The sequence below is a fragment of the Myodes glareolus genome, chromosome X (genome assembly GCF_982192425.1).
Source record: "Myodes glareolus chromosome X, mMyoGla1.1, whole genome shotgun sequence".
In the NCBI taxonomy this organism is placed as follows: domain Eukaryota; kingdom Metazoa; phylum Chordata; class Mammalia; order Rodentia; family Cricetidae; genus Myodes; species Myodes glareolus.
This window is the reverse complement of record NC_142053.1, coordinates 27,792,982-27,937,160: the sequence shown is the minus strand read 5'-3', so window position 1 is coordinate 27,937,160 and position 144,179 is coordinate 27,792,982. Positions and strand designations below refer to the sequence as shown.

At 43.1% G+C, this 144,179-nt stretch overlaps 3 protein-coding genes across 5 annotated transcripts; 1 reads left to right on the top strand and 2 right to left on the bottom strand.

Annotated features, from left to right (window-relative positions):
- Nucleotides 1-49,569: 49,569 nt before the first annotated feature.
- Nucleotides 49,570-52,758, bottom strand: Zcchc12 (zinc finger CCHC-type containing 12). Of its 3 annotated transcripts, none has more exons than XM_087902736.1 (5): nt 52,686-52,753; nt 52,531-52,602; nt 52,132-52,189; nt 51,806-51,941; nt 49,570-51,398 (listed from the first exon to the last, which is right to left on the bottom strand). In XM_087902736.1, the coding sequence occupies exon 5, from the start codon at nt 51,294-51,296 to the stop codon at nt 50,094-50,096; it is 1,203 nt and encodes a 400-aa protein (XP_087758862.1). In that variant the 5' UTR covers nt 51,297-51,398; nt 51,806-51,941; nt 52,132-52,189; nt 52,531-52,602; nt 52,686-52,753; the 3' UTR covers nt 49,570-50,093. The 3 variants fall into 3 exon arrangements, with proteins under 3 accessions (XP_087758862.1, XP_087758863.1, XP_087758861.1); XM_087902737.1 differs by having other exon boundaries at nt 52,132-52,192; nt 52,686-52,738; XM_087902735.1 differs by having other exon boundaries at nt 52,531-52,758.
- Nucleotides 52,759-78,551: 25,793 nt separating this feature from the next.
- Il13ra1 (interleukin 13 receptor subunit alpha 1) lies at nt 78,552-140,746 on the bottom strand. Its single transcript, XM_048450382.3, has 11 exons — nt 140,589-140,746; nt 126,913-127,052; nt 122,778-122,916; nt 120,059-120,179; nt 111,849-112,033; nt 108,726-108,877; nt 103,232-103,279; nt 102,824-102,956; nt 98,514-98,610; nt 94,862-94,946; nt 78,552-81,126 (listed from the first exon to the last, which is right to left on the bottom strand). The coding sequence occupies exons 1-11, from the start codon at nt 140,665-140,667 to the stop codon at nt 81,034-81,036; spliced, it is 1,272 nt and encodes a 423-aa protein (XP_048306339.3). The 5' UTR covers nt 140,668-140,746; the 3' UTR covers nt 78,552-81,033.
- LOC148117236 (short transmembrane mitochondrial protein 1) lies at nt 84,023-84,632 on the top strand. Its single transcript, XM_087902891.1, has one exon. The coding sequence runs from the start codon at nt 84,085-84,087 to the stop codon at nt 84,226-84,228; it is 144 nt and encodes a 47-aa protein (XP_087759017.1). The 5' UTR covers nt 84,023-84,084; the 3' UTR covers nt 84,229-84,632.
- Nucleotides 140,747-144,179: the final 3,433 nt, after the last annotated feature.

Below are 144,179 nucleotides of genomic sequence, written 5' to 3'. Positions count from 1 at the left end.
CTTCACAGCAATAGAACAGTGACTAAGACACAGGTACTAGGAGAGGGCGAGTCAGTGCTCTTAAAGGTTTGGAGCCAGCAGGTTGTCCATGCTCCAGTGGAAGATCATACACCCAAGAGAACATAGGCAGTGAAAACTACTTAATAGATTTTTTTATTTAAATAAAGAGGACACAAAGTTGATTGGGTAGAGAAGGGGAGGATCCAAGAGGAGTTGGTAGAGGGTGAATAGGATCAAAACACACTGTGCAAAATTCCGAATGAACCAACTAAAAACTGAGGGGGGAAAGCAACAGGTGCTGGCGGTTACCGCACTACTACACTGGGGTGCAGAGAGAAAGTCTTTACATCTTCAGCAGATGGCTTATAGGGCAATATGACACTAGGGTGCACACACTATGACGTGGTAGAACGCTAGCTCCCTCAAGGTGCTAAAGCCTCCTTTCCGCCCTGCTAGTCTGCCGCTTCTCAGTTTGGAGTATCAGGAACATTTTGAGGTAGTCATAAACATAAGGAATTTAACCTCTGTTCCTTCTCAATCCCTCGACGGTAGCACCCTGCTCCCTCACTTCTGCTACAGTTGCAATGCATCTGCCATGCCCTCTCCCCAGTTCTATGAATTCAGAAGGGGGGGTACCACTCATTTGCATGTTTCCGCCAACCCAGAGAACACTTTATAGCCTCAAGTACAAAAGGTCTCCTAGAATTAGAGATCCCTGCTGCCACACCCTGCTTTGCCACCTGGTACTTGTTTGGCTCTCCAGAGGGCAATCCGCTCTTACCCTGACTCACCTGGCTGAAAACAAACAGTTTTGATGGGGCACAGCGGCTTGTAAAAACTCCGTCATCAACGGGAAGTTGGAGCTAGGAAGACAATGGCATGGAAGGTTTTCTGCATCCCATAGTAGCATCCCCAATGGTGATGAAATTGCATAGGACTCTAGAAGGTGACACATAATTTTCTCAACACACAGGGACAAGCAGGACACAGGCACCCCAAGACAGGAGATATACACATTTATTCCTGGTCATGAAGAGATGTAGTAGATTATTAAGCCACCAGATCATCCAAAAGGCTCCCCAGAACATTAGACCCTTCCACATCTGACTTCTGAATCCTGGCAGAGTTCTTTCTCTAATGATATTTTTAAGACTAATATTAAATGGACATATATTTTCCAAGCTGATTCCAGATCTATCAAAAGGAAACTGGCAAGAGTGTGCAGACCGGGAAGGGTAATGACAAGCTAAAATGATTACTAGCCCACTGAGCCTCTCAAGCCCAGGCATCTGAGAGTTGTCTGTGCAGGCTCTCCAAAGAATTCTGCCTGTTAGGGGCACCTACGAGTTGACCTGCCTAAAACTCTTCTTGGAGAAGCACATCAGAGAAGTAGATGATGTCAGCTCAAGAGTTTCAAGCTGGCTGCCTCTTAGTCCCTAATGCTGTCAGCCCCATCGTATCATGTGGCCCAGATCAGAAACACTGTCTTGATTCCCAAACAGGCTCCTTCAGTAGCAAGTTCAGCACAGTGTAGCACTTTGCCTTGAGATATAGCGAGCAAGGGAAAGCTGGAAAGGACTCCGTCATATCTTTGTGATGTAGGAGCCATGTTAGCTCCCCAGACACAGTGTTGTGATGGAGCAGGAAAAAGCAGCATTCTGGCTTGGTCACGCTGGAAGGGGTTCAGAGCACTGTGGTAACAGAGTAATGCAGAGCTTAAGGACCAGAAGATGGGAGTCAATGCTTCTGAAATGAACAGTACTTGGGAGCTGGGAAAATAGATCTGTGGGTGGACAAGCTTACTGTGAACGCAATCAAACCTGCATTTAAATTCCCAGCACCCACATAAAATATGAGCATGGCCACTGATGTTTGTAACCATAACACCGGACAGGAACAGAGAGAGGCAAACCTCAGACGTTTGCTGGTCGGCCAGTTATCCAAACTCAAATGCCAGACACATTCAGTGGAAGATCCTGTCCAAGAACTAATATGGAGGCTGGTAGGTTAAGACTTCTGGCATTCTCTTCTGGCCTATACATGCACATTCGCCTGCATATACACCACACCACACATACACACCTACATATACACTATATACCTACACACACACCCCACACACACATACCTACACATATACCTACACACACACCTACATATACACCTACACCTACACACCTACACACACATACCTACACACAACTACACACACATACCTACACACACCTACATATACACCTACACATGCCTACACAGACATACACCCTACACAGACACCTATACACACACCTATTCACACACCTACACACATACCTACACACACACCTACATATACACCTACACACACACCTACACACATATCTACACATGCCTACACATACACCTACACACACACCTACACGCATACCTATACCTACACACACGCCTACATATACACCTACACATACACACAGCTACACACACATACCTACACACACCTACATATACACCGACACACACACCTACACACATATCTACACATGCCTACATATACACCTACACATACATACACACACACCTACATACACATACCTACACACACACCTACATATACACCTACACACATACCTACACACACATACATATACACCCCCCACACACACACTTACACATACACCTATACACACACACACACATTATTGTACTTGCTGAAAATGTTATTGGTTTCTGCTTTTTCTCTAAAGTGAGAGAAGTAGGTCAACTTGCTCAAAGAACTGTGACCAGGAATTTGAGTCGGAGAGAGAGTCATTCACTGAACCCTGCCAAGGTGGAGTGAGAAGAATTATGCCTCTCATTTCTGGGCCCTTGACTTGAGGTCATGAAGTCTTGGGAAAATGTAGGCTGCTGATCCCCAGTGTACATCTTCTGCAGGTCCTAGGAAGTGGGTACAAGGGGAGGTTCAACGTTTCAAATTCAGTATCTGAATGGTTAGCTGGTATGAGCCAGCAAGAACAGAACTTTCTCTGTGCAAACTGCCTTTGCAATTTGGCTCTCAGATGAAGTGGACTGGGCTTGGGGCAGCATGAATAAATATAGACAGCGCAGAAGGGACAGAAAATGGGACTGCTAGGTTGCTTTCCTGAGCTCTTTTCTGAGTCTCTGAGTTTCCTTCTAGAAAACTTCCTGGGTGTCTTTACTCCATATACTAATTTACTTTTAGAAAGGCAAGAAGAATATTGAGGCCATTTCTCCAAGTCTGTTGATGGTTGGCATAGACTCTGATCCATTTTCTTGTCTCATCTTTCTTCAAAAAAGTCCATGTTTGACCAGTAACACAGACATTGAGAGCAACAATAAATAAATGGGACCTCCTGAAACTGAGAAGCTTCTATAAAGCAAAGGACACGGTCAACAAGACAAAATGACAGCCTACAGAATGGGGAATGATCTTCACTGACCTCACACCAGACAGGACTGATCACCAAAATATATAAAAACTCAAGAAACTAGACATCAAAATATCAAATTATTCAATTTAAAAATTAGGTACAGATCTAAAAAGAGAATTCTCAACAGAAGAATCTCGAATGGTTGAAAGACATTTTAAGGAAATGTTCAACATCCTTAGTCATCAGAGAAGTGCAAATCAAAACAACTCTGAGATACCATCTTAGAAAATGGCTAAGATCAAAAACACTGATGACAACTTATGCTGGAGAGGTGTGGGGTAAAGTGAACACTCATCCATTGTTAGTAGGAGTGCAAACTTGTACAGCCACTTTGGAAATTCATATGGTAGTTTCTCAGAAAACTGGGAATCAATCTACCTCAGTATCCAGCAATGCCAATCTTGGGCATATACCCAAAAGGATGCTCAGTCGCACTACAAGGACATGTACTCAAATATGTTCATAGCAGCATTATTTGTAATAACCAAAACCTGGAAATAACCTAGATACTCCTTAACCAAAGAATTGATAAAGAAATTGTGATACACTTACAAAATGGAGTAGTATTCAGTGGTTAAAAAAAACGACATCTTGAAATGTGCAGGCAAATGGATGGAACTAGAAAAAACCACCCTGAGCAAGGTAACCCAGACCCAGAAAGACAAACATGGTATGTTCTCACTCATACCAGACATAAAGCAAAGAATAACCATCCTACAGTCCATGACCCCAGAGAAGCTAGGTAACGATGAGAACCCTAAGAGAGACATGCATGGATCTCCCTGGAGAGTGGAAACAGACAAGATCTCCTAAGAAAATTGGGAGTGTGTGGGTGGGACAGAAGGGAGGGCAGAAGGAAAGGGGGAGAGAAGAAGAAGAGGGGGAGGACACATGAGGGAATGGGATGGCCGGGATGGGGGAAAGACAGAGAGGGAGAGCAAGGAAAGAGATGTCTTGATTGAGGGAGCCATTATGGGGCTAGCAAGAAACCTGGCACTAGGGAAATTCCCAGAAATTCAAAAGGATGACCCCAGCTAAGACCATAAACAGTAGTAGATAGAGGGCTTGAACTGGCCTTGCCCTGTAATCAGATTGATGATACCTTAACCTTCATCCAGTAACTGATGGAAGCAGATGCAGAGATCCACAGCTAATCATTGGGCCGAGCTCCCAGAGTCCAGGTGAAGAGAGAGAGGAGTGATAATATGAGCAAAAGGCTCAAGACCACGATGGGGACTCACAGAAACACCTGACCTAAGCTAGTGGGAGCTCACTGACTGACAGCAGGGGAACCTGATTAGAGCCAAACTAGGCCTTCTGAATGTGGGTGACAGTTGTGTGGCTTGGGCAGTCTGTGGGGCCACTAGCAGTGGGACTAGGGCTTATCTCTAATGCTTGAACTGACTTTTTGAAGCCCATTCTTTTTGGAAGAATACCTTGCTCAGCCTATATACGGGGACTGGGGTGCTTAGTCCTGCCTCAAAGTGATGTGACAGACTTTGTTGACTCCCCACGGGAAACCTTACCCTTTCTGAAGGGTGGATGGGGGGTTGGGTGGGGGAAGGTCGGGGGAGTGGGGAGAACTGGGATTGGTATGCAAAATAAGAAAAGATTGTTTTAAAATAAAAAATTAAAAAATAAAACAACAAATACGTTTATTTTAAAAAAAAAAGTTCAAGTGTGGGAAAAGCCTGACTGTAATCTGGTAGAGGTTGGAGTAGCTAACTCCTCCAGATCAGGACGAAACTGTGAAATCCACTGGGAGCCCGGAACCCTCTTGGATTAGTCAGGGCAGCTGCCCAGACAAAGCAAAGAGGAAGCTACCTGACCCCTAGTGTCCAGACAGAGGTGGCAGAGAGGTCAGGGACAGGTCATAAACCAGAGCTCATAACCATAGACATGGTTATGTGGCAGGCAGTGTGGGTATAGAAATGGAAGCAGGTAATTTTAGTAGGGAATTCTTGCCTCTAGTTCACATACCATTCCCCACCTCTGCGGGCCTTTATTTTCTGAGAAGTGAACATCAAAAGAAGGCAGTCACTTTCAGTAGGAGCCCGTACTCTTAGGACAAAACAGAACTGCTCTCTGTGTAGGGAAGGCCAAACCCTAGGAAACTATTTCACTTTTCTTGTTTCAAGATCTTTGATCCTGTTCTCATCCCTGAACCTTTCCCCACAAGTCAGCATATCTTGCTATGGGCAGCTCTCAGGTATCAGGAAAGGAAGAATCAGTTTTCTCTAATTAATAGGCCCTGATAAATCAACCATGTTCTGGTAGAAGGCAACATATCAAAGAATATTTGCTCAGCACACATTTTCCTTGATGGAGAAAACAGGATGCAAAGTTGGGTGGGAAGGGAAAGGGTAGATTTGGAGGAACTGCAGGAGGGAAAGGGAATAATGACCAAATCACATTATACAAAACTCAAAGAACAACATATATTTTAAAAACTAAGGCAATTTTAAAAAAAAAAAAACATAGTATTTGCCTTAAGGTACTATTCAACACTGATGGCCGGTGTGATGTCTCAGTAGGTAGGAGCACTTGCTCCTCTAGCAACAGGACTTGAGTTCAAATCCTAAACACTCACCTAAAAGGCCAGTGATTGCTGCCTACACACCTATAACCCCAATGCTGGGGAAGAGGCGGAAGACAGGAGAACCACTGGGGCTTTCTGACTGCCAATGCAGCGCCAGGTTTAGTGCCTCAAAGGGATAAGGTGGGTAGTGATAGAACAGAACACCGGGCACCCTTTTTTGGGCTCTACATTTTGCACAGGTACCTGCACATACATGTGTGCATACACCATATATATATACACGTGTGTGCGTGCGCGCGCACACACACACACACACACACAAGAATAAGAATTTGTGGAAAGACTTTGAGTCACCAGGAGATAGTAATGAAAACATTGAGCCTTTAACACAATGTCATTACTATGTGCATATTCTCAAAATATCCACATGGATGGCTGCATAACATGCTATTTTCTACTATTTTCCTGGTGTTAAATATATATGCTGTTTCCAAGATTTCACTGTTATAAAACTCCTGCTTAGAACAGTCTTATACATAGATGTTTTTATATACCACTAATTATTTCCTTAACATAAATGTCCTACAGCTGAGTTTGCTGGGTAAAATAATCTGAACGTGTTAGTTAAACTTTCTGTATAACAAAATGGCTTTCCAGGGGCTAAGGAGGTAACTCAATGGTAGAGTATTTGTTCAACATACAGAAGACCCAGGGTTCAAACTTCAGCATTGTTAAAAAATATATAAATAAAATCAAAAGCTTGTATTTAGGGCTATAGAAACATCTCAGTAGAGTGCAAACATAGGGACTTACGTTCAATCTCCAAAATATTCTCTCTCTCTCTCTCTCTCTCTCTCTCTCTGTCTCTCTCTCTCTCACACACACACACACACACACACACACACACACACTAGATAACTCCTGAGAAATGACATCTAATACTGATCTTGGGCCTCCATATGCATGTGCATACATGTGAACCCTTACACATATGACCACCCATGCAAAAGGAGACTGTACTTATGTTTCCAGGTGCCCAGACCCAAATAATCACACAGAAACTATATTAATTGCAACACTGTCTGGCCAAAAGCTTAGGCATATTCTTAGCTAGCTCTTACATCTTAAATTAGCTCATTTCTATTAATCTATTTATCACTACAAGGCTGTGGTCTACTGGTAAGATTCCGGCATCTTTCTCCGTTGGCAGCTACATGGCGTCTGCCTGACTCTGTCTTCTTTCTCCATGCATTCAGTTTAGTTTTCCCACCTAGATCTGTTTTTCCCTGCCATAGGTGAAAGTAGCTTTTTTATTAACCAATGGTAATAAAACATATTAAAGAAAGCATACAGAGGGGAATCCCACATCACATCCACAAATATACAAACACACACACACACACACACACACACACACATACAAAAAGCTTGCACTACCTTAAGTTTCTGCTTATAGGGTATTAAATATCAGTTCCTCCAGATTTTCACAGAAAGTGAATAATAGTACTTTTTAAAATGTGTCAGCAAGGGTCTGGTGACATGGCTCGAATGGTAAAGGCAACTGCTGCAAGCATGATGACCCGAGTTCAATCCCCAGGACCCACATGGTGGAGAGAAAACTGACCTCTAGAAGTTTTCCTCAGACCCCCACGAGCCTACTGTGGCATGAGGACAAGCCCACGCCCACACCCCTCACACACGAATAAAATTGTACTAAAGTTATAGTGAAATAAAGAATACCTGTCGAGGTGAAAGACAAAAATGGTGTCTGGCTCTCCTTTGAATCCTTTCTGCAGAAGATGCTGCCCATCTCCAGGCAGCTGTCTGCTGAACTTCTCAGGATGTCCATGCTCACACAAGTCCGTAAGGAAGCCTTCAAGAATTCCAAGTTAGCCACATAGGACACATTTCCATAACGCAAATTCCTATCTGAGTAGCTAATATAGCTATTTTTGCCATTTTTGACTATAGAACATAGTCTATAAAATGTATGTAACTTAGATAAGAATTATAAATGCCTTTCTAGTTATCATCTCAGCCAAGAAATAATGTGTGAAGAGATACAATCTTGAGAGAGGAAGAACTGTTGTTCGTGTTTTGGCTTTGAGTTTTGTGGGGAGACAAGATTGGTTTTTGGTTTTTGTTTGTTTCTTTGTTTACCTGTTTTTATTTTCAATTTTTAGACAGGATCTCACTCACTGCGTAGTCCTGGCTGGCCTCAAACTCACTAGGTCATCCTGGCTGGCCTTGAACTCACAGATACCTAGTTGCCTTTGCCTCCCAGGTGTTGGAATTAAAGGTGCACATCACCATACTCAGCAGAAGAGGGGACATTAAGGTAGGGACGGGGAGAGGAGTAGAGAGAGTAACAACACATATGTGACATGGAATGAGAAGAGGGGCTACTCGGGGAGAAGGGGCAAACACAGGGAAGGGCGGAGGAACAGGGAGGGTTGAAGGGAAAAAAGCATCAGGAAGAATGTGTGAAAACAGTACGGTGAGGCTCCTTGCTTTGCAGCTTGACTCATAAAACTAAGAAAAAGAACGATAACCTGGTTAATTAGTCCATAAGCTGTCTATCCAGCCCAGCCCAACCCTAAAGTCACCCACTGTGCTAACTTTTGTGATGTCTGCCACCACCTTTTCTCTATGATCTGATCACTTCTTATAACCTGAATCACTGTAATTTTGACTTTTCAAAATAGTTGGTCTCTTTCACTTAACAACTAATATGTGTGTGTGTTATTAAGTGAAAATATATATATATATATATTCACACACTGCACTAACACAAAATCAAATAAGGAAGCCTTTGAATGCTCATTTTTCAATATGAAACTTTATAGATTCCCAGAACCACATATTCACACAATGTTTCCCACACATGTGAGGATATTACTATACCTAAAACTTGTCAAGTTGCTTTGGCTTGTTAGATGTGTTAGCTCCATGTTTTAAGCATGTTTCCCACCAGGCATGTTGGCACCTGCCTGGAGTTCCAGCACTTGGGAGGCTGAAGTAAGAGCACTGCAAGTTCAAGGCCCGCTGAGGGACATCGCAAGCTTCTGGTGTAAGAAAATACAACAAAATAATTCACCAAAAATAATGGGGAACAAAGCCTCCCAGTTCAGGATAATAATACTTGTCATTCAAGCTTCAATGTCACGTCCAGAGCCAAACGAACGGGCACCTCTGAATTACGGATTTCAACCTTCTTCTTTTCTGCCTATTGAATAGGTCAAAGTTTTTGGTTGCAAACCACAGAATCAACTCTGACTTTTTTTTCGGGGTTTTTTTTTTTGAGAAAAATACTCAAGGGACAGTATTAGACACCTCAAGATCTACAGATCTCTGTCATAGTTTGCTTTCCATTGCTGAGGAAAACACCGTGACATAAACAACCTGGGGGGGGGGGGCGGGAGAGGAAAGGATTTCTTTCAGCTGATTGCGTGTAGTCCAGCATCTATGAAGCCAGGGCATGAATGCAAGGCAGGAACCTGGAGCAGAGACCATGAAGGAACGCTGCTTGCTTGCTTAGTTTGGTATCTTATCTACAAGGCCAATTTCCCAGGGGTGGCGCCATCTAGAGTAGACTGGTCCCTCCCATTTCAATCATTAATTAGAAAAATGCTCCCACAGACCTGCCCATAGGTAAATCTAATGGAGACAGTTCCTCAGCTGAGGCTCCCTCTTCTCAGACGAGGGAGTCAGCTTGACATGAAGAGAACAAAAGAAAGAAAAAAAAACAGCAAAACCCCCTTAAACCTGCAGGTTCCAGAGAGGCCAGAAAAGGCCCAAAATTCTGCACGTAATACCTGGGGTCTGTCAGTCCTCTGGAGAAGGCAGCAGCTCTCCTTAATTCTTGCCTTCCAATTGGAATTTCCAAATTGCTAGGATGTCCCTTCTAACAGTCCCCCTCATATCAACCCTGGCAACCACTGCCACAGTGAAAGTTGGCTGTCTAAATTCTTCCTGCTCTAGGTGGCCCTTCTGTTTCCTGGTGCTTGCTCTTGTCTAGCGTGTTGACATGCCCTGTGTTGGAGTCTGGGAGAAAAAAGATTTTTTTTCTCGTCATTTATTTGTTTGTTTATTATTTATTTATTTTGGTCTTCAGCAACTTCTTCAGGAAAGAGTTTAAATAAACCTTTAGGGACAGAGAGCAGCCGGCTATTTTTAAGTAATTAAAAGAATTATTAATTATCTGCTGGAGGAAAGAAAACTTAAGAGCAGGGAAAGAATCTAAGCACTTTAGGAGTTCCCAAAAGAACACCTCTGGAAGAAGAAATACCACACAAGGAGAAGAGGAGCGGATTTGCTAGGTCTGGAGGTACAAAGTAAACAGGAGAGTGAAATGTTTCCATTTTATTCCAAGCGTGCTCAGAAGCCATAAAAGGTGAGGAACACCTAGAGACGACACACTCTCACACGCATTGTGAAGGGTCCTTCCAGATGACGAGTGGGGAAGACAAACAGGACACTCAGGAGGCAAGGAGGGCAGAGGAAGGATGGCGGCAGAGGTGGGAGAGTGTGGGAGGATCGCATTTGATACAGGCCTCTGGGTCAGAATCCACAGGCATGCCTGTTGAGTGCGTGAGGTAAGGAAAAGAGAAATATGAATAGCGCCTGGCAGATCTCAGCCTGAGCAACAGACTAAATGCTGCTGGCCGTGACTGAGGCAGAGGAGAGCAAGGTAAACATGGAGAAGGACAATACACACTTAGACTAGAACATGCCAAGGGGTCAATATGTTTATGAAGACCGGACATGGGAAGCAAATTAAGGTAATTGGGTCTTGAGTTGGTGCACAGGCCAAGGTCATGCATGATCCCATGCTAAGGACTCTGGGAAGCAGGAAGCATTTTCAGAGTTTTGTTGAAAGGGTCAATCCATGAAGCCTGGTTGACCAGTCCTTCATGAACTAGAGTTACAGATTTATGAGTGCTCCAAGTTAATCCTTGGGAATCCACCCCACTGCACAATCTCCATGCCGTTAACTGTTGCCATCCTGATGTTTGATATACTGCAAGGAAGCATGCTCGATTAGCTTATCAGGACTTCCTGGGGCTGTTTAGCAAGATTCAGAAGTACCCACCCGGCTTTCATGTTGGGGTCCTGAGGTTTATTCTGGAAAAGGTTCCGAAACTGGCCTATGACCAGACTTTCCTGAGAATGTGTCCTAGTAACTTAGTTGTTCTTGCGTGGCCCCAGATAAGACTTGGAGTCTTGTCCCTATCCAGCACGAACATTTTCCTGCTGCCTTTGTTCTGAAACCTGTGCTGTTCTAAACCTTACTGACTGGGAGCAGAGCCTGTTCTTGAGTATCATGAGTCTCAGTGAATCACTCGACTGGCGGTGATTGGAGGGTCCAGAAAACTGTCGCTCACTCCTCAGAGCTTCACTTGTAGCTGAGGCAAAGAAAGGATCAAGAAGGAGTCGCAGAGCCAATACAGTACGGCCAGCCAGGGGCAGGCACTGAACATGCAGTATTTTTTGCATACCTTAAAAGGAGCTGAATAACTGAGTGGTTCTCCAAAACTAAAAGAAGAGGAACAGGAGGAAGAGGAGAAGGAAGAGAAGATGGTGCTGCTTTGCTTAGCAGAAGAGGCAGAGCCAATCAGAGTGGGAGGATTCTGAATCCGAGGAGAAAGAAGGCTTGCCAGCTAGAGCAAACAAGTCCGTATAGGCTGGAATGCAGGACTAGACAGGGTTTCTTTGGAGAACACTGTCCTCCGAGTCTCTCTGCTCCACAACGGCTGACTCCTTTTGCCACACAGTGGACATTTACTGATCTGCCACTACCCAGGAGCTTTGTTCAAGTTCACTGGCACGTTCTTTTCTATCTGTCCCCTGCTTTTCCTGGACAGGGCTAAGGGAGGAAGAGCACATTCCCTGCCCCCAGCCAGGACACTTGCTGGAGAGCGAATGGAAAGGTCTTCTCGCCAATCTCTCTGCACTAGTGACGGTAAACTTGGATGTTCTCCCTGTGACGTGGTGTTTAAAATTCCAGATGGGACTGCAGTAACTTTATTATTCCATATGCCAACTCCAAAATAAAACCCTGCAGATTCCAAATTCCAAAATATTTTATATTATACCAGAAGTAAGAAAACTCTTGGGATTCCAAATCTTACCATATTCCCAGAGTAGCTCCCAAACAAATAAGTAACTATTTCTGGAACAGAGAGGTTCAATTGAAAAGAGGCATAGACAGAGAGAAAAAAGTACATTCTAGAAAGCAGATGATCAGAAATGGAAGCCTTAATGCTTAGACCTCAGAGTACACTCATCTCTGCCCATCCCACAGGCAGATGAATAAGAGATTTGTCCAGGATCACACAGCACTGCTCAGCTGATGCAGGGGCAGAGCCCAGATTTCTTGATTGCCAGCTAGCTCTCTACACTACCTTAGTCCTGCACATAGTAGCTCCTCTCTTTAAGACGCCTCCTCAGAGAATGTTGGATATAGAGAATTTTCTAATCAGAAACCGTCTCTCAGTGGCGAGCAGTCAGGACTAGACAAGGCAAGTGTAGCAGAAGGCTGAGCAAAGGAATTATAATGGCACAGGCTGAGGGAGACATGTTTCTGGCTGCCTTAGGGGCTCTGCAGCCTCAATGTTTCTTTGCCTTGAGCCAAGTCAGTCATACTCTTTGTCACGAGGTAGAGGTAGGAGGCCAGTGAGCACAGTGAAGAAAGCGAACCTTGCTGGCAGTGGTAACGTGGCCAGACTGTTAATCGGCCAGCAAGTGAAGTAAGGTAATTGCGAATGCATGTGACAGAGGCCGAAAGTGCTGGAAGAAGCAGCATTTGTCTCGCACCCAGGGCCAGCCAGCTCACAGAAGCTGGCAACAGCGCTCACGGCCGTGTGAATAGGGGAGGATACAAGAGTCAACTCTGAGTAGCAGTGTGTGTACCTTGCTTAGGCTTCTGGCTCAGAGGCACTGGCAAATGGGGTAGATCAGGCCATCAGTACAGTAAACACCACGACAACCTGGCAGGGACACATGTGAGGACTGGTCATGTCCTGTTAGGGGCCTCCGGCTTCACAGCTCCAGCTTCCACAGAGGTAACTCCTGGGGCCAAAGCTGGAGATGAGGAAAAGCCTAGGAGTGATTGTTGGGATTCACGACAAAATCCAAAATATAGCCCCTCTGTGGGTGACCGATCCGAGAGTGGATGACTCTTGTATGCAGATCCCATCTGATGCAATATCTGAATCACTCTCACCAATCCCAGGCTTCATGGTCTTCCAATGAAAAGCATCATATTCCCATTACAGTAAACTCTGGAACTGAAGCCCAGATGAGCTAGAGCAACTTTAGAAATGCTTGGGTTTAGGCTAAGTGAAAACATTTTGAGCACTATTTTGTGGGACACATTGGTAGTCAAACCCATGTCTTCACGCATGCTGGGGGGGGGTATGCTACCACTGAGCCACAAATCCCAGCCAAACACTAAAAGTATGAAAATGTCAGCGATATTTTAATAGTATACAAAATGTGCGTGTTTATATTGCCTGTCTTTCATGTTTCTTTTCTCTCTAATTTTTTGGTCCGTTTGTTTGAGTTTTTTGAGTCAGGGTCTTGCGATGTATCAAGGCTGTCCTCAAACTCAGAATTCCCCTGCCTCTACCTCTCAAGTACTAAGGTCACAAAGCAGGGACTTCCATTTTTGTTGGATCCCACATTTCTTTCCTCTTTTGAACTCCTACCCAGAGTGCTCTGAGGAACCACAGCCATACCCTCTTTTATGTTTTATAATGCTGTTTTCCTAGCCCCCCACGTTATCAGGCTTTCAATGGAAACAAGCCCCATTAGTTGCTCTGAGTCCCATCTCTCCTTCCCCTGCCTGCAGTATCTCTTCCTGTTGCATCTAATCTGCACTGCTAGGAAACTAGATTACAGACTTCTGTGAAGCTGTTATAAATAAGTCATTAAGAAAAGGTCTGGAAAAGAAAGTTTGCAGCTTCGTGTGTGTGTGTGTGTGTGTGTGTGTGTGTGTGTGTGTGTGTGTGTGTCTGTGTGCGTGCGCACGCGCTGCGGGGGGGTGCAAGTCTTTTTTCTTTCCAAGTTGGGATCAAATTTTTAGAGCAAGAGTATGCCAGAAGCCTGGCCTACGGCTAAGTGCTTTCTTTGCTACTGAATGTCTGTCTGACATCAGGCTGTGCCTTCGGCCCTTTTCCACCCAGCTGCCTGGCTCAGATCTCTGAGTGACAGAAAGCTGGAAGGAACAATTAAGAATAAACCTGAGGCCAGGCCAGATTCTTCTTTGAGAAAATGCTTAAGAGCTGACACAGCCAGGCCAATCGACCACGGAGGAACTTTTAGGTTGCTCCCAGGGGAACTACACTTACTGAAGGGACTAGGAAGGCCGTTTCAGTTTAGGCAGACCCTGAGGGAAACCCAATGACATAAAAAAAAACACTAATCAGAAGTAAGCTAAATGAGGTAAATTTTCAACAACTATATTTCAGCTGTTAAAAGGTCATCTTTATAATCCCTGGGGGTGGAGGAGGGAGGAATCCTCGAGGGGGAAGGCAACACATGCAATTTGCTATGTCCATGCAGCACCCATGACATGTTCCATTGTTCCATGCTTTTCCAAGTTAGAAGTACTTTCGTAACTACTTGACTCACCTGGGAATCTCTTCAGAGAGCCCCTCTTCCTCTTATCCCTACATAGGGAGAAACACTTGGAAACTTCTGTATTTCTATTGTTTGTAACATTTTGTTGGCTAAATGGCCACCAGGTCCACATCCTCTGCAGGATTCTGCTGGGAGAGCTGAGTCAGACCTCAAACCTAGCTGCCATGGGATATAAAAGGAAGTTGCCTAGATACTAGAAATCCTCGCCCTTGGGAGACCTCTAACGGGGTCCTGCCTCTGTGAGGTCATTTGCCTATACACAATGCATAGCAAGCTGCCATCAGCCTGGCTCCCGTCATTCCTTAGCCAGGAAGTCACAGGTCATCAAAGGCTGCGGATGGAAAAGTGATTCATCACTGCTGCACCTTGATTTGTCCCATGGTTTGAAATCTTTTTCTTTTAAAAGAAGATTTATTTTGTTTCCATGGATGCATACGTCCGTGCATGTGTGTGTGCCCACAAATACAATGTCTGCAGAGCCTAGAAGAGAACATCGAGTCCCCAGGCTGTAGTTAGAGGATGCTGGGAGTGGATTACTTGGGGTGCTGGGACCTGAACTTGGGCCCAAATTTTATTTTGTTGGACAGAAAAAAAATGTATGTACAAATGATGCCTAACTTGCTGCTTTAAAGTATTGGACACATCGTGTCTCTTAAATTAGGAAGAACTAACTAGGGGCAGTGCCACACACTAGAAGCCGTGGCGTTGGAGAGCCTGAAGCAGGCATTCTCAAATTTGAGATGAGGCTGGATTGCATAAGGATTCCTTGGCATTCATAAATGACCACATCTCAATGGGCAAAACTGCCCTCTGCTTTGTTCTTCTTTTCAGGTATTTGGAGAGAAGGAGTGAAGTACAGTAGAGTATTCTCATGGTCAAGGTGAATTCTACTTTTAATTCCTTGGAAATATCACATAAGTCTGAGCCATTCCAAATGAATGTGAAAGTATCTTCAGAGATTTAAAAGTTTACTAAAAATCAAAGATACAAAAAAGATGGAAAAACTTAAGCTTTGGTGATAAGGAAAGTGAGGACATTTAGCCAAGGGAGTGACAGTCTCTAGCGGGCTGTGAAGGAGTAGAGGACAGACACGAAGGTGGAAAAATGGGGGAACTGAAATGTGACTACTGGCGAAAAAGAAAAAAAAAACATATAAATGGCAATAGTCAAGTGGTGTTTTCCCAACTTGATAAAGAAATCTTAAAATGATTCAATATGGGAAAACTGAGAAACAATTAGAAGGGCATTACTTATGACATGACATATATATATATATATATATATATATATATATATATATATGAAAGAAATTATAATTGTAAACTACAACCAACGTGAATAATGCATCTGATCCTAAAAATTCTTTTAGCCAAGGGCTGGGTATCAGTCAGTGAAGAGTTTGCACACAAATATGAGGACCCAAGTTCGAATCCCAGAGCCCACAGTACAAGTCGGGCGTTGGGTGCATTTATAAACCCAGCACTAGGGAGACAGAGACAGGTGGATCCCTGGGGATCAATGACCACCCAGCTCACCTAATAAGGAGCCAGTGAAAATCAAGGCGAATGGATCCTGAAGAATCACATCCAAGGTTAACTTCTAGCCTCTCATGCATGCACACACAAAACACACACACACATGTGTATGTATGTATATATATATGTGTGTGTGTGTGTGTGCGTGCGCGTGCACACACACATGGAAGTACATGCATGAGAGGCTAGAGGTCAATACGTGTGTGTATGTGTGTACACTAATAAGATTGGCATTGATTCTCTAAGAGGATATGATTTATATTCAGGAACTGACTAATTGAATTTGTCTCATATAAACATGAATATCAAGCACCACGCAGAACATAGTATGGAGACTCAAAGAAGGGAAATGCAAGTTTATCAATGGGGCCCTATTTTAGACACAGCAGTTACTTCCACCACCTTACAATTCTGTCCCTCTGTACCTGCTCCAAACTACCCAGCAAATCAGCCAACCTATTATCCACACAACAAGCAACTTATGTGCACTTGGTTTAAGAGACTGCCCTTGAGAAAATTATATGCCAGGAGCTTAAGAAGCCGAGCTGCAATTCTGGCAGATCAATTCTTTGGGGTTTGATCTATGCTGGCACCAGCCATCCTATTTTTATGAAAGGCACTAAAGGCATCATGAAAAAAACTTTATTTAACTCATCTCTGGCAGTGAAAGCAAAAAGAAAAAAGAACTGTTGCAACCAAAGTCAACAAGTACCCCAGGAGATGGTCTGCATGTTTGCATGTGTGTGTGTGTGTGTGTATACTAGTGTGTGTGCATATATACATACTAATGTGTTCATATATACATACTAGTGTGTGTGCATATATACATACTGTTTGTTCATACATACTAGTATGTGTACATATATACATACTAGTGTGCATATACATACTATACATATACATATCGATGTGCATTTGTATATACATGTGCTCATACTTATATGTTAATGTGTGTACATATATACACATACATACTGGTGTGTACATTTATACACATACTAGTGTATATGTAGTACATATATACATACTAATGTGTGTAGATATATCCGTGCATACTGGTATGTGTACATATATACATACTAGTATGTGCATATATACATACTAATGTGTGTTCGTATAGACATACTAGCGTGTATACATATACACATACTAGTATATACATACATATACACCGACTAATGTGCGTATATATACATACTAATGTGTGCATGTATGTACATACTAGCATGTGTGTGTTTGCACATATGCACATACTACCATTTTTCAATCTCCTGCATTCCTTTTTAGGATGTGATCTTTATGTCTAGTGAAAACTTTGAGAAGCTGTCCACTGGGTGATCTTCTCCTGGGAGAACTAATTAACTTTCCCTCTCTCTGTGTACTTAAGGCCAAGGAGGAACCCCGCTCACCTAACTTTGTCAGAAAGACAAACTAATTGTTGGTGATACAAGCCTGTGTGCTGGGGCCTCTAGAGAGATGGGGCATGGCTTGTGCTAAGCTTGTGACAGTGACCTCAGAAAGAATCACCGTCTCATCCAAGGCTCCTCTGCTGTAGTCAGGCCTGGGCCTTCGCACTAGTTGAGTGAAAGTGTCTGACCTGGGGCGATTCTCACATTGCTCGTGTGCTGAGTGCCAGAGAAGCAGCCAGGAAGCGTATGTGTGATGGTGAGCCCCGAAGCGGGAAGGGCAGTGGACAGCGACAAATAGCTGGGGGAGGCCTCTTCTGTCCCCTCTCCTTAAGGGAAGCAAGCACTGTCTGTGGGACTGAAGAGGTGGTTTGGTGTGAACAGTCCAGACTACTTCTGGACGAGAAAGTCGGCCTCCCTCGCTCACTCCCCCAAAGCGGGGTGACACATCAATGATGAGTCAGTCCCCAGGGAGTACAGCAAACTGCTAAGAGCAAGCAAATCTAACAGCTATACCTCGTTGGAGCTCACAGCCCTTGCAGTTAGTTAGACTGGCGGGAAGGAACTAGTTCCTGTCAATGAAGAAGTCGCAAGTGTCACCTGTCAGCAATTAAAGCATGCACACTTTCAGCTGTCTTTTCCTTTCCAGGGGTGTTCTCGGCGGTCCCCGTGTAATAGAAAGAGGACAATTGGCTTGCATCCAAATTTATGCACAGAGCACACAAACCTGTGCTGCTCGTGGCTGCATCCGAGTCTAACATCTCTAGGCTAATGTAGGAGTCAAAATCATCATCAATCCAGCATGTGAGACACTTCGGTCTAAAATTTAAGCGAGTCACATGCTCAAGACACAGTTTCTTTTGGAGAAGTAAACTCTACCTGGATGACTGCCTCTGACATCTCCAGGACCCTCTTCAATAAGACGCTGTCTCTGAGCAGGGAGGGAAGGTTCTACCCGAAATGGAAATGACTGAATTTGGAGTTACTGCTCCAAGGGGAAGGCCCCCTCTCTCTCAAAGATACACACCTGCCTATTGCCAGATAGCATCTAAAATTCATTTGACTAGCTCACAGAGTCTCCTTCTAGGCTTGTCACCTCCTACGGCTCCTTCCCATGTCACAGATAGCCCTGAGAGTAATAATGATTTTTCAGTCTCTACATACAGGACTACCTCCAAAATTTAGGTTCATGGAAAAAAAAATCACAGACAAAAGAAAAAGAAAAGAGAGAGGAGGGGAGAGAGAGAGAGAACTAACTTTCCCACTATTGAAATCATTTCAATTGCTTGCGGGTGGAGGCTCAACCCATTTTTAAAGTTTAGCATGGTGGTGGGGACTTCCTTCCACTGAAATGTCTAATGTTGGCTCTGGCTCTCTCGCAAAGCTTCGGAGTCAAGCCTTAGAAAGGAGGCACAATGCTTTACAGCGCCAAACAAAAAGGCCAGTGACAGCTTTGGCTTTGTACCCTCCACGGACAGAAGACTCCTTGCCTATTTTTCACCCTACCCAGTTTGAAAGCTCCTGCTCACTAAGATGCAGAGGCCCCATAATGGCTGCTTATTGCAAATGACCAAACTCTGTATTTAAAAAAAGCCTCTTTCCAAAGCAGAGACATGCTACCAGTTACCAGTGAAGGTCTGCGAACTCATATACACGGAGAAATGTTTTTCTTGGAATAGGAACTAGAGGCAAGTGTTGATGTTTTCGACATCTAAGGAAACCAGTGAGAAACTGTCTGCTGGACAGAGGCTAGCTGAGAGACCCGGCCTGGTTCCCTTACTCTGTGGCTGCATGCCAGTTCTGCTGGGAGGAGACAGGAGTCGGAGCCCTTACATTGCTGACCCAGAAGGCCTCTTCTGAGCGTTGCCCAATGCTCCTGTTATACAACATGAAAAATAAATAATCAACCTTAAAAGTCAGGCAGCCAGAGCTCTCCTCAAATAATAAGCCCTTTTACAAGCTGCTTATCAACTGCCAAAATCAGCTCCAAAGAACACCAGGAACTCTTGATTCTATTGTTCTTTTTAACTAGTTGGGGGAAGCAGACAAGCTTCAATGGCTTCATTGGTTTTCTGAGAGACAGAGGCATAAAGGGTTCTCCTTTACCCACACCCTGTCCTTGATCTCAATAATTTAAATACACACTGAGCCTTCCCATCTCTGGGAAACCCCAACTTAAAGTGTGAGCTAGGAAAAAGGCCCAGCCTTGGTTGTTGGTTTTGTTGTTGTTGTTGTGTATGTGTGTTGTAGTAATAGTAGTAGACTTTGAATCCAAGATCTTGAGCCTGCTAGGCAATCTTGAACCTGCTAGGCAAGCATCCTATTACTGCACTAAGTCCCCAGCCCTGGACGTTTTTGGAAAAAAAAATGTCACTCTCTACTTCCCGTCTGATGAACAGGAAGGATGGAAACACTAGGCTTCTCTGAAAATGTGTATTTGGAGGGAGGAAGAGGACACGGCAGAGATGTGTAACACCGTGGTCCCCTGCCTTTGGGAGTCTTATGGCTTAACCACAAAAGGAAGGTGGGATTTCCTAAGAAAAAATATTCAAAATCATGTTTACTGGCTTGTGGCGGCCCGAGTGTGAAATGTTAGTCAGGCACTACCCTGGCTTTCAAAATGTAGAATGGGGGAGGCTCTGTAGTTATCTGGTCTTGTTAAAGAAATCTGACGGGAGAAATTTGGTCTAAAGCCCATTTCTGATGAACCTAAGGGGGCTTTGGATATTTGCTTCTCGTCAATATCCTAGAACTGTCAAGTGCACAAATGCCCCGCTCAAGTTCCCCAGTTCCTGGAAACCCTTACTTCCCTGCCTCTTCTCTCTGTTCCCGCCCACAGCTGAGTCCTTTGCTCTGCCAGGCTCTGTCTATAAATACTCACGGTTGTCTGCATGACCAGTTTATGGGGTTTCTTAGAGCAGAGAGCCGGCTTCACTCTTCCTCACATGTCCACAGTCTAGAGTAGTCTCTGGAATACCAGAGATGTGCACTAAACCATTTAACTAATGACAAGTACGCAGTAATTCAGCGCTTAACTTTCTGTATCTCTTCACATTTCCCAAGTGACGGAATTGAGGCTCTGAGAGGTTAGATACCATGCCCAGTCGCATATTAGTAAGAGGAATGACTGTTACATCAATTAGGCTATCGGGGTCTAGAATCCTCATCCCTCTGTGTGTGTGGTGGGACAACACGTACATAGAAGGTGGGTAGTGCACATGCCTGTGACTGTGCAAGCAGGAGCTAGAGAAGGGTGTCGGAGAGTCTTCCACTCTGGATTCCCACCTTGTTTTAGGAGACATGGTCTCTCACTGCCCCAGAAGCTTGCCATTTCAGCTTGGCTGACTGGCCCACAAGCTCCTAGGGTCTGCCTGTCTCTACCATCCAATGGTTGGGATACAGTTCTGGGTAACTAGATACAACTTTCCCACGGGCACTGGGAATTGGAACACAGGTCTCCACGCTTACACACCCAGGGTTCTTACCCACTGAGGCATTTGCCACTCTAGACCTTGATTCTTAGCCACCACGCCAAGTGGGAGGAATGAATAAATGTCCTCAGTTAAAAACCATGCAATATATATATATATATATATATATATATATATATATATGTGTGTGTGTGTGTGTGTGTGTGTGTGTGTGTGTGTGTGTGTATATATATATATGTACACACACACACATACACACACACATATCACAAATGTAAACTTAAACTGGTTTGGTTGGGAAACCTGGTTTCTTTTCCTAGGTGACTGATTAAGCACCTAGTAAGTATTCATCTAGTAAGCCTTTAAGTGGTAGTGATGAAAAGATAAAAATATTGTTTCCTTCCAGAAAGAGAAGAGAGACACACAGCAGAAGTTTATTTACTGTGTGCTAGGCATGATTTTCAGTGTTTCACGTGTATTACTTATCACCACACAGTTTCATTACAGCCCCCCAGCGAGGGCTGCTATTACTAACTTGAGACGGGTGGAGAATGAAGACGTGGGGAGGTTGAGACTCTTGCCCTCAACATCACTGAGATGCAGCACGTGTGTTAATCCATTTTCACCCTGACAATACTGGAGACAATCTATTTCAAGGAAGAAAAGACTCGGGGCTCCTGAGGACCCAGCTTCCATTCGTAGTACTTATGTGGCGGCTCACAAAGGTTTTTAAAACCCATTGTGAGAATCTGACACCCTCTTCTGGCCGCCACCAGCACTGCATGCATTTGATGCACAGATGTACATGCAAGCAAAACAGCCATACACAAACAAATAATAAACAGACAGATGAATAAAAGTGTTCAGGAAACAAAAAAGAAGAAAATATCTAGTAACTGGTTTCAGGGGATTCAGTTCATGACCACGTGAACCTTTTGACCTCGCCCTATGCTGGGATGACAGAGAGAGCTGCCAGCTTATAGTCAAAAAACAGAAAGAAAAAAAAGGCTGAGATAGCAATGTGCCCTTCAGGGAACGTCTCACCCTGCATAAAAGTCCAGGTTGTTACAACGACCCACAAGCTCGCACGTAGCGTTTTCTTTGTCCTGTTTATCTTTGTCTAGTAGAGTAAGTGCTTTGTTTGTTTACCTTACTTGTTAACTTGCTCCACGAGAACAAAGACTTGACCTGGTGAAGCCTCAGCTTCTACTATAACACGAGACATTACGTACACACTAAAATATATTTGCAGATGAAATGAAGGCGATTTGGAAAAGAGCAATTTGACACAGAGCCAGAATCACACCAAAACACGGTTTAACAGCTCGGTAGCTGTCTAGTGCTGGACCGAATCTAGTCCTACAGTGCTCTCTGGTGGAAGCAACTCAAAAGTTTTCACAGAAGCAACTACAACATTTCACAGAAAAAGTACTCATAGGAACAAGGGAAAGTTAAGAGCGACACAACACCCACTGAGAGATCTATCAATTTATATTACGGTTAAATTTCGTTGGCAAGGTATGAAAATGGGAAATAGAACTCGTTTAGGGTTAGTAACTTATAGTCAAAGAAATTAAAATCTAGCCTATTTTACTAGCAAGTACAGTTCAATGAGCATGACTGGACGTGTGAACCTGAGACGGATAAGAGGAACAAAGAACTCTAACTTGCCCGGGAAAGGAAAGAATTACCTTAGGCTGAGTCAATTTGACGCAGAATGATTCTCCAGCTGAGCCTTGAAACCAGGAAAATTTGAACGGAAGAGTATTCTATGGAAAGACTTAAATGTGGAAAAGGGCATGTCGTGTGGAGTCCTACCAGACCAGCAGGCCTTTATAAAGGTCACAGTTTGAGTGGCTACACAATGTGGGTGAAAAAGCCACAGCGGGATTATCTAGAGAAAGGTCCTTGGCAGAGGCAAACACAGGGGAAATGAAAGAAAGATTCTTACCTTGTTTCCTCTTATATCAGAGGAATATGTGCAAAAACTATGGGGAGAAGATGAAATGAAGAATACCCAAATAAGCAGCCCAAGTTACATTAATATACAGAGGATTATGAACCCACAATGAAGACACTGGTCAGACATATATAGCATATGGGATCTACTCTGTCCTACATTTTATCAAAGTTGAATATCCAGAAAGCAATCTTTTGGGGGGGGGGTTTCTTGGGGGGAGGACTTTTTGAGACGGGGTTTCTCTGTAGCTTTGGAGCCTGTCCTGGAACTAACTCTTGTAGACCAGGCTATCCTCAAACTCACAAAGATCCGCCTGCCCCAGAAAGCAAACTTTTCAAATAAGACTTTGTAAGAGGAGGCTGCTTGTTGGTTCCCAGCCACTTAACCGGGATATAATCACACAGAAACTGTATTAATTAAATCATTGCTTGGCCCATGAGCTCTAGCTTCTTATTGACTAACTCTTACACCTTAATTTAACCCATTTCTATTAATCTGTGTATCGCCACATGGCTGTGGCTTACTGGGTAAAGTTCTGGTGTCAGTCTCTGGCAGGGCTACATGACTTCTCTCTGACTCTACCTCCTTTTTCCCAGCATGCCATTTAGTTTTCTCTGCCTACCTAAGTTCTGCACTATCAACAGGCCAAGGCAGTTTCTTTATTTATTAATGGTAAACACAGCATACAGAGGAAAATCCCACATCAAGACTTTTTCTTCCTTTCTCTCCTGTTCAAAGGAGGGGTCAAAACACCTCTTGAATCCATCTACTCCTCCCCATGTCTACTCTCACTGTGTCTCTTGGGAAAGCCACAATCTTCAGTCCCCCGGGGCAGTGCCTATGCCTTCTGGGCACCCACTCTCAGCCCCACTGCACACACCAAACAAATACCCCAAGGGTGTTTGTGTGAAAAGTACGTAAGTCATGTTTTAGTTTTCAAGTTTTCATTTAGAAGCTGTTAAGTTCAAATTGTTGACAAGACATTGTGACAATCAGCACAAAAGATTTCGCCACCATCCATGGCTTCTCTGAATGCTAGCATCCCACAAAAATAATGAGAGAGCTGCTGGTTCCTACCAAAGTATGCATGCCGCAATGGCATCCTTAGACATACCACACCCTGATGACCATCGCTGTGGTTCATCGGTGTCATAGTCCAGTAAGACTCTTGGATGCTTCCCTCCTTTGGAAGCTTGAATGGTGCCCTCTGGTACCATGAAAGTTAATTCTCAGGGAGGAGGCATTTGGGTCAGCTCCAACTCAGGAGCCACATTACATATATGCATACATATATAACAACAACTAATGAAAAAAGAGGCTATGGTTTTTTTCAAAAAAAAAGCAAGGAAGGAGATATAGGAAGGTTTGGAGGGAGGAAAGGGAAGGGAGGAATGATAGGAGGGATAATATAATCTCAAAAGCAATTTAAGCCACAGCAGTTTTAATAAGTAAAAAACTAACATTCAAGACGGATGAACTGGCACGTGCTCATAATCGCAGCAGTTGGGAGGCAGAAACAAGAAGATCAGATGGTCCAGGTCATCCTCAGCTATGTAGTGAGCTCAAAGTCAGGCTGATTGCTACATGTGACCCTGTCTCAAAAGACAAAAGAGAAAGAAATGAACGTTCTAACAATATTATAATATGGTCTATAGATGATATACAACCTTCTTCAATTGCCACACCAATACGAGTAGATCATTTCCATCGTGAAAATATTTTGTAAACGACTGACCATTGTGGAGTTTGGGTTTATCTGACAGCCTGTGTTGATGAACTTCAAGTCTTGTGCTCTGCAAAAGGACTACAGATGCATGAGCTGTGTCCTTCTTGGCCATCACATCACGAGGCACATGATGGCAGTTTGCTTCACCATGGGCAACGTCTACTTTCATCAGTCAAACTAGGCGATGCCTTCTAGGTTGCTCCTGACCGAATTCAAGCCTCTACCTCTTGCAAGTAAGGTGGCCCAGCAGTTAAGAGCATATGGGGACATGCTCAGAGACTATATATGTTTTCAGTTTCTCGTTAATACTTTTTCATAAAAATTTGCCTCCACTTTTACTTGGGACAATCATCTTTGTATTGGAGAAGAAATGGGATGTGTATATGCAAAAAAAATGCACTGATACTGGTACTCCTGATAATCACAAGGTACATTCTAAAGTTACTACTACTTTTAACTCCTTCCATTGACAGTAAAATCCAGCTTTCATCGTTCACAGTATATTACTTCTTTACACAGCTTTAGGATCTTTGAACCCACAGTCCTTTGGGAAGCAATACTAAACAGGTCAGTAATTCATCTTTAATTCTAAGGTGTGGTCCCAGCAATGTTAGCATCGCTTGGAAACTTGTTAGAAATGGAAATTCTTAGACCCCAGCCCAGACCTAGTAAATTAGACAGCCTAGGATTACAGGTTGGCATCGGAATTCTAGCAGGTTCTCTAAATAAGTCTAGTGCACACTCAGGTTTGAGAACCACTGTCTCACAGTACAGTTCAAGCAGTACTTTCCGAAGTAACTTCGAATTTTGGGTCGTTAGGAGTGTCAAGATATACAACGCTACAGGGCTGAAAAGGTGGCCCAGCAGTTAAGAGCATGAACACTCTTCCAGAGACCCCAGGTCCAGCTCCTAGAATGACATGACATCCGGTTCAGAGGATCTGGCGCCCTCTCCTGGCCTCTATGGGTTCCAGCGTGCTTGTGGAGCACAGATATACAAGTAGGCAAAGACCCATACACACAAAACAAGGTAAAATAAAATGTTTCAGTAATGATAATAATACTGTCACCAATTGTGGCTCATACAACAGAAATTTATTACTCATAGTTCTGAAGGCTGAAAAACAATGAGCAAATTATCAATTGGTAATTGTCACTCTGTCACGTGAATATGAAGTTGGCTTTTTTTTAAGAGAGAGAGAGAGAGAGAGAGAGAGAGAGAGAGAGAGAGAGAGAGAGAGGAAGAGAGAGAGAGAGTTTCTCTGTGCAGCCCTGGATGTCCTAGAAATCTCTTTGTAGACAGGCTATCCTCAAAATCACAATCCACCTGCCTCTGCCTCCCGAGTGCCGGGATTAAAGGCATGCGCCACCACTTAGCAGGAGATGACCTTTTCTGTACTCCGAATATTTCTTCCTACTATAAGGTTTCACACATAGGAGCTCACTTAATGCTAATTAACTCTTTAAAGGTTCTACCTTCAAATACAGCTTCACTGGTGATCAGGACTTCAAGATATGAACTTTCGAAGACACACAGTAAAGTCCATAGCATCCGTATTTTGTCCTTCTACCCTTTCCTTGTTGCTGTAACCAGAAATGCAGTAATACATAACTAAGCATAGGAAGGTTCCTTTGTGCCTGTCTGTATTCCATTTGAGATCTCTTTGTCCGTATTAATCTGGGCTGGTGAAACGGGCGTATTCTTTCATTTGGTTATCCTTCTGATAGCTCATGGTTGTAGAGATCTCAGTCCACGGTGGCAGAAACTCATCCCAAGGCTATCAGATTAAGTGGCAGAAGTTCCTTCACTGTGGTAGGCCATGAAACAGACGACGGCTAGAACTGGAGAATGCAACAAGGGGTGGATGGGAACTTCAAAGACCAACTGACCTACCACCAACAGCTGGGACCTTTTCCTAAAGGCTGTGCAGCTTTTGTGCTGGCTAGCTTTATGTCAACTTCACCAATGCTAAAGTCATCTGAGAGAAGGAAACCTCAATTGAGACAAAGCCTCCAGAAGATTGGGCCATAGGCAAGACTGTAGGGAATTTTCTTAATTAGTTCTTGATAAGGGGGACAGCTCATTGTGTATTGTGCCATCCCTAGGCTGGTGGTCCTGGGTTCTATAAGAAAGCTGGCCAAGCAAGCCATGGGGAGGAAGTCAAAAAACAACACCCCTCCATGGCCTCTGCATCAGCTCCTGCCTCCAGGGTCCCGCCCTGTTTGAGTTCCTGTCCTGACTCCCTTCAATAATGAACAGCGAGTGATATGGAAGCGTAAGTCAAAGAAGCCCTTTCCTCCCCAACTTGCTTTTGGTCATGGTGTTGTGGGGATATGTATACTCAAAATATATACTCAGAAACACTGTCGTTGGGAAGCTGGAGTGATGGCTCAGTAGTTGAGAGGAATGGGTGTGCTTGCAGAGCACCCGAGTTTAATTCCTGGAACCCTTGTCAGGCACCTCACAACTGCCTGTCACTCCAGCTCTGGAGGATCTGACACCCCTGGCCTCCAAGAACACCTGCACACACATACATAATTAAAACTAAGAAGACCTTCTCTCATTCAGTAGGTTGCCTTTTTGTCTTAATGACTGTGTCCTTTGCTTTACAGAAGCTTCTCAGTTTCAGGAGGTCCCATTTATTCATTGCTTCTCTTATTGTCTGTGCTACTGGGGTTCTACCTAGGAAGTGGTCTCCTGTGTTGCAGGCTACTTCCCACTTTCTCTTCTATCAGGTTCAGTGTGGTCGGATTTTATATTGAGGTCTTTAATCCATTTGGACTTGAGTTTTGTGCACGGTGATAGATATGGATCTATTTTCATTCTTCTACAGGCTGACATCCAGTTATGCCAGCACCATTTGTTAAAGATGCTTTCTTTCTTCCATTTTATAATTTTAACTTCTTTGTCAAAAATCAGGTGTTCATAGGTTTGTGGATTAATATCCGGGTTTTCAATTAGATTCCACTGGTCAATGTCTCTGTTTTTATGCCAGTACCAAGCTGTTTTCAATACTGTAGCTCTGTAATAGAGTTTGATGTCAGGAATGGTAATGCCTCCAGAAGTTTCTTTATTGTATGGGATTGTTCTGGCTATCCTGGGTTTTTTATTTTTCCATATAAAGTTGATTATTGTTCTCTCAAGGTCTGTGAAGAATTTTGATGGGAATTTTATGGGGATTGCATTGAATTTATAGATTGTCTTTGGTAGAATTGCCATTTTTACTATGTTGATCCTACCAACCCAAGACCATGGGAGATCCTTCCATTTTCTGGTGTCCTCTTCAATTTCTTTCTTCAAAGCTTTAAAGTTCTTGTCAAAAAGATCTTTCACTTCCTTGGTTAGTGTTACCCCAAGATACTTTATGCTATTTGTGGCTATCGTGAAAGGTGATGTTTCTCTGATTTCCCTCTCTGCTTCTTTATCCTTTGTGTATAGGAGCCATTTTGGGGTTGGCAAGAGGCTTGGCTCTGGAGGGGTTCCCAGGTGTCCACAGGGATGTCTCCAGCTAGGACCCTGGGCAGTGGAGGAGAGGGTGCCTGAACTGGCCTGGTCCCATAGTCAGACTGATGATTATTTTGAGTATCACCATAGAACCTTCATCTGGCGACAGATGAAGATAGAGATAGAGACCCACATTGGAGCACTGGACTGAGGTCCCAAGGTCCAGTTGAAGAGTAGAAGGAGGGAGAAGATGAGCAAGGAAGTCAGGGCCGTGAAGGGTGTGTCCATCCACTGAGACAGTGTGCCTAATCTAATGGGAGCTCACCAAATCCAGCTGGACGGGGTCTTAACGAGCACGGGATCAAACCGGACCCTCTGAATGTGGCTGACAATGGGGCCTGACTGAGAAGCCAATGATGATGGCACTGGGATTTGTCTCTACTGCATGTACTGGCTTTTTGGGATCCTATTCTGTCTGAATGTACACCCTCCTAGGCCTGGATGGAGGGGGGAGGGCCTTGGACTTCCCACAGGGCAGGGTACCCTGCCCTCTCTTAGGACTGGAGGGGGAGGGGGAAGGGTGAATCGGGGAGCGGGAGAGAAATGGGAGGAGGGGAGGAAGTAAAAATTTTGAATGGTACTATTTATAAAGCAATAAAAAAAATTAAAAAATCTAAACAGGGAAAAAATTAAGAAGACTATTGTTCTTAACTGCCGCTGGAGGGTGCTAGAGAGCTAGCCCAGCAGTTAACAGCGCATACTGTTCTTCCAGACAACCCTATTTTGCTTCCAAGCAACCAGAGCAGGCAGCTCAGTGCTGCCTGGGGCTCCAGCTCCAGGGGATTCAACGCACCTGGCCTCCGTGCTCCTGTTAATACACACACACACACACACACACACACACACACACACACACACACACACACACAGAGAGAGAGAGAGAGAGAGAGAGAGAGAGAGAGAGAGAGAGAGAGAGAGAGAGAGAGAATAAATATTTTGAATTGTTTTCTATCCCTTCTGTTCCACTTCTACCCTGCCCCTCGCCTCTCCACTCCTCTAATTCGCCCTTCAGGTTGCTAATCACAGCAGGTTTGGGTTTCTCTTTCCACACTGAGCTTCTGTAACGAATCGCCCCAGGGTTAGAGACTCAGAAGAGCAAAGACTATGATATCCAAGCCCAGAGGGTCAGACATCTGAGTGGATGTCACAGTACTGCCATCAAGATGTCAGCCTGGCTGCATGCCTTATGAGGTCTGCACGGGGAGAATGTCACTCCTTGTCACCAAGATTTCAGCAGGGCTGAAGCTTTTGCCATTCTTGGAAGGTTAAGTACATGCCCACCTTATAATGCCTTCATCCACCTCTAAATTTGTCTCGAGCGTTCACCCCTGCTTCCATCGTCCCATTGCTTTCTCTGACCCTGGACTCTTCCATCTTCCTCTTATACTATGCCCCCCAGAACAATCCAGATTCTTCCCAGCTCGTGATCCTTAATCAGACCCACAAAGGCCTTTAAGTCTTGAAAGGTATCGTATTTATGCCTTCTGGGAGATCAGGACATGGGCATCTTTTATGTCCTATGTTCTATCTGCCACTTATTATGTAGATCAGGCTGGCCTTGAGCTCACAGTACTCAGGCCTCTGCCTTTGTAGTACCATAATCATAGCTGTACATTTCTATTGTTATAAACAGTATAGCCAGATGTAGTGACACCCACACATAACCTAGGAGCCGAGACAGCAGGATCACAGCAAGTTTAGGGACAGTCTGGTTTACATTAGCTAGTTCCAGGCCAGTCATGGCTACATAGTGAAGCCATGGCTCAAAATAACTAAACAGCAATACCAAAATGTCCACAGTCACACCCCCAACACTATCCCACTCAAAAGTCATAAATGGATTCCCCCACTGCATCTACAATAAATCCAGTCGCTTTAGTCTTTGAGCTTTCCTTACCTTCCTTCATCCATTGAGCGTGTCAAGTCCTTCCTGACTCCAAGGCTTCTACACTTCCTCATTCTGTCGAAAACATCCCTTTTCCAGCTCCTTGAATAGTTGGCTCGTTCTTTGAACAACATCCCAAAATGTCACCTCTTCCAAGAGGCTGTGTCACAGGAGGTGGTCTCTGCCCTAAATAGGAAGCATTGGTAGGACTCAAGAAGTAAATACACTCGCTGCCAACCTGAAGACCAGAGATTGGTCCCCATAGCTCATGTGACAGAAGGACAAAACCAACTCTCACAAGCTTCCCTATGACAACCACACACACACACACACACACACACGTGCACACACACACACTGTGGCACATGTACACTCATTAAGATGCATTCTTGCATACACACACAACACATATATAATAAATGTTTTAAAAGCATAAGTAGATTTTGGCTAAATGAAAGGAATATCAAATTGCCAGTTACTGATAAGGCTCGTGAGGTAGCACACACCTTGATGGATTTTCTAACCCTTGGCATAGTCTGGCCTTTTCCTAGGACTTGTAGGACAATAAATGCAAATTACAGTGAGAATACAGAACAGGAAAGAAAGAAGCTTAGAAATCAGAGCATCAGTTTGCTCAGAGAAACAAAGGCGTGCAGTCATTGCCTTTGGGAGTGGCAATTGGGGTCTGAGAACTTTTCCTTTAAAGTCACATAGCAAATGTTTTGTACTTTGTAGGTTTTATCTGATCTGCATCATAGAGATTAAACTCTACAAAGTCAGTGGCAGACAATATGCAAACTAGTAAGTATAGCTGTGTCCCAACTAACCAACTTACAAAGACTGATGCTGAGCCCAGATGTGGTCCATGCTGTGGTTTATTAATCCATAGCCTAGAATAAGAATGAGAAAAGTAAGTTGGGTGGTGGTGGTGCACACCCTTAATCCCAGCACCTGAGAGGCAGAGGCAGGCAGATCTATGTGAGTTTGAGGTCAGCCTGGACTACAGAGTGAGTTGAAGGACAGCCAGGGCTACACTGAGAAATGCTGTCTCAAAACAGTTTTTGAAAAAGAATGAGAAGAGTAGAAACTCAGAAAACAGTCCAGTCAGTTCATGCTAGACAAGCATGAGGACCTGACATGGATCCTAAGATCCAACCTAAAAGGTCAGGCATGGTGCTACATACTTACAAGGCCAGCATTGGGAGGCAAAGACAAGTTCATCTCCAGAGCCCACCAGTCAGCCAGCCTACTAACCTCGCTAGGCTTCAGATTCAGTGGGAGACCTTACCTCAAAAATAAAGGTGGAGAGCAACTGAGGAAGACACCAAACAGTCTGATCTCTGGCCTACACACACGCATGCACGCACACAAACACTAATGCTTGTGCAAATTGATACCTACACCCATAGCACATACATACACCACACTGACACACAATATAACACACATACAGGCATGTGAACCGGCATGCCTACATATCCACTGCAATACTCAAAAGCACACCCTCACAACACAGAAGAGAGAATGAGAGGAGTGCTCACATGATTCACGTGATTAACTGCACCAGGTGTTGGAAGTCTGATATGTCCTCAAGACCACACAGAGAGATACATAGCTCAGGTGCCAGAGCAGGGAACCTTTCCTCAGCATTGCTTTAGATGGACATTATTGATTCCGACCTCTACGGTCCTCCTCTGTGACTCCTGGCCCCCATCAAAAACACACCCAAGTTAAAGTTCTGCCTCCCACCAACAGCACCAGCACCACCACCACAACCACCAGCACCATCAGAACCACAAGCAACAGCAGAACCAGCACCACCAGAACCAGCACCACCAGAAGCACCACCACCACCAGCAGCAGCAGCACCATTAGAACCACAAGCAGCAGGAGAACCACCAGCACCACCAGCAGCAGGAGCAGCAACAGCACCAGCAGCAGCAGCACCATCACCACTACCACCAGCACCATCAGCACCACCAGCACCACCAGCAGCACCAGCAGCACCATCCACACCATCAGCACCATCAAAACCACCAGCACCACCACCAGCACCATCAGCACCACCATCAGCACCACCAGCACCACCACCAGCACCACCAGCACCACCACCAGCACCACCAGCACCATCCACACCATCAGCACCATCAGCGCCACCAGCGCCACCAGCAGCACCATCAGCACCATCAGCACCACCAGCACCACCAGCAGCATCACCAGCACCATCACCAACACCACCAGCACCATCAGCACCATCAGCACCACCAGCACCACCACCGGAACCACCACCGGCACCATCAGCACTATCAGCACCAATAGCACCAGCAGCACCAGCAGCACCAGCAGCACCATCAGCACCAGCAGCACCATCAAAACCACCAGCAGCACCAGTACCACCACCAGCACCATCAGCACCATCAAAACCACCAGCACCACCAGCACCACCAGCACCATCTACACCATCAGCACCATCAGCACCACCAGCACCACCAGCAGCACCACCAGCACCACCAGCAGCACCAGCAGCACCAGCAGCACCAGCAGCACCACCAGCACCATCAGCACCACCAGCAGCACCAGCAGCACCACCAGCACCATCAGCACCATCAACACCATTAGCACCATCAAAACCACCAGCACCACCAGCACCACCAGCACCATCTACACCATCAGCACCATCAGCACCACCAGCACCACCAGCACCACCACCAGCACCACCAGCACCATCAAAACCACCAGTATCACCACCAGCACCACCAGCACCAGCAGCACCACCAGCACCACCAGCAGCACCACCAGCACCACCAGCACCACCAGCAGCACCAGCAGCACCATCAGCACCACCAGCAGCACCACCAGCACCACCAGCACCATCAGCACCACTAGCACCATCAAAACCACCAGCAGCACCAGCAGCACCATCAACAACACCAGTAGCACCAGCAGCACCAGCAGCACCACCACCACCACCACCACCTTTACTACCAGCACCAGCAGCACCAGCACCACCATCTTTACCACCAGCACCAAAAGCACCAGCACCACCACCAGCACCAACAATGGTACCATCAACACCACAACCAGCACCAGCAGCAACACCAGAACCACCACCAGCAGCAGCAGCACCATCAGCACCACCAGCACCACCAGCACCAGCAGCACCACCCACATCATCAGCACCATCAGAGCCACCAGCACCACCAGCAGCACCACCAGCACCAGCAGCACCAGCAGCACCACCAGCACCACCAGCACCATCAAAACCACTAGCATCACCACCAGCACAATCAGCACCATCAGCACCAGCAGCAGCACCACCAGCACCATCAACAACACCAGCAGCACCAGCAGCACCAGCAGCACCACCAGCACCACCAGCAGCACCAGCAGCACCAGCAGCACCAGCAGCACCACTACCGCCTTTACTACCAGCACCAGCACCACCAGCACTACCAGGACCACCACCAGCAGCAGCAGCACCATCAGCACCACCAGCACCACTAGCACCAGCAGTACCACCAGCACCACCAGCACCAGCAACACCATCCACACCATCAGCACCATCAGCGCTACCAGCAGCACCAGCAGCACCAGCAGCACCACCACCACCTTTACTACCAGCACCAGCAGCACCAGCACCACCATCTTTACCACCAGCACCAAAAGCACCAGCACCACCAGTACCACCAGAACCTCCACCAGCACCAGCAGCACCAGCAGCACCACCAGCACCAGTGCACCACCAGCATCAGTGCACCACCAGCACCACCAGCACCACCAGCACCACCAGCACCAGTGCACCACCAGGACCAGCACCAGCACCAGCATCAGTAGTGCCAGCACCACCAGCACCACCACCAGAAGCAGAAGCAGCCCCAGCACCACCAGAACCACCACCAGCAGCAGCAGCACCACCAGCACCAGCAGCACCAACACTACCACCACCACCAGCACCAACAGCATCACCAGCACCACCAGCACCACCAGCACAACTAGCACTATCAGCTGTACCAGCATCAGCAGCGTTACCTGGAGCAGCACCAAATCACCAGCAGCACCAGTAGCACCACTATCAGCAAGCAGCACCAGCAGCACCAACACCACCACAAGCACCACCACAAGCATCAGTACTACTACCACCAGCCGTATCACCTGCACCACCACCACCAGCAGCACCAGCAGCAGCAGTACCATCAGCAGCAGCAGCAGCGGCAGCAACAACAACATCATCAGTTGAGCAAACAATCTCTAGCTACTTTACAGGCACCTTCATGACCCTTCATTACCTGCATTGAGGAGTTGATAAGAGGTAGAATCTGAGAGGGTAAGAAGAGAGAGGGAAGAAAGGGTGTACTAATATTTTAAACAAAAAAATCCTTATAAAAGTCACTGGCATGTAAGTTCATGAAGAGAGGGTTCTTTTTAATTAGAAATATCTCTTTATCTATTTGTTTATTCATTTATTTGCTTACTTACTCAATTACAAAATTAGTATAGCATTGTCATCATTAGGGTCTCTATTGCTGTGAAGAGACACCATGACCAGAGCAACTCTTATAAGGAAAACATTTTATTGTGGTGACTGGCTTACAGTTCAGTTCAGAGGTTTAATCTATTATTGGTCGTGGCAGGAAGCAAGGCAGCTTGACCATAGACATGGTGCTGGAGAAGGAACTGAGGGCTCTTCTGTCTTGAAGGCAACAGGAAGTGATGTCTCACTGGGTATGACTTGAGAATATATGCAACCTCAAAGACCGCCTGCACAGTGACACACTCACTCCAACAAGGCCATACCTCCTAATAGCGCCACAGCCTTGGGGGGCATTTTCTTTCCAAACACCACAAGGCTTATTTTAGGAAATCTGAAAATAAACCAGGCACAGTGGCACATGGCAGTAACTTTAACGATTGGGAGGTAGAGGTAGCAAGGTCATCCTCAGCTACACAGGGTTTTCAGATCAGCCTGGGCTATATGAGGCCCTGTCAAGAAAGGATCAGGGAGGAAGGGGAAGAGAAAGGGATGGGGGAAGGAGGAGAAGAAAGTGTAAGAGGGGAAGAGAGGAAAGGAGAAAGGAGAAATGAAATAGAACCGTCATGCTCCTAGTGCCCACAAAGCACCCTCAAGCAGTTTATTATACATGCTTCCAAATCTTTTTTCAAGTACTTTTTTTGCAAAATGAGGTTTTGCAGTTGTTTCTCAATTAGTGACTTTTGCCATTTCTTATCAGTGTCTACTTTGTCTAACATACACTCATATTAAACTATGCCTAGTTTCCCCCCAAACATTCAAACTAGTGAGATTGTTGAAGCCCAGGTCCAATCTCAGGCTGCATCTTACAACTTATGTCATCTTACATTTGGGCTCCTCTTTTTTTAAATAAAAAAAATAATTTATTAGTGATGTATAGTTTCCTGTCTGCATGTATCCCTGCCTGCGAGAAGAGGGCACCAGATCTCATTACAGATGGTTGTGAGCCACCATTTGGGTGCTGGGAATTGAACTCAGGACCTCTGGAAGAGCAGCCAGTGCTCTTAACCTCTGAGCCATCTCTCCAACCCCTGGGCTCCTCTTTTTGAAAATTAATTTAGTCTTAGGAAAATGTTTCCTTATAAGGTATTTTGATCATATTCCTTTCCCTCCTCCAGCTCCTCCCAGATCCTTCCCACCCCCTTATTCGTCCAACTTCAAGTTTATTTTCTCCCTCTCCTTCCACCTTCTCTGTTCCTTCTCTCTCTAAAAAACAAAAACCAAAACTAAAATCAATCAGTAAGACAGAAAAAAAAAACCACACAAAAACCATGGACAGATAGACTCCTCTTCTTTCTGAGAGCAAGAATTTTGTTTCTTATTTGTGAGTTACTATTATCACAATGCCTTTAAGATGTCATAGCACATAGTAGAAATGACAGAACTATTTTGATAACTAATTAGTTAAAAACTTCGGGGAGATCTGGAGAAGTGGCTCAGTGGTTTGGAGCGCTGGCTGGACCTGCAGAAGACCCAGGTTCAAATCAAACCCGCACATGGCAGCTCAAAATCATCTGTAACTCCAGCTCCAGGAGATCCCCTGAAACCCAAGGGTACCTGCGCCCACATGTACATATGCCTGATTTTAAGATATACTGGCCAGGTGTGGGGGTACATTCCTTTAATCCCAGCACTCGGGAAACAGAATTGGGTGGATCTCTGTGAGCTCGAGGCCAGCCTACAGAGTGAGTTTCAGGACAGCCAGGGCCACACAGAAAGACCCTGTCTAAAAGTAAGTAAGTAAGTAAGTAAATAAATAAATAAATAAATAAATAAATAAATAGAAAAAACTCCCCTAAAATGTATTGCTTTGAGCTATTGTCTCAGCTCCATTTTATAAGTAATAAACACTAAAGCTTGGCAATGCTCTCCACTGCTCCTTTCATTCTATTAAGCAAAAGCCAGTAATACTTTCTGTGAAGGCCAGAGTAGTTTAAGCACTTCGAGGTCAAAAGGCAGAACTACTGGCATAAGGCAGGGATTCAGACACTGGGAAAGTCACCCAACCCCTTGGCACCTCTGATTCCTTGTTGCAAATAGCCCTCCCGTCTATTTTCCTGTCGCACATATTCTATTACTCTTTTTTTCCTTATCTTTCCTCCCTTGAGATTACTTCCTCCTATTTCATGGTCCTTTTCTACTTTCATTACACACACACACACACACACACACACACACGTACGCGCGCGCACACACACACAAATGCACGCATGCACACATATGCGCACACACATACATTTTCTTCATGCACCTGATGGTGGGCATCTAGGCTGACTTTATTTCCTGTTTCTTGGCTGCTGTGAATAGCGCAGCAATAGCGGTAGGGTGCACATGCACACTGCTGTGGGAATGCAGTTACTATGAAGGGCACTGGAGATATTCAAGAGAATAAAATGTAAACCTACCAGAAAAGATTCTTTCAAATGAACAAAAAAGACTAATGTTATAGAAGTATTGAACTTAATATGGATGACTATGCCACATCGAACACACTGGAGGCTGGGTCAGAAAGATCACAAGTTTAGGGCTAGCCTGGGCTACATAATAAACCCTGTCTCCAAAGAGGGAGTTATATTTGAATAGTTTTGTTTAAAATAAATTTTTTAATTCATAGGCAGATTAAGACTCTTTCTAGAAAAGGCTTACTTAATACTACTTAATACTATGGCCTCCCCAAGCTGGGCTGTGTGTCTGTGCTTCCCACAACATCCCTTCTCTGTTCTATGAGAGTACTTACCCAGTAAGTCCTTGTTTCTGTCCTCCTGGTATGGCCATGGTATTCCTTGCAACCAGGGACAATTTCAGCTCCTAATGTGTATAATGTTGGAAATGGCATTCATGAAAATGGAGTGCAACAAGACAAACCAAATGACCAAAAATGACTCCGTCTAGACAAATAAATATCCCACTGAAGTATCCAGCAAGCGACAGACAAAACATGTTGCGTGTTGGTGAGGATGAGGAGAAATTAGAATGCATGTCCATTTACTCATGAGAACAGAAAACACTGTGGCCACATGGAGAAGGGCTCAAAAGAGCTAACCATATAGCTCCTGTATGAGACTATAGTTCCATTTCTAGGTACATTTTCTAGGTACATGTCATAAATATATATATATATATATATCCACCTACATCAATGTTCACACATTCCACAATAACCAAAAAGTGACAAAATTCAGATGTCTTTCAATTGATGAATGGAAAAAAAACAAATTCAATATTTTTCATATAGTGGAATATTAGTATGCCAGATACAGGAACAGATAATTGGTGATACTATAATATGAATGAACCTTGAAAATTATACTATGGATCTTACTGGGAAGTAGGCAAGATCATTTGAGTAAATTAGGAGTGCTGGGGAGAGCGGGAGGGAGAAAGAGAGGGGTGAAGAGAACATGAAGGAATGAAGGAATGGGATGGACAAGTTGGGGGAAGGACAGAGAGGGGAGAACAATGAAGGAGATATCTTAATAGAGGGAGTCATTATGGGATTAGAGAAAAACCTGGCACTAGGGAAATTCCCAGGAATCCACAAGGATGACTCCAGCTAAGACTCTAAGCAATAGTGGAGAGGGGGCCTGAACTGGCCTCCCTATGTATTCAGATTGAGGACTACCTTAATTGTCATCATAGAACCTTCATCCAGTAACTGATGGAAGCAGATGTAGAGGTCCACAGAAGAGCAGTGGGCCAAGATCCCAGAGTCCAGTCAAAGAGAGGGAGGAGTGACAATATGAGCAAAGGGGTCAAGACCATGATGGGGGATACCCACAGACACAGCTGACCTGAACTAGTGGGAGCTCACTGACTCTGGACTGACAGCTGGGGAACTTGCATAGAACCAAACTCGGCCCTCAGAATGTGGGTGACAGTTGTGAGATTTGGGCAGTCTGTGGGGCCACTGGCAGCCAGAACTTATCTCTAGAGCTTGAACTAACTTTTTGGAGCCCATTCCCTATGGAGGGATGGATTCCTTGCTCAGCCTAGTACGGGGTGGGGGGGGGCTTGGTCCTGCCTCAAGTGATGTGATAGATTTTGTTGACTCCCCATGGGAGACCTCACCCTCTCTGAGGAGTGGATGGGGCATTGTGGGTGGATGGCGGGAAAAGCGGAAGGAGGGGAGGAAGGGAAGGAAGAAGGAGGAACAGGGACTGGCATGTAAAATAAAAAGATTGTTTTGTAAAAATAAAAATAGAATAAAAAGAAAACACAATGGTGAATGACAGAAAGCCCATCACAAAAGACTACATATTTTTATCTGTTTGCTCCATTGAGGCATGCCCCTGGAAATGGTGAGACTTACGCACTGCTAGATCAGCCAAGAGACAGAAGTCCACACGGAAACACCTATTCCTCGACAGAGGGAAGTCCTGCACTTTGAGGACAATGGGGAGGTGCCAAAAGATGCAAGTGCAACTCTCTGACCTAGGAGAAAGGTAGAGAGAGACTTCTTTGTCTTACGGGAAGCATAAAAGGCACCACAACCTCCAGGGTTGGTGTCTCCTTCATGGTGCCCAGAAACTGGCGCAGTCACTCCTGGGATTGTCGTTGCTTTCCCCGCTGTAGTGCTACCCTCATGCCACCACGGAGCTACAGAGACTTACGGTGGGGACAAAAAACTGCCTGTGTCAGCAGGACAGTGCCTGGCCATTCTCTCTCATCACAGCTCTGGATGATCTCAAATCTTATTCCATGATCCTCAGTGAGCTGAGAGCGGCTGAACTGAGCACACCCGATCCTAGCCTAGTCTAGCCCAGTATGGTAAAGTCCAACCTAGTACAGCAGAGCCTTTCTGGCCTCAGGCCAACCTATCCAAGCCCTGTTGAAGGCAGCAGAGGCAACTTAATGAATGGCCAGCAAAGCCAAACCCAGCCAAGTCCCTTTCCAGACCAGCCAAGTCACAGTCCTGACCCGCTCAGACGAACCAAGTGGAGCTTTGCCGAGCATAACTGAATTTAACTGAGTCTCAGCCAAGTCTACGCTAGCACAACTGAGTCTAGTTGAACTGAGCTAAGTTCCAGCCCAGTCAAGCCAAAGCCAACTGAATCCAAAGTAGGCTAGCTGTACTTTCCTGAGAATAGCCGAATGTATCGCCAAGTCCCAGATAAGTTGAGTCAAGGCCAGACTAGGCTATTCGAGTTTTGCCAAGCCGAGCCAAGCTAGGCCGAATCTAGTCAAACACAGCTAGAGCTTTCCTTCAAAACAAGCTGAGACATAAATGAGCCCAGTCAAATCCTACTAAGGAAAGAAAGTGTTTGGTAACCCAGCTGAGTCCAGCCTGAGCTTAGCAGAACTAGGTGAGCAGCTGAGCACAGAGTCCAGCCAAGCACAGCAGAGCCATTTTGATCCTGGGTCCCAGCTCCTTGCAGGATAGTTGGATCTTTCTGAAAACGTGTGTGCTCTGTGTTATTCTCCTGGGGAACTGCATTTCCCAGGAGGACCCTATGAGCAGGCGCAGAGTGAAACGTGGTCCAGCTGACTCAGAAGACTTCATTTCCCAAAACCACATGCACCCACAATCCACCACGGACACAGAACGCAGCGTCTGATGGATGCGCTTATGCTGTGTTGGTCTTTCAAAGGCAGAGCCGCGGTACCCTCTTTCTCTTTTTCCCCTTCCTGTTTCCAGCCTGCACTGTCCCCACACCCCTTCCCTGTAATAAAGTTACACGTGGGTCTGTATGTACCTCGTGGTCTCTTTCGTATTCCGCAGAAACAACACTCTGAGCCTCTGTCTTCTCTCAGGCCTCTTGGCCTTCCTGCTTGAGGTTCTCTGCCACAGAGACAATATGTGTGCTTCACTGTGATTTGAACTCCGATTTCTCTCTTGCAGCTCCCAGTTGCTGACAGTAGCAACTCTGCGATGACCCCACATATGGAAATCGAGACTTCCTAATTTCCAGACCTCTGCGCTCAGCTATCCCACGGGCTTACCTGCTCCAGGGCTCTTATGTACTTGCTTTAGTCCCTTGGCTACACAATGGTAAGTCTAATGGGGGAAGGGATCTCTGAACTATCCTTGTGAGGTGGCTAGCGTCTTGGAGATTCTAGAGCGATGTCATTCCCCTCTGCTCTGGCTAGCACAACCACGGCTTCCAATTAAGAAGGCTTTTTGTTCTATTCATGCAAGCATCTGCGTACATTCAGAAGGTTTTTTCATTTTCTTTCCCTAAGTCATTCCGATTTCGTCTTAATGTCTTATTTTTGTATTTTTAGACACATTTCCATCAGTTCTCTTGCTTTTTTTTCTAGAAAACCAAAAAATATAATTTGTGCCCAGTGTGTGCCTATAAGTTTATTTCTTGTAGTTTTTGTTGATATGCTTCTATATATCCTTGAGCTTTTAACCTTGTACCTCCTTTTGCCAAATTATCCTTTCATTTTGTTCTAGAAATTATTATACTTATTAGGAAAAGAAAAAACAATTTTTCACATGCAAAGAAAACTGTATAGGGAGTACAATCTCAACAAAGCAAATTACACATGTATCTGCATTCATAGAGTTAGAAATACATGTTAAAAGAAATGTGTTAAAGTATATAACATTTACCTACAGTTTGTTTTTTCTATTTCTGCATACTTTTCTGACAATCTAAATATTATTATATAATATTTTCTAGCTTTGAGACTTTTCAAACTACTGTTTATGTAACAATTAATCTTATTTAATAATTTTATTTACTAAATAGAGGTTAATTTTATTTAATAGAGGTTTCACAAAATGCTCTAGCAAAGAAGAAAAAATTTATCACTTTTGAAAAAAGTATTTCTGTATATGTGTGTTCCTTCTTATCTGTAACGTGTCCCATGTGTCTGCAGGTGCTCAGAGAGGACAAAAAGTTACTGTAGAAGGAGCAGCAGGCTGCGTTCCCACCGCCTGGCTCCCAGCTAGTTTACACCCGAAATAATTACACGGAGACTGTATTCTTTTAAACACTGCCTGGCCCGTTTTCTGTAGCCACTTATTGGCTAATTCTCACATCTTGCTTTAACTCATATTTAGTAATCTGTGTAGTACCACGAGGTGGTGGCTTATCGGGGAAAGATCCTAATCTGTGTCTGTCTCGGAGAGGAGAGTCATGGCGACTGCCTCACTGCCTTCTTCCTCCCAGCATTCTGTTCTGTTTACTCCGCCTACCTAATTTTCTGTCCTATCAAAGGGCCAAGGCAGTTTCTATATTAACCAATGAAAGTAATACATAGACAGATGACCCTCCTCCATCAAGGTACATTAGGTCCTCTGGAACTAGATGCCTGATGTGTGTGCAGGGATCCAAACCCAGGTCCTCTGAAAGAGCAGCAACTGCTCTTAACTATGGAGCCATCTCTCCATCCCCTTATGTTTTCCCCACAATAGCTATGTATACCAGATTGGCCTCAAACTTGCTAGGTAGCTGAGAATGGTCTGGGCTTCTGATCCTGCTGCCTCCTGAGCACTGAGATTACAGGTGTGTGCCACTGTGCCCAGTTTATATGATGCTGAGAACAATGGCTCCAGAACTGTATTAATGTTAGCCATGTGCTCCATCAACCAAACTATATCTCCAGCCCTATGCGTCATTTGTTTAGTTTCAAAAATCAACGATGCTAAGCAGTCTACTTTTTATTATATTTTCTTGGATTTAGATCATTCCATTGAGAAAATACCCATGGTATTTGAAGTCAATTCCTGTTTCTCATTGCTACTAGTAAAAAGCAAGGCTGGTAGCTGGGAATATAACTTAGTTGGTAAAGTACTTGTCATGCATGCACGAACCTCTGAGTTTAGGTTCCTGGAACCTATATAAAAGCTGATTGAAGTGCAACATCCTTGTAATTCTAGGGTTGAAGAGGGTAAGACAGACAGATTCCTAGGACTCACTGGACAGCCAGCGTCACCTACTGATGCACTCTACTCAAGTAAGAGATCCTGTCTTAAAAACAAAATGAGTGTTACCTGAAGAACAAGGGCCAAGGTTATATTTGGTTGACATGCATACAAACCCACGAATACAAATACACATTCACACATATGCACTTGAGACATAAACATGTTCAAACATAAATTTCTGGGTAGATATCTGTTTTCATAAATTGTTTATATTGTCCAAGTAGCTTATCTGCACCAATTTTAGGAACTTATGTTGCTAGATCCAGAGGTTTTTCTATTTTAACCATTGCTGCATTCCTTAAGAGTATATCAGTGCCCAGTCAGTCTTACCAATGGAATGAGAGTTCATTTTTATTATCTTTTCCCAGAAATCACATTTACGAATGAATATGAGATGAAGATGTTTTCAGATTCCAATAAGGGACTTTCTTATTACTTTTTTTCTGTCTTGTTTAATGACAGAAATGAGACTGGGACCATGCTACTGACTGACTTGATATGTAAAAATTAGCACAATGATAATATGGCCAATAGAATGATTATAGATTTGAGCTCATTGACCTAGGAGAAACATCCGCGATGACTTTTTTGAAAATATGTATGACCATCTTGCCTACAAGTACATCTAACTTTATATGAACCTGGAAAACTTGGGGATCAGAAGAGGCCATCAAATCCCCTAAATTTGGAGCCACGGGTGTCTGTAAGCGGTCATGTAGGTGCTGGGAATCAATCTGGGTCCCCCAGAAGAGCATCCACTGCTCTTAACCATGGAACCATCTCTCCAGCCCTGTGATGACTTTTGACTCCAGAGAGGCAGATCTGAAGTTCAGTTCCAGCTGTAGCCCATACTGGTTGTGTGATGTTCCATACCTTGATGTCCTTAACTGTAGAGTAGAGCTCCAAACAGAGTAGTTACCTAAGGGCACAGTTGTGAGAGCCATAGTGGTGGAAGCCATAGTTGACAGCCAAGAAGCTGTCAGCCCTGGTCAGAGATGAATTGCTGCAGGAGGCAGTCCATATCTCCTTTCAGGATGAGTCACAAGACCCAGACCTGCATCCTCTGTCACACCCAGCCCCCCTTTCAAATTTTCTTTTTATTTCTTCTTTGTGTCTTTCACATCATGTATCTTGTATTCATTTCCCCCTTCGTTCGCATCTGCCCTTGCAACCTCCAAAATAAAATAAAATTTAAGACAAAAAAAAGAAAAAAATCTCATCATGGAAGCTGCAGTGTGACACAGTGAGTCACACAGAAAACCCTTTTGTCCGTATATTTTTACCTATGAGTGTTAGTCGCAAAGAGCCATTGACCTGGTTTGAGGCCTCTGGTTTCTGCTACGCTATTGATGCTGGGCCCTCACTGGGACTCCTGTAATATACTGCTGTTGCCCTGTCATGGAGATCCTGCAGCTTTAGATCTGCAGTATCAGCCCCTTCCTGTGCTCCAGCAAATGATAGTGAGGTGGGCCGGCTGGTAATCCTGGTTCTTGGCCTGGTTTAGTCAGCTTGCCAGCTCTTCCCCATTCTCACCACCAGGGTGAGCTCTCCAGCATTGCCTGGCTAGTTCACTCCTTACAGCTCTGAGCAAGGGCTGAGTCCCACCCTTTTTGATGGCCTGCAAGGTGTGGCTAATTGTTCTACTGAAGTTTTCAACAAAACAGGAAAGAACAATAGCCAGGCAGTGGTGGTGCACACCTTTAATCCCAGCACTCAGGAGGCAGAGGTGGTATGGGAAGTCCTTCTGTATATGTGTTGCTTTTATTGGTTAATGAATAAAGAAACTGCTTTCAGTCAATGACTTAACAGAATATAACCAGGCTGGGATATATATATATATATATATATATAGAGAGAGAGAGAGAGAGAGAGAGAGAGAGAGAGAGTAGGCAGAGTCAGGGAAAAGATATGTAACCACCAGAGGGGAAAGACATGAGATACCAGCCTGAACCTTGCTGGTATGCCATGAACCTCATGGTAAAATATAAAATAATAGATATGGATTAATTTAAGATATAAGAGCTATCCAGTAATACGCTTAAGTGATTGGCCAAGCAGTAATTTAAATAATATAGCTTCTGTGTGATTATTTCAAGTCAGAGTAGTCAGGAAATGGACTAGTAGCCTCTTCCTACACAGAGGCAGGTGGATCTCTGTGAGCTTGAGGCCAGTCTGGTCTACCAAGCGAGTTACAAAACAGGCTCCAAAAGTAACACAGGAAAACCCTGCCTTGAAAAACCAAAAAGAGGAGGGGAACAATGGCATACTATAAACACCTAGTATAAAAATGTAACCTGCAAGGACACCATCATATCCAGATGGGTGTTTATAAATTAAAACACTAACGTAACTCTCACAGTGTGCAGACGACTGCTTTCCTACTCTCTTCTACTCCTTGATGCTTCCTTAGTTGAGGCCTACAAGAGAAGGACGCTTTGCACTTCATTAAGCCATGTATGCCTGCAAAATCTTTTAGCCCTAGCTAGCTAGGATTCTGTACTGTCTTAGTCTGTCCCTGGGATCCCTGGTTGTGGCAACACATACTTAGCTGGTTAGTAAGGACCCATCAGACTCCAGCCATGCCTCCTTCCTGCCATGCACTGGGGAAATTCTGGGTCACTCTAATATCAGTACTCCCACCCCTGCCCCCATCACACACTGCTGAGGGTAATGGCTTCAATGGCTTTGAGCAGTCTAAAAAGATGCAGGAAGCCTTTAACATGCAAGAAAAGGAGAATTCACCCTCAGATGCACAAATCGCACCCCCTGTCATGCATGGAGTGGGGGCAGTGTTGGTTTGGCCCAGGAAACCCACTGTGGCAGTCAATCAATACCATCTTATCCTCCTACCATGCTCAGCAAAACCCAGGCATTCCTGAACAGACTATTAGGACTGCCAGGAGCCAGGCTCAGTGTAGCTTGAGGAGCCTGACTGTTACACCCTCAAATGAACAGTAAACAAGCACAGAGCAGATAACAGGGGCAGCTTTTCATTTCTTATGTCCTTCCTTCCATAGAAGATTAGGTAATGCATTCGAACCCAGCAGGTGTCATTTCTCTAGAGTCTACAATGGGTTAACCCTGTGTTAATTTCATGGTCAAAGCACATGTGCTAACAGCAGGCCTTACCGACTTACATTTCCTTGTATGTAAAAAGACACACCACATGCCAGTGTGCTGCGAGCCCACGAGTCAGGGAAAGGGTCCAGGCTTTGGAGTCAGCACCCTAGAGCCGAGGTTCTCAACCTTCCTAAGGCTGTGAAGCGCAGTCCCTCATGCTGTGGTGACCCCAACCATAAAACTATTTCCATTGCGACTTCATAACTGTAATTTCGCTACTGTTAGGAACTATAATGTAAATACCTGTGTTTTCCAGTGGCCTAGAAAGGCTCATTCGACTCCCAGGTTTCCCAACCTGCAGGCCTCACAGTTCCAGGTGAGTTTCTGCGATGCTCCATCTCTTTTGTCATTAAAGAAATGAGATCATGGCCTTGATTATTTTATAAGATTGGTATGAGATTGGCACCGAGTAGATGTAGTCAAAGGACTTGATATTGCTTTGCCATGGCAAACAACTCTTAAAATTTCCAGTGGTCAAAGTGATTCAATTTTTATTGCAATTATGTAAAGGTCAGGAAGAGGAAAAAAAAAAAGCTAAAGAAGCAGAGAAGAGCGTACCCAGAAAGCCAGCGGGGAGGGAGCCATGAAAGAAGGGTGCCATGGAAACCAAGGGAAAAGATTCCGGGAAGGAGTGAAACCATATAAAAGGCCACTTAGAGGCCAGGTGCTTCTGACAAGACAAAAATCCATTTTCAGCCTGTACTGACTGGTGAGGGTGGAGACGGAAGCGAAAGAGGAAGCCCATAGCTTGAAAGGAAGGGTATTATAGTTCAAAAGCCCTCCCTGGTTACCTTTCCTTAGTGGGCTCAGTGGTCTCATTTGAGTATCCAAGTATCCAAGCCAAGAAAAGTGGATTTTTCTTATGTAAAGGAAAGAATGATGTATCATAAAATGAAAAGAGAGAGAGAGACAGAAAGAGAGAGAGAGAGAAAAGAAGGAAGGGAGGAAGGGGGAGGAAGGAAGGAAGGAAGGAAGGAAGGAAGGAAGGAAGGAAGGAAGGAAGGAAGGAAGGAAGGAAGGAAGGAAGGAGTTTCAGGTTAGCAAAATGAAAACAATTAAGCAATGTGCACAACAGAGCCTGGGAAGTGCATGAAAAAGACCAAAGAATCGCAGAGCAGTTGTTTTTTTTTTTTCGGTTTTTCAAGACAGGGTTCTCTGTGTAGCTTTGGAGCCTGTCCTGGGCTGTGCTCTGTAGTCCAGGCTGGCCTCGAACTCACAGAGACCTGCCTGCTCCTGCGTGTGCCATCACCACTCAGCCCAGAGTGGACTTTTTTTTTTTAAAGCTCTAGCTGCAGTGAGGAGGGTCATGAACAGCCAGGACTTGTTTCTTTTCCTTTTCTGTGTTTTCACCCTGCCCGGGATCCAAAAACAATGCTGGCAGCATAAGCTATGCCTTCGGACCAATCATTCAACAAGTATTTTATGAGCGGAGTTGAACAAAGTTGATCTGCAGCATAGAACTATTTTGGTAACTGTGCTAGACATTGGGGCCAGGTAGGTATTCAGCAAGGGACGATGTCATGCTTAGTCTTCATTGTCAACCTGACTGAATTGAGAATCACCATGGAAACACACCTCCTGTTATGTCTCTGATTGGATTTCCAGAAAAGTTCAGCTGCAGCGGGAAGACCCATCTTGCTGGTGGGCAGCGCCATCCATCCCATGGGCTAAAGTCCCAAATTAAAAAGGACAATCAAAGGAGCGACAGTCATCACCTCTCTTTCCCTGCTTCCTGACTGAAGGTGCGGTGGGACCCATTGCCTCGGGCTCCTGCTGCCATGCCTTCACCACTGTGGTGTACTGCACTGCCACACTGTGAGCCAAGACAAAGTATCCCGCAAGTTCCTTCCATCGGGTGTCTTGGCACATCGTTGAGGGAAGTAATACAGCAAGTGCCCAGAGGGGCAGGTGAAAAATGTGTTAAAACTTGTGCAAACTGGAGGATGTTGGAAGCTCTGGTGGCTTAAGGAGCAACTTCCTTCTAGGAGTACAGGAAGTTCCCTCTCTGGCTCTGAAGAGTATAGTGGCTTCTAGGAACTCACATGTGCTTTGCAGGGAGGCAAAGGCTGGCCCTCTTGAGTCTTTGTTCAAAACTGACTTCTAAACCAACGGGGCAGAAACAGAAGCGAGCCAGAGTGTCTGAGGCTCAAGGATTTTGTTTGGTTTTGTTTTTTTAAATGAATGCTGGAGAACATGGCTCCAGGGGACAGGACAGTAGTGATTGTAAGGACAGATTGTAGGGTCATGGAATGGAGCAAGGGTGAGAAACTAGGAGGTGGTGAGGTGGCCATTCTAGAAAAAGTCAGATTCTGAACAAAACCTCTTGTAGGCAGCCCTTGGTGCCTGCTGCATCCTCCAGGGCTCAACCTGGGATCTCTTGCCACTTCTAAGTGGACCATCAAATGCAAGCAAAATGACATGTCTGATCCCTGCCTCAGAGACAAATGTGGGCCAGTCTTGGTTCAGCGAGGACCAGGTTTCTAAATAAACCCCCATGTCTGCTATTCCTACCAAGATTTCTGTCTCTATCAATCTCCATGTGAGTCTTCCTAACCCTCCTTCCCTCATCCCTGTCCCCTGGCTCATAAAGCACTGTGTATACTCTTATTCTCTCAGTTCTGTGGGACCCTTATTTCCTACATGATAAACTCTCTCAGGGACTCAAATGTATGAATCCATTTCACTCTCTCCATACTGTTTTGCCCTGACAAGGAGATTGCTGACCTTTGCCTCTGTATGAATGAACTGGATTAGAAGTGATCTGACGTTGAATTGAGGTTTGGGGTTCTTGAGCTTCTATGTCCTATAGTTCACAGGATAAGGATTGGGCCACTGTCAAGGGCAGACCCTACTGATGCTAAGGTAAGATCAAATGCTCTCTTTTTTCCTTAATCAGGGAGGCAGCAGGAGGTGGTACCAGCCCACAGAAGAGAGCAGGATGCCCAGCAGCAGCAGTAGAAATTCAAAGATGCCACCCACAGGGAGAAATGCCCTTCAGGACCTGAGCAGGATTTGAATCACTGGAACTCCCACGTTATACTCCTCCCTCAGCACTGGACTTCTCCTCCTGCAGCCCTCTCTGGAGTATTCTAGAAGAAAGCAGCAGTGGAGACTTGTCAGTCAGTATAGGTCATCGTTTGGCTCCACAGGGCAAGGAACATGGTCAGCTGTGGCAAAGGGATCCTTTGCTTTAGGAGATTTATTTAGCCTGTTTCTTTCTCTTTCTTTCTTCATGTGAGAGTGGGGGGGGCATGCACACACACACACACACACACACACACACATACACACATGCTGGTATTGAGCCTAGAGCTGCATGCTTGTTAAACAAGTGCTCTGTATTTATTTGATGGTTTGTTTATCTTTCTTTGTGTGTCTGCGTGTATCTGTGTCTTTGTGTCTGTGTGCAGTGGGAATTAAACCTAGAGCTTTATGCATGCTAAACAGTGTTCTGTATTTCTCTCTCTCTCTCTCTCTCTCTCTCTCTCTCTGTGTGTGTGTGGGGGGGGGGTGGGTATTGAGCTTGGAGCTTTACGTTTGCTAAACAGTGCAGTCCTCTGTATTTAGTTTTCTTTCTTCGTGTGTGTGTGTGTGTGTGTGTGTGTGTGTGTGTGTGTGTGTGTTGGGCATTAAGCCTGTAGCTTTATGATTGCTCAGCAAGTGCTCTGTCATTGAGTTACAGCCCCAATTCTTTTCTTTTAATTTTAAGACGGCTCTAAGTGACTTTCCCAGTCTGACTTTGAGCTTACTCTATTGCTCAAGGAGACCTTGAACTTAGGCTCCTCAGACCTCCTCAGACCTGCCTCAGGCTCCCAGATAGCTGCCATTGAAGAGCTAGGCCACCAGGCCTGGCTATTTTTCTCATCTGCAAGTCAAAAGCTTATTAAAAACAGAACACTTTAGACTGTGATTCCGCCCCTGTATACCTTCTCACTATATTTTCCCCTTTTCCTTGGCTTCCTAAAATAATACCGCAGAGACATTAAAGTAGATGCTGACACATATGTATTTATTTATTGACAAAGAAGGCCACAACGTACATTTTGGTGAAAAAATACAGCATATAGAACAACACTTCTATTTGATCACTTTTGTCTATACACATATCTATCTAGGAGCGTAGGTACAGAGAAGTATTTAGCAGGATAGTCACCAAAGGGCTGACAATTGTTACACAGGGTAGAGAGTTCTGGGTAATTTTTACTTTGTTAAATAGCTTTCTTTCTTACTTGAAGATTGAACAGAGGACAATATCACTTTCACAAAGAGTAAGTTCACCAAGGGGATGGGTGCACACAGAAAGTAGATTCAGGCAGTGGGGAAAGGGAACATGGCCATGCATAGATCAGGCCATTTCTCTCTACTGTCCTGGTGTTGAAAACCTTTTCTCCACCCCCAAAAGAAAGCCACTTTGTGGTTTCTTTCATGCATTTATAAGCCTGTCCCCCCAACTTTTCCATCATTGAACTCTCAATACAGGTAAGGGTTAATTCGAGGCTGGAGGAGAGCATCTTACTGTGGTTCACAGAAGATAAAGGGTTCTAAAATGGCCTCCCTTGCCCTTCCTTCCTCCATGTGTGTCAGCTCCTGCAGGGTGATGATCAGATTCTCAAAAACCTCAGCTTTTTCGGCCTCACACGTTTCTTTGGAGTGGCCCTCCAGGCCACAATGGGAGCAGTGAAGTGCGTGTTTTCGCTTCCTGGTTCTACGCAGCTCCACAAAACTATTGTTCCTACGCCCAGAACCACTGCTGGTGGAAGGAGACTGAATCTCAGAAATGTCAGGGGGCTCAATGACCAGCACTTGGTCCTCGGATATAGCCCTGCCTAGGAAGGGGGGGGCACTTGAAGATGGCAGTGGTGGGTCCTCGGGCTCCACCAAGATCACATCCTCATCTGAATCATCCGCAGAGTCATCTATCTCTATCACATTGCAGTCAGTACTGCTGATCATTATTGGTGGGGGGCCCTGATATGTCACTGGACTGAGTGCCCTCTCCAACATTGCCTCGGATCGTCTGGGCCGCTTCTGTTTAATAAAAGTGTCCTCCCAATCCTCCTCCTCCCTTATCATTCTGATTAGCTCCAGGAAATCGGGAAGGCTCTCTGGCTCATTTGCATACATCCTGAGAAGCCCCTTAAGCCTGAGTCGAAGGTCTCTACTGAGTTCAGCCCCTACCAGGAGCTGGTGCATGCGTGCCTTGTTTGCCTCCGCCTCAGCAAAGACCCCTGCCTGGATAGCATTCTGCAACTGCGCCTCCAAACGGATCACAAACAGGGATGGTTTCTCTCCAAGTGTCTGAACGGTGTTACAAAATTTACCATGGGCTGTCACACTGCTCTCAGACTCCCCAAAGACCAGTTTCATTGCCCGCAAAAATTCTGCCACATTTAGGCTGGGATTGGCAGCATGGAGCAAACGCATGACTTCCCGGGCAGGGCCCCGAAGGGTTCTCATTAGGCGCCTGACCTTTTCCTCCTCAGGCATATGCCAATCAGGCAGGACCCCAGTGACTTGGCTCAGCCAGTTTTCAAAGGTTTCTTCCCCCTGGGCTAGCTCTGCCCTCCCAGAGAACAGCCTCATGTTTCTCTCTGCCATCGTGGCCATTAACGGACCGAGACTCCTGCCCAGGGACCTCATCATGGAATGAGCCCAAGGGGGCAAGGGTGGGTTCTGCCCCTGGCTGTTACCCATACGTGCCAGGATGCTAGACATTTCTGACAACAGCGATAGGATATCTTAATATGTGATGTACAGGGCGTTTTAGAAAAATCGCTTTATCTTCAGTCACGCAGCAGTCTCCAATCTCAGTAGGGGCTGCAAGAAATAAAATGGGAGGGGGATTAATAAAGGAACAGGCTACAGTTGTAATTATCGTACCTCAATAGTCCATATATCTCTCCACTGTCCTTAAAATACTGGGGAGGAGACCAATTGCAGCCCCCTGGAGCTAGCTGATTTTTCTGTGCTAACGGAGTGCTTTTAACAGTCACGACATCCATACCCTCCTGCCAGTCCTGGGAGAGGGAGGGCAACTGTTGCTTCAACTCTAGATTTAACGGTGTGTGGAACTGAGGTCGGGCTCTCAAAATAAAGCATGGTGGTCACAAATTCACAGGGGTTAAAAGGAGATCTCATGATCTCTGTTCTTAACTACACTGGCCCTCTCAAAGCTCCCAGACCATTACCCCCACCCTCCACCTCATGATTTCTCAGATGCTTACACTAGCTAGGAAACTGGGGTGAGCCTGTATTTCCAGCCTCTGCAACCTGTGTCCTTCCAGGAGAAAGCTGGCCTCCAGGGTACAGTAGATCTCGGTCCACAGGGGGTCACAGATCCTGGAGCTCAGGACATCAAGACTGCGCCACATCAGAGAAGGGAAGTGTAAGAAACATCGTCATCGTCATCTTGATGCACCCTCCCCCTCCCTCTTCTCCCGCCCCCTTCTGCTGTCACCAGGCAGAAAATTCCCTCTCCCACCTTCTTAATACAATCTAAAACGATAACCCCCCCAGACACGCATTGCACCCCAAGACACCATTAGCCTACCCAGCTCTAACAATCAGCTGCACCGAATTCAAGTTCAGATTTCCGCTTTGATGAGCTGCTACTGAGAAAGGGAACATGAATTGGACACACCCACCCCCACAGTGCCCAGGGAAATTAGAGGAGATGCATAGGGGGTTCGAAGCAAACATAATTCCTTCTCCCTCATCTTCCAGGTGGCCTCTTCCCTCAACCCCTTCCCTAGCCAGGCAAATCCTACCAAGTGTCATCTTCCAGGTGTCTTCCAAAGCACTCAGGCCATGCAAAAGCTCCTTCCCCAGCTTCGCAATTGCTGATTCTCCAAGGCAGGAGCCACCTAGGACCCACAGGCTTCCCCGCCTCCCTTTCTCCCCCCTCCTTACCAAGGACTCGCGCCCCCCCCCACCCCGTTTTTTTTTTAACCTGCGATCCGCTGCTGGCCAGCAGCTGTTGCAACGTCTTCAGCTACTGAATCGGCCTTCCAGTCGGGTTACCCTGCAGGAGAAAAGGGCTGGCGCTTCCTGAGCCGCTAAGCGACCCGAAGCTACCAGAAAGAGCTGCTTCACCCAGCCACCTACCCAGAGGTAACCGGATTCAAGAAGCGCAGTTCCCAGGTCCGCTGCAGCGCTTTTATCAGCTGCCTACCGACACACAAAAGAGTGTGACGAGCGGGCCAACAGAGCCAATCAGTGGAATGTGGGGGCGGTTCCTAGTCCGAGGGTCGGGCTGGTGGGGGGGGGGGGAGCCGGGAGGGAAGAAGGGGGAAAAGACGCAACAGGCCTCGGCAGCCAATGCTGCTGGGCTAGTTTAGATAGCCAATTTGCATTGTACCCCAGCGTTTGTGACTCCCTCCACTCTTGCCTTCTGCCTCTTCCTTTCTCCCTTGGCTCAGTATTGCGTCTTGGGGCCAGATGTGTATGTATGACGAGGTAGAACCCAAATCAGGTAAACATTAAAAGGGGGTTGGTATGAGGCTCCTTAGCTGGCTGCCTCAGAATTGTTTGGGGAGTCGTGTAGGGTGACGTACATCTGTATTCCAGCTCTCGAGGGAGGGAGGGGCAAGTGGGTCAGAAATTCAAGGCCAGTCTGAGCCACGTAAGACCCTGTTGAAAGAGCTGTTTTGAAGCTACGTGTGGTGGTTAGTGCTTGCAATTGTTGCATTGGCGGGGGGCACTAGGAGGATCAGGAATTTAGGACCTGTTTTAGCTACATAGGGAGTTCAAGACCAGCCTGTGATGTACATGAGACCCTGGTTCAATGTATATGGGAAACAAAACAAAACATTTTTTGGATCTTGATATGAACGCAGGCAGATTCTTGGATCCAGTCTCTGGGTTTTCTGGTTTACTTAGGAGCTTAGGGCATGCTTTTGTGTTTTATAATTTTAACCGATGTTGTAGCTGATTCTAAGGTTTAAATAAACAGAAGGGCCCAGCTCTCCCTAAGGGCACGTGGTTAGGGTTAGTTATCGTTTTATTTTTATTTTGTTTGTTTGCTTTGTCTTTATTGTTGTTTTGAGACAGGGTCTTCCTCATACTATATCCCAGGCTGGTTTGGAACTTCCATCATAGCCCAGGCTGATCTGAAGCTAGGGACAATCCTCCTATCTCAGCCTCCCAATTATTGCTATTACAGGCACGAACCACGATGTCCAGCTTAAACATTGTTGGATATTACTGCAGAAATGTTCATTTCTTTGATCGGTATCATAAGCATCCTTTAAAATGTGCTTGGTGTTGTATGTGTGGATGAGCAAACTGTTGGAAGTAAGCTATCAGTTCCCTGGGATGACAGTTGTCAGACCCTTCCCTTCTACCTGCTACCTGTCTGCCTTAATGAGGGAGCTCTCAGCCAATTGGTCCTTTTGACAACAGCCAGACTACACCCAAGGCAGTTTATCTACTTTGAACAGCCACGGCCCTCCGTGGAAACCCCATTCCAGTTGCAACGTTGCAGCCATAGGTACTTGGGGGAAAGTCACTACTCCTGCTCTGTAACCACAGCTTCTCCAGACAGCTTGCAGGGATTTGGACGCTTGCATTCCTTCTGCGAGCAAGAATACATTACCCCGCAGTTGTTTAACGGGGGGGGGGGGGGGGATACCCTGTGATCGCTATACTACAAAGTTTTTAATGGCTTCCTAAACAGATTCTGCGGTCATTGCCTATGTAAAGTTCGTGAATGGTAGAACTGAGAGCTTTGAATATGCAAGACTGTGGTTGGTAGAATTATACTTCAGGCAGGAGTGTGGCGTGTGCCTTTTCTACCAATATCATCAGGCCTTTTCTGTTTTGTCTGCTTAACCCTGGAGCTTTCTCTGGGGTACTTTTCCTGGTTTGGCAGCATCAAACCTAATAAATGCTTCCCCGGGTGGTTTTGTATTGTCCACTTGTGGTCTTTGTCACAGATACAGCAGACTGAGCTGGTAACACCAAGGGCTGATAAAACCTGGGCTTCTGGGCCAGGACACCCAGCTGCTGCCGCAGCTACAGCAGCAGGAGGCGATTCCTAATACTGTAAGCCCCCAGAATTCTGGAGTTATGAGCCCTCGTCCCACTAAGGAACCATGGTGTGGCTTAAGAGCTCTAGAGACTGGCCAGGAGCCAGAAATGGAGGCTATGAAGGACTCTAGAAATATTACTATAGGCTGCATATTTTTCTAAGGCATACTTTTCTTTTTTTTAACTGGTCTGGGTCACTAGTGCTTATAAAACATTCCTGTACTCTTGTGCTGTATTTTCCTGCATTCTCTTCCTCCTTTGTGTTTGTGTTTGTGATATAAAATCCAGTTTAGGCCAGATATGACGAGACATGCCTGTAATCCCACTTGAGAGGTATAGTCAAGACTATCAGAAGTTCAAGATCATCTTCGTCATCACAGTCAGTTCAACGACAGTCTGAGCTGCATGGGAGTCTGTCTCTAATGATAATGGCACTGGGTTTTGATTCAACTGCATGGACTGGCTTTGTGGGAGCCTAGTCTGTTTGGAGGATCACCTTCCTAGACCTGGAGGGAGTGGGAGGGTCTTGGACTTCCCACAGGGTAGGGCACCCTGACTTCTCTGAGGAATGGAGAGGGAGGGGGAGGGAAATGGGAGGAGAGGAGGAGGTGGACATTTTTAATAAGTAAATAAATTAAAAAAAATTAAACAGACCACAATTTGACTAGACTGTCCGATGACAATGACGACTCTAGAGCTCTGCCACTCAGAGATCTCATCTGCTTCAGTTCAGTTGCTGTGCTGTTCTCCTCTGGCCTCTCAAATGAATTTTCTTCTAGATTTGTCTTTCCTGGCCCCAGAGAAGGAGCAGTTCAGTGCTGGAGGCAGAGGGAAGATGGTTATATGGTGGTATGAATGAGAATGGTTCCCATAGGCTCATATATTTGAATGCTTGGTCCCTGTTAGAACAGTTTTAGGATGGAATGGCTGGCCTTGTCGAAGGAGGTTTGTCACTGGGAGCCAGGCTTCAAGGTTTCAAAAGCTCCCTCCATGCTCAGTCTTGCTTTCCCTGGATGGGATGTAAGCTCTCAGCTACCACCCCAGTGCCTTGCCTGTCTGCCTGCCGCCTTGCTCCCGTCCATGCTGGTCCTGGCTGCACCCTCTGAAACTGTAAGCAAGCCCCCAATTAAATGTTTTCTTTTACAAGTTTTATCAGTCATTGTGGTGATTTGGGTAAGAATGGCCCCAGAGATTCATATATTTGAATACCTGGTCATCAGAGAGTGGCGCTACTTGAGAAGGAATAGGAAGTGGGGCCTTGTTGGGGGAAGTGTGTCACTTGGAGTGGCTTTGAGGTTTCAAAAGCCCATGCAAAGTCTAGTCTCTCTCTCTCTCTCTCTCTCTCTCTCTCTCTCTCTCTCCCTCTCTCCCTCTCTCCCTCTCCCCCCATCTCCCTGTAGACAATAACATTGCTCTCAACTAAGTAGTTGCCATAGTCTACCTGCATGCTGCTACGCTCCTCACTGTGGTGATAACAGGATACACCTCTGAAATTATAAGGCACCCCAATTAAATGGTTTCTTTTATAAGTTGCCTCGGTCAGGGTGTCTCTTCACAGCAAGAGCACAGTGATCAAGACAGTCATGGGACCTCTTCCCAGCAGCAGAACAGTTACTGAGACAAGTCGCTCACCTCCTGCAGTTGGGGCAGCAGCTTGCGAGTTCTTTTCAAGCTTTTGTTTCTGTGCCCCAGCACCACCACCCCCAAATCTGGCCTCTAAGCAGAATCTTCTTCTGCCTTTGAATTAGCTTCCTCGCCAGATCTGGCGGCCTACAGTGGGTCCTTCATGGTGCCATCAGAATAGGTGAAGGCTAGATACCAGACATTGACTCAAAATTGTAGAAAATACAAAGATTCCCGGGTTAGATCCCAGAAGAACACCAAGGATGCTTCATGTGAGGCTCGGAGAAAAAACTGCTAAAATGACTTAAGCTTTATAGGAAGTGTAGCTTATCCCTGGGCCCAGGTTGCAAACAAGGGGCTAGAAGAAGGGCTTTTCAATTATAAGTGCTCCGAGGACTCTGAAAGGGCTGTATTTAGTTTCCAGCTGTAGAAATTAAACCATTGCTGGCGGTGGTGGCGCACGCCTCTAATCTGAGCACTTGGTGGGGAGCAGAGCAGAGGGAAGTGGATCTCTGTGAGTTCAAGGCCAGCCTCGTCTACAGAGCGAGTTCCAGGACAGCCAAAGCTGTTACACAGACACAGCCTGTCTCAAAAAGCCAAACGAAACAAATAAACAAACAAAAACCTTCTTGAAAGTTAAGAGAGGAAGTGTTCATTAGAAATAATAATTACTGGGGGCTGGAGAGATGGCTCAGTGGTTAAGAGCATTGCCTGCTCTTCCAAAGGTTCTGAGTTCCCGGCAACCACATGGTGGCTCACAACCATCTGTAATGAGGTCTGGTGCCCTCTTCTGGCCTGCAGACATACACACAGACAGAATATTGTATACATAATAAATAAATAAATATTAAAAAAGAAATAATAATTACCTTTGGCTGCCTTTGAACTCTGAGGAAAGTGTTTTTTCCATCTGTCATCTTTTCTTAAGGATTTCAGCAGTTCTACTGAGATAGGCATCATGAGCCTACCAAAGAAGCTGCATCCTGACAGACGCTTGTCATCTGAAGTTAAAACCAGCAGAGGGATGTTTCCAGAAGCCCTGTGCTTGGTAATCTGATGCCCTTATGGCAATATCAGTCACAATAGCATTCAGAAAAACAGTATATTTTTAGAACATAGAAACAGAGAGGTTTTCACCAGTATGTCACATCGGTGGCCATTCTGAAGGTGTACGATGCAATGAAAAGGAAAGAAAGTGACAGAACAGGACAACATAGCAAGCACTGGTAAAAGTAAATGTGACATCTAAGAACATAGATAAAACCTCATTCATTTTGAGATGTTAAAAACATGATGTGTATGTGTGTACCTGTGTGGGAGTACATGCACATGATTGGAGGTGTTCTCAAAAGGCAGAGGTGTTGGAGACCTGAGAGCTGAAGTTACAGGCATTTGTGGTTGCTGGAAATCAGACTCAGGTCCTCTAGAACAGCAAGAAGCACTCTCGAACCGCCGAGTTTTGGCTCTCACCCCTTTAATCTGCTTTTTTTTTTTAAAAAAAAAAGTAAGCTATCACACAATGAGGATGTCATCAGGAAGGGCAGAAAGAGAATTCAAGTTTTCTAAGAACCTTGTATCGGAAATGTCTTTGGCATTTATAGGCATCACAGTCTCATAAGGCAACAATGAATGATTCAGAATATGACTATTAACATATAATTATGTTAATAGCAAAAGGACATAGATTTCCAAAAAGGTAGAGAGGGGAAATTTTTGGAAAATTAACAACAAAAACTGTCATCGGGCTGGAGAGAAGGCTGAGTGGTTAAAAGCACTGCCTGCTCCTCCAAAGATCCTGAGTTCAATTCCTAGCAACCACATGGTGGCTCACAGCCATCTGTCATGAGGTCTGGTGCCCTCTTCTGGCCTGCAGGCATACATGCAGACAGAAACTGAGAATACGGTATACATAATAAATACATGAACACAGAATATTGTATATATAATAAATAAATAAATATTTTTTAAAAAAATTCCAGCCAATCCTTAGGCATTTGTTGCTTATTTTAGTGCTGGTGATTGAAGCCAAGGCCTCACTGCACAAGCTAAGCATGTAAGCGACTGCCAAACTACAGCCACAGGTCAGTTTCTTCTCTGGTTGGGTTAGGAAAAGTGAAAGAAATACGGACAGGATTATGGAAGCAGAGATACTGAAACTTTGAACTGCATGACTCATAGCTAAAGCTAATAGCTAATGTACTGTAACCAAGTAGTACAGGACACACATACAGAACATTCACAAAACGTGACGGTTTTATGAGGCCAAAAAGGAAGGCTCACAAATTGAGTTGTGATCATTAATGTAAATAAATTTCAAATTAAATTAATTACAGAAAACTAACAGGAAAATCTTGATATATAGTTGGAAATCAAGACATACATTCAGAAATAACTGGTGAGTCAAATAATAATAGTAGAATTACAATTTTTTTTTAACAGAACATCAGTCAACACTTGGGAAAAGCTGTTGAACTGGGGCTTAGGTGGAGAAAGTCTTTAATGGTGAAATCAGGCCAAAAGTTAAACTGTCAAATATCCATCTCAGATGCAACGAGAGGAACAGGAAAGAAGGAAAAGAGAAAAGGGAAACCTAAGCCTATTTAAGAAGGATAGAAAGTAATAAAATACAAAGGAATGAAAATAACAAGAACGTCCTCCTTTGGGCCCGGGGGCTGGGTTAGTGGGTGGGAGCACTTGCCACCAGACCTGGTGACCTACATTCCGTCAAGCTGTTCTCTGACCTCTGCATGCCCACCATGGTCCATAGGGGCTCCCCAACCCCAACAAAATAAATAAATAAATAAATAAACACAGTTGAAAGGAATGAAAGATCTAATCTAAATAAAGAAAAGGACATTTCGTATTTTGAGGTCTGATGACCTAATATTAATAAAATGGAAGTCGTTGGAGTGATCCACAGAGCTAGTGAAATATCCTAACAGAATCTCAGTTTGGCTTCTTTGTAAAAAGTAAACATGATTCTAGAGTTCTTACAGAATTCAAGGGATTCAGAACAGCCAAAACAATTTTGAAATAGAAAGACAAAGCTGGGAGATCCACACTTCCCAATGTCAAAACTTACTACCAGGCTATGGCAATCAAGACAAGAGGACCAGGCATAAGGATAAATCAGTGAGGCAGAGTATAGAGCCCAGAGCGAAAGCCCTACATTTATGTACAACTGATTGTTAACATAGGTAGCAAGAACATTCAGTAAGGAAAGAATAATCGACACACATACAACCGAATACTCACATGCAAAATAATAGGGATAATGATGATAATTCGGACCACAACTTCCCACCATGTTCAAAAACCAACTGAAAATGGGTAATATACCTAAGTTATCTAAGTACAAGAGCAAAAGTTATAACACTTCCAGAAGAAACCAGAGAAGTAAATCTATATGTCCTTGAGTTAGGCAAAGCATGCATAGATAAAACACCAAAGTATTAATAACAAACAAAAATCTTTTGTGTATCTCAGGACACTGTCAGGAAAAGTAAAAGGCAGCCCACAGCTAAAAGAAAATATGTGCTAATATAAGGGATTTTTATCTAAATTTATAAGTATGTTACAGCTCAATAATAAAAAGACAAGTAATCCTGTTTAAGATTTGACAAAACCTTGACAAGATGTGGAGGAATGAATGCTGATGGGAGTGGAAAATGGCATACCCACTTTGGAAGACAGTCTGGAATTTACTCAGAGTTCAGCATAGGATTAATGAATGATGGAGCCATCTAACTCCTAGGTGAACACCAACATACAACTTGTATAATAGTACTCAAAGCAACATTTTAATATTAACCCCCAAGTGAAACTCAAATCATCTACCAATTAAAACACCAGGAAAGAAGTATGCTGATTCGTGCTCTAATGATGGCAAACATCCTGGCAATCACGAAGTCAAGAGAGAGGAGAGGGAGCATAACTCCAAGATCCTTACCCACAATGGCCTAACTTCTGTCCACTAGGCCTCGCCTTCTAAATGTTCCACCACCTCTCAATAAAACTGGTCAAGGACCAGCTTTTAATTCGTGGGCTTTGGAGAATATTCAAACCCAGACTTAATGTGAAGAAATCCATCCAAAAACCCAAGCATTTTGTATACAGGGAGATTTGCATAGTGAGAATGTGTCCTTGAAGAGGGAACTTATATCTCTTGTATCCCTGGAAGTTACCACAGTTGCAATCAGATGCCCTCTTCTGGTCGACAAGGGCACTGCAGTTATGCGCACAAACCCACACAGAAACAAATCACTTAAAAATTCTTTTTGAAAATTTACAAAATAATTTCCAGATCTACAGAATAATTTCCAGGTCAGAGGAAGCTTATGTCTCACAGGAGAATAGGGCAACCACACCTCATTAGGAACCTGCTCTTCACAACTTGTACTTCACCAGTTCCATACCCTAGAGCTTTGAATACAGGAGTGCACGGTAGAGGGCAACCAGGTAAAGTCCAATTAAATCTGCATGCTTAACTCTACAGAAAATACAGACTAGGCCTCTTTCTTAACTGAGTTGCATAGACTGAGATGACAGAAGCCTAAGTAACCTTTGGGATTTATTTACCAGACACTTCCAAAATTCCCATTCATGGTGCTGGGAGGAAGAGGTGTTCAGCACCCAACATAAAGCCAGGCAGTGGTGGCAGTGATATATAATCCCAGCACTGTCTATTCTTATGCCAATACCAGGCTGTTTTCAGTACTGTAGCTTCGTAGTAGAGTTTGAAGGCAGGGATTGTGATGCCTCCAGAAGTTCCTTTATTGTACAGGATTGTTTTGGCTACCCTGAGTTTTTTGCTTTTCCATATGAAGTTGAGTACCATTCTTTTGAGGTCTGTGAAGAATTTTCCTGGGATTTTTATGGGCATTGCATCGAATCTGTAGATTGCTTTTGGTAAGATTGTCATTTTTACTATGTTAATTCTGCCTACCCAAGAGCATGGGAGATTTTTCCATTTTCTGGTATCTTCTTCAGTTTCTTTCTTCAAAGATTTAAAGTTCTTGTCATACAGGTCATAGAGTTACTCCAAGATATTCTATGTTATTTGTGACTATTGTGTTGCTTCTCTGATTTCTTTTTCAGCCCGTTTATCATCTGTGTAAAGAAGAGCTACTTATTTTTTTTTTGACTTAATCTTGTATCCTGCTACATTACTGAAGGTGTTTATAAGTTGTAGAAGTCCCTTGGTAGAATTTTTTGGGTCACTTATGTAAACTATCATATTATCAGCAAATAGTGAAAGTTTTAATTCTTCTTTACTGATTTCCATCCCCTTGATCTTCCTTTGGTGTCTTATTGCTCTATCTAGGACCTCAAAAACTGTATTTAATAGATATGGAAAGAGTGGACAACCTTGTCTTGTTCCTGATTTCAGTGAAATCGCTTCGAGTTTCTCTCCATTTAGCTTGATGTTGGCTATTGGCTTGCCAATATGTTGTCTTTAGTATGTTTAGGTATGTTCTTTGCATCTCTGCTCTCTCTAAGACAGACAGGAAGGAGGAATGATGGAACCAAATCAAAGACCCAGATATCAGTCCGCACACCTACAAACACCTGATTTTTGTCAAAGAAGCAAGAAATATTAAATGAAAAAATAAAGCATATTTAACAAATGGTGCTGGCATAACTGGATATCAACATGCAGAAGAATGAAAATAGATCCATATTTCATGCACAAAACTGAAGTCCAAATGGATCAAAGACCTCAACCTAAAACCAACCACACTGAATATCATAGAAGAGAAAGTGGGATGTACAGTTGAATGCATTGGCACAGGAGACCACTTCCTAAATATAGCCCCAGTAGCACAAACACTGAGAGAAACAATTAATACATGGGACTTCCTGAAAATAAGAAGCTTCTGTAAAGCAAAGGACATGGTCAACAAGACAAAATGGCAGCCTGCAGAATGGGAAAAGATCTTCACCAACCCCAAATTGAACAAAAGTATGATCTACAAAACATACAAAGACCTCAAGAAATTGGTCATCAAAAGAACAAGTAATCCAATGAAAAAAATTGGAGTACAGACCTTAACAGAGAACTCTCAACAAAATTCTAAAATGGCTGAAAGACACTTAAGGAAATGCTCAACATCCTTAGTCATCAGAAAAATGCAAATCAAAACAACTCTGAGATTCCATCTTATACCTGTAAGAATGGCCAAGATCAAAAACACTGATGACAACTTATGTTGGAGAGGTTGTGGGGGAAAGGGAACACTCCTCCATTGCTGGTGGGAGTGCAAACTAATCCAGCCGCTTTGGATATCAGTGTGGTGATTTCTCAGAAAATTAGGAAACAACTTACCTAAAACCCCAGCAATACCACTTTTGGGTATATATCCAAAGGATGCTCAATCCTACCACAAGGACATATACTCATCTATGTACATAGCAGCATTATTTGTCATAGCCAGAACCTGGAAACAACCTAAATGCTACTCGACCGAAGAATGGATAAAGAAAATGTGGTACATTTATACAATGGAGTACTACACAGCAGAAAAAAAATAATGACATGTTGGAATTTGTGGGCAAATGGATGGATCTAAAAAAATCATACTGAGTGACAAATATAATATGTACTCACTCATAAGTGGCTTTTAGACATAAAGCAAAGAAAAGCCAGCCTACTTTTCACAATCCCAGAGAACCTAGACAACAAAGAAGACTCTAAGGGTGACATACATGGATCTAATCTACATGGGAAGTAGAAAAGGACAAGATATCCTGAGTAAATTGGGAGCATGGGGACTATGGGAGAGGGTAGAAGGGGAGGGGAGAGGAAGGGGGGAAGCAGAGAAAAATATATCCCTCAATAAAAACCATTTTAAGAAATCAAATGGGAAAAAAACTTAAAGTTCTTAATAAAATCCCAGCACTAAGGAGACAAAAGTGGAGATTTCTGGATAAACCAGATAACTAAGCTAGCAGAAATGGCAAAATCTTGGTGCAGCAAGAGACACTGCCTAAAATAAAATATAGTGTAGAGTGGTGTAAGAAGACACACAATGTCAACTTTGGCCTCCATGTGTACATGTACACATGTTCACACAAGCTCTCAGATGTGAAACCACACATATACGAACATACATCACCTATACACACACAAAAAACTCTCTGCCCATAGATCTGGATAGACCAGTTCCCTCATCTATAAAACAGAGTCATTAACAACAACAGATATTTCATTGGATTATTATAAGGGTCAAATGATATAACAGAGATGAAAACTCTAATAACAGTCTCATAGTAAGCAGAACTATGATCCTATTAATGAGTAAATAAAATGCATGTACTACATTTTAGTATTGACTATTTAAAATACTAGGTGATTAAATTATCAAACCTCTGAGATAGGCAAAAAAAAAACACCCAGTACTTACACCTTTCCATTTTGAACCCTGTACCTACCCATGAAAATGCCCTGAAGAAAAGTTATCCAATGTCCTCATGTATGCTACATGTTTTCCTTACCCAGTTCACTTGCATGTGATGACAAGAACGATAAACAATATGTTGAAGGCTTACTGCATTTTAGGTACTAGGATTCATAAGTTCATCCTTAATTTGATCTTAAAGTCCATCTTCATATTAAATGACTATTTTGAGGGGATGCATGTTAGTGGCTCGACTCCTCAGCTTTTCTAATCTAGATTGTAAGGCAAATCCTACTGTAGAAACTGGCATGATTCTTTTGGGAGTTTCTGTTCTCAGGACTGAAAGCCTGCAGCATGGGGTTGCCATGACTATGTATATCAGTGCATTTAGCTAGGGCAGATGAAGAGTACGTGTTGTAGCAGGAGAGGAACTGGGGCCCCAGGTTGGAGGCATTGGCTGGACTTCTGATAATTGAGTCCAGCCTCCCCCAAGGCACCAAGTTGACTCTTTCTCCCTTTGCAGTAATATCTCTGGGACACAGCAGCTGCCATTCAAACCCAGGCAATCTCTTTCCAGAGCGCTGTGACATTGAAGAGAGCAGACTTCCATGCCCTTCCTCTCCACTGACAGGCTTTTCATAAAGGAGTGTTCGTCTCTTTGGCTCGCTGCCCTTTGTATCATTGCAACTGTAAATTGTGGGGCCATTTGCCAGGTCCAGAAATGTCAGCGAAGCACTCTCAAGCCAAGCCACCTCCCCTCACACCCATTCTTCCTCCCTAGGTGTCTCATTTATTAGCATGGAATATTTTTGAATAATTGGATTGCCCACAGGTACCTGGGGTGATATTTTGTTTATAATCTAACAAATAAAGCTTGCCTGAAGATCAGAGTGCGGAGCTAAGCCACTAGTTAGCCATAGAGGCCAGGCAGTGGTGGCACGCACCTTTAATCCTGGCACTCAGGAGGTTAGGCGGCCGGACCTCTGTGAGTTCAAGGCCACCCTGGGCTGCACGAGATTGAACCAGTCTAAAAGTGAAACAGAGGCAGGTGGTGATGGCTCAAACCTTTAATCCCAGTACTTGGGAGTCACACACCTTTAATCCCCACACTAGGGAGGTGGAGACGGGAAGGGATATGGCTGGGTGGAGAGAGGAATACAAGGCAGGAGGAGACAGGAGCTCACCACATTCAGTCTGAGGATTTGTAGAGACAGGATCTTGCCTATTGAACATCGGTAGAGGTAAGAACTAGTGGCTAGCTGCTCTGTTTCTCTGATTTTTCCGTTTTCACCCCCTAATATGTGACTCCGGGTTTTTATTATTAAGATCAATTAAAAATTAATACTACAGGTAGTTCCGGGAGACACAAACATAGACAGACGAGTTTCTTCAGCTCTGGCCCTGGCATGAAGGACTCTCAGCCAATATTGGTTAAGAAGTGAAAGATGAGGAAAAAGTGAGTCCGTGAGAGAAACAGAACAGAGTAAATGTGACATTCATAGACAGGCAGAGTCTTTATAACATTGGACTTAGGAATTAATTTCAAAATTACTGATGAGCTTCAAGATGAGAACAAGGAATCTCCACGTGTCTGTCCAAACCTCATCAATTTTGAGCAAGCTGACAGATTTATCGCTCCGTCTCCCCATTTTCATATCAAGGTTTTACTCAAAGCGGTGCACAGACAAGTTTCATATATCATGTCGCTTCAGTTCTCAGCGTGTCTGTATATTTCCTAGGTAAAGGGAAATGTTTGTAGGTGACTCCAGGACGGTGATCAAATCCAGGAAATTTAGCAGCCGTGAGATATTGAGATCTCCAGTCCTTCCTGCGATTTCAGCTGTCATGGGCAGGGGGTGTTCCATTTGCTTCTCCAGGGCGGAAGGAAGATTAATGGACAAGCATATGAGAAATATGATAGATTGATCAAGAAAATTAAAGCTGTCTACTGCTGCATACATTAGCTTTTATTTAAAAACAGGGGACACCATTCTAGTAAGGCAGGGACTAGATAATTTCCTGTGTGTGGTGGCGCACACCTGAAATCCCGGCACTGAGAAGTCTTGGGTAAAAGGATGGGGAATTTGAGGTCAGCCTTGGCTAGACAGCAAGGCCTTAGAGCTATGAGGGAGGATCTTTTACATGTCTGGGCTACAGAGACAGTTTCTTTTTCTCTGTGTGTATATTCTACAAGCCAGGCAATTTGTAAGGCATCTATGGAGCACAATTCTTTCACTTCTCATTTTGCTAACCATTTCTAATGTCAGGGTGAGTATCTGAAGTGTCACCTTTGTCATGACACACTGTATTGAAAACCTCAGGGTTCTATCAGTCTGACGCCAATTTCCATAGCTCCGTCTATAAGCGGGTAAGAAGAGTGCTGTATATTATGTGCTCTCTGTGCACCAGACTCTAATTGAAGTGCTTTTCAAGTGGTAATGCAAAAATGCTCTCTAAAGATGGAGCTATTATTTTTTTTCTGCTGCTGCTGGGGATGGAACCCAGGATCCTGTGCATATGAGAGAAGCACTTTAGCACTGAGCTACATTCCCAGTCTCTGAGCCTAATCTTCTCATCTGTTTCACTAGTGAAGAATCTGATAGGCAGATTTTGGTATTTTGATTTTTATCCAGAATTAATGTGTTAGAAGGTTTAAGGCACTGTGTGCATGCTGTTCAAATGAATGCGCAGGACAGCAATCAACTGGTCCACTTCAAAACAGACATGGCTAGGCAGGCTTGCAATCCCAGCACTTGGCAAGCTGAGACAAGGGGATCATAAATTTGAGGCCAACCTAGGATATAAGGTAAATTTTCTTTCTGGAAAGAAAAAACAGAAAGTAAAAAATGGCTTTATTCTTTAAAATAATAAATGAATTAAAGCATAGTGTTTTGAGTTCATCATCTTTGTTTAATTGCATTTATCCCATTCTGAATAGGCAGTTTCATTTCTAGATATAAGATGTCCTTTTAGGAGTTGGGGGGGGTCTCTTATTTCTAGGTTTCCTAGTTTCCTAATTTCTGTGGTTGTTCTGATTGTTATTTTATTTATTTTGTTATATTTCTTTTAGAGATGCGCTTTTCATTTTAGTTTACAGGGTGATGCAGAAGTGAAGACCTTATGAGGAACTCCCCATGTGAAGGGGTTAAGTCTCTCCAATGCCTTGTATCTTAGAGGGCAGAAGACTCAGAAAGATGGGTTCTCCTTTACCTGGGCTTGTGCTCTTTGTATTTTTCAGAACAGCTAGTTTCTGCCTAATTCCCACCAAACCTTCACATTTTGTTTTAAGAACTACATCTCCGAAAACTTTTTGTCCTCCTTTGTAACCAAGCCCTCCCTCCAACACACACCTCTACAGTTACACTGAAATACACTTTGTTTGAGGGATGCATGCGGCTCTGCTCATTAAAGTATCCCTGGTACTCAGCACACCACAGCTACTAAATGAAAGTTTCTTGAATGAATATATGAATGAATATGAATAAATGAACACATGAACAAAGACCTACCTAGTTCCACTTCACAACAGGATGTTAGTGAAAGGAAACATAACTGAGACATAAAATCATTCTAGTATTTGAAGAGCTAAAAGTAAGAGTCAAGAATACTATAAAAGGCTCTTGAGAGGAGGGGGCATGTCCTCTTGATTATGCCCTTTCCAAATGGGTTTTCATAAAGCGGTCATCACAGTTTAAAGGCACAGCCCCCAGGTGGCAGTAATGTGCTACTCTTGAGCAGCAAGTACCCGCTAAGCTCTGCACTGTCCCACTTCCCTCCCCAGACTGTGCAGCAAGCTTGGGTTTGGGGTTTCCTGGACCTGAGCTAGAAGACATGCAAAGGGAATTCTGGTAGTTACCTTCTTGGTATTTCTCTGGGGAGTAGCTCCCAGGAACCTCTCTTTTTTTCAATGGTATGTGTTGCAGATTATAATAAAATAGGCCCACACTAGCTCAGGATGGAGTATAATAAGGTTTCTTTATTTAAGGGTAGACTTAACAGAGCAGAAGTCCTCTGTGTGAGCAGGGAACTGGAACCAAATCCAGCAGTTCAGGGGCTGTGCACGCTTTTACATCTGCATAATATAGTACATGTGACTACATCCAAAGAAGTCAGTAGCTTAAAGGCTATTGGCTGAAGGAGCTCCCAGAGCAGTTATATTTATTCGCTTGTTTGTTTGTTTATCCTGGGGAGGGGTACCTGGGTGACATGGAGTGCCTGTGGATGTCAGAGAACAACTTGTGACAGTTGATTCTCTCATTCCATCAAATGGGTCCTGGAGATGGAACTAAAGTTGTCCGCTTTGGCAGCAAGTATGTTTACTCAACACCCCCCCACGTGTGTGTGTGTGTGTGTGTGTGTGTGTGTGTGTGTGTGTGTGTGTGTGTGTGTATGCAAGTAACAGAGTACACTGTGACATTTCATATATGTATATATTAAATCATATTAGGTAATTATACTTTGCTCTCATACTTTCCTCTGCCCCTTGCTGTTTCTCCTCCTCCCCTCAAATAGTCCCCTCTTCTGCTTTCAGATCACGTAGATTCCAGCACTCTCTCTTGCTCTCCCCTTCTCCCTCCCTTTAAGCTTCTTCACCTCTCTTGTTCTGTTCCACCCTCCACACAGTCACACTTAAATCTGGATTCCACACACCAGAGAAAACACGGGCTGCTTGCCCTTGTCTTTCTAAATTGCTCTGCTCACAACCACCCTTGAGTGCCTGAACAGCGCTGGAAATCGCAGCCTAATGATTCCCTCTAAAGCCCTACAACCCACATGTCTGAAATAGAAATCAGAGTTTGCATCCACTTCCCAACTCAAGCCTGTGGGTTTAATATCTGCACTTGTTAAGATAGCGTCTCAGTATGTAGCCCATTCTAACGTGCGGCCCCCCTGCCTCATCCTCTAGAGATCTGGGATCCCAGGTGTGTGCCTCCAGATCCTGCTCCGTTATTTTGAGTCCCTACCTCTCATGCATTAAGTCCTGAAGAAACCATCTGTGCTGGGCTCATTTTTATGTCAGCTTGACACAAGTTGAGAGTCATTTCGGAAGAAGGAACTTCAGTTGAGAAAATGGCCCCATGAGCTTGGCCGGTGGTACATCTTCTTGATTATTGAGTGGTATAGGAATGCCCAGTCTATTGTGGGTAGTGCCATCCCTGGGCTGGTCGTCCTGGGTTCTGTGAAAAAGCATGATGAGAGTGAGGTGCAAACCAGTGACAGCACACACCCATATGGCCTCTGTGCGAGTTCCTGCATCCAGGTTTCTGCTCTGACTCCGTGATTGACTGCGATGGGGATATGTCAGCTAACACAAACCTGTTCTTCCCCAAGTTGCCTTGGTTTAGAGTGTTTTATCACAGCACTAGAAGTCAAAGCCACCATCTCCAAACTATCTCAGATCTGTGCTTCCGCCTCCACAACGCAGGCCCAAGGCAGATTGTTTGTGAAGAATTCCTGAAGTTAAACATGTTGGAAGGGCAAAAGGGAATGACATTGTTGTGGGAGGGTCACCTCTTTTCAAATCTCCTACTTTATCTGTGCATCTTCATCGTCTTTCCTTCACAGTCTATACTGCCAACAGGGCCCAGGCCCTTGCACAAACTTCTCCTTTTAAAAACCAGCAATAACTTCCTTTCAAATGATTCTAGTGCATTGTGGTGCATTTTAACCAGCTCCTCCCCGAAGACCACTTTCTCGGTCTTTTTTTTCTGCTCCCAACAGCTATATATATAGCATCTTTTTTGAGTCATAGGTTTTGATTAGTATTTCTCAGCTGCATTTGAGGCAGCAACTTACTGCAAACTTCATTATCAAGTGTAAATGGAGCAGATTGAAGTTGTGCGCACATAAGCGATATGTCATTCCTGCCAACCTAAATCTCTTTTTCCACTTGCTTTCAAGTTTTCTGTGCACTTCAAAAATATTTGTTAAAAGGCTGAAAGTCTTTGGCTTTAATTAATTCACGCATAAGTGTGCTTTCCATCACTATCACATGTCCAACATACTTATGCTGATCCTTACCCTATGGGGGTGACGATAAGAAACAGATGTGTTCTCCGCTTCATTTGCCAAAGCACTCCCTGGACATACCAAATTGGCATTTGTGTGTATGGGTGGACATTCATGTGGATGAGTCATTTTGTCTTGGTTTTAGTCTTGATGCTGGGGGTAGAGCCCAGGGTCTCTCACACATGCTAAACCCATGCTTCAGAGATATACCCACAGTCCAGGTTTGTTTGTTTGTTTTGAGACTATGTCTTTAGTGTGTAGAAATTTCAAGATTTCAAAACCAAGCTTCGGTTTTTCACTTCTTTCCTACTTTCACAGATGGCTTACTGTGTTTGTGAAGAATTCCTGAAATGAAACAATCTGGAAGGGCAAAAGGGAGTGACTTTGTGCTAAGAGGGTCATATTCATTACTAGATGCTGACATAGTATGGTTTTTAAAGCCAAATCATTATTTTCATCAAATTCTTGCCTTTTTAATCATAAAGTATTAGTATTTTTTAAGCCAGCATGAGCTTCATTGGATCTTGATTTAAGAAAATTGTAGGAAAAACATTCATGAGACAATTGAGGAAATGTGAACACTAACATGATATTTATCAATGTTCAGAATTTTTGTTATACTGAAGGTATACATACATGCTTTTATTTGGCTATTGACTTTAGCTTTTGCAAAAAGTCTATGTTTCCCAGGCTGATCCCAAACTCCTGGACTCAACCAATCCTCCCCCTTCAGTATGCCAAGTATCTGAGACTACGGATGAAATAAACGTTTTAAAGTTGTGTGTTTTTCTTTAATAGAAATGTTATTTTGTAGAGATATGCATTGACGTATTGGCAGATGACAGTATATGATGGCTGGGATTTGTCTCAAATTATTACATTCTGTGGGAAATAGACAATAGGTAAAGGTAAATACGATACAAGATAAAACGAATTGATAATTATTGACACTGGGTGATGAGTACATGGTCATATATTGTAATAAAATCTCTAGGTTTTTATGTATTTTTAATTTCCCCCTCAAAAAAAGATGTTTAAACATCCTCCATGAAAATGGTAACAGGGTTTGGGGAGGCTGCTTATAAGAAGAATCTTATCCAAGAATGGTAAGCCACACTTTTCTTTTGTCCTTTTTGATACAAGAATTAACTGAGGTGATACATTATGAGGAGGCAGATGCTGAAAGAGCAGGAAAAGAGGCAGTAAGGAAAGTGTAGGACATAAATGCTAGCAAGATTTACCAATCCATTGTTAGCCAATCAGCAAGAGGCTTTGGGGTGGCAGCAGCTGGAGAGAGGATGCTCAAAGAAAGTAGTGCGCACCAGGGGTCGGTATGTGTATACAGACACTGGAGTGCGCTTTGACTGTGTGCCTTATTCCACCTTATCAGTCTGTATACGTATGTGTGACAGGAAACATGGGAGTTGCACATGCATGTGGGGTTCAAAGAACGGCCTTGAATGTCAATTCTTAGGCAGTTGCCTACCTTGTCATTAAGACAGAGCCTCTCACTGGCCTACTGCACTCCAAGCAAGGCTGGATGGCCAGTGAGCCCCAGGGATTGACTCAGCTCTGCTTCCCTGGCACTCAGATTACAAGTGCGCACCACCACCAGGCTTTTCATGTGGATTCTTGTGATCAAACTCCTATGCTCATGAATTCTGAAATCAAACTCAGGTCCTTAATGCTTTCCTGGCAAGCACCTTACCAACCAACCAAGCCATCACTCCAGGCTCAAACTCAGCTTCGGATTAGAGCAATTTCTGTCCTGTCTCTAGTACCTCTTGGCAGCATTATGGGGGAAATCATGTAGACTTCATCCTTATCTCAGTTTTTATGTCAAACAATAACACATGGAATTGGTTTTGGGGTTTTTTCCTCCACATTTTAAAACCTGCGAGTCTTGGGTCATCTGCAATTGTTTCATTAGCTGCTTCCATTACTTTCCTAAAAATAATCAAAACTCATCATTTGGTTTACTGTGACTACTGGACCTGTAGGAGTTTCTGTTTCCCACTCTGCTTATCACAGATGAGAAAATTGAATCTCAGAGGAAATGAAGCAATGCCAAACCTCATGCAGTGCTGAGCAGAGATTTGACACACAATAGGCAAGAAATATCTGCTCTGAGTGATGCTGGGGATTGAACTTAGGAATGTATACACAAGAGGCAGGAGCTTGATCACTAGGCTACATCCACAGCCCACTAAAAAGCTGCTACACCCAAGACTGAACCATGCATACCAAGGAACTGGAACTGGAATCCAATCTGATTGGTTGATGCCCACGTCATTTGAATGAATGAATGAATGAAGTGGCCAGACTAAATTTTGCACGTTCTTTTTCTCTAATTTTAATTCTGGTCTCCATGGGCCCCTAAACACAGGCGGGACCACATTTCTACCAAACCTAGGTCTTCTCTGAGTTATGAGGTTTATGAGCTGCTTCTTAGCTTCTTTGGTACTCCCCAGGTACTGGCTATATGACAGAGTATATGGCAACTTTCATATAATAAAGCTTTATACTGTCATCTCATCCTGAATAATTAGTGCATTTGCACCCCCCAAACTACTCATTTTTTTTTTTCATCAAAGAGCAACTACTCAGCATCTGTTTTCCAGTTCACATCTATTTCTCAGGGGTGGGGGAAGGTGGAAAGAAAGAAAAGAATTTTTAAAAACCTTTTGATTTCAAAGGTTTTTAGAAACAGAGTTAATAATGGTCATTTGATTTATGCTATTCGAGTTTTCCAAAAGCAGTGCAATTGAAAACTATCATTATAAATTTGGTACCACAAAGGAAGAAAATACTACAGTATGGTGCTGTGAGAGCTAGATGTGGGTTCCACTCAGATGGGCATGTTCATGTGCAGAGGGACAAGGAAGTGGCTCCTAACTACTGCTCATGGCAGCTGACCATACTAAGCACTCTCTACGTGTCATTCGAACCCTCACTACAATCCTAGGATGTAGGACCTGTTGTAAAATTCTACCAATAAGAACTGAAGCTCAAACCGCATGAAGGGAATTTTTCAGAAACTAAAATCAAAGGCCAAAAATAAGTGGAAAATGTGAGAAAAAATATAGAAGTTAGGAAATCAGTTCAGTACAACCAATAGCTAAGTAGTAGGTGTTATAGAAACACGGACAATAGAAGAGGAGATTTTTGAAATTTAAAAAAAAAGCGGCATGTGAAAGAAAGATGCCATGCAGCAGAATTCACATGGAGGGGTTTTTATTAGAGGAAAGGGAACATAAAAAGAGGGAAGGGGAGGGAGGAGATTGGCCTCTGGGGACAGGAGCAACAGAAGAAAAGGGAGGGGCACAGAAAGAGAGAGGGGGGAGGGAGGGAGAGAGAGAGAGAGAGAGGGTCAGAGAAGCAGAGAGAGAAAAAAAAAGCAGACAGAGGGAAGAAGAGAAGGAGATGGGAGGGGGCAGGGCCCCTTTAAAAGGGAATGTAGCTAATATGCACAGAAGGTGCTCTTAGTGGCTGAATCTGAGGATAGCCTGTCAGAACCCAAGGGCAGGCCGGTATAGATGCCTGAATACTAACAGAGATACAGGTGAGAAATAACTCGATATGCAACAAATGAAGAACTAGTTCTTACACTGAACAGTGCTCACCAAATCCCAGCTTACTAATGAAAGCGCTGCACTGAGGCGTATCATTAGATTATAAGACACTATGGACCAACAGACAGTCTTGAAGAGGAAAACAATTACATGCAGGAAGATGGAAATCATGGACGGCTGATTCTATTTTGGAAGCAAGAACATATTGGAAGAATATGTTCAATTTGAAGAATGCATTCCACATCCCGAGAGGAGATTGTTTCCAATGAAGATTTATTCACCTAGCAGAAACTTCATCATGTGTGAGGATATAATCAGACACAGAAAGGTTTTATTAAAATCACCTCTGGAAGGGCACACCATTAGAAAAATAATCAAATAAAAATCACCTCTGATGACAACATCTTTCTAGGGAAGTTAGCAATGGGTGTGGTCCAGCAAGGCTAGAGGGTAAACCAAAAGAACCTTGGATCTACAGAACGGATGCTAATGAAGGAGAGGAATTCCCAGGATGAGAGCTTGGTGGCAAGCCTAGAAAATAACCATTCCAGAATAAATCAGAAGGGAGAAAACTCCAAGAGAGAATTCTCCAAGAAAAATAAATGGAACGCATGAATTATTTAGTGCTTGATAATACTATGTAGAATTTTATGGCTTTGTCAGAAAAATTGATGGTACGGAGAAAAACAAATTTAAAAAAGAGGGTTTTTTTTTAGAACAAAATGGAAATATAATGAGTTACCCTCTGCATGCATCAACTGTGAGCAATACTTACATGATATAATAAAGCTAGTGAATATTGTCTTTAAAACTTTTATACTTGTAGAAGTGTGTGCATGTGTGTGAGAAACAGAAAGACAGAAAAGAATGTGTGTGTGTGTGTGTGTGTGTGTGTGTGAGAGAGAGAGAGAGAGAGAGAGAGAGAGAGAGAGAGAGAGAGAGAGAGCGCTAGCATTTAGTCATGGGTTCAATCTCCAGCATCCAAGAAAAAAATGCGAATTTCTCATCTTACATAACAGAAATGTATAATAAATCTCTAAATTTAAAAATAAGAAGTGACATTAGCTACTATGTTATTCCACAGTAAGTATATTCTATAACAAAAGAAGGAACTAAAATGTTTTTAAAGCCATTTGAAACAACACAAACTTATGAACTCACACTTCTGTTGGTCAGAAGTCCAACACTGTGTGGCTGAATTTTCTCTCCTGAGTCCTCTAAGACCCAAATCTTGGTAGCTGCCAGGTTTTACCCCTCTATGTGAGCTCTTGGGGCGAAGCTGCTCCCGGGCTTGCCCAACTTATCGGCAGTACTTAGTTCCATCTCACCCTCTCTGCGTGGACCCTTGGATCCTCAAGCTGGCAACAGTACTTTGAGCCTTTTTTACTTTGACTTTCTCTTGCTCTTCTGCTTCCTGGAAAGCAAATTCTCCCCTTCGAGAGCTCAGGCTTACACAGCATTTTCTTGTACCGGGGACTGAACCCAGAACTCATGCACACTCGATAAGCACTCTTCTCACGTGGCCAAACTCAATAATTTAACCCAGGAAAATCCTCTCTACTCTAAAGTCTGTGGCCTTAACCGCATCCACAAATGTCTTTCGTGTAAAGTTACATATTCCTGGGTTCTAGGACCTGGGGTAGAGGCTTCTGTTCTAAAAATAGAAACTGGGCATAAAGGGGTAAGGCAGAGGAATAGATGGTTCTAGATTATGAGCCGTGTGTTAGTCGGCTTTCTGTTATTATAACAAATGCCTAAGATAACTTATGAAGAGAAAAGCCTTATTTTGGCTCATAGAAATTTCAATTCATGAATAGCCGGCCCTATTACTTTGGGCTTATGGTGGCACATCATGGTAGGAGCACCTAGCTGGGAAGAGAACAGGAGGAATGGGCTGGGGTCCTATTTATTGCCACCTTTGACATATCCTGAAGTAACCCTCAATAACCCAGAGGCTTCCAATAAGTCCCCGGCTCTTAAAACACTTCCATCACATCCTGATGACACCGTTATAGGAATGAATCCACATGTACCTTTGAGGAACACAAACAATATAGACCACAGCAAACTCTATAGTACGCTGTGAGTTTAGATGTTCTGTGCATGCATGATTTTGTGCAAATAAAAAAAAAATAAGCTGGCTGGAGATGTTGTCTAGCGGTAGAACACTTGCTTTGCATGGATGAAGCCATGGGTTCAATCCCCAGCACTGTCCAAAAGAAATCAAAACCTTAAGCTCAACTCCCAAATTTTCTATAATCGAATTGAAATGGACCCTATTTTAGATACTATGTCAAATCAAGTTATTATGGAAGCAATGCATATTATACATAGTCTGTTTTGTGCTTCGAAGAAATATGCTCTAAAATCATCTGACGGCTTTGTGAAATATTTGCTAGTCACAACCTTGGCTATGCCCCAGCGAAAAGGCTTGACTTGGATGAACAACAGAGCTCCTCCAAGGTATCAATTCCTTTGTTCTTCACATTCCATTAAAGGGCCTGCCCCTCTGGTTGCTTTTGGCATTTACCACTTATAGCAAGCTAGAGTAAATGATGATAAACATGTTTTCTTGATTTATAAGGCTAAAATTGTATTAGTCCTTATTGCGTGTCAGAAGTAATATAGTAAATGTAGTGTAACCTCTTAATTTCACAGACGAAAACACTGACTTCTCAGAAAGGAAGCAGATCCAGACAGGGAGCCCTATCTGCCCAGCATCCTTGGGAAGTCCAAAACATTACTTCAGCTTATTTTTTCTCACAGAAAGTAGCCTGTCCTTGACTAATCAGCTATGGACTACAGAGCCAAACATTATTCACTCCCAAATGCCTTTTCTTCAGCACACCCTACCTGGCACACAGATAAATGATTGTACAATGAATCCCGAGATCTTGCAAATGATCACTTTCTAATGGGAATGATCTGAATTCTCAAAGTCTTACAGTTAAAAAGCAACTAGGCAGCAATGTGAAATAAGGTGTCTCTTCTTTTAGTAGCTGCTGCTTAGGGACAAATAAATGCACCACTGCTTGCACCATACAGCCTTACAAGTCGGGTGGACTTGTTTTCTTCTTCTGCCTCACTACTCCACAACCGTATGGGTTTCCAGAACTCATTCAACCTCTACTGTCTGCGTTTGTAAAGGGCAGGTACTGCAGCCAATCTCAGGAGACTGGTATGGGGAATCAGGGAAACAGCCCTTGTGTTTGTAACTTGAAACAAAGTAAAAACTACCTATTTTCCCTTTTCATTTACTATTCTACCAAACAAATGTTGAGAACTAGCAGTGAGATAGTTTCCTGTTGTTGAAGATGCAACCACTGGGAAAGATGGTTAGAGGCCAGAGAAGTTAAGAAAAAAAAATCATCTTAAGGATTGATTTTAAAAAAACTAGCATATCAACATCAATGAAATTTCTCCCTTAATGAAACTAAAAGCATTCCAAGATTTTAGTTGATAGATACATATGTGTACACACACACACACACACACACACACACACACACACACACACACACATAAAGATTGTTTTGCCTAACCATAAGTGTGGAAAAAATTTCTGAAATAAAAAGGGTTTTAAATTTTATTATTCTTGCTGGGCAGTGTTGGTCCACACCTTTAATTCCAGCACGCAGGAGGCAGAGGTAGGTAGATGGATCACTGTGAGTTCGATGCCAGCCTAGTCTATGAGAGCTAGCGCCAGGATAGACACCCAAACTACACAGAGAACCCCATCTCGAAAAAACAAAATCATTGGGTGGGGTGAATGTGCATGCACACGGGCACATGTGTAGAATATGGGCAGGGAATGCATACTACAACATGTGTGGCAGTCAGAGAACAATTTTATGGAGCCAGTTTTCTCCTCCCACCTTTGATTGGGCTCTGGGAAGAGAACTCAGGTCTTTAAGTCTACAGGCACCTTTATTTCACATGCTGAGTTGTCTTTCCAGGCGAAAAAAAAAAGTGTTTGTTTCCTTATTTTCCTCTCAAAGTGCCTTTCTAGTGAGTCTGATATGGTCGTGCATGTCCGTAATTCCAGCGCTCGGGAGGCTGAGGTAGGGGGGTTGTGAGCTCTAGACAAGGCAGGGCTATGTAGTAAGCTCAAGCCACTCTGGGTAATATAACAAGATCTAATCTCATTAAAAAAAACACCCCCTGATAAAAGAAAAAATAAAATCACCAAACAAAGCAAAACGAAACCAAAAGCCTAGTAAGACAATTCACAATTCATGTAAGCATGAAGCTGCACTGTTCAAAGAGCCGTTCATGGTAACGATGAGATGGCAAACAAGCTGAAAAGCAAACATGCAGAGGTCATTTTGGCTTCTCTCTCTCCAAGATGAGGTGAGCATGCTTGTGGCTACAGGAATTTATGATTTTCATGGATCTCATATAGATTTACAATCTCAACTTCAAATCGCCAGCCATCATGTTAGAAAGCTAGGAAGAGTGGTGCCCCATACCTCTAACTCCAGCAATGTGAAGGCAGAGACAGTAGGATCTCTGCAGCCCACTGACTAACAGTTAGTCTTGCCCAATTGGTGAGTTCTAGATTCAATGAGACCTAACAACAAAGGAGGGCAGTAGAGAAAGACTGCCAGCATTTGACTTCTGGTTTCCACATACATGTACACACAAGTACACCCCTGCCCTAAGCATGCAGAATACATAGCATGTACACAAACACACATGTACATCACAATACAAATAAAAGTTTAAAAAAGAAACTATGAAGCTTATAAGTAAGCGGTTAGATAGATCTTTAGAGTTCAGCTATTGAAAAACAGTTTTCTTGGTCTCAAATATAAGCGAATATTCATAACACAGCTAGAGGTCTCCTATGACAAAGGCAATGACAGCTGTGTATAATATCATGTGCACATTACAATCTACGATGACAGTAAGTGCACTATGTTTTGCTTCCTGCTTGATCTTGCAAAAGATCAGCTCTGTTTCCATTAATTTTTTTAGATAGCTTTTTATTTGTGTATGAGTGCATGCATACAGCTGTATGTGGGGGTACTGTATGTGTGGAGGTAATAGAATAACTTGAGGGAGTTGGCTCTCTCCTTCTACCATGTGGGTCTCGGGGAATCAAACTCAGGTCATTAGGCTTGGCAGCAAGCATCTTTACCTGGGGAGTCTCCTTGCTGGAGCACCATTCATCTTTGTAGTCACAATTTATCAAATACTTCAGTCTTTTAAGCTGATGCCTGGAAAGGCTGCGCTAACATAAAACTAATTTTATATGTGTGTCCTCTTCAGAAACCTGACACAACCAGACAACGGGGAAACTTGTAACAAATGTTTGTTAAAACCAAACAGCTGCCTTGGAATTAATTTTATAATGTTTATTGTTTCAAATGTCATTTTCTCTACCATCCACTCCCAACAACACGCTCCCCAAAACAAGGTCAAAAGAAAGCATTTAGGTGACATACAAAAAAAAAACCAATATTTATTTTACTTTCTTATAAGAAGTTAAACAGAAAGACTCCTACTTGAAGACATTACCAAAAACATTAACATTATTTCATTTATCCCTTCAGTGCCCAGATTCAGAAAAAGGTTATCTGAATGGAAGAAAAGAAATGGTCCTCCTTACACTGGGTTTACTTATAAATGTAGGTGAAAACAATCCGTATACCTTAGTCAAAATAATATATGAACCTACAAGTTTCCAATAAGCAATGTACTTATTAAGAGTTCCTAAGTCCTGGAGATTCCTTTTGTTCATTAAAACAAAGGTATGCCTATAATTTACTATCCTCTTTCCCCTCTGCTGCTGTACTGCTGAAAGAGGAGATTGGAAGCAAAATATGATGTCCTTGTTCCCAGGCTGCATGACTATCAGAATGGGTGCTATCGTGGCATTTCAAAGCACCCTCTTCATCACCATCCAAATAGGCCAGCAGTAAACGTGGCCCTGTGCAAGGCATTTAGGTGCTTTCCTTCCCAGAACTATAAAATCCTGGGTGAGGAGTGGTTTCTACAGGAAGCTAGGTCTTCATTCTAGTGGACAGTAGGAGAAACTGGAATACCTCCGATGCCTGTAGCCCAGCAGCAATCTGACACCCAAAATAAGAGCACCAGGAGATGACACCCGTGAGTCAATCACATCATGCACCCCCACTTCCTAAAATGCAAGGGCACAGTGCTCCTCTCCTGCCACTACTACTATGGAAGCAAGACTCCCCTTTGTCCCAGCCTGTGGAGAGCAGGGGTCTCTTACCTTCCCTGCTTAAGGACAAGAGATGCAAGAAGCATCATTTTATTGACATGAACTGGTAAATGCCTGAAGAATTTGTGATATAGTGTTCTTCAGTCCTTGCTAGTGATCTGTAGGTATGAGGAAGAGAAGTGGGTTACCTCTCACTGTTTTGAATTTACGGGAAGCAGGCGGAATAGGGGGAATACACATATGCATATATTGTGGGAATGGGGCAGAATGGAAACCCAACATATGCAAAAATCTAGTGCATAGTTGGAGCCCCACCTCGCTCCCTCTCAATAAAACACAGAACATTTGAGTGGACAGAACCATTTGCAACATGGAAAATAGCCATCCTAAGGCCTATCTTACAAACAAAGAAAAACAGACACAAATCTTTTTTTTCCCCCTCAAGCAAATAGAGCCTAAACTCTAAGCGAAGAAAAGACATCATCTCTATTAGAAAATACACAAAGAAACACCAATTGCTCGAAACCCTCAACTAATTGCAGGCTCACAGGGAAGTGGCAAAACCTGTATGAATTAGTCGTTGTTGTTCAGAATACTCATCTTTTACCTGAGATGCAATTTATTCCCTGCTCCACTAGATAGTCTAAGCAAATCTGTACCCTCACTTCCACTGAAAGTCAAAAGGCTATATGAAAGAGAATGGGGGCGTAGGCATAGCAAGGAATAAGCATAGGCGATGAGAAGTTCAAAAGTCTGGGAAATGGCTGACTATCTGAAGATAAGGAAAGCACTAAGAAATAAGGAGTCCCAAATTTATATAAACCCAGGAGTGGGGTCCCATCCCTCACACTTGCGGGCTTAGTACAAGCTAGATACATAGTCCATACTTGATTTGAGTAGCAGACATGACGTGGGGCAGACATGTTCCCAGATTCCCTGACTCCAACTCTAATACTAGGTCATTCTGCCTCCACTATCCTACAAAATCCTGACATAAAACAGCCTTGGTGGAGAAGTTGCCTCTGCGTTTTTTTCTACATGTCATCACCATGGCCAAGATGACTTCTGGGAATTTCAAGGCAGAGGGAAATGCTATTGAAGTGGATAATGATAGCACATTTTAATAGCCACAAACATTACTCAGTAGGTTCCCAAACAATAGGCAGCAGATTGTATCAGTTTCGTTTGCTAGATGTTCTCTGGGAATCAAGTTCAGCACTAGCATACACACCCGAAGTGAGTTTCCTCACAAGGAAAATTTCTTGGTGTTATTCCACACAAAGAATACAGAGCAAGCAGAGATTCCTTAAGGAAGTCATCACGACTCCTGATAAGATTAATCCATGCCCATTGTCCCCTTTGCTTTGTCCTCTAGTTTGGACACTTGGCAAAGGACATCTGCTTTTAAGATTCAACAAGAACGAGAAAGGCTCTGCTCTCGTCTTGAAGAGCTCCATTAGTTTGGGTTTTTTCGGTGCAAGACTGACAGGAAAAAGTCGCGGCTCTTAGGAGCTGCCTGCGCTTCAAGGGTCCAGTAGTTTTGATTTCTATTTAACAAGCCCTCGGATAACAAACGGAGAATGCAATGAATCTTCACAGGGTCACATAGAAGGAAAACCAGAAGTCAGTTCTTCCCATCACTGAGCCGCTTTCTTCAGGTTTTCGATCAGCACTACAGAATCCGTTTCCTCTTTGGATTGCTTCTCATAGATGTCATACTTCTTCCAGTGCTGCAAGCAAGAACAAGAACACGCCCGGTGACTTCACAGACACATTCTCTCCCTGGGTACTGGGAGTCAGCGCTTATTTTTAAGTTTGCATGCACAAGAACCGTAAGTGCGATGCTTTCCTGCTTTGGGTTTTCTGATCTAAGAATACTCACCGAGTGGGACAATTAATGAAGCCAAACAATCAAGAATGAACATTAAAGACAGGAAAAGCATGCAATTTTTACGTAATTGTTAGTGGCTGTCTGAAGAGATAAACAAATTGAGATATTTGCAAAACTTGAAACAGTCTTTGGGAAATGAACGAAAAGGTGGCCCACTTTTCCAACTGTCTCACTTGGGATTTTATTTTCTTACCACTCAAATTGGACCGCTGCTCCAGAAACATCACAGGCTCCCAAAAGTTAATTACCATCTAGTTAACAAGACACTGGATGTCCTAAAATTCTTATTCCTAGAAGCTGTGAAAATCTCTATACGAACCCTTCATTTAACATTATTTTCCAGACGGACCGATTTCTTAGACATTATGTGTAATGGACTCATTATACATAGCTTCTCCTGAATGGAATTAAAGCATATTTTCATAGTAAAAAGCCAACATTCTGGTCCTATGGCCATCTTTGTCAGTCTGGGGAAAGGGTGAACTCTAAACTCGGTTATGTCATCTATAAAAAAGTTGCCAGAGAAAACTCCAGGCAAGGCCTGAGGCACAGACGATCCTAGCAACAGCGGTTGCCTGTGTGAGCAAATCAAGTTTTATGGAAATAGAACCACGTGTCTCTGTATCGCCTATGGCTGTTTTCATGTCATAAGCTTTAAATTGTCGCAAAGAGTGAATGACTTTATAAATAAAACAAGAACCCTTTGCAGAAATAAAGCCGCAGCACTCCCTGCACAGGCTTGGGACTGGGCCCCCTTTCTCCTTGGTACTCTACAGTTTATTAAGCTTGCAACACTTAGCATATGATCCTAAAGTCCTGCTCCTGTCTATTTACCCAGAAGAAAGGAAAACATGTCCATACAGAGACTTCGACAGCACCTTAACTTATAACAGCCCAACGAGATATAATCCTGATGTCCTTATACCAGAGAATGTTCAATAAACTATGGAGTACTTCTTAGCAATAAAGAGAAGTAAACTCTTGTTGGCATATGCAATGATATGCATATTTTCTTACTGCATCATTACTAAGTGAAAGAAGCCAGACTCAGAAATCTATGTATCTTAGGATTCCATTTGTTTGACACTATGGAAAAAGAAAGATTCTGGGGACAGAAAACAGATCAGTGGTTGCAAAGGACATGACCCGTGGTTTTCAACTTTCCTCATGCTGCAACCTTTAGTACAGTTCCTCATGTTGTAGGGACCCCCAAATATTTTTCTTTGCTACTTCAAACCTGTAATTCTGTGATTGTTATGAATCATAATGTAAATATGTAATATGCAGGCTATTTGATCTGGGACCCCTGTGAAAGGGTTGCTTGACTCCCAAAGGGGCTGAGACCCACAATTTGAGAACCACTGGTCTCAAGTGAGGGATGGAGCTGACTCCAAAGGGACACATAAGGAAATGACAGAAATATTCTACATTTCTACTGGACTGATGACTACAAAATTGCATCTATTTGCTAAAATTCTTCTAAGCGAACATTTCAAAAAGGATACATTTTAAAATACTTCTATATTTTAAAAAATGTTAAATGTTCAGACTTCTAAGAAAAACAATCTGAAAAGTTAAGATACCCTTAAAACAACGGTTTACTCAATAAATGGCACCATGCCAACTGGCTAAGCATTTGAAAAACAAAGCTAAACACTCCCTCATAGACTCCACCAATAAAGCCCCAAGCATAAAACAGAAAGTCAACTAAATACACAGGGGAACAACTTTATAAGTTTCCCATGGTATAGCCTTTCTGCATATAAAATATCATTTTTGAGAGGTAGTTTTACTGCAGAAAAAAAGGAAAAAAATCATTTGTATTTGGATAATCACCATAAATACAATAAAAGGCAATAATGGCTAACAAGTCAAAGGATGACTATTTAATATATAAAACTAGAGAAATTGTTTAGTTGGTGGAGTGTTTGCCTTGCATGAATCAGGCCCGGGTCCTATCATCAGTGATACCAGAAAAGAAATTCTGGTATATGCAGAACCTTGTAAACAACCAAGGAAAAGAAAAATACTGTAGGGGATAAAAGGACAAGGAACAGGAATTTCACAAAATAAAAGGCTTAAGCCAATGTACTGATAAAACATATAAAATGTGTTGCATAAAATTTCCTCACCTATCAAAACACCCATTGATTTTCAAAACATTACTTACCAACATGTTTGCAAAAGTGTGTTCAAACAAGTATTTGAACCCTGTTACTGGTAAATCTAAAAATTTGTATACCGTAGTTTTAATATATACTTCCTGTGAGTATAATTATTTGAATTCTCATGCTTTGCTTAAGTAATATGCATGTTTTGTTTAGCAATATATGTCATAAATTCTCATAAACTGGCAAAACAGAGCTATTTCACTTCCCTTAACTTCCAAAAGCAATTTCACACATGGATGCACATAACTTATTCAAGCCATACAAGCTCCTTGGACAATAATTTGTCACTTCAAATCTGCAAATTTCTAAACTAAAAGCTACTTGGAGAGCAGCTCAGTAGTATAGCACGTGCAAAGTTCCATCAACAGCATTAAAAGAAAGAGAGCAAGAGAGATCCAAAAATCTATTTTTAGATCAAAGGTTATACAAAAACAAGTGGCAGCCGGCAGGATTTGGCTCATGGTTTGTAATTCGCAGAGATATGAAGGCAGGAAGGTAGTTTGTGGCAGCATGGTATGGTAGTTGACTCTCTATACAAATGCAATCATTAAAAAATAAGAAAGGGACGGGAGCGGAGCTGGAGCTGAAGCCCCTTTCACACCCTCCTCGCCCTCCCTACCGACATCATGCTCCAGTTCCTGCTTGGATTTACTTTGGGCAACGTCGTTGGAATGTATCTGGCTCAGAATTATGATATGCCAAACCTGGCCAAAAAACTTGAAGAAATTAAAAAGGACCTGGAAGCCAAGAAGAAACCCCCTAGTTCCTGATGCCTGCCCAGCACTGCGCTCTGGACCCAAGTTCCCTCCCGAGGGGCCTGCCTCCTTCATAGCCACACCCCAAAGCTGTGTTCCTCCTCAGCCTCAGACCTTGCCTGTTGCCTTAGAACCAACATGGGGCCAGAAGTCAAGGTTACCAGCAGCTTCCCTTCCTTCTGTAACTTCCGTCCAGCTGCTTCTGAGTCCTAAGACTGGAATATGGTGCTAGGTTAGCAAACACAATCTTTATTAGTACTCGCCACCTGTCCTCTGGGAGCTACCACCTGCTGTCAAGAGAAGAATGAATGGATTTGGACAGCTGATTTCACTAGCAGTTATAATAGGAGTGTGTTACATGTCTGTTACTAAATTTTGTTTCAAAGTAATTAAAACCTACGTTCAAGCCAAAAAAAAAAAAATAAGAAAGGCAAACACCGTGATTAGTAAAGCAAACAAATAAATAATAATCTAAATAAGTGTTTATGGGGACAAAAAAGTGATGGTTATGTGGGAGAGTACACAGAAAGAATCCGCATGTATCCAAGAGGCCTAAGAAGATGGTGGGAACTCAAACATTTGTGAGCGAATTGCAGAACACATTTTAAGGGTCTGCTAAGTCACAAAAAGTCCAAGACACAAGTTCTCTAAACTGAGTCTCCCTGGCAGGATGAAGCTGCACTCTGAGGAGAAACTAGGGGGAATAGACTCCAAATGATTTGCAGGGCAGGGAAAAGAAATGGATAAAAAAGAAAGAAAATCCAGATAAATGTAGAGATGGAGATGAGGGAACGAGAGATGGAGGAAGAAGTTATAAAAAGAAAAGGCCAGGTATATTGGCACATGCCTGGAATCCCAGCACATGGGAAGCAGAGGCAGAAAGATAACCACAAGCTCCAGGGAAGCCAGGATTACAGAGGAAGTTGCAGGCAAGTCAGAACTACCTAGAGAGACTGATTCTCACCACTAAAGAAAGATAAAAGGAGGCATATGGGAAGGCAGGACCTTCTAAGGTCATTTTTTATAATTTTCAAAACTTCTCAAAGCAATAGAAGAGAGGACTGTATAATCTTCAAATTAGTGAAACAGACCTGAGTAAAGCCTCTTTTTTTAAAGTTTAGGAAACCAATTTCATATAAAAATGAACAACAGAATAGTATCTCCACAGAAGTAAAAGTTGCCAGAAATATGTCCACAAAAACTATACCCTAATATTTGAAAACTTTATGAAGAAAAATTTACATAGAATGAAAAATTATAAATCCCATGAAGGAATGTATAAATATTCAGAACAGGATTCAGAAAATTAGATGAGAAAAATTTAGAAATTAAATGAGAAAACTCAGTAAAGAATTAGAAATAAAGGAAAATAATAATTTCATTTCAGAAATGAAAACTAAGCTAGGGAACCATGGGCAAGTAAACACAACAGATCTTTAGATGATGTCCTCAGAGAACTAGAGCCTGAGGAGGGGACTTAGACAATTATCACAGAGGGTGCGACAAGTGGAGAAGGAAGGCAAAAGCCAAGCGTAGACTAGGTTAGACATCCCTCACACAAAATGCTCAGGAGTAAAGGCATTTGTGGTTTGGGAAAGTTTTCCAAAATCTGGAGATATATTGTAGATGGGACCCAAGTCTTAACTCAAAATTCTTTCATGCTTCACATATACTAAATAGTCATAACTCAAGAGAAGGTTGCATAGTACATTGAAGTTTTGTGCATAAAACTAAGTCCTAGGAAGCAGAATTTTTCATTTGTGGCATCATTTTGGTCCTTAAAATAATTCAACTATTCCAGCATTCTGGACTTTAGATGTTTAGTTTAGAGGTATTCAACCAGTACCTGACAAAAATCAACCCAGAATGGCCAACATTAAGAATGGGTCTGGTAAGATTATTGGATTTTGTGGGGAAAATATTTTGAAAATCCAGGGAGGGAAACTCAAGTATTTTAAAATGGAACAATATTATATGGTCAGTTGTCTTTAACTATGTTTTATACCAGAATGAACACATTTAAGATAGTCAAAGCAGGATGTGTGTGTGTGTGTGTGTGTGTGTGTGTCTGTGTGTATGTGTGTGCGTGTGTGTACATGCGTGCGCATGCACACACATGGTATTGCTTTTGGCTTCTTATTTTGTTTTAAAGTCACTGTGAGTTCATGTGTGCAGTAGGCTGTATCTGGAAGGCAGGTTTTCCTTTGATCACCAATCATCAGCTCTTACGCTCTTACTGCCCCCACCTCTGCAATGATCCTTGGGCACTGGTAACCATAAGCCAGAAAGACACATGTCACATGCGTGTTTCAGTTGGAATACCTAGAAGGGCAGGAACTTGCTAAAATACCATGGGAAACAATGTTAAAGGGAAAGGAGACAGAATGCACTAGTATAAAGAGTTCAAAATAAATAATGGAACAGAAAGGGTTAATGCGGGTAGGGGATGAGAAAACAGGCTAAAAGAAGGAGTACACGGAAGGAAAATTAACACTAAAGACATGTAGAAATGGTTATAACCTACTACTGTAGAAGCTTCTTAAAATATATACATATACAATGCTATGTTGGATAAGGAAAAAAAGCAATTTGTAAGCCGCTAGTGATGGTTCATGCCTATAATCCCAATGCTCAGGGAGTTGAGGCAGGAGGATTGCTAGGAATTCTAGGCTACCTTGGGCTATCTAGAGAGCTTAAGGTCAGCTGGGGCTGAGGATGAAAACCTGTTTTACACACACACAAACAAACAAAACTTTAATTGTTTCATACGGGGTCAGAAACAATCTGTAAGGACAATCTTTACAAATGACTTTTTTATTTCAACATAAAACTTGGATTACTCTCTTAAAAATTTTTAGACTCATTTTATCTTTTGGGTCTGTTTTTCTTGCATATATGTTGCCTATGGAAGCCAGAAGAGGATATGGGATCCCCTGGAACTGGAGTTTCAGAGAGTGGTGAGATTATGCCATGTGGGTGCTGGGAACCAAATCCGCGTTCTCTGCAAAAGCAACAAGTGCTCTTAACCTTTGAGCCATCTCTCCAGTCTCAACACTCTTAAAATTTTTCATTGACTAATTTTATTCTTTGACAGTTTCATACATGCATATGTGAAGAAAGGACTCAAGGGTTCTTACCCCCATGGTTTACCATTTCCTACTGATAGATTCATGAAGAGAGGAAAGTCATTGCTTATGACTCACCGGTGACCGTACCATGCTCTAATGAACAATCCCAATCCACTGATTTGGACATGGATGGCACTGGTTAATTCAAATGGGTCACAAAACAAACCCAAAACTTAGGAATCCAGGAAAGGGAATGGTAGGAAAAGGGGGAGTGTAGTTGATTGAGACGGGAAGAAACATGGGAGGATGTAGGCGTTAACTGTAATACAGAGCACATGGGGCCATTGTAATACGGAATACATTGTATACTATTTTTTAAACCCTTTATCAGAACCATGGCCTTTCTCGCAGCACAGCATGGAATATGCCCACATAAAGGAGAAAGAATGAACACAAAGCCTTAGTATTCAATCTTATGAATTTTCTGCCAGCCTAATTTTAAAACCCAAAAAATTACCAGTCCACAATTCAATCTTTAATCTGTCATTTAAAATAAAAGAAACGGGCCATCATCAATAATAGAATAGTGGCCAATGAGAAAAAAACATCACGGGTTTTTATATAGTAAAGCAAAAAATTCAGGAGCATTATGAAAAATCAAGTCTCAATTTAACATTTTTTTCAAGTTTGATTACAGCATTCCCTACAGTGTCTAAAAGTGAAGTAAATTTCATGCAGCTAAGCACCATGCAAAACCATTGGTCTTTTGGACACAAATCAACCTATTTCTTGCTCCAGTCTTCTTCAGAATCGTAAAAAACAAAAGGCTGGACAGAACAAATTGGAGAGGCCCACATCTAAGAGCCCTGTCAAGCGTGTCATGAAAGGGACTAATTTGAAACCATTTGTGGTGACCATTAACCCAACGCCTCATTTTTATAAGGCAATAACGGAAAAAAATAAGCATGCATTCTGTCCTTTTAGCAGGAATTGAATTTCTGAACAGCCAAAGAGTCTAGCTGACAACCAAAAAGCAATGCTTCACAGAGAGGTGCAGATTTATACACGGAACTGAAAGGACAAAAGGAGAAAAGGAGAAAACTGTCCTTTAACAACACCTCAAGGCGGAATCAGGCAATCCACTGGTGTAAAAGCATTAGCTGAAGGGTTGGCAGGGTGCCACACGATACCCAACAAAGTATCTCCAGTGGCATGGGTCGTGGGTGGAGGGAGGATGTAAGTAACCAGAGGGAGTATGCTGTTAGTGTCTTTAACACAGTGGTCATTCTTAGTCTCACTAATGGTGGGATCATTGGATGGTATCTATCTCTAAAGAACTGGGACTACTAGCAAAATTCAGGCAGGGCCTGAGCCTTAGATCATATTAGGAATTCTCAATCTTTAAATCACCGTGGTGTGATGGTGTCTCGGTTGCAGAGGAAAACATATATACTGAAGTAAAAAAATATATATATATTTGGAAGTTTAAAAGCTACTTTGTGATTAGGCATGTACAACTGGCACAGCACAGTTGCCTGCTGAGAAGTGTGGGAAGAACGGTGTGGTTTTTCTTTTTAATGGATGCAAGAAATACAGATACAGAAGAGAAGCAATTCCCTATCCAGTCCCCTCCCCCACCCCTGAATGTGGCCAGCAGCCCAATTAGTCACATGGAAAAGGCAAAAAGCAAAGCAACAGGAAGAAACACTGGTGGCCAAACTGTTACTATGGTGATGAACAAAACAACATCAAAACACTAGAAGCCTTAAGGAAAACTACGCTGAAGATTTATTTGTGGCCGCATCTAAATGTGTTTTTAAAGCAGCATTATCGATGTCGTTGGTGTGGAAGTAACAGGTGTTTCAAAAACACATGGCTTCTGTCTTCAGATTAGGAGGTGACATCTTTGGGATACTGGGATCTAGTCCAAGTAGTTTTGTAGTCACCTCTCTACCTCTGGAGACTTCTCAGTGGCCCCCAAAGTCCACATCTCTAAAGTGACGATGTTAGGAAGAGCATCTAGGATTCTGCAAATTTGTAATTTAAGGCAAGAATTCGGCACATAAGCCTGTGTCTCCTCAGCAGCATCCAAGATCACGCTCCTTCTGTGACTAAAGGATTCTAGAAGGGAATGGCTGTCCCTCTAGTGCAGGTACATCACTTTCTGAGGACTACTTTCGTGTAAAGAAAGCAGATAACGGGGTCTATGAGATGGGCTCAGGGGGTGCTGGCTCTTGCTACTCAAGCCCCCAGACCTGGGTTCAACCCCCTAGAACCTACAGACTACTAAAGGAAATAACTGACTCCCCAAAGTTGTCCACTGCCACATGCACGTCCTTTCCCAACACACGGAGAATACTTTTTTTTTTTTTTAAAAAAAAAAGTGGATTATTCATCTGCTTAAAAGCACACAGAAAATTGTTCCCTGACCCTTGCCCACAGGCAGCATTATTTTATTATACTTTTAGATTGAAAGACCTGGTTTTTTTTTTTAATGATCTGCAGCCATCGTGGGCGAAAATGTCCCATGCTTTCAGCGGTCCATCTCGTCAATATATCCAGCTCACGAAATTACAGAATTATCTGACTCATTGGGACAAAAAACAACATATTATCCTCTAGACAGCAAATTGAAAAATCCCCCGCAATTTTCCCGTCTCTGAGAAAGATAATTGATCTGATTTTTGCCGTCAGTGTTGCCATCATTCACCCTATCACCCAGAACTGAAAACTCAAAATTATTTTCTATTCTCCCTACCTTTCCTCACCCACACAGAGTCACCAAGTCAGAGTGCATTCCTTTAACAATGCATCTTATTATCAGTCTCCTCGGCCACCACGTCAGTCCATTATCTCCCAGCCCTGGGTGACTACAATGGTCCTTCTTCCTTGTTAATGATTTGTACATGGTTTCTTTCATTGTAAAAGTAATGCATGCTTATTATAGGCAATTTGGAAATTTCGGGGAGATAGACAGAGAATATCAGCTACCCATAATTCCTCCGACCCAGTTCCTTCTACTCATTGTTCTATGCGTATCTACCATGGTTCTCTAAAAATTGGGATTGTGATTGACTAGGTATTTATAATTTGCTTTGTACTCTTATAAGTGGGGTTTTCTTTCTTCTTCTTTTTGAGATACTATTCTTTGAAACATAACTTTTTAAAAAAATCAATTCAAGATGTTATTCTCTAAGTGCTGTAGATAGAAAGTCTGACTGCAGCAGTCTTATTTTATGAGTAAACCATTATTCTGTCTGAAAGCTGTTAACTTTTCACTGTCCTTAGATGTGAGACACCCCCAGTTCACTTTATATGCTTTATCAAACTTTTCTGACACTTGAACAGTCATATATGAGATTCAAATAGTTTCCTCTGCTCATGGAAAATTCTATTATTTCATTAATTTTGCTTCTCATTTATCTGTTGATTTTTAATAAGTCATTATTCATATGTTGACTCAATTTATCTACTAATTGTCTTACAATTTTCCTCATAGCATATTTTTGTTCTAGAAAATAAAATCAATTCTTAATTGCTGGTAACTCACTGTTTTCTAGTTTTCATATTAGAACAAAATGAGACATGGGTCAGTCTTGTGCCATTGTTTGGTTATTTCCTGTATGTTTATTTTCAAGAGCATGATTTTCATGATCAAAGATGTTTATTATATTGTTGTCACGAAAGGACATACAAGTTAAATACCCCTGATCCAAAAAAATCCAAGTTCTAAAATGTGCCAAAATCTGAAGCTGTTTGTACAGTGATAAGGGGCTTTAAAATTTCAGGATTTTATTTGGGAGTGGTATTATATGCCTTTAATCCGAACACTAAGGAGATAGGGAAGATGGATCTATATGAGTTCAAGGATAGCCTGGTCTATCTAGTGAGTTCCAGGCTAGTCAAGGCACATACTGAGACCCTGTCAAAAAAAAAAAGTTCTGAAGTTTGGATTTTCAATTTTCAGATCAAACAGTAAAATCTATGTAATATTCTAAAGTCTTAAAAAATACTTTTGTTCTCAAACATTTTAGATAAAGGACACTCAACCTGTATGGAGGGCCACCAGCACTGCATGACAAGTGCCACTTTCTTAGCTACTTGTTAAGAACTAGTTATTGTTTCTTTTTAGGAATGCATTAGGTAGGCAGTTTATACCTTGTCTTAGTTACTTTCCTATTGTTGCAAAGAGACACCATGACCAAGGTGACTTACAGTTCCAGAGGATTAGAGTCATGTCCCATCATGTGGGGGAGCACAGCAGCAGACAGGTAGGCAGGCATGGCACTAGAGCAGTAACTAAGAGCTCATATCTCATCCACAAACGTAAGGCAGAGAGTTAACAGAGCCTGATGTGGGCTTAGAAAACCCAATACACCGTCAACCAACAAGGCCATACCTCAAAATCCTTCCCAAACAGTTCCACCATCTGGGGGCTGACTATTTATACATTTGAGTCTATAAGGATCATTTTCATTCAAACTACCCCATGGCTCATCAGTGCTTGGTTGGCACGTGCTGTGCATTTGGCCTTTGTCCACAGACACTGGGCATTTGCACTGCGGCATTTTAGGTAGTCTCCACCCTGCTGAAAAGAGAAGCAAACTCAAATGCCTTTCCGTGGCCTGGCCTTGAGGCCAATGTGAGACAGCACAGTGGAACCGGAAATGGCAGAGTGCAGGTGAATGGGAGAATGCACACTCTGCTACTATTCCAAATGGAAAGATTGTAAGTCCCACTGGACAAACGAAAGCATCTACAGTTGCAAAGCAGGCTTTCTTCCAGTTTGATGGCAGGCATGGTCCTACTTTCTCTAACGCAGCACCCTAGGATGAGAATGCCATTCCTCATTCCCAATACCGTCGCACTGCATGCTATTGGTAATATGAACCCAAGACCTTTGCTCATAACTCCTCTATCCCAACTCTCTCTTGTCAAAGCAACCTTGTAGAAGACAACGATGCACTGGAGGACGAGTATCCTATCATACAAGAAGCAATGAAGCACAGGGGAAAAAGCAAGGAAGCTCTAAAATCTCACTCCCCACCAGCTGTGTGACTATGGCCGAGTTTCTGGACCTCACTGAGTCTCTGTTTCCTCATCTGGAAAAAACTAGACCAACAGCACCATCTTAATTGCTTTCTCACTGCTCTGATATAATACTCCAGACACAAGCAACTTAATGGAGAAAGGGTTATTTCAGCACAAGGTACAGTCCATCATAGCAGAGAAATCAAGGCAATCGGGGCTTGAAGCAGCTGATTGCCTCACATCTGCAAACAGAAAGCAGATGAACACATGCTAACGTTTGCTCGGCTTGCTTTCTCTACCCAATACAGTTCAGGACCCACGGCCCAGGGAATGATCTCACCCACAATTAACAATTAACCGGAGCCTTCTCACATCAATTAATATAATCAAGGTAATGCCCACAGGCATGTCCAAAGGCCTATCTCCCAGGGGACCCTAGATGCCATCAGGTTGACAGAACTGACCATCACAAGCACTTACACTACTGGAGGGAGGGTTGTCTTAAAACTCAATAAGGTAACACAGGGCAAGCACTCACTGCCCTCCCTGACATACCCTAGACGCTCAACAACTGCTTTCAGCATCTATTGGTGTAGTTGTTGAAATGAAGAACAACATGCTATACAGGTTGCTTTACCAGGACAGGAATCACCTCTGGCCTCTTTTTAGATATGCAGATTTATAGGATTCACTCCTGACTTGCTGTCAGAATTTCTGGAGATGGAGCCCAGGAGCCTGTATTTCTTGCAAGAATTCTAGTTAACTATGACTCAACTAGAGTTAAAGGACCACACTAACCTTACTTAAGTTATACAATATCTGTTGTAGACTGCTGGACCTACCTGCCCCATGGTACCCTGGCCTGGGCATTACCACCCTCTACAAAAGTGATCTGCTTTTAAAAATTAAAGTGCTCTAGCAGAATCTTTCTCTGATAGCCTGTCAGCCTTCCTACTTCTTATCCCTAGCTGAATTGCATCATTGCCAGTATGAGTAATCCGTTATTAGGAGAGTCAACAATAAATGTATATTATTGTCAAAAGCACTACTCCCTGCTAACATGAATTAAACATGTCTAGAGTGTGAGGTATGTTAACTAGTTTTTCTTATTACTGTGTTCTGTATGAATTTAATCCACACGAGACAGGTGCTACTCCTCCTGCTACTTTAGAGATGGAAAACCAAGTTACAGAAAGGCTAAGCAAGCGGCCTAAGGTCAAAAAGACAGTAAACGACACAGTGGATATCTGAGTCCAGACATCGTGACTCCAGAAGTCGGGCTATTATCTAGTAGACTACAGTGCTTCTCTAAATGAACTGCCCTATGCCTGATAGTACTAATTTAAGCTCGCTACAGTGCTATTAATATTTATTTCATACATGTTCTTCATTATCTTATTACAGCGAAGGCATTTATCACAGAGATCTCGAACTCTTGTGCTCCAGTGTCTTAAGTCTCCAGCCACAGCATGAAAGTCTGCAGGAAACCAACAGCTGGGTGGGTCTGATCTCTTTCTGTGTGCTTAGGGTCTATCCTTCTAGAGAAACTGTATGGACAAAGTGCATCTTAACTGTTAATCCTATCTATATTTTCCTCATCAACATTTGAAAGGTATCTAAAAGTTCAAGGCCCCTCCATTAGGTTAATTTCTCAAAGGAGGCTCTTTCTGCTATGTGTTTAGACAAGCTATCTCATTCCTCAGAAAAAGGATGGAGTCCAGTGACCCAAGACAGACAGGGCATTCTGAGAATTTCTTAGCTGGTATGCTTGGCCAGATATCCAACATTTTAAATCAACTCTTTCATCTTTTAGATCAAGTGTAGGCTAGAATAACCAATTTTGGCCTGGGGCAGGGGGCTCATTAGATGAGGCCATTTGCTGTGTAAACATGAGGATGTGAGTTTGAAATATCAGCATCTATTTTTAACAATGCCCGTGGCTGTTAATACATGTAACCCCAGAGCTCTGGAGGGCAGAAGCAGGGGGATGACCTACTGCCCACCAGCCTTACTTCAGGTTCAGTGGTGACCCCTTTTGCAAAGTAATAAGGCAGAGATTGACAGAGCAAGGCCACCCCCAACGTCCTCCTTTGGTCTCAACATATGTAACCCCCACACACACGTGTGTATACATACAATAACCAATCTGAAGAATTCTGATACATGCTACAGTATGATAAACCTTGAAAACATGATGCCAAATAAAACAAGCCAAAATCAATGAGGCAAATATTGCGTGATCCTATATATATGAGATAACCTAGAATAGACAAATACACAGAGCAGAACATAGAGTAGTGGTTGCTGGGGAAAGGGATAAGAGAACAAGAAGTTAGAGTTTGGTGAAGTACAGTTTCCACGGAGGATGATGAACAAGTCCTAGAAGTAGATACTGATGGTCGCTGTAAAACACGGAAAATGTGTTGGGTATTGAACTATATACTTAAAATGGTTGGAATAGTCAATTTCATGTTATGGGTATTGTGCCATAAGTTTTTCAGTCTCATACCCTACACACCCCTTTTCCATCCCATGGAGGCAGTGCTTACCAGAGTATCATCATTCTGATCTCCAAACATTTCTTTAAAAATCTTGCCAGGATCAGGAATTGGAGGAAATATAATGATCTTGAGCCTTTAAGAAAAGAGAGATTTGTTTGGATCAAACTTTCCAGTACACAGGAGTCTCTCACATAAAGACAGCTATATCAAAAATAGGCATACAAAAGCCACAGTACACAAGTCACTTTTAGAAAGTCACCTTTAGTAATAACGGAGTTGTGAAAAATATGTTTAAATGGCTATGAGAAATCAGTGTCCCAAGACCACCAAATCTGGATAGAGGAAATAAGGCACCAACTTAAATTACTTACATCATTTAAAAATAATGAGGGCCAGACATGATGATACACATCTTTGATCTCAGCATTCAAGAGGTAGGTGGATCTCTGTGAGTTCAAGGCCAGCCTGGTCTACATAGGGAATTCCAGGCCAGCTATGGCTACATTGTGAGGTCTGTCTCAAAAATAAAATAAAATAATGGGGCATAATTTTAGCAAATAAGAAGCTTGCTTTTATAATTTTGAGAAATATATGTATATATGTATATACATAGTAGTCTAATGGCACAGGCCTGTAATCTGAGTTACTCAGGAGCTTGGGGGCAAGATGATTGTAAGTTCAAATCCTGGCTGAGCTATAGAGTAATTTTAAGGCCAGTCTAAGTAACTTAGAGCCTGTTTTAAAAAGTAAGAAGTGGTAGCTCCCAAGGTCCAAATGAGGAGCAGAAAGAGGGAGAACATGAGCAAGGAAGTCAGGACCACGAGGGGTGCGTTCACCCACTGAGACGGTGGGACTGATCTAAGGCCAGCTGGTCTGGGAGTGATGGAGCATGTGATCAGACTGGACACTCTGAATGTGGCTGGAAATGAAGGCTGACTGAGAAGCCAAGAACAATGGCACTGGGTTTTGATTCTACTGCATGGACTGACCCTGTGGGAGCCTGGTTTGTTTGGATGCTCACCTTTATAGACCTTGATGGAGGGGGGAGGACCTTGGACTTCCCTCAAGGCAGGGAACCCTGACTGCTCTTAGGACTAGAGAGGGAGGGGGAGGTAGGGAGGGGGAGGGAAAAGGGAGGAGGTGGAAATTTTAATAAAAAAATAAATAAATTTTTTAAAAAAAGTAAGAAGTGGGTTGGGGGATATGGCTCATGACTTTTATTGGTGTTTTGTTTATTTGTTTGTTTGGTTGGTTGGTTTTGTGTTTAAACAGCATATTATGTTGCTCAAGCTGTCCACAAACTTGTTATATAGTTAAGCATGGCCTTGAACTCCTTATTCTTTTGCTTCTACCTCCCAAGTACTAGGATTCTACCTCCCAAGTGCTTGGCTTCACACAGCCAAAAGCTGATCATTTCTCCTTTCTTCCTGCTGCTCTCCCATTGTTTTCAATCCTAGTGATGCACACGCCAGACAAGTCAGCTGCTGCCTAGCCACATCCTCAGCCCCCCTCCTCTCTTTCTTGTGGGCCTGCCTCACCTCTCAGCGTGTGTCTTGAGGTGTACCCCATGTCCTCCTGTGTCTTTATCTAACTGTTTGCTTTAATCATTTGAAACCTAGTCCATGACATGACTCCCCAAATGGTATCTCTATCTTAGAGCTCTTCCTTAAACTCCAGGTCTAGGCATACAGTTGTCTACTGTATACATCTACTTGGATACTTACTAGACATCTCTCACAATAGATTAAAAACTTAGATCCTTCCCTTTCTCTTAAAGGTAGCTCTCCTCATCATTTTTCGTATCTTGGAAAGTGTCACTGACACTCAGCTGTTGAAGGTCAAACTCTGGAATGTTCAATTTCCCTCACACCTCCATAAGTAATTAACCACCAGCAAGTCTTGTTAATTTGGGCTTTTGGAATGTACCCCAAATTTATCTAACCACTTCTTCCTTCCTTCTTGTACAGACTGCTTTCAATAGACATAGTGTTAAATGTCTTTAATCCCAGCCCTCAGGAGGCAGAGACAAATGGATCTCTGTGAGTTGGAGGCCAACCTGATCCACATAAAGAATTCCAAGCCAGCCACGGTGACATAGTGAGACCCTGTCTCAAAACAAAAACCAACCAAACAAATAAAATGACCAAAATTAAAGACTGCTCTTTTCACGCTTCCTTCCATCTGCTTCTATTCTTGTCCAAACGAACTCTTTAATAGTGGCGGGATCCTATACTTAACAGTACACGGCCACACAAATTCTCTGCTTAGGATATTCCAAGGTCTCTTCCATGGTTAGGATAAAAGGTCTCAGTTCCTTTTCACGCCATACTTGATCCTATCTGCCAGCTTTTCCAGCCTTATCTCCGGCCACTCTCTCACCCCATCTCTTCCAGGCACACACAACAAGCTCATTTTAGCCCCTGAGCCTTGGTATTTGCTTTTTCCTTAGTCTGGGAAAATAGTTGAATAGCTCAATGCCTTTATTTTATGAGTCTCTAATCAAATTATCATCTTCTTGGAGAGGATTTCCCTGGTCTCCCTGTCCCCTCTAAAAATATAGATAGGGCCTGTGTCCTATTCATGCCACAAGCCTGGCACTTTGAATACTAGCTAGCATATAAATAGCTATCTAACATGTAATGTTGAAATAATGCTAAAGCATTGGTTTTGGGCCCAGATCAATACTTTCATTCCAATCTTGAGCATTTACTAGAAGAGCAGCAACTATCTCTATACTGCTAAAGAGAAATAAAGCATCCTTTCTCTTTTTTGACACATGGTCTCAAGGGACTGAAGGCGGCCATGGGTTTGGTGTGTAGCTGAGATGACTTAAACTCCTGCCTCTCCTTTTCCCCACATCTCAAATGCTGGGATTACAGGTGTGTAGCACCATGCTCAGCAATAAAAGCATTCTTAAAGAATGAGTAACATAAACTGGTGATAATCTGGCAGAGTTCTCTTTCCTGTTGCATCGAGTAGCGGCCTGCCTTGGATTAACACTAGATAAGTCATTTTATTAGCAATAGATTTCATTTCTTATTTTCTTTTTTTTTGTTGGTGCTGGAAATTGAACCAGAGTCTCAAACATGCTAACTATGTGTTCTACTACCGAGCTCCACTCCCAGACCCAACTTCTTCTTTTTTAAAATTGTGCATGAGGTTTGGAGGGAGCACATACGTGGGTGCCACTTTATATGTGCTACTTGTGACCTTTATCTGTGCCACCTGTGCACAGATAAAGGTCAGAAGACAATGCTGTGGAAACGATTCTTTCCTTAAACATTGACATGGGTTCCAGGGATCAAACTTACATCACCAAGTTTATTCAGGAAGTGCCTTTACCCAATGAGATGTCTTGTGAGCCCCCTTAATCCCCTATTTCTAAAAGCTCATTCCAAGAGTTGCCAACTATCTGTGGATAAAGCAGGTACTGAAAAGAGTCAATGAAAATAGCACAGGGTCTCTTTAGCAATGCTGAACATGTACACAGAAAGCCATGCCAAAGCAGTGCTGTGAGAAACTCACTTGATGCTTCCTTTACCACAAAATGGGCAGGATGATTTGCCCATCATTTCAGCATAAGTCATGTCTGATTGCAATTGTGCAAAAAGATGCGGCCAACAATACAACAGCATGAAGAGTACTAAGCATAACACACAGGCTAGCAGGAACTGTAAAATCTGCCTGGGCACTGGCTTACCTTTTCAGGTAAAGAAGGAGGACAATGATGGCACCTGCAACAATGACCGGAATGATGAGTAACATCGTTATGTAGAATGTGGAGTTCGACTCCTTGCCTACAGAGTAGAAAGTTAAGCACAAAGACATGAGAATTACAAATTCTTTTTTGTAATGAGCCAGGCAACAATTCTATTTGCTAGTAAGATCACAGCTATTTCTTTCCTATGTCACAACCCATTTTCTCCCAAATTCTTCAATTATCTTAATAGTTTGAAAAATTATCCTGCTCTGGTGCCTGAGCTTTCAAGATGAGTAAATACCTTAAGGACTGTTAGCAACCAGGGCATCTTAACTTGTTTTAGACAGTATTAAATAAAAAACTGCATATCTGACAATGACTGTCCTTTCTTTTTTCTTCCTTCCTTTCTTTTTCTTCTTTTTTCTTTCTTTTCTTTTCTTTTTTTTTGGGGGGGGGGGTGTTTCAAGACAGGGTTTCTCTCTGTAGCCCTGGCTGTCCTGGAACTCACTTTGTAGACCAAGCTGGCCTTGAATTCACAGAGATCTGCCTGCCTCTGCCTCCCAAGTGCTGGGAAGAGGTGTGCACCACTACCACCAAGCTTGACTGCCCTTTATTACTATTTACTTAAAGACTTACTATCATACTTTCTTATTGCCACTATTGAATACTTAAATAAATCCTAACAACTACCACCATTATGATTCTCTTAAAGAGTGCCTCCCCTATATGTCCAGTAGCATATCAGGCGCTCTGACATATTTATCTCTGAGCTATTCTATCTGTTAGACAATATTATTGCAGAACTATGCAGCGATAAGGCTCAGGCAGGCTTCAAACATAGACCTGTCCAATTCCAAACTTTGTTTTTCTACACCTAAAACATGGAAGGCTAATTATACATTTCTATGTTCAACACAAGGGCATGGGGTTCTAGAAAGCATCATCAGGACCTAATGTCCTTATCTTAGGGAACTTCGAAAATGACCCTAAATGATTCCTGCCTCCCAGTGATCATACTCTTGTATAATCCCTGTCTAGACATGGGCTGCACTGATTGACTTTCTTCTAAATAACAAAACAGTACCAGTGCTGGTCTCTCATTTTTAAGATAAGTGATGGCAGACCATGGTTTCTACAAGGCTGTTCTTGTAATGGTCTGTCCTATCCTTTTAAGAGACAAGTCCCTCCCACTACCTTCCCCACCTCTACCACCAAGGCAGGTGGATCTTCCTTCTGCTTCCAGTCTTAGCCCCTTCCTTTCTGTCTCTCTCCCAAGAAGTAGCTGTTGCTGTGGCTCCTCTCCTTTCCTCCTTCCTCTCTCTCTCTCTCTCTCTCTCTCTCTCTCTCTCTCTCTCTCTTTCTCTCTCTCTTTCTGCTCTTTCCCCTCCCCCTTTTCCCTTTCCTTCCATAAACCACTAGATAAATACCCACTTTCTCTGCATGGCATGCCTATCCATCTGAGTCTCCCTGCCTGGGACTGACTGTCTCTCATGGTCTCAGGACCCACTGCCCACTGCCGCCACTTGGGAACCTGCAGCGTTTCTGACACTGTGCCCCTCAGGGAAACCACAGCTTTTATTTTTACCATGACAGTTCTCTTATAAAGCCTTTCTGGCTAGGATTTCTCACCTGGGTAAGCCGATTTCTATGTCAGAAGGGAGCCCTGTAGAGAGGCCTAAGGGGACAGGGAACTAAAAACATATATTTCTATTAGATTCCCACTGCAGATTACAGAAAACTAGATGCTTGAAAAAAATAAAACTTTACTTTGATGGGTCTGGGAGGTAAGAAGTTCAAATTCAAGATACCAGCAGGGCCATGCCCCTTCTGAAGGCTCTAGAAAACAGTCTCCCACAGTCTTTGGAGTTCCTTGGTTGTGGCTACCTTACTCCAGTATCTTCCTTCATCTTCATATGACTTTCCCCCTAGCAGCTCTCTGCGCAGCCTCTTCTTCTTTTTTCCCCTTCAGTATACCTAGAAGTGGACTCTTCAATCCCTGCCAAGCCTTTGGATGAGATTGCAGTACCACTTGAGGTCCTGATGCAACCCTTGTGAAGCCTAGAGTCTTAGCCGGGTGGTGGTGGTGCACACCTTTAATCCCAACACTCAGGAGGCAGAGGCAAGAGGATCTCTGTGAGTTCAAGGCCAGCCTGGTCTACAAGAGCTAGTTCCAGGACTGGCTCCAAAGCTACAGAGAAACCCTGTCTCAAAAAACCAAAAACCAAAAAACTACACTAGTCTCCTGACCTTGAAAAACTGGTATGTGGTAAGTAGGTGTCTGCTATTATAAGCTATTGAACTTTGGTGTCATTTATTTTGTTTTTATGTTTTTTTTTTATTACTGAGACAGAGTCTCATGCTGTAGCCCAGGCTGATTAATGATTCACTATGCAGCCACGGTTGGCCACAAACATGCCAATCTTCCTGCCCCAAGCCCTTGAATACTGGAATTATAGGTCTTAGCCGCCATTCTTAGATAATGTTGGTGTACTTTGTTCTGTAAAAGCAGATAACTAATTCAACCATATCTGACACACAGCTTGTTCAGTCTCTCAATGAATAGGGGATGACATTATTCAAAAACCCATTCCTCTGACTCTTTTAACAGACGTTTAAAGCTAGGTGGTGGTGGCACATGCCTTTAATCCCAGCACTCAGGAGGCAGAGGCAGGCGGATCTCTGTGAGTTCAAGGCCAGCCTGGTCTACAAGAGCTAGTTCCAGGATAGACTCCAAAGCTACAGAGAAACCCTGTCTCAAAAAACCAAAAAACCAAAAAAAAAAAACCAAAACAATAACATCAACAAAATCAGCCTTTGAAAAAGACTCATGTTGGTTTTATATTGCCCCTAGTGGCCACCAAAAGAAAAGCCAATTTCCTCTTCTACCCAGCAACGCCTTAAATTTAAGAATTCAACAGTTCTGTCTTCTCAAATTTACTCCATGTACAGTGCCTTATTGAGTTTGAGGTTCTTTAGTATCCTCATTACCCTTCCAATGACAAATTTCAGGCAGTCATTGTATCTCCTACAATGTGATGCTCCACACACAAATTGGGGAAGGTGTTGCCACAAACTCTCTCTCTCTGTGTATGTGTGTGTGTATGTGCATGTAAGTAAGTAAAAACCAGAGTTAATGTCAGGTGTCTTCCTCTGTTTCTTTCTGCCTTATTTTTAAAGACGGGAGTCCCTTCCTAAACCTGGAGCTCACCAATTCAACTAGATTAGCTGGCAAGCAAGCTTCAGAAATCTTCCTGCCCCTACCCCCTGAGTACTGGGATTGCATGTATATACCCCCATGCTAAGATTTTTCTAAGGAGGTGCTAGGGACTGAACTTAGGTTCTCATGCTTACGCGGCAAGCACTTTACCAGATAAGCTATGTCCTTAGACCGACTTCATATTTCCAATGGGATGAACCACGGATGCTCCACCCTGCAACACTATCTTGACCTGTAAGCTACACCAGCACTGTAAGCCAAGACTGTGCATGCATTTTTCTCTAGCACACAACTCAAACAGGTCTTTCTCATGCTTTATTTGAGCATGACCTGCTCAGCATAGCCACTAACAAGGCTTATCTCTATTAAATACCACCAAGCTCATTGCTACCCTCCTGAGTCTATCAACCAGCATACATGACAGTCCTCTGGCCTGGTACAACCTGAAAATTTGATGGTGCTTGACTTCTCTGTTTTTGTTTGGGTTTCTGATAAAGATGGAGACGGGGCAGAGGTGAGGATTGGTGTAGGAGGTTCTTCTATATTTGTGTTGCTTTCAGTGGTTAATCAATAAAGAAAACTGCTTGGCCTGATAGGGCAGAACTTAGATAGGTGGATAAGACAGAACTGTATTCTGGGAGGAAAAAAGCAGCAGATAGAGCCGAGCTGCCATGAAGCTGCCAGGTCAGACATGCTGAAGCTTTCCCGGTAAGCCACGACCTCGTGGTGACATACAGATTATTAGAAATGGGTAGAATCAAGATGTGAGAGTTAGCCAATAAGAGACTACAGCTTACGGGCCAAGCAGTAATTTAATTAATACAATTTCTGTGTGGTTATTTCAGGGGTTAAGCTAGCCCACCACTCTCATACAACAGAGAATAACACCCTATGGATTGTGGTCTTCCAAAGAACTGTATGCTGTCTATTAACCCTGGGTGATTTGATAACAATTAGATGGAAAGGAAATGTGCATTTTAAATGCTCTCCGGCATCAAGAAAGAATGGCAGACCCTTTCCGAATCTATTTTGTGCTTTAACTTAGTTTCCCGCCATCAGTGTTTTAGCCTGTAATGGCTCTGTGTTCTCTTACCGATGCTCAGGGCTTCGCTCCAGTTACTCCACAGATAGTTGTCATCAAAACATAACCTGTTTGTTTTGACTCTTACTCTGACGGTGTAGACAGTGTCAGCAAGAACACCAGGGAGGATGAAACAGCCTGCACCCTTCGAGACAAAACAGAAATGCACAAAAATATCATCAGTTAATCCCCTTTAGCTCTGCTGTTGAATTATAATCATTGGCCAAATTCTGTATGTGATTAAGACTTGGATTACAATTCAGATTATCTGATTTTTGACTCCTGAAAAACATTGGCAATAATCCGCAGAACAAAACAGTTTGCTTTTCACTAAGCATTTCAAATTTACACTGTGCCTGACCTGCCCCACCCCTGTTACTTGGTGTCTAAGCCCAAATAACAAAAGTTGAATTAACTGACCTCCATGTTTTGATCGAATTCTGAATTCTGGCATTTGTCCTCTTCAACCTTGAAAAAAAAAATAGTTCCAAAATTTAAAAAAAAATGTTTTATGTCTTTTAGCCACTTCTAACAGGCTTTCCTTGCATCCTATTAAAAGAACATGTGGGCTGGTGCGACATGTCAGCAGTTAAGAGAACTTGCTTCTCTTCCAGAGGACCAAAGTTTGATTTTCAGCATTCATGGTAGGCAGGTCACAACTGTCTACAACTCCAGTTACAGGGAATCTAACACCTCTGGCTTGCTCTGGCACCTTCGTTCATATGCACATACCCGTACAGACACACACACACACACACACACACACACACACACACACACACACACCACATAAATAAAAATGATGCAAAATTTAAAGAAATAAAAGAGAAACATTCAGTGGAGAAATAAGCAGTGCTGCATATATTACGTCTTTCCCTCTACCTCACACCGTTCACAAGACCAGTTTCAAGTGTGCTGCAAATGGAACTACGGAAAGTCAAGTAAATGAACAAAGGGACTGTGGAGATGGCTCAGTGGCTGAGTGCTCACTGTGCAGGCACAAGGACTAGAGTTCAGAGCAGTAGAACACATATGTAATACTAGGTAGGTGGGTGTGACATTCACCTGTAAATCCAGCTCCAGAAAGATGGAGACAAGTGGATTGCCCATAGAAATCTGGAGACTAGCTGTATCAGTGAGGCAGAAGATTGCCCAGAGCAATCTGGAGGCTAGCTATATCAATGGGTTCTACGATTGAGAGATCACATCATTTTCAGTGAATAAAGTTGAAGCATGATAAAGGCGGATTCTCAAAGTCAACCTTGAGCCTCCACACACATGCAAACACACACCCACACCACACATAAGTGAGAGGAAAAAAATAAATGAACAGACATAAACACATAAATATAGCAAGCCATCAGAGGACCCATCTTTATAGCTTCAAAATGTGTGGAATGCACATAATGAAAATTAACCATCTACATGTATTGGAAAAGTCTTGTAAACTTTATGTTGAATCAAAGATGACAAAGCCACAGAAAATATGTTGTGGCATTGGTGGTATAATGGTGAACATAGCTGTTATCCAAACATTCATTGATTGAGAGAGAGAAAGAGACATAGGGAAACATAAACTTGTTCCATTTCCTGGGGTGATCTCAACCCCCTAGGTAAGCTATTCTCCTCTCAGCCCTCTGAGTAGCTGGGACTATAGACATGGCTAGAATGCCTGAGAAAGTTTAAATAGCAACAAAACGAATCTACAAGATTAGAAGTCCTGATCATAGTTTTCCTTTCGGGGTATAGCACCTAGAATAGATAAGGAGGGGCTTCTGCGGTGTAGGCTATACAGATAAAAGGTAATTTGTAAAACTCATTTCTAAAGCTGTTTTCAGAAGCACATGCCTAAAATTTCAGCATTTGAAGGCAGAGGCTGGAGGGTCAGGAGTTCAAGGCCAGCTTCAGCTATACAGTGAGCTTGAGACAAGCTCTATGAGACTCTGTTTCCTAAAACAAAAACAAAACAGAAGCCCAAATAAATAAAAATAATTTATGAAAAATCATTGACAAGTTCATTATGACTTATTCAATCTTTTCTAGAGTGAATTATATTCCATTACAAAAATATTTAAAGTTGTTTATTTTTTTAAAGTTGTTTATTTAATGTGTTTATCTGAGTGGATGTATGTGCACATATATAGGCAAAGTCAAAACAGAGCATTGGATTCTCTAGAAGTTTTGACAGTTCTGATCCCTACCATGAGGGTGGTGGGAACTGAACACTGGTTCTCTATAAGAGTAATAGGTGGGCTGTATCACTGAGCCATTTCTTTAGCCCTCCACCACAAATTTTTAGGAGACTCGTCTTCCTTGTTGAGAACCTAAGATATAAATTTGAATTCTTCAACAACAGTCAAAAAAATCAAGCATGAAAATCTGTTGCTTAGTCTTAACAGTCAAACTTATGACAACAAACATTTTGAAAATTTCCAATAATTTACTTCCATTTTGTGTGCATTTGGTATTTTGTCTGCATGTGTGTCTATGTGAGGGTGTGGGATTTCCTGGAACTGGAGTTACAGACGGTTGTGATCTGCGACTGCTAGAATTTGAACCCCAGGCCTCTGCAAGAGAAGTCAGTACTCTTAATCGCTGTGAGCCATCTCTCCAGCCCCTGTCAAAGAAACATTTAAACATGGAGCAAAGAGCATGACATACCTCCATTAATTTTGGCACTCAATGCCATTCACTAAATAGTCCATACCAGCATTGCTGAAGAGCTAAAAGGCCAACAGAATGAGGAAAGCCTATTGTTCCAGTAGTGCATACACAGGCAGAGAAAGAGCAGGTAGCCTCAGTGTCCTATTTCTGGAACCACTGGCCTTCTGGGAAATCACAAGTGTCAAGTGCCACTTGAGGGATCAAGCTGTAGACTGATGTCACTTCTTTCCTGGACCATTTCCCAAACATACAAATGCCAAAGTCAGCAAATCACTGTGTAGATGAAGTCTAGGCTCTCATTCCACTGGAAATGCTCACGTATGGGCCAGCAGCTGCTGAAACCTCTGAGAGGAGGAAAACGAGGGCACAGAACACCAAGTAGACAGTTGTCTGGGAAGGAGTGGGGATAAGAAAACAATTCCTATCTTATTTCACGATTCTCTTCCAAGCTCTGAATATAATGCCTCCCTGTATGATGGTAGGAGCCCACGATACAGTTTACCCATTCCCAGATCTGCAACCAACAACTACAACTTCTCAAGCAGTCTGTCTGAAAGAAAAAGAAGGGTCTCATCAGCAAAGCTCAAGCTTAGCACACAAAGAGCTGATGACATTTTAGGGTGGAAGCAGCTGGTGAACATCTGTTTGAAGGAAGCATTAAACCCAAGCACATAAACAGAGTCATCCCAGAGAGAATACAGTCCAGTCTATGTATATAACATCCACGGCGTACATGGTTTCTTTAGTTCAGAAGCAAGGTATTTGTTATTATTTATTAATTCAACAAGGCTTTAATTAGCATCTTTTTTTAAGGACTAGGGATTGAACCTAGGACCTCAAGCATGCTAGGCAAGAGTTCTTCCACTGAGATATAGACTTAGCCCTCATTTATTGATGGTTTGTACATAGTATTGTACCAAGTAATCTTGGTCTAAGTTGAAGCCACAGAGACTGGCCTCTGACGTCATACTGACTTACAAGTGGTGTGAAAGTTCTTCAACCTTGGTTTCTCAAAAATACGGGTTCCCATAACACTAGCCTCATGGGTTATTATGAACTAGTCCGTCAGACACCCTTAGATGAGGGTCTCTGTAGTATGTTCGAGACAGCTGATAAATGGTAGGCATTAGTGTTAAGAGAACTTAGTACTAAGGTGGTCTTCAGGGGCTAAAAACACAAACTTGGGGTTAAGACTTTTGCTTCAACTTCTTTGCGTTTTCTATTACACATGAGCATTTTGCCGGCATGGATGCTACATGGTGCCCTCAGAGGCCAGAAGATGGTATCAAATCCCTAGAGCTGAAGTTACAGTCAGTCTTGGGCCACCATGTAGGAACTGAGAATCAAAGCCAAGTCTTCCAGCAAAGGAGCCAGTGCTCTTAACCACTGGACCATGTCTCTAGCCCCTTTTGCTGAAATCGTGATTCTTTTTCTAGAAATATGGCCTTAGGTGTAACAAAACTTTCCCAATGTAAGGCAGGGATCAAATAACAGGACATAGGTCCCTAGGCTTAGTGTGATCTCTAAATGAGAGAAAGTACTTAGTAATAAACCTAAATAGTCACCATTTGGTGGATGTAAGTTGTTAGTACCAAGGACAGAATGAAGTCGACACGGCCTGTTGCCTGTTGCATACTTTCAATGGAGAGAAGAGGCCTGAGTGTGATCATGCTTTAGAAAGCAAATGAGTTCAGAGAAGCAGTACCTGTTTTGGCATTTCCCACAGAAGCACCAAGGGAGAGTAAAGGCTGGAGTGTTCGAAATACTCACTTTGCTTTCAATCCCAATATTCTCCCCTCCGCCCCCCCCCAGAAATAATTTCTTTTCACATGGGGACATGATGCTTTCTAACACTCACAAGGACTGAACATTACTACACGACTTCATTTGCAAACGCCCTGAAGGGCTCTGTTCTGCTGTGGAGCTGGGCACTCCCTGTGGAGTTAGAGAATGTCAACATTGACTTATTTTAGTAAGCATTTGGAGAGTTCCATAACGAGCGAAAACAAATGGACCCAGAACTTTTAGCCACATGCAAGATACTGGGCTCCTCTAAAAGCAATGTAACACAGTTTAGTACAGAACTTCTAAAATAAAAGTGCACAAAGGACCCCGACCAGTAGCAAACAAGAGAGCGAGTGGTACTGTCGTGGTCTTGAGGCGCCACCTTATGGAAACACACACCTAGGATGGTCTGACTTTAAATCTGGACCTACAAAGGATTTTTAGGGATTACATTTAGCGTGTACCCAGGCATGTGTGCATGTGTGTGGGTGTGTGACTGCTATGGCACACATGTGGAGGTCAGAGGAAAACTTCTTAGGAATTGCTTCTCTCCTTCCACCCCTGTGGATCCCAAAGACTTGAATGCAGCTCACAAGGCTTAGCAGCAAACCGCTGAGCAATCACGCCAGCCTCCCCACTCCAATTGAAATTTACTAAGCAAAGCAACAAAGTCCTCACAAGAATCTATAAAACAAATAATGGGACTGACGCCCTAAAGTTACACCATATTCTGGTGAAGGCCCCACAGAGACTTTTAATTTGTATGTTTTGCATTGGTTTTTGGACGGCAGATATGTGTGTAATCCAACAAGCACTGACTATTCCAATTTGCTACATTCCTGCCACAAACTCCAAGAAAACAGAGTGTCCTCCTTAGGGCCTCTACACACCTGCACGGTTTTGTCTCTGCCTATTGCTTAAACACTGCTCCTGTCTTGTTCTGACCATACCTGCTCCCTCTGTTCTCAACCACATCAAGCCCACTCTTGACTCAGATTTTCTTTCGTCTGCTGCCCCTTCTAACCCCAGTTCCTCACACGGCTAGCTCCTGTCAAGCATTCTGCTCTCATCTCGAATAGCATTATTTCGTGTGACTTCCCTACCTAATATTTCCTCAGGCCCTTCTAGTCCTTCTACTTATCAGCCCATTTGCTTTTCCGTCATAATACACTGTGAAATTAGTTGACTAAGTCACATACTTATTTTCAATCAGCAATCTCCATGAGGTAAGAGAGAGAGAGAGAGAGAGAGAGAGAGAGAGAGAGAGAGAGAGAGATGTTTGTCAGCTGCCATTTTCATTGCTGTAGCAGACAATACCCAATACTACTGTAAACCTTCAAAACTTGCACTATGCCTTATTTTTAATCTTTTTATTATCTGCTGACAAATGTTAAGAGCTACATTTCATTATTATTTTAGTAAAAGAAAATATTCCATAAAAGACCTACCATCTAACAAAACTTACAGAGAAAAGAGAATGTAGTCCATTTTGACTGTTTTTGACATCCACTTCAGAAGATAAGCATCTGCTAGTAAAATTCTGAGGATTCTTCCACTGCACAAATAAGACATCATTTTTGAAGAAAAGATGTTTAATATGTGGAGGACCAGGTTTTACTGAAAGATAGAAGAAAGAAAATTAGTTTCTACAAGTTCATTTCATTATATGTATATAAGATATGATTATATATGTAAACTGGATAATGAAGGTTCACAAAGTGAAATCAAAATAGGGCTGATGGCTTTTAATGGCTTCACATGATCTGATATAGAGTTTGAGAATTTCTGATTACCCACAATTAGCAGAGGAAGTGTATTTAAAACTGCCCAGCAAAATGGATTTAAGGAGAGCCTTTGGGGTTATCTGGTAAATGACATGAACTCTGAGCTGAGTCTAGTCAGAAAATGGTCAAAGCAGAATCAGGACATCTAGCTGCCACACAGAGGATAGAGAAGATGAGTTCTTGGATGCACAGGTACTTCACCACATGGGTAAGAAAATACTAGGTACCAGAGGCTTCTCTAGCTCTCCCTCACTGATGCCACTCCAAGATCATGAATTTTAAAAAGTACCCTGCTTTCCACTACAGGCTGTAACTTGGTGCGGGAGAATTATCTGTATTCTGTCAATCATATTTTAATAAAACGCTGATTGGCCAGGCAGGTAGGATAGGTGGGAAAGCCAGACAGGAAGTAGAGGTGGAGCAAAGAGACTGGGAGTATTCTAGGAAGCTCCCTCTGCATTTCCTGCCCAGACCACTGAAGAAGCAACATGTAAGCTGCCCCCGCTGGAAAAGGTACCGAGCCATTATGGCTAACGTAGATAAGAATAATGGGTTAAGATAAGTCATAAGAACTAATAAGTAGCCAGAGCTAAAGGCCAATCAGTTTATAACCTAATGTAGACTCCGTGTGATTTTTCTTTGTGGCTTGCCGGCTATGGGGTACTGGGCAGGACAGATACCCCAACAAGCCGGCCCTCATTCTACAGTAACGTGTCTGTACTTTGAGAACATTTTGTTAAGCGAAGCAAGCTGACCTAAAACAAGAGGAGTGCAGTGATCCTGCTCCTGTGAAATACTAAAGGAGCTTCAGTCAAAGGAACCGACTGCAGAGAGGTGCTGCCAAGAGCTGGAGGGAAGCAGAACTCATGCTTAATAGGTAGAATTTCACTTGTGCATGACGAAAAATGTATAGATGCTGGGCAGTGGTGGCACACACCTTTAATTCCAGCACTTTGGAAGTGGAGGCAAGTGGGTCTCTGTGAGTTCGAGGCCAGCCTGCTCTACCGACTGAGTTCCAGGACAGCCAGGACTTTTATATAGAGAAATTCTGTCTCAAAACAAAAAAAAATTAAGAAAAGAAAAAAATCTCTTATAGAGATCTGCTGTACAACAAGATGAATATACTTAGCACTACTGTGCATGTAAGATGATAATGATGATTAGAATCCCAATTAAGAATAAAATATTTTGAAAGCATTAGCTTTCAAAGGTCATATTACTTTTGCAGGAATGAACTGTACTTTAAAATAGGGAACAGAAAATAATGGGCAATTAACAAAAAACATATAGAGGCCAACTTCTTGTCAAAAAGAATTATTCTTTATGTCACCATTAATTCCAAAACGACCAGTAAAATAAACCTTAAAACCCTACCTATGATAGTCTGCCAAACAAGCAAGAGGAAAAAGGATGACTTTACTTCAGTCAACCCCATGTGATAAACTACCCTGACCTCACTCTCTTGGCCTACAAACTAGGCTGCCTTTGGTCCCCTGCTACAGTTGACTTCCAAGATTATCTGGAGGAGTGGTAAGTAGTGTTTTGCTTACAGATTTAGATAAGCCTTTGTCAAAAGATGCCTCTTTTCTATTACTCATTTAGCCATAATCTGAGCTCCCTGATAGGCTACCACAACAAGCAAACCAGCATACTGACATTATTTTACTTTGGAGATTTACAAAACGCCTTTGGATACCTCATGCCCTTTGGCTCTTACAAGAGATAATTCTATCTATCTATTGAGGTCAAAGCGGGCTATATATTCCATTTTACAAATAAGGAAACACTCAAAAAGGGTCTATATGCCTTGACAAGAGGAGGCACTAGGTCCTCAACTAAAATATTGGTTGCTAAAGTTGAAGTTGAAGCCTTGTGTTGGTTAATTTTGTCATTGAGAAGAACTGGAGTCCTGGGAAGAGCGAGCCTCAACTGAGGATCTGTCTCTATCAGATAGACCTGCAGACATATCTGTAGGGCACTTTGTTATTGATGAGGCAGGACCTAGCCCACTGTGAGCAATTTCACCCCCAAATAGGCTGAACAAGCCAAAGGGAGCAGCCAGTAATCAGCCTTCATCCACGGTCTCTGGGTCAGTCCCTTCCTTCAGTTTCCTGCATTGAGCTCCTTCCTCAGCATCCTTCAACAATGGTCCATGACGTGGAATATAAGACAAATAAACCCTTTCCTCCCCAAGTTGGTTTTGACCAGTGTTTTATCAAAGTAACAGAGAAGTAAACAACTACTGGCCTCTAACAAGTTGACACTTAGCCAATATGGCCAGATCTGGGTGTCCTAAACATTATAACTGATCGATACATGTACCATGTGGAGTTATGCAATTCGAATACAGTGGTGAGTGCATATGTTTAGTGGTAGAGCATTGCTCAGCATTCGCAAGGTCCTGCACTCAATCCCCAGCACTGTATCCCAACCAAGGCTTTCTAGCCAAAAGATTATTCAGGGACTATAACATCAGAAGAGCATCTCTCCAGAGTACCAAAGTGAAACGAGATCTCTGAGTCAGAGAGCCCAGGTTCCAATCTTGGCCGTACAACTGACAGCCATAATAAATCTCTGCCTGTTTCTAAGTCAACAAGAAGAAAGCATGTGGTACTCATGTTCCAGGAATACCATTTCTAATCTGCTTCTTAAAGCATCAATCAAAGAAAAGCTTATGTGCATGCAGTTTCTTGTTTCAGGAAGATCTTCAGACTGAAAATTATCATCTTCAATTATTTGCTTTAACCATTCAAAGACAGAACAACCTTTTATCCATGCAGTCCAAGAGGGCTTTGAAAACTTACCACGGGAAATTAAAGACACTATTTTGAAGGATGGCCTAATTTTCCCAGCAATGTCCTTGACCATTATTTGAATGTTGTGCTGCTCAAAACTAGAATCTACTTTAGTCAGTTTAAAGGAACAGCTCATGCGTTGACCTTCTCTATAGATGGGTCCACACTGAAGAACTTTCCCCAGGCTGCTGTACCTACAAGATAAAATGAGACAATGATCTGAGTTATTTTGAAGAAGGTCAAGAGGCAAGGGTAGTCATCTAAAAAAATGATAGAAAGAAATCTCCATGAAAAACAATACATGCAATAAATCATGATCGTTTTTAAGATCCTGCTTTCTAACATGGCTCATTTCATATTCTAGGAGAAAAGATTATTCTTTGATGATGGGCATTAGTACTAACGAAAGCCATAGGCACTGGAACCTTCCCATTGCTCTTCTGTATGAGGGGAGAAGTTCTGAAGCCAGAATGAGGCTTACCCCTTCTGAAAAGGCATATATACTGAACCTCAGTGGCTTCCCTCTGCTCCGCTCTGTCTCTTCCTTCCTTGCTTTCTTTGATTGTTCCCTCATTCTTCCCTGCTCCTGGGTGTGTGTGGGGGGAGGGGGAGATAGTCATAATGACATTCTTCTCTACTACTGTTTTATGTGTGGATGTATCCATGTGTGTGCGCACATATGCATATAGAGGCAAGAGGGGAATGTTGGTGTTTTCCTCCATGGCTCTCCACTTTTTATCTTGAGATAGGGTGGCTCACTGATATTTCACTTACATTTACTGATCAGCAAGCCACAGGGATCCTTCATTCTTCTCTATGTCAGTACTAGGATTAAAAGCATACACCACTACACCCAGCTTTTTTTTTAAGAAAAAAAATATGGGTGCTAAGGATGTGAATGAAGATCCTCATGGTTATAAAGTAAGCAGCATATGTACCAAAAAGGCCATCTCCTCAGCCCCTCCCTTTCTCTACTTCTGATTTCCTTATCCACGCATTCTGCTGGTCACCCCATCTTTCTACTTTAATATGTATTCTGGGCAATTCCTAAACCTGACCATTCACCTCAGAATTCCTCCAAGATTTTGTGGGTTTTGTTGGTTTGTTTGTTTATTCCAGACAGGGTCTGGGTGGCCTGGAATTCACCAGGCTTGCCTGGAAATCATAGATCCCCACCTGCCTCTGTCTCCTGAGTGCTGGGATTAAAGGTGTGCACCACCACCCTGCTCATCCCAGACTTTAATGATTCTTCCCGCTTGCCTCAGCCATTGACTGAAGACACCATATGCACCCACCATATCCCTCACCAAACTGCCATTTCTACCATCTTTCCATTTCTCCCACTCTGAGTTCATTTTCTCGATGTTCCTTAAATACTTTGAAATAATGAACTTTTTTTCCCCCTCCATATCCTATCACCAAATTCTGTTTGCCAACTCTCTTGGAGTCTCATCTTCTGTGATATTCCCACTGGTCACCCCCTAATTCATGATCTCACTGCTTCAGACTTCATACTTGACCTCTCTGATCTTCATTACTAATACCTTCTCATTACCGCCAGATCAGCATTTGAGCACACGATGACTTTCGAAGTGTTCACTCTACCGTCCAGCTTTTAGAATTAGTGCTGCTGGCGTCCTAAATCCCATTTCATCTCTACCCATGCCTTCCCAAGTGACCATGAGCACCTAGACAATGGATATGATGTGTTTATTACCTCTCTCTCTCTCTCTCTCTCTCTCTCTCTCTCTCTCTCTCTCTCTCTCTCTCTCTCTGACTCTCTTTCACACCAGCTATCAAAGAACTGTGTTTTTTAGGAACTGGAACAAGACAAGGTCAAGTCTTACATCATCTGCCACAGTTGGAGTTGTGCAAAGGTTCTGTAGAAAATGAAGATCATTTTTTAAAAATGAGCAAAGAACAGAGAGTCTCAAACCCTTAACCTGTAACCTCAGAATTATCTGTAGTTATTCCTGAGCTCAGAAAACGCAAACTCCTGCTGCAAACCAGGTTTGTTTTCTTTAATGAAAATGTAATTATTTACTCCTACAAATACCACAAAGAAGCGTTTTGATACAAGATGACTGTCGAGAGAGTTATCTCTTCATGTTGCTGTTGTTGAGACACAGGGTCTTGATGGCCAGACTGGCCTCAAACTCACTCTGTAGTCAAAAGATAAACTTGAACTCCTACGATCGTCCAGTCTCCACCTCCAAAGTGCTTCTCTGATCATCTAAAAGCACAAAATCTTTCCTCTCAGTTGTAAGTCTCTATGGATCATAAAAGAAAACTTCTAGAATCTTAAATTATGGTCATGAGCAGTTTGGGGATTAGATGGTCCTGGAATGTTTTCCAACCAAAACAGAAACTAACACTACTAATGACATTGTTTTCTTACATAACAAAAGCTAGTGATAAATGTGACTTTTAAAATACAATGAAAGGAACTCCTGTGATGTACAGTCTTTTGGGCTCATCTTTCATTTTGTCTCCCCACCCCCAACAGTTCATAGATAACTCGTGGACTCTGAAGGTGGTTAATGTGGGAGGGGGGAAAATCCCTATAATTCATCAAGTTGACCGGACTGGAGCTGTTTAGGTCAGGCTCCTTCGAATCCCCAACTACCCTTCTATGATACAAGTCACCGCTCTGGCTTTACAAACCATGATTTTGAATAAAAATAATAATCTCCCCATTTCTGACTGGGGACTAGGGCAAACAGTCTGGCAATTAGTGCAATGTCATCTACATGGATACCTAGGCCATTGTTTGTGTTTGCTAACCAATAACATGTCTGCACTCCCTTGCCTTTGGGGTTTTGATTGAAAAGAAACCATCCAGGGAAGTGAAGGGGAGGAGGAAGCATGGGCTTGATGCCAATTCCATGTGAAAGGAGAAGCGAGCATCACTGAGTGGTGATGTATCTGCAAGGGACCGCAAATAGCCAACAAACATGGGTATCTCCAGCCCTCATGAACTGCCATGCTGACCGTCAATCACGATTCCAAGCACTTTTTGTATAACAGCCCCCAACAATCTTCAGAAGTAGTTATCATCACTACCCCCACTTTACAGATGATAAAACCCAGGCTCAGAGATAGGAAAGGCTCACTGCAAGTAAGGATTTGAGCACACACACAGTCTGGCACTAGAATGAAGAAGTTGTGGAGTGGTGAGAGCAGACAACACGGGATAACACTGTACAACAGAAATGGGCCATCCAATACAGCAGTCACTTGTGACCTCTGGAACTGGCTGGTCAGATGGAGTCACCGAGGTTTTAATTTTGTTTAAATTAAATTGTAAACAGCCTGTGGTGGTTTGAATGAGAATGGCCCCCATAGGTCATATATTTGAATGCTCGGTCCCTAGCTGGTAGAAACGTTTGGGAAGGATTCAGAGGTGGCCTTGTTGGAGAAAGTGTGTCACTGGAGGTGGATTTTGAGTTTTGGAAAACTCATGCCATTCCCAGTTAGCTATCTTTCTGTCTCGTATTTGAGGGTCAAGATGTGGCCTCTCAGCTACTATTCCAATGCCATGCCTGTCTGGCTGCTGTCTCATCATGATAGTCATGAACTCTAACCCTCTGGAACTGTTAGCCCCAAATTAAACACTTGATTTTTATAAGCTGTCTTGGTCATGAAGTCTTAGCACAGCAATAGAAAAGTAACTAAGGCAGTCATACATAGCTAGCATCTCCTCTACTGAGCAGCCAAGTTCACACTATGTAAACCATGGAAAGAGCCTCTGTCAAACGACCGGCACTGGAAATACATTGACAAGAAGTAGTATCTTTGATAACTGACCACTGGGGTGTCGGCAAACCGCCGCTTTCCAGATCACTCCTTGAGCCATGTCCAGTTACAAACTGTGCTCTGCCAGAATGCATCAACTTGGGGCCGAAGGCCAACTCAAACACTGTCTGTTGTCAACTGTGACAAGAGCCTGCACCATCTCAGAGAAGAAGAATGCATTCCCAGATTAATCCCAAGGAGGCTCTCTTAGTTAGTTAGAGTTTTTATTGCTGTGAAAAGACACCATGACCATGTCAACTCTGATAAAGGAAAACATTTAATTGGGGCTAGCTTACAGTTCAGAGGTTTAGTCCTTTATCATCATGACAGGGACATGGTGGAGTGCAGGCAGACAGGGTGTTGGAGAAGGAGCTGAGAGTTCTACATCTGAATCCTCAGGCAAGCAGAAGCAACTGTGTGTCACACTGAGTATAGTTTGAGCAAGGAGACCTCAAAGTACACCCCCACAGTGACACACTTCCTCCAACAAGGCCACACCTACTCCAACAAAGCCACACCTCCTAAGAGTGCCACTCCCTATAGGGGCATTTTCTTTCCAACTGCCACAGGGACATTGCAGGGCTTGCACTGAGTCTTGGTTTTTGCTAGCATATCTCCAGGGCGTGCACACCTCCCCCTATTTTTTACTTAATAGATCCTTAAGGACTAGTTCACCCCAATTGTAATAACTGGATTGCTTTCCTTCAGTCTGTTGTAAAATGAAGTGATTTTAAGACTCCCCCTCACTCTCTTTCTAATCCCCTCCTATAGACTCATTTCTAAAGGATTTCCCTGTGTTTCCAATCATGATAACTCTGGGGTTAATAGCATAATAAACACAGGCATGCTACCAATTCCTAAGGTACCTTACAAGCCTATACTAACAGCTCCCTATGCCTTTCGCTGCAGCACAGAGCCAGGCGACTCCTAAAGGTTTAATTCTGTTTGTTTCCCTGCTACCAAGTCTTGGGGAGCCAGATGTACTCAACCCTTCTTTTTCACTCCCAGACTACAGAGATCCTGCACCGCTTATGCTTCTACGTCCTCTTCCTATCCTTGGCTGTTCTCTAGTTTTGGATCCTACCAAGAATTTCACAACTGATTTATGGAACACCTACCCCAAGTGTCGAGTGCTGGGGGAAACACAGTACTGCCTCTGCTCGCAAAGGAGATTGCAGCCTGGAGAAGGGAACTACCACTAAGTAAACAGGAAATGATGATACATTGTGCAGAGCATTATGACACTCCAAAGTACTACTGGGGACATGTCTCCAGACTTGAGAGGTTCAGGAAGACAGTCTGAAGAGGAAATTGCATCTTAGCGGAGCAGAGGACAAACAGGACGTATTAGGTCAAAAGGGAAGGTACAGACTGTGAGAGAAGGTAGAATATGTTCCCACTGGTCTGGGTGAATATCCCTGTTTGAGTACCACCATTCTGGGTATTGAAGAGACAGTGTAAAGAATGGAAATAAATTTAGTGTATGCTGTAAGTGGGGCAGAGGTCCAAAGAGGAGGATGAGACACGCTAGACAGGTTGACAGTAGCCAGGTGATAAGGGGCTTTGTCTGTCATGTTCAAGAGTATGGGCTTTACCATAAAGGTACAAGAGTGCCACACAATGCATAAGAAAAGGAGATCCAGTGGGTACCAAGAATGAACAATGGAAACTTTTACATGGAGATGGGGGATTGGGAAAAAGAAGCCTACACAGTTGACTACACGATCTTAGGACCTTTACCTGTGGTGTGTCTCAACCTTATCAGTTTGACCCTCCCACCCAATGGGGAGGAGGGTGATGGCAATGCCCTGGGACATTTAGGAGGATTTCATTCAACAATTCATTTGATTTGAGGGGGCCGACATGCAGAGCCTGGTTTATATAGTACACACATGCACACACATATATATCGAAATATCACATGGTAGCCCATAAATATACAAGATTTTTATGCATCATTTAATAATAAATTTAAATGAAAATACCATATGGGGGTTTTCACTCTGCTTTATGATCTACCCATATCCATGAGTGTTTTAATATAGTACAAATATCTTCCATGATGTAAGCAGGCAAAATGGTCACTCTAAGATGATTTTTTTCTTTCCCTAAGGGCCTGTGCATGTTGGGCAAATCCTCTACCCATGAGCCATAGGCACAATCTGATATTCCAGAACATATATCTTCAGAGGTGCTAGACATGGTCCCACCCATGCCTTTCTCTCAGAGATGTTTTATGAAACAAGTGAGGAGAGCAAGGCCATGTAGAGGACAGATCCCCAAGGCTGGACTCCTTTCTCCAGCCAGCTGTCACGGTGCCTCAATATCCTTGCCCTGGTTAGATTTTGTTTTTGTCAACTTGACATAAACCTAGACATATCTGGAAAGAGAGAAGGAGTCTCAATTGAAAAATTGTTTCCATCGGATTGATCTGTGGACAATGCTGTGAAGAAGCACTTTCTTCATTAGGGACTGGTGTGAGCGAGGCCAGCCCATCGCGAGTGGTACCACCTCAGGGCAGATGGTCCTAGCCTGTGGAAGAAAACTGAGTATACCAGGGGGAGCAAGTAATTAGCACTCCTCCATGGCCTCTACTTCAGTTCCTGCCTCCAGGTTCCTGCTTGAGTTCCAGCCCTGAATTCTGCTCAAGAGGAGCTATAAACTTGAAGTTAAAAGAAACCCTTTCATCCCCTGGCTGCTTTTTTTAAATCATTTTATACAGAAATGTAACCATGACTAATGCAATCTTCATGACTGATAGGGAGATAGATAGAGGAGGGTGGGTAGTAGGTACAGTAAGGGGGTAAGGAGCAAGTTCCGTGTTCTACAGCTAGCAGGGCTATTAGCGCCCATAACAGCTAATTACAAAGAGAGGAAGTGAGTCTGAAGACTTTCAGCACACAGAAACAACAGTTTTTGAGGAGAGAGATATGGTATTTAGCATGACTTGGTCACAGCATATAGCTTATAAAAACCAAATATAATACAATATTCCACAAATATTTACAAGTATCAAATCAATGAAGTCTTTTGGGCCTTTATAAAACGTAAATAAACCTGCTTGTAAAAATCCCCCAGTTTCAGGCAGGCACGATGATTCCAGGAGTATTGCCACACTTTGGGGCCAGCCCGGAATACACAGTGAGCTCCAGGCTAGCCTAAGCTACAGTGTGAGAACATGTTTCAAAAACAGAGAAAGGAATGGTGTGTGTGTGTGTGTGTGTGTGTGTGTGTGTGTGTGTGTGTATTATGGCTCTTGGGAATGCTTTTTTTGAAGCCCATTTTATATGATATGTGTTGTAGAATTTTATTCCAGTGACATTCTTGAAATAACAAAATTATATAGGCGGAGGACAGATCAGCGAGTGGCTGTCAGGGGTTAGAGACTTGGGCGAGAGGAACAAAAAGGAGGATGGGATGGCAGAGGCGGGTGTGGCTATGACAGAGCAACTGGCCGGAACTTTGTAGTGGTGGAGCCATGTGGTATGACAAAGCTACACAGAACTCTACACACAAATACACACGAAACTGGCATCATGTGACAAGGCCGTAGAATGTCAATACCAATTTCCTGGTTTTAGATTGCTTTAGAGTTGACCACTGAGAGAAAAGAAATGAAAGGAGTGTGAGGTCTTCCCAGATACATGTTGCGACAGTGTGTGAACGGGCATTTCAAAATAGGAAGTGCTTTTAAGTAGATGTGTTTTCTAGTCAGCTGTCACTTCTTCTTGTGGTGTTTTTGGTGGTTTGTTTTTTGTTCTTTGTGTTTTTTTTAAGGGTGGACATTCTTTTTCTTTTTTATACTTTTTAAATATCTTATTACATTTATTTATTCATAGGTATTTATTTAGTGGGAGGTACACATGTCATTGAGCATATGAGGAGGTCAGAAAACAACTTACCAGACTCACCATGTGGGTTCCAGAGATCAGATTAAGGTCCCCAGGCCTGGCAGCAAGTGTCTTTTACCTGCTAGGCTTTCTTAATGTGTCTTTCCTTTTTTATTTTTTTTTTCAGATTAGTTTTTAAGTGACCATACCAAATAATGTGTTTCATTATTAATTACTCGTCTACTGCCTTCATAGATAAAGAATCGCCTCATCAGGTCATGACATTTGCAAGGCTCTGGTGGTTTGTTGTTTGTTTATTTTGGAGACAGGATTTCTCTGTGAAGCCTTGGCTGTCTTGGAACACACTCTGTAGACCAGGCTGGCCACGAACTCACAGAGATCTGCCCGGCTCTGTCTCCCAAGTCCTGGATTTAAATGTGTGTGCTACAACTGCCAGGCCAAGGTCCCGAGTTTGATCCCTGACACCACATATAAAGAGTAGGCTATTCTTCTTTAAAATAAGGCTGACCTCAAAGGCTCCCAACACAACCACAATGTTCCAGCTAATCTGTCGCACCTGCAGCGCACACTCACCAGTAGTGAAGAGTATAGTTTGTGTCAGGGCTTGTATTCTTTCCAGGAAGCCAGGAACACTTCATGTAGCTCAGGTTGTGTGAAATGCACTGGAGCTCAGTCACAGCAGACTCAGGATCACCTGGAGTGTCCAGGAGAGAGTCCTTGTCATGAAAAGTAGTTACCGACCTAACCCCTAATCTCACACCCTTTTTACCCAGAAGTCACTTAGGACAGTAAAAATCCAAATGTAATTCAGTCACAGCTTTCCTTCTCACCTCTTTATACAACAAAAGCAGCTTTGTGGGGCTTTTGTTTCTTTGTTCCTTTCCTTTGTCTTAAAATTATTCATTCATTTATTTATGTTTACATGCCAATTCCAGCTCCCCATCCTCTCCTCCCACTTCCCCCCACCCCACTTCCATTTGCTCCTCAGAGAGGGTAAGACCTCCCCTGGGAAGTCAACTAAGTCTATCCCATCTCCTTGTTGAGGCAGGATCAAGCCCCCACCCCCACCTCCGTGCCTAGGCTGAGCAAGGCATCTCTCCATAAAGAATGGGCTCTACAAAGTCAGTTCATGCATTAAGAAAGCATCTTCTGTATCTCTAAAGGAGCCTTACTCATCTTCTAACTAGAGAAATTGGTGAAAAGTCAAATAATATTTCAGCCATATTCAGTGACTACAAAATAACTGAATGAATGTAAAAATACAAACAGCCCCTATATTCCATCATTTTTATTATTTGTTTTAATTAAAATATAATTGTCACTCCCCCCTTCTCTTTCTTTCCCCCATTGCCCTCCTATTCCCTTCTCTTCCCCTCAAATTGATGGCCTTTTTTCAGCTGGCATATGTATGCAGAAAAATATAAATTCAACCAGCTGAGTCTGTTTTTGTCATTTGCTGTGTGCATGATTTCAGGGCTGACCAGCCAGTATTGTGTGTCTGTATATGGGTATGTGCATGAGGGAGCAGGTGCCTGCAGAGGTCAGAAGCATCCAGCACCCTGGAGCTGGAGTGAGGAGTGAGCAATCTGACACGGATGCTCAGAACCTAAGTAGGGTCCTCTAGAAGAGGCAAGCCTTTTTATAAAGACAATTTACCTACCTTTCTTCTCGTCAGTACTGACATCTAGGGACGTTCTGGGGGATCATAAGCATAACCTAAGGTTTAATAGTTGCTTGTTGTATGCTGGCGTTTTAGGTGTTCTCCTCCTATCCCACTTCTCTGACATGGTTTCCTAAGTAACCTAGGATGACCTGGAACTTGTCATGGAGCACAAACTAGCTCTGAACTTACAATCTTCTTACCTCATTCCCCTGAGTACTTGGATTAGAGGTGTGGATCACTAAGATGGCCATCTTTATCTTGTGTTATTCTTTATTTTGTTACTCCTTGTTATTCTGGCTGATTTTTTCAAGAAACTGGCTCAATCTCCTGGCTCCAAACAATTCTTCCTGTCTCAGCCTCACAAGGAATGTGACTACCGGCACTTGCCACCACATGTGGCCTGAAATCATCCTGATATGACATCTCTCTTGATAAAGAGGTTTCATTTATCATGTCCCTACATTAATTTAAGGCCTATGTTTAAAATGTCAGCCATTAACCTTCATGCTCCTTGAAGGAATACTTTACTGAGCCATCATGAACCATTTTATGTCACAATATAACTGCTTTTCAAGTTAGTAAACTCCCAAGATTACAAATATGGTAGGCCAAGCTGGTTTTGTTTTCGTTTTTCAAGACAAGGTTTCTCTGTGTAGCCCATGATCTCAGTTACCTGGCAGTCCTAACTTTTATACCTTTAAGAGCAGTGCCTCATACGGTTTTTCTTTTGATCAGTACAAATCAGAAAGTGCCTTAAACAACAAGCCATGCAGTGCTAAGGGTTAGAAGCTGGAGATGGGGCCTGGCTCTGACTAACAAAGGGCCAGGTAATATGAAAAGACCAAATGTGCAAAAATATTTATTGCGATCCTCTCCATCATTGTAGGAGGTAGGCGCTCCCATTTTATAGATGAGGAAAATAGGTGGGGGCAGTAATCTAACCAAGGTCACACAATTAGTAACTTGCAGAACTGGGATTTTTAAATGTTGGTGGCTGGTGGCTGGGAACGTTTCTTGCAATTAATGTAGGCTCCTCCCTGGACATACTATAAGACACAGAAGGATTGTGGGTAAAGTGCAAGTAGGGGACAATGATCCTCATCACCCTTTTACTAGTCATGTACTGATACTAGGCCTGCATACTTATTCTCCTTGGGCATTTCCCACCCCCATATATATTCTGCATAGCAGACTAATTTCCATATGGCACAACCACAACAGTACTATAGGTTCCCTAAAGTGCTGAGCCCAAAGACCTAGAGCACGCCGCTCCAGCCTCTTCTCCATCGTGCATAACATCTGGAGAACAACGCACGCCTTACTTACTTCAGATCAGTTTATAAAGCACACTTTAGGGAGGGAGAGGGGGTGAGTGTGAATGTGTGTGTGTTCATTTTTCAAATTATAGAAGAAAGCATTCCAACTGTGTAAACATTACTATTATGCAAACTGTCTGAGCTACTTGAAGCAGCAACACCCTCAAACTTATCAGCATCCAGTACAGGGCCTGGCCCTTATTTGACTCAGCAAAACTTTGAGAATGAAGTGAAGCCACCAACCATGAATGTGAGCACACCAAGAAATTGGCTACACTCTTCCCTCGCAAGGGAGAACATCTGGATCTATTACCTTCAGGGGGCGAGATGCACTTTCTCCTCACCACACTAGGCTTCTCGCTTTCATTGGCACTACATTGGGTTGCCACTTGCAGACAGATCTTTTCATTTAGGGGTACTTCCTTTAAACGACGAGTTTCTGGAGCAATTCTCTGAGATTAGGAAAGTTAAAAAAAAAGTAACTTCTACAGCTTCAAACAAACAAAAAAAGGACACTTAAATCACAAAGTCTTAGCCGACCTAAGTGTGTAAGAAAAATAATACGTTCTTAAATAGTGTGGGTGAGTGGTTTTGAAAGGGTTATTCTGCTCTTCTGCCATGTCTGTAGACCTGCAATGGGGTCTCAGTCCTAGTTTTGGTTGATATAACTTTGAAGCAGGGAAGCAAAACACTACTGACATTTAATAGACAGAGGGACAGAGGCCAGGAATGATACCTGGCACCCTGTAATGAACAGGTTAGCCCACTTTTCTCCTACAATAAATAATAAGCATGCATTAGGCACTAGTAGTGCACCTGGCACTGAAAACCTCTAGTATAGATAAAGAGATTCCCATATTTACGGGTATAACCATCATAAAATTTACTTAGACGTCTACCATGCTAGCTAGCATCAACTCTCTACAAGCAAACTGACAGGAAGCATTATCAAAATTCCACCAAGATCAAGCTTTAAATGGCCACATCAAAACTTCAGTCATTGTGAAGTCTGGGGATCAAGAGCCAAAGAGACCCTTTTCATTAAGCACTTTTCTGTAGTGTCTGAGCAAGTTTCGACTGTTGCTCTATGCACTTACACGCTTCATCTGGAACACAGGAAAGGATAAATAAGCTTTGTGAAACCACAGATTCCCAGACACTGCAGAAAACTAAGACTAAATCACAGAGCTGCTTAGTATGACTTAGAGCAACGTTATTAAAGGGCTCTCTAGGAAATTAACATTTCCAGAGGTGAGAGGAATAATTAAGAATGAAGCGGACTTTAATCAGAGTTCCAAAGAGCACTTCCTGTTTTGCAATAGTTTCTGACTCAAGTTTCCCATAGTATTTCCTTTCATAATTTCCTGGTAGCCATGAAAAGAGGGGAAATGGTCACGTCGCTTAATCTACCACCTCAAGCAACTAGTGTGACATTTTGCATGCCTGCTGCTGGCTGGGCATGAGGAAAACTCCAGTCACCTCTGAAACAAAGACATGAGGATGCTCTCAGGAAGTCATCAACAAACCAGTGATGAAAATACCGGAGGAAAGATGTATATGGACACAGAATAGTTCTTAACCACAATTAGGATAGTAGTACTCCGAAAAAGTGGGGCCAGTAGGCCAGAAAAAAAAATAGATCTCTTCAAGTAAAATCCCAGCTCAGAGAAGGGTGGTGTTGACTTGATAGTGTGGACGTGGAGAATCCAGCAAAATTAATCGTTATCCTCAGCGGGGCCTCCGGCTATTCATAGCCAAGGACATTTTTTTCACAAGGAATTCTTGCTTCCTTGCCAAGAAATCTCCTTATCATTTGGCTTCCCATATAAGCTGTCCCTACCGGGATGAAAAGTACAGTGCTGACAGAAGTCTTCCTGGAATGCATCATCATTTAGGGTTGTCCCTTTAGGAACGAATGCAGGCTGAGGAAGCGAGGTCTCTGACGGCGCCCATGGAACTCAAGCCCAGCCCTCGAAAGTGCGATAAAGATGGCAGGAAGACTTCCAATGTAACTCTCACCAACTTCGCTCCCTTACTAAGTACAAGTTGCTGAATGAGCCTGGCCGACTGGAGGATTCTTCCTAATTCTCACCTGGGAGAAGCGGTCACTCTCTGAGGACGCCAAGGGACAATGGATTGGCAAACATCATAAATGAGGGTACAGTACTTATCTCAACAGTGTGACACTGGGTTCAATCCCCAGTATCTCAAGTTTTGATGCTTTTTGTTTAAAATAATCTTTCTAGTTTAAAAAGAATATCTTAGAAATCATAAATTAGGATCATGGAGGAGTGGGGGATCTCAGTTGCCTCATTATCTTTAGATACTGCTCCAGCTCGAGAGCTAAAGAGTTTTATCAGCCGGGCGGTGGTGGCACATGCGTTTAATCCCAGCACTCAGGAAGCAGAAACAGGCTGATCTCTGTGAGTTCCAGGTCTACAAGAGGTAGTTCCAGGACAGGCTCTAAAACTATAGCGAAACCCTGTCTTGAAAAAACAAAAAAAGAAAAAAGAAAAAAAGAAAAAGTTTTATTATCCTGGCATTTTTAAATTAAAAAATGCTTTCAAACATAGATTTGAATCTTATCTTCTAGACATATGAATAGTAAAACAAACATTAAATGATAATGGTTTTGAAGTCTCTTTTTATGGTGGTGCATGCCTAGATTCCCAGCACTTCGGATGCAGAGGCTGAGGAATGGGGAGCTCGAGGCCAGCCTCAGCTACATAAGGAGACGGAAATCAGCCTGAGATACAAGAAGACCCTGCCTCAAAAAGAAAAGCTCCAATTCCGAGCTATGTAATATTAAATTGAATAAAATAAATTGTAAAATTAAATGAATAAAATAGGAGGCCTAAATAGTAATGATCACCAAGTGAAACATTCCTCCCTGTATCAGACAGGAAACGCAGTTCTTCCCAGCAGAATCACTGCACTCTGGGAGCTGTTACAATGACAGTATGCTCCACCCCTCTGGGAATCTGGCCTTCTTGTAAACTGCATCCAAGCCCAAGGCTGCAGTCCTGGATTTGTCCATCTCCCTGACAATGAACACCTCTTGGCTCCAACACACCTTTTCCCGCCAAAGAGTTCTTTCCCAGCAGGAAAGGGAGCCAGCCTCAGCTTAGGCCTCTGTGCATTCCTGGACGGAAGAGCCTTTGATTTATTCTTCCAGCGGGACTTCCCTATCTCTGGGTGATGAAAGATAACGCATTTTAGGTTGCCAGAGCTGCCTCCTACTTGCCAGATTGGAGACTTAGTGGACACGAACAAAACAATGGTAGAGGGATACTAGTCATATCAATCTTTTGCTTTCTTATATATAAAAAACCCCTGTCTGCAGATCTCTCTTGTCTCGATACGCCTCTCTGTGAAGACTAAAAGCAACCTGCAGACTTGATATCATTTAGCAAACACTGGGCTTCTGTGTACACTGCCTGCTGTTGAATAGGTCGAGTGGCTACATCCAACCGTACAGATGTTCTGAGGTTACAGCCAAAGGACAGGAAGAGAAGCACTGCTATTGGCACCCATTTGCAGCCTCACAGTGGCAAACTCCAGGAGGTCTAGACTCTCAAAATTCTTCAAAATTCTGGACAAGGTCAACCCCGAACACCTCTCTCACCCGACACAATGCAAGAAGGTATAGACTCACAAGACTATTGAATAGATGTGCCACCAAGAACCTAATCATCCCATCCGGCCATCAAAGATTTATTTAAGTCCTCAGCTGATTACTTCTAGCAGGCAAGGTGTAATTTTCCTCAGGCACCAGCAGATGTAAGCCCACTGACCACTAACATCTCATCCTTCCATTTCCCCGTGGCGTTTACTTTTAGACCCAAAGCTCATGCATATCTATCGGTAGCCATGAGCAAGGAGATACTAAATGTGAAAATTCTCTGCAAGAAGAGCCAGGCGGTGGTGGCACACGCCTTTAATCCCAGCACTCGGGAGGCAGAGGCAGGCAGATCTCTATGGGTTCGAGGTCAGCCTGGTCAGCCTGGTCAGCCTGGTGCGAGTTCCAGGACTGGCTCCATAGCTACTGGGAAACCTTATTTCAAAAAAATCAAAAAACAAGTAAGTAAGCAAATAAATAAATAAATAAATAAATAAATAAATAAATAAATTCAAGAAGACAGAGCTCCAGACAAGGACAGAAGAGCAAACATCAATAATGGAACATTATTTATCGGGTGCCAAATAAATAAGGCTATCCAGTATTTTCTATCAGGACAATCAATTATATTCAATCATCAATAATTAGCAAATAGTTTCAAATGTTCAATTTTGTCAATGGTTGTTTCTATAGGTCTCCCCAGGGGCCATCTGGGAACAACCTAAAGTAACATCGCCATTTTAGAGATGAGAATTTGACTCATTTTTTGCTTTGATCACAGCATTTGCCCTCTTAGCCGCAGCAGTGGCACAGGTTCTAGAACACTTACCTTATCCTGTTTGTCATCAAAATGACTAAGGTACCTGAGAGTACAGTTTGGGTTGGCTCCCTCAGGAGGACTCCATGTCCATATTATTGTGCAGAGGTTTTCCACAGAGACACTCAGATTCGTCACAGGTGGCTGAACTTCTGTTCAAATCAAACATAAGACAAACATAGATCAATGCCAGCCAGACGTTTTCAATGGCTCATTTAATCCATTCTCCCACAACCTAGGGCCAAGACCAATAACAAGCTGAATTAACAACATCTAACATTTGCTGAGACAAACAACGTTACACTATATACATATTAATGAAAACGTGCACCGACAGTTTTGAAACAGGGACAACTGTTGGCTTCATTTGAAAGACGCAGTGACTAGTTGGGTATGGTAGCTCACATGTGCAACCCAGGCAATTGGGGGCCCAAGGAAAGAAGACTGCTCTGCGTTTAAGGTCAGCCTGGGCTACATAGTAAGTTCCAGGCCAACATGAGCTACAGACTCAGACTGTAACCAAAAAAAAAAAAAAGGAAGAAAAGAAAAAGAAAGGAAGGAAGGAAAGAAAAAAGGGTAATCAGGCTGTCCAGGTAACCCAGTGTGTAAAGGCACCTGCACCCAAGCCTGGTACCTTAGGTTCAATCCCCAGGGTCTACATGGTGGAAGGAGAGAGCACACCCTTGAAGGTGCCTTCTGACTTCCACAAACATGCAGTGGCATGTGTGTGCAAGCAAACACATATACCTACATCTTTACAATTTAAAAGAATAGTAACAGCAAAAGTGACTGAGGCACAAGGAAGCCAGTCACTTTACTTCATACCCCATGATCAGTGACATAGCTGGAATTGCGACCTGGATAATGTGGCTTTAAAGTCACATTCGTTTTTGAGATTGTTTCCACTCAGATTGACCCCTAAATGTCCTATTATAGGCGGCCTCCCACTGTTGATCTACCCCCACCTCTCAGCTGGTAGAGAAATAGGTATGCACCAGTATGGCCTATATCTTTGCTTTCTTTCTAGGGCTAGAAAATAGGGCCTTGAGCATAGGAAGTATCTCTGTCACCGACCTACATTCCAAAGCCATATACTTAATTAAATATAGCTAATATAAATATAATATATTCCTTCCATAGTATCCACAGGAGGTCTATTTCAGAAGCCTGTGTGAATAACAAAATCGGCGAAGGCTCCTTGCAGGATTTGCATATTGTCCATGTACATCCTTCCATATACTTTAATGGTACATAGATCAACATTGTATTGTATTGTTTGGAAAAATAATGACAAGAAAAATGAAATTATAACATGTTCAGCACAGGTGTACTATTTTTAGATTTTTCTTTTCTTCTTCTTTGACTCTATAGGCAATTTACCAGCAAACACAGGGCCTATGATTGAGAAACCTATGGACCTTTTGTTGAGATAGAATCTCACTATGTACCCTTGGCTGGCCTGGAACTTGCTATGGGTATGTGGACCAGGCTGGTCTTGAACCCACAGATACCTACCTGCTTCTGCTCCCCAAAGCAGGCATCACCATGTCTGGACTATGGACTCTTAAATACTAGTATCCCCAAGATTCCTCCTCCCCATACTCAATCCAGTCAGTTTGCTCAGCTGTTTTCTTAACTTGCAAGCCTCCTCTTCAATTGCGCTCTCTTCAGTGGAGCTCAGGAACATGTTCTAGTCATGTTGATGTTTGTTTGTTTGTTTTTATAGCTTTTCCAAAGAAGTACTGAGAGAAATTTAGCACCCCAATTCCCCCTGGGATCTGACACTAAGCAGCTGGAGCTGGAGAGGGAAGGAAAAGTAGAGAAACAAAAAGTGTCTTGAACTTTCCTGAGAACTTCTAAGGCCAGGATTATCAAAGCGTCACACAGGAAGCAGGGCCGGCATGGAGAGGAATTCTCTGCCCTTCTTTACCAAGGCTTCTGCAAATATTGCAAAACAAAGTTTCCCAAAGCCACTTGAAAAGTCCAGCCAGACATGGTAGACCTTCCTGCAATCCTAGCACTGGGGAAGTGGAGGCAGAAGGGTGAGGAATTGATATTAGCCTGCACTGCATACGGAGACTTCCATGTCAAAAACAAGACCAAGGCCAACAACAACAGCAACAAAAATAACAAACTAAAGCAAAAATAGCCCTCTAGGAGCTAAGGGTACCACTCAGTGGTAGAGTATCTGCCTATAATTTGCCAAGCTCTAGGTTCTAAGTCAGCACTGCAAATAATAATAACTGATGTTATTAAAATGCCGGTTCAAGAAACCTAGAGTTATCCGACTATTAAAAAAAACTCCATCAGTCCCAAACATCAACCCCATGGGCACTATGTAGTTGAGGTTTTCCCACCAGTCAGTTTCATGCACAGCCACTAATTGGGCAGCAGTCTACAAAAAGCCCTTAAATTTTAACACTCCCTCCCTCCTGACAACTACTGATAAGCTTTTCCCATGGTCCAGTCTGGGGAGGGTGCAGCCCTGAGCATGCCAAGGCCTTTAGAAGCAGGGACTTCCTGGCCTAATGTATTAAACTGAGCTATGGTGAATCATAGATAGATTTCCAGCTCTCAGAAAACTGGAGCAGAAGGTTCACTTTTGAGTTTGAGGTCAGTCTGAGCTGCAAGCTAAACTCCATTAATTAGGATTTTCGAGACCACAATCTCCTTCAGGACTATCTCCCGCATTCTGCAGTTTCCAGAAACAAAGTTTAGCAGAAATCACAGACCCCTGGCTTAGCAGGTTCCTGACACTTTAGCTACCCAGTTTCCTCCCCCCTCCAAATTAAAGCCTTATAGTAAAAACAACAAAACTATTACTTATTTTTACTTCTGTTGGATTCTAAAATTTAAGGTGATTTAAGATGTTTAAACCCCACCCCCTTTGCTGCTTTTTCTTTGTTATGGAGATAGTGTCTCACTCCAGTTCAGGTGCCGTGAACTCACTATGCAGCCTAGGATGACCTAAAACTCACACCAATCCTTCTACCTCGGCCTCTTATTTATACTTGAAATCAATCAAAAGTCTTCCCTAGTTCTAATTTCCCAAATAAGATTCAAATTTCCCATCTGTTTGGAAATGCTATTTAGCCAGAGGCAAATGGTCTGCACAGAAGCTACTTGGGGGCTATCAGGCATCTTTCCTTTTCTTTTCTTTTTGTTTTTTCCCTAGCGGCTGCTTCATAACTGTTGAATTTCTGTACTCCCTATGATTTAAAAACTACATGTGGATGCTTGTGGTGGGTGTTGCAGTGTAGGAAACATCCTACCTAGATAGAAACTGTACAGAATCTGATAAACTGTAATCCCAGCACTCAGAAAGCTATGGTAAGAAAACTGCCATGATTTTGAGACCACATTGGGATACATTATGAAATCCAGGCAAGCCTGGGCTAAGAGCTAGATCCTGTCTAAAGCATATGTGCCCCCCCGCCACAGAAACCATCCTGCTGACAGCATGCTGAATAGCAGAGTCCTGGCATACGAAGCCATAGCCTAACTAGGCATGGTGGTTCATGTACAGCACCTCAGCACTCGAGAAGCTGAGCGATGGGAATTTTCACAAATCCAAGGCCAGCTTGGATTACAGAATGAATCCTTCTCAGAAAGAAAGAAGGGAAGAAAAGAGGGAGGGAGAGAGAGAAAGGAAAAGGAGTGGAAAACATGAGCTAATAAGAAAGAATATTGACAAACATGGCAACGGCATTCTCTAATTGAGTTATAAAATCAAGAAATATATCAACAAATTTTGTCATTTTTCCCAGTTACCATGTGAAGGACCATTGCTCAGTGTTCAATATTATTTTTCTAGGGAAAGAATATCTAGGTCAAACCATTACGTCTCCTGGTAAAGTTGCTCTTCATGCGGGCTAATCAGATAAACCATCTGATTTTATTTTTAATGACTTATTTAAATTTAATAATAAAATCAAGACCCTAAAAATAAAGAAAAGGAAAAAGGAAAAAGAATCTGTTTGATGTGACTATTTTTTTTACGTTTTTAAATATTTATTTCATAGTAGCATTCTTTTTTTATTTATTTATTAAAAATTTCCACCTCTTCCCTCCTCCCTTTTCCCTCCCCCTCCCCACCTATTTAGAGACCCTGGAGGTAACTGAAAGCGTCACAATGTCCAGATAAAGGAGTTGACCAGGAAAACTGCAGTCACTTACAACCAAGTTTAGATCGGTGGTAACCGTCCACACAACAATGTTAGTGAAAGTCAACCCTGGGCAGGAAAATGTGACTGTGTCCCTGGGACAGTTGGCATAAATCTTGTCAGAGTAGGCAAAGAGGTCCCTGCCGTCCAAATATCTGAGACCTGTATTCTGATCACTGGTTGCTACTTCCGACAAAAGAGGCAAAGACAGAAAGGCCAGGACCAAGTTGTTGCATTGACTCTATCACTGCAAGTCCTTCCTCTTCTAGCAGACGTGGCTTTCAGGAAATTTACATTACTGCCACCCTTCTTCTCTTCCTCATTTTCTTCTCTTATTTTTTTCCTTTTTGCACATTAAAGAGTCAAGACTTAAAAATAACTGCATACGCAAGGAAGATTAAAGAGAAAGCTTCCGAAAGACCTAAGAAAATCTCAAGTGAGAGACAGTCTCAATAATAAAAATAAACAGACACAGATGATCAAAACAGAAATCCCTGGACGAATACAAGGAAATAGTGTCCTCAGCACTCAAGCCCGCAGCTGCACATACGAAGCCGCAGTGGGTGGGACAACATGCACATGCCCGCAAGCTCAAACCAGCCCAAATCGAAGCATGGAGAGTATGGCGGCCATGGGTTCTCATCCCTAGCTGGGGAACTATTGGGGATGGATGCTAGTTTCTGGCACAGGGAAGTCTTTAAGAATGTTGCCCTGGTATGCTGATCACAGTTTAGTGGAAGGCCGCACATGTATGGGCAGCAACAATTGAACTTGATGGGTGGGAACAAAAGGACGCAAAGCCGGTCAGGGCAGGGGGCATGGATCTTGAAGGAGTTGAGGGGGAGAAGTGAATACAATCAAAACACATAGCACAAAACTCTCAAAGAAATTAATAAAAAGGTGGGGACAGAAAAACCCCAGAGCCAGGAAATAATCTGCTTTCTGGAATTACTACATCACGTATTCAACTACTCTATCTTTGATAAAAGCCAATCACAATTCATAAATAGTAAAGTATGGATATTCTTTTTTTTCTGCCTTGGCAATGCTGAGGACAGAACCCAGAGCCTTGTATATGCTAGGCAAGTGCTTCATCACTAAGCAACATCCCAGCGAGTATGAGCCAGTCAAAGGAAAAACCATCAGGATAAACTGATCCTGAAAAGGGTGAGCATGTCAGACAAAGGCTACAAAACAAAATGTCTTAAAGATGCTAAAAGAACCAAAGAGGGATAAACAAAACAGAAACAGCAGTAACCTAAAAAGAAACTAAAAACAAATTCTGAAGATGTAAAATAAAATAACTGAACCAGGCATGGTGGTTCTTAGCTGAAATCCCAGTGTTAAGAAGACAGAGGCAGGAGAATGACTAGGAATTTGGGGTAGCCTGGGTTACAGAGTGGGTTCTAGGATCATCAGAGGTACATGAGTGAGGTATCCAAAAACCAAAAACTAAACAAACAAACAAATAAATAAATACATAAAACCTAAGTAAACAACTGAAATGAGGTATTTAAAAACAGATTAGATCAAGCAAATGAAATAATCAGCAAACTCAAATATAATGCAATGAAAATTACCGAGTCTGAATGACAGAGAGATAAGGCTAAAGAAACACGAATCTTAGCTAAGCACTTGTAGATTTGTGTGTTTGACTTGGAGTGTCTATAAAGAACAGGACTTCAGAAAGGACCTAGGATACAGAGGAGGGGAAGAGTTCTGAAGGTGAAAGGGGATTATAGAACATATGTAATATAAAAGTAAATTGGGCAGGGGAATAGTAGGGGTTGAAGGCTTAACTAGAGATGGGAGCAAAGAGGAAAGAATTAACAAAAACTTGGGATGTATGAAAAAACACTCCTGAAACCCACTGTTTCATAAGCGATATATATATATATATATATATATATATATATATATATATATATATGTATATATATATATATATATATAAGTTTTTATATGACTTTTTAAAGGAGGGGGGCTGGCAAGATGGCAGTTAAGGTACTTGTTTTCAAGTCTGACAACCTAAGTTCAAGTCCCAGAATCCATGTGGAGGATGGAGAGAACTAATTCTTGCAAGTTGTCCTTTGACCTCCCTCACACACTGCTTGCCCCCTCAATAAATAAATGTAAAAATAACATTTTAAAAGGGGGTCTGAGCAGAGGTACTCTGCACAATGCTCCTCCCCAGAAGACGAGGGTAATTAAATTAAATTTCAGTCCCATTTATGGGACACCCCTCTGTAACATGAGGGCCGGCTTGTTGGGGTATCTGTCCCGCCCGGTACCCCACAACCGGCAAGTCCCAGAGAAAATCAATCACACAGAGATCTCTATAAGTTATAAAGCTGATTGGCCCATTAGGTCAGGCTTCTTATTAGTCCTTGTAACTTATATTAATCCATTATCATTATCTATGTTAGCCATATGGCTTGGTACCTCTTTCAGCTGTCAGCTCACATGTTGTTGCCTCTTCGGTGGTCTGCGCAGGAATGGCAGAGGGAGCTTCCTGTTTTCCCAGAATACTCCCAGTCTCTTTGCTCCACCCCTACTTCCTGTCTGGCTTTCCCATCTATACTGCCTGCCTGGCCAATCAGCGTTTTATTAAAATATGATTGACAGAATACAGACAATTCTCCCACACCACCCCTCTGAATTATTGATCAAGGAAGCTTCAGAGCCTACCAACCACCAAATAACACAGATTATCACCATTGCTTTTCACTGCCCACTGCAGAGAGATGGTAAGACACAACATATATTGATCAGAGCACATAGAGAAATCGAGATGGGAGTAATGCGAATACTTCCTCGGGGATGATAGGCAGCTTTCAAAGAAAGCTGTTATGACTGGTGTTATGTGGACTGCCGGGGGAGAAAAATTCATTGGCTAACTTACACAGCACTGGACTCTGCATGCTATAGTACCAACCTTTCAGGCAAGGTGTTCCCACCGATGCAAAAACAGCATGACCATTTTGGGGGTAACCAACTCTTCTCTGATGGGATTTGAGGTCTGCTCCACAGGAAGGAATTCATACCTGATACTGTAAAACTTGTAAAAAGCCCATAGCTAGGAAATCATATGTCCTCGGAATAAGGTACTCCTGATATTTTGTTAGACGTATTATAGAACGGCCTTCTAAATGCTTATGTTTATAGCTATCAATAGGTCCTACTCTCAATCTTTTTTTCTAGATGCTTCTTTTTGCAGCCGTCCACAGTCAACAAGACAACTCCCAAATGGTCAAAGCGCTGAGAATGACTATTGAGTGTTCATCCCTAAATGAGACAGCTATATCAACCCTCTCATGTCTCAGGGGATAATGGCAAAGGAATGGAAAGAATTTCAAAGATGGAGGATGAGGAGAAGAGCTGTGAAATGCTTCCAGATGTAGTACAGGAGTTAAACTCATGAGCTCACTGTAGCCATGGTTACCTGCAGGGAGCAGAGAAAGTATGTGACATTCGGAGTGACTGTGTATTGCTGACATGGGCACAGCCATGCCAAGGACACTAGCCTCAAAGAGAAACGGCAAAGCTGTCCCTTCTGGTTCGTGTGTAGATGCTGACAATGTGTATAGAAAATGTTCACCATAGCTTTCTCCTGCCAGATATTTATGACCTGAAGCCTTCTCCCCTACAGAGCTCTTCTGTACTGTACTGTACTTCTACCGCTCCGGCTGAGGTCAGCTAAACCTGTCTCCTTGATCTAGCTGCATACCATAAACCCTGACTCCTTGGCTATCTATATATAATAACTCCACCTGTGTTTAAGCTGTATGTAATAACTCTGCCTCCTCCTTCAGCTGTGTACAGTAACTCCACCTTCCTATGCAATTGTATATAATAAACAGCTCCTGGGATACTGTGGCTTCTCCATTAGAGAGCCCAGACCACTGATTCCTAGCTTTCTGTCCATGTGTCTGTCTGTCTTCTCTTCATTCCATCAAAGTCCCAGTCAGGTCTGTACTGATTCTAAGACATAAAAAACTAATTATAAGAAAGAAGTATGAACAACTCAATACTAACAAGTTTAATGCTTTAGATGAAATGCACAAATTCCTGGAAACACAAAACTTACTGAAACTAAATCACAAAGAAATATATAATCTGAATAGACCTGTAAGCAATAAGGATATTAAATCAGTATTCAAATTTATCTCCTGACCCCCCCAAAAATCCAAACTTGATGGCTTTATGGGCAAATTGTACCAAGTATCTAACAGGCCAATACTATACATTTCCAAACATTTTCAAAGACCTTAAGTAGTAAGAATGCTTCTTAATTTTTTTCTATGAGCCCTGTACTACCTGTTCCTAAATCCGAACAGACAAGTTATCCTTAATAAAATGCTGGCATGGGGACTTCAGTAACACACCGAAAGGATTGTACACCATGACCAAGAGGGATTTATTCCTGGAAGGATGACTCAACATACGAAAATTAATCCATATAATATATCACATTAACACAATGAAAGGGGAAAAACATGGCATTATCCCTCCTGATGCAGAACAAAACACCTGACAAAACTCAGCAACTGGAGCTAGGGTGCGTAGCATGTACAGGGCCCTGGGTTCAATGTTCTGCAGGCGTTGCCACCCAAATAAATGCTTTTTCATAACAAAAACATTCAAGTTTGGGCATGGTGTCACATGCCTACAATCTTATCTACTCAGGAGATGGAGGCATGGGGAGTGGATGTTAGGGGCCAGGTTGGGTTACAGGGCAAATTTCAGGCTCGCCTGGGCGACTTAGCAAAATGCTGTCTCAAAATTTAAAAAAAAAAAATTAAATAGGTTGGAAACAAGGTCATAGACAATTTGTCTTACATTTGTGAGGACCTGGGTACAATCCCTAGTTTTGAAGACATTGCTGAGAAAGCATGATTCTTATAAATGGGAAAAATGTATTTCCTAACCTAACATTGAATGCCAAGGCTGAAGGAGGTTCAGAGATCCCACATTAGCACAGCATCTAATGCACAGCTTGTTTCCTGGATTCCTAGGGTTTCCGAGGCCTTGGGTTCAACCCCAAACACAGCAGAGTGCATATGCTTTCTAAAGGATAAAACGTAATCTCCAGATTGTAAGCACATATTAATACATGTGAATTTTGCAATACGCATTGTAAGGCATATACATAAATAAGTGGTGACTATACTTTAACTTTCTCTAGGGGTTCTGAGTGACTGATTTCACCACAGTGGAGAGATTAAGAACATCAGCTGCTGACCCTAGCACTGAAGCTACTTAACCTCCCTGTTCCTCCTCAGCTTGCTCATCCATAATGTTAAGGATGAGAATCATAACCTAGCGCAAAGGGTGGCTACAAGTAGTAAACATGTTAAGATAGATAATGTCTCACACCTGCAATCCCAGCACTAAAGACACTAGGAGAGTAGGGCTGCCAAGAGTTTGGAGTCAAGCTGAACTATAACAAACACCAGGCCAATGGGAGCTATGTAATAAGACTTTGTCTCAAAAAAAAAAAAAAACAAGCAAAAAACTAGGTGAAGCGCTACACCAGTTCCTACACAGAGCAAGTATTATAAACCTCTTAAGAAAATTGACAGTTGCATTGGTTTTCTGTGAAAATGGACCTATGGGCTCCGAGGCATAATACACACTTCTTCTGCCTTCCTTCAGCATCAACTTCCAACAATTGCTGGGAGATGAACACTGCCCTTTAGATGGGGAGTGAAGAAGAGGACAAGACCCAAGAAGAAGCTTTTTTAGCTAAACCCCAAGTGTGTCTGCCTATTGTTTATCCTCACATTCTGTGTGAATTCGGGGGTAATACCACCAGTAATCATTTTCCTCTAAGGTGCTTCATTTGACTGATTGCTTTTGCTTTCTCTTTTCCAATCTCAGGAGTTGGCAGAGGCATGCAGATTTCGGGAAAAGTGAAGGAAATCATAAGAGTCATATGTGAGTCATCTGTCTTTTTTCTTCACATGCAGTCATCAACTCCTGCCCCCTTTTTGCTACATCTTTCATAATCATCCTCAGCTCTCCTAAACCCAACAAGGAGGAAAGACACCACTAAGCCATGATCCTCATTAGGACGTGCATACACACTGTGCATCTTTCTAATAGAGACAGGTGTCTCTATTAGAGCTCCACATGCCAAGGACTCCCTCTACCCAGACAAGTCTCCTGGCTCGCTTTTCTTCAGACTGCGCCCTGATCAGGATGTTTACGAGCAAATCAAGCTTTTTTGCACAGATTGACTTTGCTACTCTCTTCTGACCACACAAGGCTCTTGACTGGCCACTTCCTCATCGCTGCTCCTATTTAACCTCCACTACACACTTTCTCCATTCAAATCCCACCTTCTCTGAAGATCTAGCTCAAGTTTTTTTTTCCTATTCTGTGAAACTGCCAGCCTTCAGTTTTCTCTCTTCTGAATGCCTATTGTTTGGACTACATGGTCTAACCATTATGAGGCCACTCTCCAATATACGAGTAGTCTGCCTCTGCTTTCACAGATGCCAACCAGTCCCTATACTGGTACCCTGGGAGGGACCTAACTAGCTCTTCTACATGCCAAGGACTCCCTCTTACTTCTTTTGAAAGAGGTACAGAATATAGTAATGGTGGTTAAGGGCATAGCCTCTGTAATCAAGTTGCTAGGGTTGGAAGCCTAGCTCCTCGACTTTATTTAGGTAAGAATTTCAGCCTCAGTGGGCCTTGGCTTCCTTATATACAAAAGGGACCCAATATTAACACCTGAAGTTTAGGCTGCTTGTAAAGGTTAAATGATATAGAGGTAAAATATTTAAAATTGGGGAAGGCACACATCTACAGTCTGAGCAAGGAGGAGGTTGAAACAGGAGAATTTCAGGGAGTTAATTCAAGGGTAGCCTGGGCTACAGAGCAAAACTCCTATTATGTGCCAAACTACAAGCCAGTCTCCAATATACTAATTTTTGTTTTGTTTTGGTTTTGGTTTTTCAAGACAGGGTTTCTCTGTAGCTTTGGAGCCTGTCCTGGAACTTGCTCTTGTAACCAGGTTGGCCTCGAACTCACAGAGATCCGCCTGTCTCTGCCTCTGCCTCTCGAGTGCTGGAATTAAAGGCGTGTGCTACCACCACCCGGCAATATACTATTCTTACTGTACTGACTAGTCTGTACATACTTTCATGGATCCCAACTAGTCTTATACTGGTACCCTGAAAGGCACCTATCTAGCTCTTCTGCATGCCAGGAGTTCAAGACTAGCTGTTATTACACCGTACCACAGTGTGGGCTATCAAGATAAGCAGACCCAACTAAACTAGTAAGTAAACTTGTAATCCCCTACCCTGCCTTGTTTCTCTCCACAGTACTTTAGAAGTATTAGACATACTATATTTTACTCAACACAAAGAAACACACAGCTTCTGCCAGTAATATAAAGTAGCTTCATGGGGCAGAGACTTGTCAAATACTTTAAATTAAACGAAGTAAAGTACTTAGAAAACTGCTGGGCAGACAGTAGACAGGGAAATGCTAGCTGTTATTAAGCAATGCCACAGCTTAGCTGCTGTGCTAAGGAGATTGAACTCAACTAGTAAGCAAATCGTTTTTAAAATATTCAGCAGGATCAAAACGAAAGAAGCACTTACGATGAATGGAGTTCTCAACACCCAAAGACAGACGTTACAATTACAACAGTTGTTTAAAACACACACAGCTCAATCTCTTCATTTCACCCATGAGAAAACCATCACCCAGGGACGGGATAACGACAAACCCTAAGTCTCACAGCCAGTCCATGTCAGAGTCATACAAACGTCAACGTTTGAGTAACTAGAGAGAGCAAATGCTTTTTACACCACCCCACAAATGCAGTTCTTTCGGCATTTCTAAAAGGGAGAGAAGTTTCTATAGTCTAAGGTTCCAACAAACGATGGTGACAAAAATAAACCCAGAAGTTGAGGGTTGACAGTCTTGTCTAAAGGGCTGGCTGTTGTTTCAGGTGTGTGTGTGGGAAGAAACCTGGAGGAGGGAGTTGTGTTGGAATGACACTGTGAAAAATCAGGACACTCGAGAGATTAGTGACCTTAGGTAAGTCTGTGGTCTTCAGCTTTCCTATATACCTACAGAGACTTGGTGTCCTCAACTGAAGTAGCGATGTTTCACAGACAGGGATTATTCTGTGTACTCTAAGATCCTAAGTCAACCTTCCAGAGCCTGGCTCAGCGTAAAACAAACAAGGCCAACATTCGAATAATTATCAAAGGCTGGAGGTGTGACTCAGCCCCAGAGCCCGTATGAAGGCCTCAGATACCCTCTCCAGGAACCCAGGAAAAATGGGTAATTACTGTCCGACAGACTTAAGTGTACCTCAGGTCTCACTCGAATGTCAATTTTTCAGGAAAGTCTTTCTGCTGTGTGCCATTTACAACACTAACCCTCCACCCTGTCTTGTTTCTCTCCATAGTACGTTAGTAGCATTTGACATACTGCATTTTACTCAATACACAGAAACACACACCCTCTGCCAATGGTGTAACAAGCTTCAGAGCTCAGGGACTTGGTCCATTCTGCTCACTATGACAGCCTCAGCCCATAGAAATACCGCCCTTCACAGATACAAAATATATTGTGTTGATCGCGCATGGGAGTTTCCTAATTACCATTTCAGCTTTCAAAGCACAACACATTCAGTAAACATTCACTAAGCAAATTGGTTTTCGTGTGTGTGGATGTGAAAATAAAACCTATTCTAAAAGGCCCAGATCTCTACCCTTGCCAGGCCCAGTCCATGAGGAAATCATTCACCTTCGATTTTCAAGACAACTCTGCCAAGTTCATTAGTTAAAAGTTTCTCACAAGCACAAGGGCAATGGAGCGACTTCCGAAGCAATGTACAACTTTTTCATAAATTTGATATTTTCCCCCATGATATACGGTTTATTAAAGATGGGAGGCAGCGGATGCCGGTCAGGCCTTCTCAATGGATTTCTTAACGCCAGGGGAGGTCTTGACCCTTGTGCCCTTTTACTACTAAGTCTAAGATCTATTTTCAGAGGCTCCCTTTAACTTCCACCGCCAAATCCACACTTCCAAACTGAGCATCTGCGAGGCTCCGGGCAAGGAGCCCTGGGAAGTTCCCAGCTCACCAGGACTTGGTCGCCACCCCCGGATTCCTCATCCCTTCTCGGGCAAAGCCACTTGTATGGGGTCATTTCGGCAAAATTAGAATCCCTTTAAGCCCCTTCCTCTAGACTTCAGCCTCCTTGGCTCTTCCCTAGTGCGCAAGGGAAGTGAGAGGGTCAGTCCGGCTTCCCCGCCACCTCGCCTGGGAAATCCCCAGCACTGGAGTCCCCCCCAAATCCAGCAGGATCCGGGAGCCCCAGCACTGGGGGAGAAGACTGACGACCAGTACAGGGCGTCCAAGCAACAACCACTTCAGTGCGCACTCAGGCCACGACGATCAAGCCCCTCCGCCCCGGGCTCCCTGCCCACAGGTCCACGTCCCTGCCCGCCACGTCCCCCGGGTAGCTGTCACCAACCGGGGGCCACACTCACCTGTGGCCGCGGCTCCTAGATTCACGGCGGCGCACAGCAGCAGCACCCACAGCCCACACAGCCGCGCTGGCCGCGCCATGCAGCCCCTCGGCTCGGAGCGCGGCCGGGCTGGAGCCGCCGCAGTCTCCGCCTCCTCGCTTCTCGCTCCCACTTCCCGGCCGCGGCGCCCTGGAGGCCAGAGCAGGCGTAGACGGGAAGAGCTGCCCCGCCCACGGCTGCAGGTAACCCAAGCGCGCGGGGGCGCCTGGGCGCGGGCAGTCGACGGGGCGGGGCACATGGCTCCCCCGCTCCCACCGAGTGACACCTGGCCTCCCTCCGCGCCACCACCTGTCACAGCTACAGAAATGTCCTGTTTAGGACCCAAGGCGACTTCCTCTGAAGCTTTGTGGCAAGGCTCCAGTCATTGCCTCTCCTTGCTCCCACTTCTATGAGGATGCCTGGTTGTCCTAGCAAAGGCTGCACCCTGCTAGACACTAGGGCAGGGTCATGGAGGGAAAGAACCTTGGCCTGGGAGCTTGGAAACCTGGCTTCCAGCCTTAGGTCTCTGAGCCCTTGTTTCCTAAGCCCTGACTCCTAGATTAGTAACACCTTATTTATTTTTCTGGGAGGACTTAGTAGTCCAAATAGGGGACTTTAGTGGCACTCTGTTTTGTGCAAGGGGACAACGACAGTATATTTGAAAGCTGATAATAACACTGAATAGGATTTGTAAAGTGACAGTCCCCAAAGAACGGACAGTGCCACTATCCTATGTACCCGTATTTGTTTAAACACACAATAAACTACTATAGATTCAGTTTTCAAGTTACGTACTGTAGATAGGTATGATGTTTCACAGTGGCTTAGACTGAACAAGTTATTAACAATTCTGGGACTGAAGTACACATGCTGTCACCAATTCCACACCAGGCCTGCTGGCAGTGTAAGCCCTTGTCTCAAAAGACAGACACAATTAACATGAAACAGCGCAGGAGAGAGAGGAAGGAGTAGAGGACGAGAGAGAGACAGAAAAACTAGGTGAGTAACAGGATGATTGCTCCAAAGCCTGACAATCTGAGTTCAATACCCAAAACTCTCGTGGAGGAAGAAGAAAACTGAGTCCTGCGAGTTGACCTCTGACCTCCATACGGGCACCATGGCATGTACACACACACACACACACACACACACACACACACATGCATGTGGTGAAAATATAAATAATGTTGCTTGAGAAGATCTCGAGTTGTTACAAGGCTCCACGTGGGAGTCACAATGCTGGGTGCTAATGAGGGTTCCTGAGACTGGGAAAGGAGAGAAAGGAGCTTTTCAAGTTTTGCGGCGCTGCTGTGAGAATCACCATGGATTTGGTGACTTAAGTTTTGTTCTAGTACATTTCTGGCAATCAGAAGTCGCACTGCACTGAACCTAAGTTGGGGCAGAGCCACTTTCCTCTTGGAGATTGTAGACACAAACTGTTTCCTTGACCTTTAATGCCGTGAGACCTTGCTTGCTTTGTTGCTATAACACGCAACCCTCTGTTTCCGTGGTCAAAATACATCTCTTTCTCTTACTCTGGTCAACCTATCTCCATGTTCTTCTCACGAAGATCATTGTGATTAGAGCAATAGTCCACAATTATAATCCAAACATTTCAGAGGGCTTGATTTGGGAGTTAGGGGGATGGCTCAGTTGGTAAGGTGCTTGCCACACAAGCATGAGGATCTGAGTTCAGATCCCCAGAAGCCACATAAAAAGCCAAGTACAGAAGAGTGAATCTGTAATCCCAGCCCTGGGGAAATAGAGACAGGAATATTCTTTGGATTTTTTGACTCGCTAATCTGTCAGTATAGCTAAATTGGTGAGCTCCAGGTCTAGTGAGATACTCTATCTCAAAGAATAAGGTGAAGGTGAAGAGTAATTAGGAAAAATAAATGATAATTGATCTCTGACCTACACACACACACACACACACACACACACCAATCTATTGTTTAAGTCTTGATTTAATCACTTCTGCAAAGTCAAAATCATTTTTACTATGTAAGCCAATATACTTAATTAAGCATTAAGTGTTAATTAAGCATTAGAGCATGACTGGAGAAAAATCTCTTTTCCCGATAAAGATGTCTGAGTGGATGGTGAGACCCATTGAGATGTATTTTCGTCAGATTAAGTCAATACAGATACCTGAAAGTTGCTATAAAAAGTTATGAATAACCTATACCTAGTTATACTATATCTAGTCTCGACCTCACCCAGAAGCCATCAGAATGTTTGATCTAGCTAAACAAAGGCTCCACTCTGGAATGAAGGCTCTTGAGTTCAGTAAATATTTGTGAAGTCCAAGAACTGTGCAAGAGAATTATGGAAGACAGACGTTGGCTGGAAGTGTCTGATTCTGTGGTTAAATGTGTGCTTGGCACGCACAACACTCTTAAGTTCTGTCCTCAGCACCAAGCAATGGCATTTTTTGGAAAAGTAGGAAAGGTAGAACTTGTCAACAAAGCGTTGAAACAGTTTCTGGGGTCATCACCAGAAACACGAACGTGGAAATATGGGATGATGCAAAGGAACATGTGTTATGATAGGGAAGGGGCAAGGGAGGTTTCTAGGAGGGGGATTGCTTGCATTGAATCTTGAGACACTGATTCTTTTACTGTCGAAGGTTCAGTATAAAGCCACACCTATATATGTATTATCAAACAAAATAATGATTATGAAAACAATACCATCAAAGCCCATGGAACTGGTAACTGGTTCTGCCCTTTAAAAATCTCTCTGTAAGTAGGTTGGCACTCTCTAGCCCAGGGCTCCCCTTTCCTCATCACCTCAAACATACACACTTGTTGACATGTTCTATAAACATTATACAATAAGTTTATGATAGCATTTCCAAAATGATTATGCCACCTGCCTTTTAAGGAGCCTCCAGTTGGAAAGAGAGTCCCTGGGGACTGGCTGTGTGCCATCGTGGGCACTACCTAGCCTAGATTGAATGAGTGCTTTAAAACTTGCACAGCAATGGCAAAAAAAAAGATTCTAAAAAGTTAAAGCAGTCATTTTCATTAGCCTCCAGAAACGGCCTGGAGAGTTTGAACATTGCAAGAGAAAAGGCAAAGGGTGGAACAGGCGAGGGGAGGGAACGGGTTTCCTCTCACCCAGCTGACCCTGCTTTATTGTCCACGAGTGAATCTATGAAGCCAGTTCCCTTTCTTTCTGACTCTAAACATCAACATTTTTTTTTAATCCGAGGGGTGGAGTAAGAGAAGGTCTAGGGATGCTGCGTCTTCAAAGTCCAACTCTTCTTTATAGATTCCGTGGCTCTATTTCAAAGGACACATTAGATTGAAGGAGGCCACGCCTCTGGTGTGCAAGAACAACAAGGACAAATGGAAAGCTTTCCAGGAACTGCAGTCAAAAAGAAACTCTCAGTTTGGCTTTGAACTACCCAAGTTATGATGAGGCAACACCGAGTTTCGTTTTGACCCTTCCAGCCCATGTGACTTGGGCCTGCGACTACTATCTACCTCTTTTGCACTTTGACCCCGGGGGTGGCTGGAGCTCTGAGCTGATCTATGAACCTCATCCACTCTGGATGGGGCGGGAGTG

Coding starts and splice junctions, on each gene's coding strand:
- Zcchc12 (XM_087902735.1), bottom strand. CDS start 51,296: ATGTCTAGCATCCTGGCACGTATGGGTAACAGCCAGGGGCAGAACCCA.
- LOC148117236 (XM_087902891.1), top strand. CDS start 84,085: ATGCTCCAGTTCCTGCTTGGATTTACTTTGGGCAACGTCGTTGGAATG.
- Il13ra1 (XM_048450382.3), bottom strand. CDS start 140,667: ATGGCGCGGCCAGCGCGGCTGTGTGGGCTGTGGGTGCTGCTGCTGTGC. Junction 120,180..122,777: donor GTGCATCTCGCCCCCTGAAG/GTAATAGATCCA, acceptor TGGACACTCCAG/GTGATCCTGAGTCTGCTGTG. Junction 81,127..94,861: donor ATCAGAATGATGATACTCTG/GTAAGCACTGCC, acceptor TCTTGCTTGCAG/CACTGGAAGAAGTATGACAT.